This window comes from Chrysoperla carnea, chromosome 4 (assembly GCF_905475395.1).
Source record: "Chrysoperla carnea chromosome 4, inChrCarn1.1, whole genome shotgun sequence".
NCBI classification, from domain to species: Eukaryota; Metazoa; Arthropoda; class Insecta; order Neuroptera; family Chrysopidae; genus Chrysoperla; species Chrysoperla carnea.
In genome coordinates, this window is record NC_058340.1 from 10,631,872 (window position 1) to 10,776,050 (window position 144,179).

The following is a 144,179-nucleotide window of genomic DNA, read 5'->3' on the forward strand; positions in this document are numbered from 1 at the left end:
TATAAATTTTACTTGATCATAGTTACAACTTTATCCAGAATTTCAACTCAATTCCTTTTTTTTCAAAAATTATCAGAGAAAGTTGATAGTATGAGGTTTCTACGGTTTTCTTGAGATTTTGAGGGTGCTCAGGGTTCGATAACAAACAAGTTCGATGCAAAAATTCAAACAAACAATTTTTTTTTATTGGCATCAATCCAATCAATAGAAGCACAGATATTCAAGAAACGGCCACCAAAGAAAACATTTAAGAGATTAATTGTCCCAAAACCTCGTGCAAAAAGTTGTGCGGAAAGTTCCTGAACCGGAAAGTTCCTTTTCTCTGCTTTCTACAACGAAAATAAAAACCCACTAAAAAAATAATATTGTAAAATTGATTTAGAGAATTTAGTTATTTAAGTAAATTGTAAATTAGCAATCCTGCGATTTTTTTTAAGTGGTGAGGTACCTAAAGAGTAAATGTATCAACCCCAATTACCAACATTTAATGTATCCCCATTACCAACAATTAAGATACCGAACGAACGGTTCTGACAGAAGTTGGGTCAAACCCCACTGGCATGGAAATGATTAATGAAGCATAACTTCAAGTCCCCAAGAAGAATGTGCACGTTTGAACGGATGTGATCCAACTGTATTTATATTTAAAAGAAGATTACATTTATTTACTTTGAAATGAAAAATGATTTGGAAAGATCTTTTTAAAACCGCACATCATTTTGCCCCCCTTTATATAAAATCAATTTATATACTAAAAACTACCTAGTTATGCAAACATATTTACAGTGATGTTTAACAAGTTGCATAATAAACAAAAAGTTTTGGTAATACTTATTAAATATCATCGTTTTTGAGATATTTCAAATTATCGAAGACTTGAAAAAATGAACAATAAAAATGTTTAACAGTGCAGAGCAAACAAACGTTTATAAGTGCTATTAACAAATTACAAAATTATCCTAATAAATAAAAATATTAATAATTAATTAATTAATATACGAGGCGTTTATTGTAATTTACTTACTAATTTTTTTTTTGTTATTTAATTACATCGCTATGTATGTATAATTATTTATATAAATAAAACACTCCATTTCATCATTTTTTATTATTTTATACATTTACATTTAAAATGGCCGGCAAATGGAAGTTATTTTCCGCTACTATGAAGCTATTTTATTATCTTATATATGTTTTTTTTTTTAATGAAATGCATACACTTTTTATTGTTTTTTTTATGAAGCCGTTTTTTCTTGTTTTTTAATTTAGTAATAAATTTTCTTTTTTTTTTTTTTTAATATTATGTATAATTAGTTAAATTATTAGGAAAATGTGATTAAATTTTTTTTTATTTACTATATTTACAATATTTTTTATTCGTAAATATTGTTGTAATAGCAAAATTTTGACTCTAATTATATAACAAAATATATATTATATGTAGCTGATATTTATAAGTTGTAATTGTAAGTTTGAAAATAATGTATGAAAAACCATTTGTGCCAATAATCAAACACTTTTGTAAAAATATAATTAAAATAATATAAATATTTTACTGTTAATATAAAATTAAATGTAATCATTTATAAAAATTTTTTATTTTCAATGTAAAAATATTTTTGAAAAGTGTTTTAAAGTTGGCATAAACGACGCTTCATAATAGTGATTGAACATTGTGTGTTTTAAATGTTTAAAAATAATGGGCTCATATGGCTTTCTAGGAATCTCATACCATTGAAGTGAAATCTTTTATTAATGGTCCATAAAATATGAATTTATGGATCTACTAACCCTGACCATTTAAATTAATATGGATTTATTAGCCCCGGGAGGGGGGGGGGGTGATAACTGTCCTGACCTGCCCTTGGGGCGTCCTTGAGTTGCTCTGAGTCCCAAACTTCCTTCGAACACTCACACCTTGCAACCTTAGTTAGAAAGTATCTAACATTGGGAACAAAATTTATTATACTCATTTTCTTCTCTTGCACTAGAGGAGAGTCCACCTTCGTAGCTCAGTTTGTTAAACCGTAACCAATTCCGTTCGCGGTATGCCTAGGGTAGCGGGTTCGATTCCGCCGCCACAACAAAAATTAATTTAATTAATAGTTATGATGGGCTGTATAGTGCATGGTATGGGCATGAAGGTGGTAAAACACATACATGGTATCACAATGGGCTCTACTGCCAAAGTGTGTCCTTCGTGGATAGCCAATACAATCTAGCCTTACATAACTTAACCTAACCTAGCGGAGAATTGAATCATCTTCAACTAAAAGACAGATTTAGATTTTTTTAACTAACAACATTAGAAATATAAAATTTGTAGATTTGTTTTGGTGATTTATTATTACCTGGATCGATTTTGAAGAGATCGAGATAGTTTCAGTTGTATTCTAGCTACAAATGAAGAAAATAAGTGTTGAACACAAAAAATTTCGAGTAAATGAGCTTTCGGCTTAGCAAGATACCGAAAATATCTACCTATTATGAATACCTCACAGGGAAATAACATTTTGTTCGACTTAAAAAGTCTAAAAAATTCGAATTGCGTATTTTGGGGTTCAGCGGAAGGAAATGGCATTTTTTCGACTTACTGAAGATTACAACTTAACGAGGTTCGAGTGATCAAGCCGTTTAACAACCGATATAAACCTTTTTCAAAATTTAGAAGAACGATACCAGGGGGATGGTATCTTTCTTCTAAATTTTGATTTCCCCCCCCCCCCGTCAGATTTTCTTGAAATATAGCTGAGAACTATGTCGATCAAATTACCATCGAAACAAGCAAAAATCCGCATTCAAATCGGTTCACTCGTTTAAGAGCTCTAAACCGGGGATTAAAAATAAACATTATTCACAAGGAAACAACATAATACAACAGAGTTATTTATCAACTCCATTTAAATTGTATTGAAGAGATCGGCTTACAGCTTACACCTGTATTGTAATAGAATCACTTCGACCTTTTTTGGATCACTTTCTTTTGGATAAACTCAAAACAACGCAGTTCTGATACACAACATGGCAGTAAGTGTTTTATTTTAAATTTTTAGAATCAAATCTCTATTTTTAAGGACTTGTCACCTTCCCCCTTATATTTTCAACTTACATAAACTTATCTAAAAATTTCACTTCAAAAGTTGCAAAAATTTTATAGAATTTATTAATTTAAATTTCATTTTTAAAATGACCCAAAATTTTGCTTTAATACATTCAATTAAACTTTTGCTTTGTAATTCCTTTTCTGAAAAACTTTTCAACATATTTCATTTTCAAAAAAACTATTACATTCCGCTGTTATATACAAAATTTTAAAACAACACATAGTACATCCTTCATTTTCCCTTATTTTGTTGCTAAAATAAATAAAAATGGATACATCATTTTTAATACCTGATTTGTTTTAAAAATAATTAATTTCATATAATTAATATTGCTATGTATTAAATACTTTTAATTGTGTTAATACAGAAATTTATTATCAAATTTTTTTTTTTTTTAGTAATGAATAATATTTTAGAGGAAAATTTTTTTTTCGACTTACATTTGTCAGATTTTGTATACAAAAAAAATTATATCAACACTCTTAACATAATAGAAATTTTTATCAATTTAAAACAAATTTTTTTCTGTAACTTTTTCATTTACTTGTTAGGCAACAAATTTTTTATAACTATACACAAGCAACTTTGAAATTTATTATTTTATCATTTGCTTAATTCTTTCATAAAAGCTTAAGGTGTACCGTTTCAAAATGCTGCTAAACTTTCCTGTATAATAATTATGTTGTAAAGACAATAATACTTTCACTTTATTGTAAAAGGTTCAGTAGAACTATTTTAAGTAAATCCAACACTAAAAAGAAGTGTTTTAAGAACTAGAAAATTTTTGTGAAAAATGATGTTTTTTTTGAATATAAATTTATCATGTCAATTTTAGGTACAAAAGCTTTCCACAGAACAAAAACATTATACCCAACTTGCCTCAAAAATTTTTTAAAGAAAATTGTAAAAAAATTAGAAAATCCAATATCTTTTTATTACTATGAAACGTTTATACTCCACATACTACGGTTGCTTAGTAATAAATTTTCATACACATAAAGGTTTCATTATAAATTTAATGCCGAAAAAATTATTTAATCATTCAATAAAAATTAAATTTTAAAATAATTTAATATAAAATTTGTATTGAGTAGCATGAATCTATTTGTCTAGTCAACAAGTTCAAATTGGTTAAATATAGAAATACTGGTCGTAAAAATACGTTGGATTGCTCGTTGAATTCGGGATAATGTCTAGAAAAATTCATTAATTCTAAAAGAGGAGGAAGTTTCCAATAAAAAAGTCCAACTCCCGGAAATCTATCTCTTATTTCTTTAATTTATCGCTGAAAATACATTTTTTGCGTCATTTTTAGATTGTTGTAAGATCGTCAAAAACGAGTATCTCACACTAAATAAGTTTTTTGAGTTTTTAAATATTATTTTAAAAATTTGAAAAAATTATGGTGTATTGTGAATACTTGAAATTTATGTCAATTTAAATCAATTTTTCAGCAAGTTAGTCAATTCTTTATTAAGAAAATTTTTTGGAATTTTCGTGTTCATCTTAAACTAAAAAAAAAGCTTTTCGCCTGGTGAATTCCTTCTTATATACATATTTTTGTATTTTTTGACCAGTTTTAATCAAAGAAGTACTCTTGTGATTTTTTATCTAGATGCTTAGTTTTCAAAATAAAATTCTTGAAAAATTAAAAATAGAATATTCGATTTTAAGAAAAATATGTTATTATTCAATCTCTGAGGTAATTCGCTTAGGTAATACAGCTCCTGCGCTATGATTTTTTTAATATTTTAAATATGACAATATAAGTTAAGGAAACATTAAGGTATAATTAAAGGGCTATCAGTTTAGGAAAACATCCGACCTTCAATTTTATGAAAGTTTTTAATTAAGATTATATTGCAGGCAATTTTATTGTTAACAGCAAAGTGATAATTCGTATTTAAATATCCGAATCGGCACGGAATTAACTAACTTGTAAAGTTCTATTATCATCGTTGGTGATTATACTTCTGACTTGATTAAGATCAAGTCGACGTTGCTCGATTCTATATTGCGCATACTGTGCTGTTAGCAAAACATTAAAAAATATTGGAATTTTTAATTTCTGTGTTTTTTTTTGAAATATTTGCAAAAGACGTATCTTTTTAAAGATGATAACTTTTTGTAGTACTTTTAAAATCAAATATGAATTACAGAAATGTTATTATTATATGTTAATCATTCTTCACTAAATGTTAATCCTATGTGTGAAAATTGAATTAAATCGCTTGTATATCCAAGTATAAAAGTTTAGTCAGCAAAACGGCTTTATAAAAGCATAAAGACTCAAAGTGGTTATGACTTTTTATTTTCGGTATCTATAAAAAAATAATCTATTGTGACGTGTGCAAAATAGTTTGCTATGGCAATTCTATATTATTTAAACAATAAAAACTGTATTAATAAAATACGTTTACGCCTATATGAAAAAGCTTCATTATTCCCAATTAGTTTTTTTATGTTGAAACTTAATTTTCTTGAAAAATTAATTGAATAGTGTTTTGTTTTTTTTTTATGAATCACAAAAATTAAAACTTAAACAAACTAATAACTAGTATCAGGCAATAATAATAATTATTATTAATATTTATAACGATTTTTCATTACGCAATTGAACTGCCCGACATTGTTGTTAAACATGTCTTTTCACATGAATCAGTTGTCTCTGAATTCGATCGTACTGTCTTATTTTGATTTCCTTGTTTGTTTGGTGTTGAATTATTTGTGGATGAATTATTTGGATCGTTTGTATTATGTATGGACGATTCAGTATTATTATTTGTAGCCGCTGTTGATGATCGTCGACCATTTTCACGTCCAGTATCAAACATTGATGGTGATTCACTTTCTACGTCACTCTCAATCTGAAACAATTTCAACTACCATTGATGGTAATTGGAATGGACGATGATATACATTTTAGCCAGTTTTACACAAATTGCGATGAGTGTTTAAAAAAAATAAATAATTAATGAACAAAATTAAAAAACATCAATAGCAAGCTCATTTTTGATTTAGAACTATATTTTGAAAAATGTATACATTCATATGAAATTCGATTTAGTGGCTAACGACAAAATAGACACAAAGTATGAGGAACGCAAGGATAAATGTCTTTTGATCATATTCTGGTACTTAATTTTAAGGGTAGTAATCCTACCTAGTTTTAATTTGCAGATCTATTTTATAATATTCTTCTTAATTTGAATAATACCAAGTTGTTATATTTGAAAAAACAACTTAGAAGATCAAAAGACATTTTTCCTTTAAGGTATTACCAGCATGAAATCACTTGCCGATGGACAAGGCCTATTTTTTCAGACTCAGAAAAACTTTAGGTGTATGATCCCGAAAATGCCGATTAAGATAATCAGCTTCAATTTCGTGAACCAAAGCCTGTAAAATTCACTGTCCTCCGAGCTATTTTTTACAATATTACGAAATTCTCTCGACAAAATTGAAAAGAAAGTAGGAGAGTTGAAAGAAACGTTTTTAAAATTAAAAAAAATAGCACCACGTCGATTTGTTTTCGAGATATTTCATACGTTAATTGTACACAGTTAACTGCCTAACAATACTGGCGAAATAAAAAAGGTAAAACATGTCATGACCAATAAATTTCCTGATCAATTGAAATAGCGAACCAATCTAGTATTACCCATTTTCTATACAAAATCACATATGACCCTAAGTCATATTACCAACTACCGATTTTTTTCTTATCTTATTAACATTCAAGATCAGTAGTCATACCATTGAAAAACTGCCATGACCCAACTTTGGCAAGACTTGTCCGTTGCAACTATAGTTGCAAATATATTTAGTAAACGACTGCCTCTACACGGTAAAAAATGCATGTCGTTTACTACAATGCTAATACAGTATAGAGACAGATACTATAGTATCTGTGTTAGGACTATTAATAGGGCTATTTACCAGAAGTACTATGGGTATCGCCAACCAGTATGGGCCTGTAGCCCATATTGCATTGACTCGTCCGCTAAAACTATTGCTAATGTTACTATTTCCTCAAAACAGTACACAAAATGGTGTCTGATACTGGCATAGAGGTTGGAAAATAATAGTAATCTTGATTTTTTCGGAGAAAACGTTCTTCGGAGAGCAGAAGGTACCACGATTCTTATTTTCTAAGTAGATGATTAAGACAAAAGACATTCATTATTCGTGTTCGATTAAAGCACTAAGCAAATTTGCGCACTATCAGATATTCTTTACCTGAAATCAACAGCCTGATATTTGCGTTGGTATTTAATCAGCAACTCGTTAGCGCATTTTATCAAACTAAAAATATACAAATTTATTTTCTTAATTTTTATGGATTAATCTATTTCAATAAAAGCGTGGATCACATAAACAAACGAGAATCACGAACACACACACGCAATGGATTCGTATTTCACACAATTAAAAGTGTTAAATTTGCGCAAATTCCTAACTGTGCGAAATAGTTTGCAAAATATGATATTTTCGACTCATTTGACAAATTGTATGAGCGTGCAAAGAAGTGTATCGAAGTGAAAGGAGAGTATATTGGATAATAAAAAAGAATTATTTAAAAATGTACACTGGTTGTTTTTATTATTGAAATCAAATGACGTTCGGAAGTGTATATGGAAGTTGCAGAGGAATTTGATTTCTCATCAACTTTGCTCTAAGTGATGGAGACCTCCACGAAGCTATAAATAACTTAGTACGTTTTTATTCTAGAGATTTGGAAGAATTTTTCATTTAAATCAAAAAATTCCAAAGTTACGTGAACTCCAGATACACTGATGCACGAAAAACTCATAGTCATTTGTAAAAGATTCTAATGGAAGATCAATTAGCCGATGTATTTCCTAACACAGAAATAGCTCTTCGGATTTTTTTGACATTCATGACCGCAAATTGTTCTGCCGAACGATCCTTCTCGTAATTAAAAAGAATCAAAGCTGCTGAAAGAGCTGCAACGCGACAAGAGCGACTCGAGATGTTAGGTATACTTTGTATTGAGTCAGATTTATTGAACAAAATCGATATTGATGATATAATTGATGAATTTGCCGAAAACAAATATAGAAAACGACATGTTTAAAATGTAGATAGTAATTTTATTGATATGAATACATTGTGACAATAAAATATTTTTGAAAGATATAAGTTTGTATTTTTTAATCGAAAAAAGAACGGAACGGACGTGAAAAAAAGGGCCCCCAAATTGATGGTTGCCTAGGGCCCCGTTGAGGGTTAATCCGGCCCTGAAAATGTCTACCATATATTCTTCTTGTGCTGTTTTGAGGGAAAGCGTAGTTAAATACCATTACACAGAATAAGCCTTTTTTGCTTTCACTGCCTTCCATTTTGAATTTAAAAGCTTATAAATACAAATTTTTTTTTTAATTTTTCAAAACATAATTCTAAAATTCTAATATGAAAATGAAAATGATGGATATAAGCGAGCAAATCTAATCTATAAACTTACCTGTCTTGTGCCAGGATATGGTGATAATCGTTCACTAGTATCAGATCCACAACTAGAACTTTCACTTAATTCTTGCGTAAACTTTCGTTGAGTGCGAGGACTACGTCTACTGATACATACTTGTGCCTGGATATGTTCACAAACTCGTCGAAATCTTCTTATATTACCTATCAAAATTTAAATATGAAGAACAATGTTTGATTTTTTAAACTGTGGGGTAACCCAAATAGTAGATAAAATGTTTAGTAAAAAATGAAGATACAATTACAACACAAAACAAAAATTTGTGCAATATTGTGCGTGGTATTGCCTGATAATAAAATATCACCATATTTTTTTGAAAACAGGTGTACAAGTGTAAATTTTGCTTTTTTTAATGCCAGGTATAGAGTCTGATCAATTACAATTAATGTGGTGGTAAATGGATCACACTGGGTTCGCTTGGATAATAACGAAGTTACCGACTAGACCCACATCATCAAATCAAATTTAATTGTATGTATTCGGACATTCGGCTGTAGTTTAAATAAATAAAGATAAAAAAATAATGATGTGGGTCGCCTCTGTTATAGGCGTACGCTCTGCGTTACAAAATCTGCACTGGGAAAATGTATAAAACGTGAAATTTTTTTTCTCTAAAATATATTTGGAGATACACATGTCATAACTATTTGATGATATATACACATATGATATGCATATCAACAAAACCTTAGAATTTTTAATGATTTAATAAATATGGATATTCAACTTGTGCTGATTTTGTGACGCAGAGATACGTCTGATCACCGGAGAATAAACCCCATCATTATTTATTAATTCATGTTTGTGAATAGCCCCAGATTTAATGTAAAGAATACCAGCAATTTTATGACTCTTACAATATGGATACAAAACGGATATTCCTGATAAGAGGGTTTTACGTTGTGGCTTTCACTGAATACTTGCAAAAGTTTTAATTGGAAGCCAGAAATAAGATTTTGAAATATACGAATTTTAGGATAAACTGTAATATTTTACCTACCTGATAATAAAGTGAAAGTTATAGCATATAAATAATCCTTGTTATTTTCCACAGTATTTATTGTATTATTAGGACTTCCTGAACCAGGTGTGGTGTTCTGAGATTTATTTGCTGTTGAAATTGTTGAAATATCTACTTGAAAACGAACATGTCTTTGAAACATTGCTGGTCCAGTGGATCCTCGTTTATATTCAACACGAAACGACATTGGACTTGTCACTGAATGACTTAATTCTGCTATCTAAAATCATGATCATCAGAATTAAAATTTATTTTTTTGAGAAAAAATCCTTTAAAAGTACTTACCGATAAAAAGGCATGAATGAGATCAGCTTTAACAGTCGCTAACGGCTTCCCTTTGACTAAAATCGTGAAAGTTTCATCCTTTTCTGTTGTCATCAAGCTACCAAACCATGATTTTTTTGTAAGCTCTGGTGAGGATTCAGGTGTAAGATGCACTTCTTCGGATGACGCTATAGAATTGATCAAATCTTAATTATTTAAGTTAAATTTGTTTTAAAATAAGTTTAATAAAAAACAATACTTTGTAATTTTCGCCTATGAAATCGTGGGGATCCCAAAAAACTATTTTTTATTGTTGTCAGCCTTGATCGCCAATGATGACCGGTTGTACTTGAATGAGGTGACCCTGGTGGTGTCATGGTGCCTGCTTAAAAAACAATACTTTATGAATATTTTTTGCATGGTTAATAGGAACAATTTGTTAAGAGGTGGTTAATAGCAAAAATTCAAGGTCTTTTGAGAACTGTTTAAAATACCACGTTTTTGGTTCGGGGGTTAAGAGCAAGGCAAAAGTGATACGGAGACAGGTGAGAAAGTATTCAATTCACTGAATAGAATAATGTAATATTTGAATAGAAAAGAAATTTGGGAAATTAAAGTTTTTTTCTATTGAAAGTCATCGCACTATTACAGACAAAATGAAAGCAACCAAAACAATATAAATTAATTAAAACGGAAATAATAATTCCTAAACAAGAGCTACAAATTATTGTGGCAAGAAATGAACAAATATACAAACCTGATACTAAGCCAGTTGTATCAGTGGAATCAGGTGACGTAATTATGGCTGACGTTGCCATATTAGAAATAACATTACTACCACTATTTGCTCTATGATGTGTATGCGTATGATGCGTAGGAATAGTCGATCCTGAATGTGGTGACAATGTAATTGTCGGACCAGTTGATACAGTACTAGTATTAATATGCCCATGTCCATGTGGGCTATGACTGGATATCGGTGATCCACCAAGTACAGGTGTAACCGATCTTGGCGAATGAATACCCGAATTATTTGGTGAACACGTACGTTGATTTATCGGTGAAATTATTCCTATTTTTTCACAAAATATATATAATTAATTATTTTGTTAATCGTAACGTGATTGCTTTAATAATAAAACTTAATTAGTATTGACGATGATTGTATAATATTAATTATACTGTGAATTGGTTGAAAGAAGGTAATTGGTAACATAAAACCATAAAAAACAGAATATCCTAAAAGGTAACAAATCACTCATCTCTTCCAAACTATTTCAAAATTAAAAACGATAATTAACTAAGCTTTACTCGTTAAACGGATCCTAAAACTACAAAGATACTTTCTTCGTAGAAAATTTTCTATATATTCTAAAATAATTTGTATTGTATAATTATTAAAATAAGTGAGCGATGAATACCAATTAGTCCCTCATGGACAATTTAGCAACACAAAAATAGTGAATACTTATGCTTAAGATCGTAACACATGGTAAGCTTTAGGGGGATATCTTTGATTCAAACAGGGCGTTAGGATTTATTAGTATTATTATGTAGTTCTAGATAATTCATCTTTTGGCATGAACAAGGAGAAGAATAAAAAAGCCTTAAAAGATTTTAAAAAACTACATATTGTGAATAATTTTGATATTATAAAATTTTATGAAATACAAGTCATCTCTTTTCAATAAACTAGATTAGAATTTTTCGATTAGGATGTCCATAGCTGGAAACTTATTGTTCAGGATTGGTAACCACGGAAGCTAAAAACCCATCCATGCTCAAGAAATATTGAGACAAGATTCTCTGAACGTACTCAAAGAAACAACGGAAATAGAAATCCAGAAAAGTTAATCTTACTGTGAACTAGAAATGATGTAAGAAATGAAATATTACAAGGAACGAACTAAGCAGATCATTATCACGCGTTTTTGCTTTTGTGCTAGCGAGGAAAGCATCTTAATTAATCCTACATTCAACAAAACAAAATTGGACTCCTGAAGGTTGGACCCATGAAGAAAATCAAGTACTATAATAGATTAAACTGCAATTCTGTTACGGCAAGGCAAGAAACAAGTCACACTCTCCAGTATATGTATACAAGTAGTTTGATGAGGTTCAAGAGATATATGTTAGCCTCTCGGAGGAGCTTTTTAAGGATTGGCATTGTCTTACCAAACAACCTGTATAGTTTTACAATACCTGTTTTAAGATCATATCTAAAACCAATCAATAAAATTATCACAATCTTACCTAAAGCATTTGATGGCGTATTATTAAATTGTATAGCACTTGATGCCGCTGGACTCCGTGTTGGTGAATGACAATGACTACCCGTAGAACCACTTCTTCGTGCGCTATGATGTCTACCACTGAAACACCCATATTACTTCTACTATAAGGTAGCTATCTCATACTAATGAATGCAATGATTAAATTAATTTATTAAGATACAAAACAAACACAAAAATAATGATAAAATCATGAATTATATTCACGTTTGTAATCATAATATTGATTAAAATAAATACTAGAGTGGTACTGGTATTGTTACTTGATCTTGTAAAACTGCCGCAAGCCACGCAAAGATTCTGTGCGTGGCTTTGCATACCCAATAGATTAGATTAGTGAAATAATTTATGGACGCTACTAAAGTTTATTTGTATCGGTTATGACAAATAAGGTAATATTTTTTTAAATTTGTATGTATATGTTTTAAACTTGCTTAATTAAGTAAAGTATTTATACTTGCTTAATTAAGTAGATTATTTATAATTTGCTGAAGGAAACAAAAAATAATTTTATGCACTGATTTAAGTAAGTGGTTATTAATACGTTTACCAGAACATAAATTAACAAGAATTTTTCACTGCATAAATGTTTAACATTTATCAACTGGCTAACAACCCGCCCCGGTTTTGCACGGATGAATTGCTGTTATTAAGTATACAACAGAATGTCTTTATATACAAAAGTGTGTTTATTTACGACATCGCATTAGAAACTCCTAATATTATCAGCGTCTCTCTACTATATTATGCATGTCTAATACAAATAAACCTTCCTCTTGAATCACTATATCTGTTAAAAATCCACATCAAAATCCGTTGCGTAGTTTTAAAGATCTGAGCATATATAGGGACAGACGGACAGCAGTATAAACTTTGAATATAAACATCACGCAATCTTTTAAAATTGATAAATTTGAGACGATGAATACCAAAAAAGGGTTCGATTTCTGCTGACCTGTGTGCCATTTTTTAACCTCCCAGTTTAGGAAGATATTGTAACGGGTCTGATTTTCGAAATCAATATTTTCAACATATTTTTACGTTTCATGGCCAGGGCAAAGCATTAGTATCAATGGAGACGAAGTATACGTGTGTGTACGTACGAACGTTCCTGATAAAAATGATATCGACTTCATTGAGATGTCGATCGAAGCGTATTAACGATAATATGATCCAAAAAAAATTCCATTATATTCGATCTAGTCGGTCGAGTTTTTAATTTTTTTTTTAAATTTTATATAACTATTTATTATACTGAGAAGTTATTCGTGTGGACCTCAAGGGTAGCTCCAGACCCACAACTTGTTGAATTTTCTGTTGGTTATTATCTAAGAGATATGTATTGAATGCACACAATTTGTCCAGCTCTCGCACTATATGTACCATAAGAAAACCAGAATGGAATCATTACACCGAAAAGCGCCCAGAAATTAGTTCACCTAGAGTAAGTTCTTGAATGCGACACTATATTTCACCTAGAATAAATTCTTAAATGCGATACTAATCTCATTATTTAAATTCGATTGGAATCTTAAATTGATGTTAAAACTTAAAGAAGAAGCCATGAATGATGGAAATAATGAAATAGATATATACTTAAAAGGTTGTCTCCTAGGCGTTATTGGTGAGCCTTCACTAATTTGTCCAAAATGTAAACTAGACGTTCCATTCACTCTACATGTATCAATACGTTTCCTAGGCGGGTCAATTGCTCCATCACCAGCGGATGTTATACAACGAGCACGTATCATACTATCTGTTTCATCTTCAAAAGCTGGTCGTCTTCTTTTTCGTTCCAATAGCAAAAAATATATAACTTTTTCCGTATTATGGCTGGAAAAAAAATCAAAAAGAAAATATAATCATTTTATTATACCCTGTTGTTTTATACCCTATTACCCTGTTTATATGAAATATATACGGTAAAAATTTACCATTTTGAACCAAAATATCTAATATATGAGATTGAATTTGAATTGAATTCAAATTAAAAATATTATCATTCGTTTTATTAAGTACTAAATTATATCTCTCTTTCAACCCGAAAAACGAGAATTTCTCGCCTCCAAGCGACGTAGCATGCCGTAGTCAGGAAAAGTTTATACCTACGGAAGGTTTTTGCAGAAAATCAGCTTAGGACGCGAAAGTACTAGTAAATGGGTTTTTTTGACTTTCGTTTATTGGTGTACTAACAAAATTACTAACTAGGACTGTATAAAATTGAGAAAATTTCATCAAAAGTAGAAGCGGAAGTTAAAAGAAGTGATAGCTTATGCACCGTTAACTTTTGTTATTTAAGAAGAAAAAATTTTTCCTTTAGATTCGAAATGCTTACTTTGGACTAAGAAGATCTTGAATTAATTTTTCTTTTTCCTTAAAACAACCTAAACTAGATATCGCTTGTAATACGTCTGGATCTACAGCGTCAATTGAAGGCAGCACATGGGTTTGAACAACTTCCATCATTGGCAATTCTAATTCCATTTCACCTTTCCCGCCAGCAGTTACCCAAGGATGTCTATTAATGTCGGCAAGCTGAAATTTAGAATAAAAATGGCATTAAAAATTTCGTTATTTGCAAATCAACGTATAGAAAATTGAAACTCACGGTTAAACGTTTCTCTGGATTTACTTCAATCATACCACGAAGCAAATTTTGGCAATCTGGTGGAACAAAATGTGGTATATGAAAAACACCTCGTTTTACTTTCTCTAACAATTGTCGTAAATTATCGTCATCGAATGGTAACGCGCCTACTAATAATGCGTAAAGAATTACACCACATGACCAAACATCAGCTCTTCTTCCGTCATATTTTTCTCCCTAAATGAAAAAATGTTTTTTAATTAATTTGTTTAATAATAACATTCTTTCAGAAGCACAATCATTATACCATGTATATATGAAATATACATAGTATATTAAGTTTAGTCCCAAGTTTGTAACGCTTAAAAATAATGATGCTAGGAAAAAAATTTTGTCATAGGTGTTCATAAAATCACCTAATTAGTCCATTTCCGGTTGTCCGTCCGTCCGTCCGTCAGCGTACTCAGGACGTAAAAAGTGAGGTCAAGTTCGTAAATGAGCATCATAGATCAATTGGGTCTTGGGTCCGTAGGACCCATCTTGTTAACCGAAAGAGATAGAACAAAAGTTTAAATGTAAAAAATGTTCCTTATCAAAAATTAACTTTGCGTATTCCATTCAAAATTATTAATTATTCCAAAATTACAAGTATTGATTTTTTCGATTTTTTGGAATTTTTTTAAGGGGTACCCCTTTATACAAAATCGAAAAAATCGAAAAAAAAATGTTGGCTCCGATTTCGATAAAACTCTGTTTATAAGGTAATTTTGACCCATAATTTACAAAAATCGTATTTATATAACGATTAGGAAACTAGTTTCGGAGATATCGAGCCAAAATATGAGAAAATGGGTGATATTTCAAAAACTATGCTTCCAATCATCAAATGAATACGATTTTTGAAATTTTTGGGTCAAAATTACCTTATATACTAAGTTTTATCCAAATAAGAAACCATAAATTTTTTTCGATTTTTTGAAATTTTTTTAAGGGGTACCCCTTTACAAAAATCGAAAAAAAAATGTTGGCTCTGATTTCGATAAAACTCTATTTATAAGGTAATTTTGACCCATAATTTACAAAAATCGTATTTATATAACGATTAGGAAACTAGTTTCGGAGATATCGAGCCAAAATATGAGAAAATGGGTGATATTTCAAAAACTATGCTTCCAATCATCAAATGAATACGATTTTTGAAATTTTTGGGTCAAAATTACCTTATATACTAAGTTTTATCCAAATCAGAAACCATAAATTTTTTTCGATTTTTTGGAATTTTTTTAAGGGGTACCCCTTTAAAAAAATCGAAAAAATCGAGGAAATTTTTTTCTCTCCAATTTCGGTAAAAGTCAGTTTATAAGGTAATTATGACCCATAAATTACAAAAATGGTATTAATATAACGGTTAGGCAACTAGTTTCGGAGATATCGAGCCAAAATATGAGAAAATGGGTGATATTTCTAAAACTATGCTTTCAATCAACAAATGAATACGATTTTTGAATTTTTTGGGTCAAAATTACCTTATATACTAAGTTTCATTCAAATCAGAAACCATAAATTTTTTCGATTTTTTGGTTATGTACTTTAGTTTATGTATATGAAATATACCAAGGTATACTAAGTTTTGTCCCAAGTTTGTAACGCTTAAAAATATTGATGCTATGAACAAAATTTAGGTATAGGTGTTCATAAAATCATTATATTAGTCCATTTTCGGTCTGTCTGTCTGTCGTCTGTCCATCTGTCATCACAATAACTAATAAACGAAAAAACATATCAAGCTGAAATTTTTATATAATGCATCTAAGTGAGCAGTATTATATACATGCGTTCTCTCCCACTCTATGCAGGCACACAACAGAAGAACTGTTGTATAGCTGAAAAGACATCGAAGCCACGATAGAAGTCTTTTTTGCAATTTCATATAACATCTATAATATCTCTTACTTAGATGCATTGCTTAACGCATGTACTTTGTCATACTCGCGATATTGATATTCCTAGATGTAAATTGAACTAGTGGTATATGTGTGACATGTATGTATATGTAATGTGAAAGAGTAATCAACACTGCCTATACATGGTATTTCAACAATTAACTCAGTCAATTGTTTGTTTTCACTTGTTTTTGATATGGATTATTGCAGTATTTTGCATTCCGTATTTTATATTTATACCATGTATATATGAAATATACATAGCATATTATTATACCATGTATATATGAAATATACATATAATTAAGTTTAAAAATCCTTTACATCTCAAACTACTTTATTAAGTCGAAAACTCATTTACTCGAGATTTTTTCATTTCCCTTAAGATTCGAGTTATCGAGGTTCCACTGTAATAAGGATAATTTAATCGTTAATGTCAACTTAACGTAATAATTATCATTCTTACTCTAAAGTCGGAGTTATTGACTCAATTGAATATCTACTGGTTTTGAGATTTCGTACGAACCATGTCTATTATAAATAATGGGGTTTAACTTCAGTTTTTTCTGATATACGCCTTATCACAGAGGCCACCCACATCATTATTTATTAATCTTTATTTATTAAATTCATTAATTTTTACAATTACATTTATGATGTGGGATGATTCGGTTACTTCGTTCTTATCCAAGCGACGACAATGTGATCAATTCCACAGACCCCATTAATTATAATTGTTTACACTACCGCTGCCTGGATTCGAACCCGCAATCTCAGTTTGAGTAGTCAAACGGTCAAAGGCTAACGCCTTAGACCGCTCGGCCATTTAGGCTTTATTATGCTATAGGTGTAACAATTTTTTGTGATGCTTGTTTTTTGTTCGCTACCCTTAAATTTAATATACAAGATACAAAAAAGGAGTAACTTAAATGAATAAAATCAACCCCATATGTTATGATCGTTTTATAATATAACTTATATTTACCCGTATAACTTCCGGACATGCATAATGAGGTGATCCGCAACTGGTCTCTAACATGGAACCAGCTGGTTGTAATGAAGCCATACCAAAATCAGCTATTTTTATATTATTTTTTTCATCCAATAATAAATTTTCAGGTTTTAAATCTCTATGACTAAAAAAAATTTTTTTAGATTAGCATAATCGATGTGTGATAAAAGAAAAAGAATGAATCGAGGTCAACTCATACCCATACCCACCATATAGAATGACTATGACAAAAATCTAATGCGGATATTATTTGTCGAAAAAATCGACGTGCTTCTTTCGGTGTTAGCCGTCCTTTTTTAACTAAATAATCAAATAACTCTCCGCCTGACACGTGTTCTAAGACTAAGTATCTGAAAACAAAAATCATTAAATTTTTTTATTACTACTTAATTTTTAATGAAATTTAAATATTATATTTTTTGCACAACCATTCCAGCAATGGTACGTCTGAAGAAAACTTCTTAAAACATTAAAATGAAAGCCCATTGAGTAGCATCAACTACACTATTGACACCACACTAATAGTTGATAGGAAGTTGTAAATTTTCCTAAGAATAGCAAAATATCTAATTTTTCGTATATTCTAAAATTTAGCATTTATATGTATATACAGAGTGAGCCATTTTAATCTATACACCTAAATATCTCGTTTTATAGTTAATCAATTAAAAATAACTTAAAGAAAAATTGTAGAGTTTGATGGGGGACATCATCTTCTGACATTAGATTGGACCTAGTTCTTCGAGTTTCTTGAATAGCCGACACTTTAAACTTTTGTTTAGAACATTTTTTTCGAAAAGCTTTCAGAGGAAATTGTCTTAAAAATATGTCATTATTGCATTTAATCGAATTAAATAAGCTTAAAGTTTGTTGATAATTGTAGGTCAAAGTCATGGACACAGACAAATGTCCTCTATTGCCCTTGACAACTTTTGGCTAAAGCATTTTTCCAAAGTTATCCATTTTCACATTTTAAAAAGAAATCATTGCCTAGCATGATTGGTAGCGTTATAAATTAAATTACAGCCAATAAAAAGTTACTCCAGCATATGTCGATAAAATGGCACTGATTTTCGGGTTAAACCATAAGTCGTTTTCGTGGAACCCAATCGGCCACAAAAACAAGCCCAGGGAACGAGATAGATTCGATATAATAAATTAGACAGTATTTAAATTATTTTCCAATCAAAGATCAATATTTAAGACTTCAGACAAAAAGGAGGTCAAGTATTAGTAATTAAAATAAAAATGATAAAATAGGTTCAACATCATTAGTACGATTGAAATAAAATGATTGTGCCAAATGTTTTTACAAGTTGCCAAAAAAAATACATACAAATATTTTTTATTCTCATAAACATCTGATAAACCCAAAACATGAGGATGATCTATTAATTTCATTATGGCTATTTCTCTTTCCACCTAAAAATAATTGTCGAAAAACTCTTAATTGCTTTATTACTTAACTTTAACAAAAAATATTGAGATATATTACCTTCATCAAAACACTTTCACTAAGTTTTTCCCTATTAATTATTTTTATGGCAACTTTCTTGCCAAGAACACAATGAACACCAAGTTTCACCAGGCCTAAAGGATTTATTAATTTGTTTTTATAATTTTATTCTCAAAGAAAATTTATAAAATAAAAATTTTAATTTGCTTTAATTCACCAAAATTTCACACGTCTTGAAAATATAATTTTGATGAGACTTATGCTTGTTTAAAGTAAGAATAAACGATTTTTAGCAGCATCCAAATATTCAACATTGAAAATTATAGGGTTTCTTATCATAAAAATGTTTCCTCACAAAAATTTATCACAGAAAAAGATTCTTGGAAATTCTAAGAGCATTTATCAATACCTGGATTTATTGGAAAAAACGTACGGAGATTACTTTCATTAAAAAAAATCCATTAAATTGCGTAAAATCGTCTGACATCGTAGGGAAAGTAAACAATGGTTTGAGCTTAGAACAAGGCCGTTTACCGCCAACATGTTAGTTCAACACACCGTTTGCACCCAAGAACGTTGGGTAGAATTTTTTACAGTTAGAAATACAAATTGGGGGCTTCAATTTGAGTAAATTTTGATATTAGGAGCAAATTTTTGCTAAGGTTTTTTTCACTTTACAATAGTGAAGTTATAAGCCAATAATTTCTTACCTTTCGAAAAAGGAGCGGTATCATAAACAATCTAAAGTCAATACGATACCCATATGAAAAATAACAACCGGGCCAACTTTGGTACAAGTCCGGACGAAAATTCTAAAAAATGGATCATCAATGGAAAACAAGATCGTCTGGAATTAGCGTCGAATGATAGCATCGTATCAACGTTCGTACAGAAGCTTACTTCAAACTTGGATTTTAGGCCTTCAGCCTTGTCTGGGATACAAGTCTCGACACCGTTTTGGATTAACTTCAAATGGGATGCATGGCATTAAATTTTCGTTAAATCTTCGGTGTCAGATATTGGCCTAAGTCTGGTCTCTGGTCTTCACTGAAGCCTGATGGCAATCGATTTTCTATTATTTTTAGTTTTTAATTGGATCCAACCTGTTTTTTAAATGTTAGGTATAGGCGATAGATTTTCAAAGTCAAGTGGCAAAATGGGTGAAAGTACATCATCAAACGATCCAGGGCCGTTTCCAGGAATAACATATAAATAAATAAGTAAAAAGGTAAACGGAATATGACTCCAACCAATCTTGAAAAAATAATATTTTAAGTCAAGGCCATTCAATGGCTCTTATGTTTCTAATGGAGAAATGTTTCTAATGGAGAAGGATTCCGAATGTTTATACAAAACAGAAAGATAATAATATTTATTAGGCTGCTGCCACCGACATACAATTACTATGTATATTACGCAATAAAAAACGAATTTACAAGAGGAGGTAACCGGAGTCCAAATATCCACCTACTGTAGGAGTGCAAAAATCGTTTCTTTTGTAATGAAGATTTTCAACCAGATACATAAAAAATAAAAATATTGAACTTCTCTGGCACAAGATATTAAACTATAAATTGTATTTTCTGAGTGCTAATTGGCCAGAAAATTTTTTTCAAATGCTGTAAAAGGTAATAAAAAATAAAAACAGCTTTTATTTAGTAAAGCAAATTAAAATTTGATCTATATATCTATAATCTGTATAATATATTAAATAATATAAAAATATATACCTGTTTGCCCTTTTCCCAAGGTTTTTTCCAATCGATACGGGCCAACATACTGATGTGTTTCCGGTGAAGAATTTGATCCTTCCTTTTGCATTTTTAACTATTTATTTCAAATTTTCAAAATTCGATCGAACAATTTTATTGTTTATTATTTTATCATTTATAAACTGATTTTATATGAAAAATTTCTTCAATATTTTTCATCATTTTTTTAAAAAGTATATTTTAAATTTCATATTCAATATGAATTACCAATAAATAAAATTATTTTATTTTTCTCTAAAACATAATACATTTTCTTTTAATAAAATTTTCAAAATGCATCTTTTGTTTGTGTATTATTTATTATATTATTTGAATTTAAATTTCCTGTGACACATATATGTTACAAAATTTTCAGGATATCCGAAACTATTTCCGATTTAATCGAATATACAGAGTGATTTGTTAGCTTATCGACAAATCTATAGCTATTTATAAGGGGAAAAAATATAACTTAAATTTAATTCAAACTATTATTTAACATTACAATCAAGAACAAATAATTTGATGAACAAAAAGTAGAAAATAAATCTTTCCTTAAGTCTATGTGTGACTTTAAAAAAAGCTGAAGGAGCATACTTAACGCTTTTTAAACGATATCTCTCGCAAGTTTCAAGTGTGTTAGAAAATTTCATTGAGGCCAGCGAATTATTCATTCGCTTATTAGTGTTTTGGTGTCTAGATAGATAAATGGAATATTAAAAGGTAATGAATGGGTTAATAGTTAGTCAAAAAAGTTGTGACTTAAAAAATTGGAAAACCGAATTTCAATTTCAAAATACTGACAGTGACAAGCGCAAATCTAGGGAGTGGTCATTGAGATCATGATCACCCAAAAATCGAATTAAAAATTTTGTATATTGTAATTTTGCATAGAAATCTTGTCTTGAAATGTAAGGGTGCTGTAGATAGAAACCAGTACTACAGCTAATTTAATTTCGTGACTCTTTCTAAATTTTACTAAATTTAAGCCCTAATCACCTCCAAAATTTAATTCACGGTGGCGCGTGGCGAAGGAAGCCTTCGTACCAAGCCATACCGTACGGAGGCTTCCAATTTTTTAATTTAATTAGTATTTATTTAGTTTTTTATTAATTCACTTTTTGAGGAATCAAACAAGTCCCAAACTAGGCATTTTAAAACTTAGTACCCAAACTTTTATTTGTCACTTACATAGACCGTGAGCCCATGATGAAGTAAAAATTATTTTTATCTTTGAAAATAATCATAAAAAAAGTACCAAAACGATTGAAAAATGGAGTACAATTTAAAAAAAGTCTGCCTTTTGGAAATTTGATAAAAAGTTTGATTCTAAAGAAAGTTGAAATTTTAACCAATATTTTTCTATCATTTCGATACATTTAGAGATTTAAAAAAATTCAAAGAATTCGACCTAATCTAACGACTCAATCGATCACTGACGCAAAAAATTAGTATTCTACAAAAAATTACTAATAAAAATTTACTTTCTTGCTCGCGCATTCTGTGATACTTTTTAAGTTTTCGAGTATTGAAAAGGTCTGCCATATGTTTTATTAGAAAGTACAGCAAAAAAGTCACAGGAAGCTTATAAATGTCCATAAGGCTGAAAATTTTTTTATTTTTATTTTCTTGTAGCAGCTTACTTTTCTGTTTTTAACATATTGTTGTCATAACACATAAATAACTCGTTTTACCTTTTGTTAGTCCAAAAGACATGTAAGAAGAATCACTAAATTTTCACTTCAATATTAGCTCACGGTCGATAACCGCGCTCCCACTTTTAATATATTTCTATTTTGTAGCCTTATTTTTGTAGACTTATTTTCTAAGCTTAATTTCGCGTTCATATAAATTAATGAGTATGGAATACGCTTTCTGTATAAATTTCAATTCATTTCCCTGTGCGGTTTACGATAATTAATTATTAAAAATAACCGTTTTACATGTTGGTATATGAAGTAGTCGTAATAAATGTTGGTTTTTTAGTCAATAAGTGTTTTTAAAAATGTTTTACCATTTACATAAAAAAATTTCATCTATATTCCTCAAGTTTTAAGCTTTGAATTATACCAAAATTAAGAACTGTGCGTAAAAATATCTTCTTTTTTTTTTTTTTTGTAAAAACACCGAATTTGATAGGTAATTTGTCCTATAAACCGTACAGAGAATCGATATGAATTTTTCACAAAAGACGTATAAAAAGATCATTAATTGATAAATAAAATTTCAAATTTTTTGGATCCTTTTCATTTTTTCGGTATCAAAATATCTTAAATACAAATTGTGATTTCACGATTAGATTTCAAAACAGACAGGCAAGCAAAAAATAATAATCCGTAGCAGCTTTGAATAAAAATTAAGTTTTTAATTTTTATCAGTGCTGGAAAATATCGAATAGGCATTGAATCCATCATAACTTACAATGATATTCATTGCTGTCACAAATGTTGGTTTCAAAATTGCAAAGACTTTCAAAGAAATTCATCATATTCAATTTTAAACCAAACCTTGATAATGAGCTAACTTATCACCTTGCATAAAAACATTTTAAAATTACAATCATATCATTAACAGATCATTTTAATTGATCAAAACATATGTTATAAAAATTAGCACCAATGCAAATTTTTTTAAAAATATATTTTTAAAATCGTGCATACTATTAATTTGTAATGCAAACTTACACTCAAGATAATTCTCAAATTAATTTTAAATAATAAAATTTTTTTAATTTGATTCGACTCCATGTGCTTATTTAATAATTTCGTTTTAACGATATTTATTAATAAATTAAAAATTAATAAATTTAAAAAATAAAAAATAATTTTTAAAATAAATTCCAATGAAAATGACGATGTTTTATATTAAATATAGCTCACGTTTTGAATACAAATTAGAATGAAAATTTTGTACATGAACTTAAGGGTGGATTATAAGTGTATAATGTTAACATATAGTATATTGGAAAAATCAATAATGGGGATGCAGTATATAAATACCATTTTAGATTTTATTTTAATTTCACGTATTTTCATATTAAAATTGTATTAATTAAACAATTTATTTAATATCACTGTATGATAAAAACAAACATTTTTAATATATTAGTTTTAATGAAATACATTTATATATTTACAAAAATCACACATCACTTTTTTAAATAAAAAATACTGCCCGGTATCAAATATATGAGGGTGGGTTAAGCAGAAAACATTTACAGTACCATGGACTATGGTTATATTCACATATTTTCATATCATTGTTATATTACATCAAAGAAAAAGGATATTTCATTCTTTTAACATAAGTTCATTTCACTTTATTATATTCCTTCCTGTATAATTCTATGCGCCGGCGCTCATCATATGTAATAGACGCGGCGCTTAACGTTGCGACGCTATATTATATTATTATTGTATTTGAAAAAAAAATTATTATTTTTTATTTTTCTTCAAAAAAAGATAATAAATGTATTTCTTTTACATAATTATTTATTTATAAATTAAAATTAATTTTTAATTTTTAATTTATTAATTTAATAATTCAACAATTACAATATTTTATTTTATTTGAAATACTGTAGTCATTAATTATTAATTGTTGGCAATTATCTCTGAATAAAAAACCAAAAGTTATTTAACATTGAATTTAGTAAAAATTTAATGAACTTAATTTAATATAAATAAATTATACAATATTTTTTTCAAATAAAATGATATGATAATAAGCAAATTCCTCAAACTTTTTTCTTATTTAGCCAAATGAATCAACGGTTTTTCCAAAAAACCATGACTAACATGAAACCCATTTATAAAAAGTGGTTCGATAAATCAATTCATATAGTTCAAATCAAAATATTTTGAAATATGATTATAAATTCCTAAAAAATTAATCTAAAAATTCATTCTTACTTTTTTGTAGTAGGTGAGGACGTTCCAAAATGATCCCCCTAAAAAATGTAATTTATGGCCAAACTATTCGAGACTTCGAAATATTTTTGGTTTCTTTATTCAAGTGTTGCAATATTTTTCAATTTAAAAATGGTTCTTTATGGAAAAATTTATAAAATTCGTTTTTCATTTCGATTTATGAATTTTAAATTGACAACTACGAAAGGGTAAGTCGTCTAAAGTTTCTGATTTTAATATAGAAGCTCTTAATCTGCAATATCTCAATCATCATTGTTTTTCAATTTTTATACCATGTATATGAAATATACCAAGGTATACTAAGTTTAGTCCCAATACTATGAATTAATAATAATTTTTACCATTTCCTATCTCCATATAAATTTTTAACTTTAATGTATATTAGACTATTATAATTGTTGCAATTATTAATTTCTTTTTTTACAAGTGATATTTACAAAATATAAACACCTTGACAAATATTTCGCGTACGGAAGCCTAATCTCGCACTTAAAACATAACTAAGAACGCACGAAATCGGTTCATTCTTTTAGGAGCTACGATGCCACAAAAAGGCATGCGATGGATTAAAAATCGAGATCACAATTTCGAGAGCACGTGCAACCCCCCCCCCCTAAAATTTTCGAATTTTTTGAATACGTAATAAAAATGGGCATAATTTATTTACTTCTTTACTATTCTGGACTTCTTTAAACACATATAAAAATGGAAATAACCTATTTACAGCATACTATGTGAAATTTTACATTCGTTAACATCGTATAAAACGTCTTGAAATATGTAACACCACAAAAACAAGTGGTGTCCCTCAATAATTTGTTGATCCTAGGGACGCCTATGTATGTATATATATATATATCAACAACCTCGGAAATGGCTCCAAGGATTTTCATGAAATTTAGTATGCAGGGGCTTTCAAATAGTTTTAATTTTTAGAAAACTTCGTTTAATCCATGTTTTCAGGAAAAACTGAAACATCAACTGCAAAATATGACTCTTCCTGACATCTATTGGCGAGTATATACATTGTACGTGGTTCGCTTTGTATATATTGTATAGTGTGAAGTTCGCGTGGCTTTGTCAGTTTTGGTTGATATATACCTGATGTGACATACGTATATCGTAGATAACGAAACAAAGTAGATTACCGGGACATTCAAATTGGTATTTGTGTGGAGACATTTTAAACGGTTCTTATATGAGTGATAAAATTTGTGTCTCTTTAACCAAAAAAAACACCTAACAAAGCTCAATCATCCAGGTACTTTTATTTAAAGCAGAATTAAAATATCGAACTAAAAGAATTGTGTGCTTTAATAACGCTATTTTTTTAAGATTTTTCTGTAAGTTGACTCTGACATACAACTAGTTGTTTTAGATAATATTATTACCCGACTGAGTTTGATACAACTATAATAATATACTTACCAGTTTTTAGTCTATATACCTACCTGCATGTTACATTTTTATGGAACTGATTAATCTCCAAAATCAAAATTATATTGGTAATAAATAAAGTAAATAATACATAGTAATGCAAACAAAATTGGGCTAAAATTGTAGTTATTATAAATATATTCGCTGTTCATTAATATGTATCAAAAAGTACCATTTTGGCAATTTTGATAAACAAAGTATGTATAATTCTACTAAATTTGGGCCATACTTTTCAAATTTGTGATTAAAATTCACCTAGCTCTAATAGGTTTTAAGAAAGTGTAATCCTGGTCCCAGAATTGAAAAGAAAAATAATATGCTCCTGTAGAAAAATATAAATAAAGGGAAAGAAGTAAAAAAAGGAGGCAATCGGGGAAAAAGAAAAGCCAAGAATAAAATACAATAAAAGCCAGTTTTAAAAAGCTTAACAGATAGAAACTTTTCTTGAACTTTCGCCCGAAAGAAGTTATAAGAATTTACTACGTCAATAATTAAACCAAGAGTTTGTAACAAATTTAACTATTTTTATTTTCATTTGTAAAAACAAATCAATTTTAACAATATTATGTAAAAATAACATGGCATTATTTAAGATCAGGCAATAATCACTTCATGTTCATTCTCAGTATGTGCCTTTAATAAATGAATACTTGAAAAACGTTTCCAACATGCTGGGCATTCGTGCTGTTTCAAGTTGCTATCAGCATGTTGACGCATATGTTGTGTCAAACTGTAACTTTGACGACATGCATACGAACAATGTTTACATTTGAAAGGCTTTTCACCAGTATGAATTTGTATATGCGATCGTAATGTTGTTTTATGTTTAAAAGCTCGTTTACAATGTGGACATGGAAATGGCCTTTCATCACTGTGCGTTCTTTTATGTTCAACTAAATGACTAGATTGTATAAATGTTTGACCACATTCAGTGCATAGATATGGTTTTTCACCTGAAACAAAATCAACTTTTTAACAATTCGTGTGTTATTCGAATGTAAATATACTATACCATGTTCAAATTTAAGAGAGGCACTGCGTCTAAGGATTACTACTTCAATAAAAAAAGGGGTGGCAATAGGCCATCTGCTTGTTAAGGGTGAAACTAAAGAGTGTAACACAAGGCTGCAATAAAAAAAGATACAATACCTCTTAACATCCAAATGACCCGTTGGTTTCCTTTTTTAATGAAAACAAATTCACCCAGTTTCTCTAACCAAATAAAACGAATTATACGAGCCGATAATCGAGCGAATATTGGATTATTGATTAATACGATATTTTTTGCTTGTTAGATTTAAAATCTTTATAACTTTTTACCTGTATGTTTTCGCATATGAAGCCGTAATTCAGCAGGTCTACAAAATCGTTGTTCACAAATAGAACATTGCTCCGGGCGTCCAGTATGCAATTTCATATGGGTATTTAAAACACTAGATTGAGCAAACCCCTAAAATATTACAAATGTTATCATTATACTTGCAATCACATACAACATAATTATTACAAATAAAATCTACTTACTTTTCCACATATATGACAGACATGAGGTTTCTCCCCTGTATGTGTTCGAACATGGACATCTAATTGAGCTCTGGTACAAAATCGTTTTTTACAAAAATTACATGAATATGGTGTATCACCAGTATGCAATCTCATATGTAATCGTAATTTTGGATGAGAACTGAAAAATATTCGACAGCTTTTACTTATTTTCAAATTATTCATAAATAATCAAAAAAGTGAAAAATATTTTTGCTGAAAACTTGAATAAGCCTTTGTTCTAAAATTTTTTTATTGCTTCAAAAGACGTTCGTTATCGAGACAAAACATCGTGTAAAATCAATTTTTTCATAACATCAATACCACGAAAATATGAAAGATTTAAATGTATAAATAGAAAGAAGGGAAAATAACACTTGGTGACGTAACTTGCAATTGCCATAGAGACTACATGTCGAAAGTTGTTTTGCAAGAATAAGATAGAATCGATTTTAATTTTGATTTTTGTTTTGTTTTTGTTCGCTCGTTTAGTGGAAAACCGCCATAACCAACAATAACAAATTCATATTAGTATTTTTGAATTAATTTGGACATTTGGGCATCTGCTTCCAGCTAACTTACCTAAATCTCTTATCGCACACTTGACAAACCGAGCCTTTATTTAAACATTCATTTTCGTTATCAACGACACTTGCAATGTTTTTTGGACCAGTTTGAATATTTTCAGTTCCCCAACTACAAATAAATAAAATTTAATTTCCCATTTTTTTCATAAAACTATAATTAATGGATTAAAAATGTTGTTTGAAAAAAATGAGATTAGGTTTTTTACGGTACTCTTAGGGACTATAAAATCTTCGTTCTTAATGAAGTATAGATATAAAATCCGTAGTTACACAAAATTTTCCGCCAAAACACTGTTTAAACATCGAATAGTGACTTTTAAAAATTTTATGTTTGAAAATTAAATTACATTTTATCTTCTAAATTTTCTAAATTCGATTCTTCATTTTCAATATTAAAATCTTCATCTTCAATGTTTGGTAAATCTTTTTCGTCTTGAATATCATCTACTGGATCTATTGTTTCATTTTTTAATAAATTCACTGATTTTGCGTTGTTGTCTTGATTTTCACCATGACTAGTTTCTAGAATATGTTGGGCTAAATATTTTAGCTTTGTAAAATTTAAATCACATAACTAAAAAAAAAGGTTCCATTTAAACAATGTCGTGTTTTTACGAGAAAAACATGTTGTCTATGAGTGCGAGCTAGAAACATTTTTCATAAGAATTAGTGATGTGACGAATATTCGCATTCGCATTCACGAACGATGCGAATATGTTTTGCTAATGTTTTTGACAAACTGCATTCTACATTTTCGGCATCATAAATTGCAAAATAAGTCCAAACTTTGCTAAACTTTGCTAAAAAATTATATATATTAAGTTAATACATTTACACAAAATTACGAGCGCTTCATTAGAAAGTTAACATTCGCGCATATTGGAGTTAAACATTCGCATTTGCCATTCGCGAAAGTAAAAAATTACAGCCTTCGCCCCATCACTAATAGGAATAATGAAAACAAGTTCATTTAAATGTTTAAAAATAAAAAAATCTGAAATTCAAAAAGCCAAATTTTGAACCGTAGGGCCTAGTAGTTCAAAGACAAAAACTATTCTTTTGTTTGAATTAATTTTTTCAGAAACTATAGATTTGCCAGTTTTATACAATCAGTCGACGAACGGCCATGGCGGTCAATGATATACGATTTTGGAACGCATAGTTAGCAGTCGCACGAAGGTATTAACAATATCTCACTTTGGCTCCCGTACAATAGCTCGTATTCTACCGTTTATAGTAGCCAGATTCGTGAGTGCGTGCCTATTATATCGTGGCCCTTACTTGCCAAATCTATATTTCTGAGGTTTACCTTAAGCTTACGATTATAAACTGTACCCACCTTGCATTTATATCGGGCATGTCTCTTAGAATGTGATGCTAAAGCACCTTTTTGAGTAAATCTTTTTAAACATATATCACATTGATAAGGCTTTTCACCAGTATGAACTCGCATATGTATACGTAAATGTCTCGCTGATACAAACCCTTTATTACAATTATCACATTTATGAGGGCGTTCGCCTGAAATAAATAACCAAGTGTTATGTGATATGGTTTCCGCTATATCTAGATGTAAATCGATCTCGCATTTAGATCGAATCTAGACTCTCTCGAACGAAAATTAGTTTTAAAAAATGGGCATAATATTCAAACCTGAGTGACTACGAATATGTTCAGTCAAATGGCCTTGATGGCGAAAACTTTTATCACAAAATGTACACTTAAATGCTCTATCACATTCATGCGATTTTTTATGTTCTTCTAGATTAACAACTTCTATATAACAAGTGGAACACCATCGATTTTTCATTTCTCTAAAAAAAAAAAAAAAAAACAATATTTAACCTTTTATATTTCTTTAACAGAGAAAATATCCTATAAATTTACTTATGAATGTGTGCAATATGCAAACTCAATCCACGACGATTTAACGCTAAATACCCACAAAGATGACATTTAACCAATTTAGTCTTATTTTTTATTTTAGTGTCTTGTAAAGCTTTTGTTACAGTGTCTGAATCATATATTTCCATTGTATTGCGTTTTTGTACTATGTTTGAAAAATTTCTATTTGTATTTTTTCCAGTCTTTTTTCTCTTACCTTTTTTCAAGTTTCTAAAAAATAAACATTTTACAATGCCTACCATAAATAATTAAAGTGAAAGAAATAAAAAATTAAAACTACTTCTAAGATATCTACATACATAAATAAAAACGTAATCCGCTTCGTTTCTGAGCAGGCATTAATTCTAGAGAAGATAAAAAGAGTTGCCTTTTTTCTTTGTAATAGTTCAATGATTATTTTAAGTTATTTTTTAAGTCCACAACAGAAGTATTCAAATTTTAAAAAATTCGATGTAAAAAAATAATGAGCAAAGTACAAAACTTAGAATTTTTTCAAAATAAAATATATTTTGTGATCAGTTTTAATAATCAAAAAAGTACTCTTGTGATTTTTTTCTCTAGGTGCTTAGTTTTCAAAATAAAAATTCTCGAAAAATTAAAAATGCAATATTCGATTTTAAGAAAAATGTGTTATTTTTTCAATCGGAAGTTCGCTTAGCTAACGTAGCTCCTGCGCTAAGATTTTTTTAAATAAATATTTGTTAGAAAGCGTTAATAAGAAAACTTCTCACATTAATTCATAATCTGGATCGCTATCCAAACTATTTGGTGGCGGTTCATAGTCAGAATCTGATTTTTCATAAGATAAAGCTGATACTTCGCCAGGTTTCTTGTCTTCAGAATCAGTGTTTTCAAAATATTCAATATTTGAATTTTCTTGAAAATAAATTTCTGAGGAGTCATCTTGAACATCATTTTCATTTTTAATGGTATGAAATGCCGTTATACTCTAAAAATATTTTCAAAAACAAATTATAATTGCAATTCCTAGTATTAAATCTCAAAACAAATGAAGTAATAATAAGTATATTACACAGCTAGGGAGAAAAAGTAAAGAATGTCTCAGATCTCATTTTCATTGTCACCCAAGGCGAAATCGAGGGTGACAAACATGAAATTTAAGATATTCTTTACTTGCTTGAAAAGTGCAACTTGAAAAGTGGCAACTTCGTTTTGCACAGTGGGTAGAAAGTTGACATTTTCGGCATGGGATAACGGAATATGATCATCATGTCGCTTAGTTGAGAGCTCTCAAACTTTCTGTTCGTGTGATGTATACAATTGTTTATTTTCGGCCGAAAGTACGTACTTTCTGCGTCCCAACAGGAGCACTGCGTCACGAAAAAACATCAAGCTGCGCGTCACTTTTGCTCTCGGCCTACAAATGTTCAGAAGTATAATTTTCCACTCAAAATATATCCACTAAAATGAAATAATGGCTGTTGCTTTATTTTCAACAAGAATTTCAATTTTCTGAATAATAATTTTTAATTTGCAAAACTGAAAACGATAATTAAGGAAACCCTACTTATAGCATCAAAGGTAGGTACTTCGGAACGAAAAACTTCTTAATAATTTCGACTTATTTTGCAGGGTGATTTATGATACAAATCCAGAATTAGTTAATTCATGCAATTTTCAGCCCATTACAGTGCACGCGTGGTATCAATTTCAGAAATAATAAATATCTCAAAAACAGAGGAATTGAAAATTAAAAAATGAAAATCTCGTAATTTGACAAAAAATTATGGGACATGATTAGTAATAAATATTATTTATTTAAGTACATTATAATTCCGAAGTGTTTCTTCAGACTTGATTGCCTGTTGCCGAAAATTATATGCATTACAAAGTCGTTCTTCACAATTACTGCAAATTGCAGTAGGAAAACCTTCATCGCCAGGTATCTAAAAAAAAAGATGCAACCACCTTTAATTTTGAAATAAAAATCTAAAATTTTACTTTGTTTACAACATAAAAATTCAAAAAGCGCCTTATACCTGAAGTGATGTGCATATTTCCAATACACATGACATTTCTACTTCTATTTCATCAATTAATAGTTTTGTATCAAGAAATGTTTTTAAATCTGTATTTTCTGATAAACAAGTACGACATATTTTATCAAATGAAGGCAATACTTCAACCTTCATGTCCATAATATTATCCTAACTGATGCAAAATTATTAAAATAATTTAATAAAAAATTAAACGTCCATACTTCGATCACTTGTAAACTAGATATGTACAGGATGTCAGATAAACGATAAAATTTATTTAGAGTGAGACATACAATTTGAAATCGACGCAAAACTAAGTATGTTTCATCTTCGTCAATCAAATTTATCTTATTATTATGTTACTTTTTTTAAACCTAAGGTAATGTTATGTAATCAATTAAGTGACAGAAGGAAAGAGATAAAATAGGCTTGTGATTAAAACAACATTTGAAAAAAAATTTAATATTAATTAAATTAAATACAAATATTTATAAGTTACTTATGTCGTAAATTCTGGACAGTTTCGCGATGTTTTTGTAGCGCCCTTATTTTTCGATTAGTAACTTTTGTATTTTCTCTTGGCATGCGATAAGTTAACTGCTTCAATAACGATTCTAATTGCTCATTTACATTTATATCTTCAGGTAAATGCACATATCGAATATTTCTGGCATGTATAAAAAATTCTTCAAAATAAGTTTGTTGTCCTAAGGTATCGATAAGAATTGCGTCCTCCATTGTAACATTTGAAAAACCATCAACATGAATTATTCTTCCATCAACAGCAAGATCATTGCGTAAATCAATTAAAATGTATTTTTTTTCTAAAGATTTTACTAACCCTGATAAATTATTAAAAAAGTAAAAACGTTCACGTTTAGAACCGCGGTTAGCCATGTCTTGTTTATGGTTATTATTGTTTTCAAAACAATAATAACCATGAACATGAATACGTTTGCTTATCTATGAGCTGACAGATGGAAAACATTGCAATTTTATACACTAGGGAGAATGTAAAAAACAGGGAATTCTGTATGCCAAAATAAAATGTCTCATTAAAGATTAAAACAAACAAAAAAAATATTGTAGAATACGATAAGGTATTATAGAAATTGGACTGGGAGGTCTGGCATACGATATGGTCACAGACGCACATTAAATATAGACTGATAACCTCCAATACCATAAATAACATGCCTTTAGAGTTTAGACTAGACTATACACTGGGGTCTTAAAAGTATAGAAATAAATAAAGAAATTCATTACAAGTTTTTTTAAACTATATTAAATAAAATTTGCAGTAAATATAAATAAACATGATTTGTAATTTTTAAATTTAATTCGTATCTTTGACTAAATTAATTAATGGACTTAAATTAACATTGCTTGAATTTTTTCTAACTTCTTCACAGAAATATTTCACATCTAATTGTAATTGAATTCGAATTTTCTGATCATCACCAACAATACCAGAATCTGAAGTTTGAGACTGTCGTACCTTTTTTAAACGTCGCAATGAGTCTTCAGTTTTTCGCACTTGCGTTAAGATTTCATCCACTACATTTACATATCTAAACAGTAAAAAGAAAATATTTGAATACAAAATTAAATTTTTTTAAAAATTATTTCATCAATATTTATTATAATTAGTTTATTTTTACTGCATGTACCACAATTCAGTATGCCCCAGTATGCCCTCCATGATTTATATTAATTGGAACATATAATTGATTCATAAATAACGGGTTTTCCAATAAGAGGTTTGAATTTGGACAGTTGTCACTATTGAAACTATCATCTTTCGACATTTGACAAGTAAAAACTACACCATTACTGAAAATGGAACGATAAACGCTTCAACAACGCACTTAAATTGTTAAAATTCACTACAAAACTTTTTATGGTCAAAATTGTAAAATATTGATGTGGGCGACGTTTATTTTCAACAAGACGGCGCTACATGCCACACAAGCAACGAAACCATCGCAATTTTGCAAGAAAAGTTTCCTGGCCACCGAAATCTTGTGATTTAACACTTCGATTCAAGACCTTAAAGATTCGTGAAGTTATCGAGGACATACAGCGCAAATGTGCGAATTACTCATGGAAAATTTTATGAAAAGGATACGGTGCTGCAATCGTAGCCATTGCGGCCATTTGGCTGATATCGTTTTCCATTATTAATGGCATATTATAAACATCCTCTCAAAAAATACTCGTTTTTTTAAATATCAAAATGGAACCTCTTATTGGGAAACTCTGTATATGAATTGCAGGTTTTTTTTGCTAAAATACTATTGTATGACTGAATTTTGAATCTTGTTATCACGAAAATTTTTCCCAGGCTAATTCACAGGCTATTTTCTAAACTATTATCAATGATATAAAACTAAAAAATAACTTACTCATTTGTAATTTTTTCATAAATATTTGTCAAAATTAATTCAAATGTTGGCTTGTGAAATAAATTTTGATAATTTTTTACAAATGTTTGAGGTGTTTCAAGTACTTTATAAACATATGGTGCTGGTTCTGTAGGTACACTTCGATTAGTTTTACGATATAAACGTGGAATATTTGAAACTTGTTTTAATGCGAATATACTTTGTGCACTTAAGCATGTACTGATTATTGTTTCAACTTCAGCAAGTTTCTTTAATAACATTCCACTACATGATTCTAAATTTTGTGTTACAATGTTTAATATTGGTTCTGGAAAAATCGTTTTATTAATATCGTTGATTTTCATAGATAATAATTTGATATCATATTGAAGATACGTTAGGAACTTCATCTGAAACAAATATTTTTAATAAACCCTAATGGAAAAAATATTTGAAGAAAAAATAAGTTTTAGAACCTCTGAAAAAGTCTTAGAAACTCTGAATAAAAGTCTTAGGAACTCTGAATAAAAGTCTTAGGAACTCTGAATTTCTCAAAGTTTTTCTAATGTCTAATTCAGAGTTAATTACTGTTGAAAGCTGCACTGCGAAAAACCGTATTTCATGACCTTTGAACCCGTATAAAGTTTATATATATCTAGACCTGGGAACGTATATGTAATCGTTAAAAAAGTTTCGAATAGATAGTTTTTACACAATTTTAATTATAAAAAATTTGTTTATACCTTTTCTTCAAAAGCTGATGAATCATCTTCAATCTTAATATTGGTATATAAAGTCAGTTGAGAAGTCACCCATGTATTATATCTAGAAATTATTTGTAAAACTAATTTCCAAAACTTATGTACTATTTGTGGAATGTAAATATCTGGTTCTAAACAACGATTAATACTTCGTAATGCACTCGATGTTGCTAGTAGCTTAAAATTATTATCCGTACTTTTTTCAGTATACATTTTTGTTAAATTATCCTCAACTAAAATTCTTTCATATGGTAAAACAATATCATTAAAGCAAATTTGAAAGTATACTGGTAAGTTCCAACGTTTCATATGAACTTCATACGAGGTATGTTGAAAAATTGTTTCATTATTTGTTGCCCATTTATTATTTAAGGTGGTAAAAAAGTTCATGGTTTGTATAAAACGGTTTTGAAATACTGATGGATTGCCAGGTGCAAATATAGAACTTAAATTGATTCGAAGTTTTTCTTCAATATCAACCCACACGCTGTTTATGAAAAAATTATATCCTTCTATTCCATTATTGCTAGATAGAGAAAAAAAGGCTTTTAGAAAAGGTTAACAAAATTTTATAATAGAGATAATAGGGGGGGGTCGAGATAAACTTCCAAAATTGAAACAATTCCGGGGAGGATTTTCGATATGGTTGCATATCGAAACATGGGTAGGTAGATAGCGATTGTAAAAATTTCGACATCCTGCCTTCAATCAGATGGGGGACCCAAAAATTATAAATTTCATGAAGAATTTCATATCAAAACAAGAAAAAACTCGGTAAATTAAAAAAAAAAAAGTGGAGATATATACTTCTTTTTTCGTAAACATATGAGCCGTTTATTATGAAAGTGGTGTATAGTGTTTTTTTTTTTTTTTTTGTGACCCTATCTGGACGAAATCTTGCATCTGCACCTGACTTAAATCACTTTCAAAATAAACGATACATATAATCGTCAAACATTCGGGTTCAATATTATTCATCAAAACAAGAATTGTACACATTTTGTCATTAAAAATCTCTATTGTAATAAACTAATCAAATTACCTATCTGATGTTAAATTTAATATTAATTCCAACTCATCCGATACAAATTTCGAAATACTTTCATATAATTTTACCAATCCCTTTTGAGTGAATGCTTTTTCATTAATCAGATCATTTAATTTTGGTGAGACGATTTTCTGACGAATAAGTTGTTCCGTATCTTTTTGATTGCGTAAAAATACACCAATTTGTAAAATACGAAGAATTTCCTCTGAATTTTTTTTCGTAAATGCATCTTTAAAAAATTCATAAAATATTTATTATTAAAATGAGTTCTAAACTTTTAATTACAACACAAATACAATAATGAAATTTTGGATATCTCGTTTAGATTTCCAAATAATGATAATATAGGTTTTCGAATTTTATTACGTTTGCAAATTTTTATATTTTACTTCAAAATTCGATACTATTTTGTGGTTTGTAATTTGATACATAGTATATAGTCCGCGGAGCAGCACCCTTTTTAATCCTCGGAACAAAAAAGGGGTGTTATAAGTTTGACCGCTATGTGTGCGTGTCTTTCTGTTTGTCTGTGGCATCGTAACGCTCCAACGGATGAACCGATTTTGATTGTTTTTGTTTCGTTTGAAAGATAATTTAATAGAGAGTGTTCTTATTTCAAGAGCGAGTTAAGGATTCCGTACCCGGAAGAACTAAAAAATAGGCAATGATCTTTAAAATCGGTTCAGTTCAGAGAAATTTGTCGGGGTTTTTTAAATTCTGTAAATTTTACATGTTGTTAAATGATCAACGCATACTTGAAACTTCATGAGTAGCTTCCTTTTGGCAAGTTTACCAATCTTTCTCTGCGACTTTTTTTCGAAAGTGCTGCGTTTTCAAATGTACATGATCGAAATATGCTGAATACATGAGTTTTTCTTTCTTGATTAATACATACTTAGTTTTAATGAATTTACAAGATAATTTCATAAGAAATTCGAATCATATTTTGTTCGACAAAAATAAACAAAAACCAACCGGAATTGTTTTTTATTTTATATTATTCTAATTAAGCAAATAAACATGAAAACTATTTACCTAAAAACGATTCCGTATAATTTTTATAAACTAAACGTTTAACATTAACAATGTCCTTATTTTCAATATCAGTTAAAAGATTTTGATCACATTGTTCTAAATGTGTCTCTTGCAAAAGGTATTGATCAACAGCCCGTAATAAAATATCACTCTGTAATGGCTTCGAATAAGACTCCGATTCTAAAATCCTTTTAACTCGTTCACAGCACAACATTGCTTGTATTAAATTTACATAATTGCGTTTTTCAATGTGAATATTTTTCTTACTATCCAATAAGCTTTTTACAGTTTTTAAATTGTATTCAATAATACGCAGCACAGACTGAAATAAAAACGAAATTTACTAAAACTTTCTAAGACAAACAGATACAAAAACCAATGATGTAAATATGGTCAATCACGCTTATGGGCAAATATGTTAATACATAATCGTTAATCCAGTTTATCCCAGATTGGACTAGTTGATACATTTTGCGAATAATTTTATATGCTTGGCATCCATTGTCAAATAGCGGGATCATGGAATTCGGATTATCAGCTATTAAAATAACGTTAAAAAATATTCTATCACAGGCTTTTGTATTAACTCTATAGTAAACTAGGTATACCATAACTTCTTCTTTCAGTTGCTCTAACGATGAACGTAAATTATCAATTTTATCGTCAAGACCATTTAAACTACTTGACAAACTTAATATTGTATCTGATTCAGAATTAACAATATCAATCATACGTGATTCTAAAGATTTTAAATGTAAACTTAAAGCGTCTCTTAATCCTTCCAAAGTGTATGTTCCACTATAGTTTTGTAAAAAAGCATCGACGGAGAAGTCATCCTAAATAAATAATAAAATCGTAAATAAATACAGTCTTTCAAATACAAATTCTTTGATTATTAAATCTTACTTGGAGAAATTCGTCATGAAATGAATTTTTCGACGGCAAATGCATATTTCAAAATTTGACACTTCAAAAATGTTGATATATTTTGAAAAGAGGTGAGTTGTCCGAGGCTTACGTTACAGAATGTGCCAAACACAAACATATTTCGTATGCTTTGAAGGATCTAAAAAATAGCATATGTCTAAAAATGTCTAAAAATAGCATATTTTGCTTCCTCATCAGGCAAGATTATTAATAATTATATTTTTGGTATACCCACTTTTTAATTATTTTTATTTATTACTTGCAAGTATTTTATCAATTGTTAATTTTTTCTTTACGATTTTCGCCACATAATTATTTTGTTAATTATATGAAGCTCCAAATGATTGATATAAAATTTGGATAACAAAGAGAAAAACTACCTACAAAATTTCTTGAGAGAAATCATTTTCAAAATATCGAATAAAATAAAACAACAATTATACATGGTGGTGCAGAAAAATCAAATGTTTTCTTATCGGAAATGATTCGATCGGCACACCATTCATTCTTTAAAATGACAACTGAAAAAGAAATGCTTTAAGTTAAGAAATGTATTGCAACAGATCATACTCTTCTTCTGTTTTTAAAGGCCGAGCACTTCTCGCTCAAAAACCTCTTTTTGTTTAGTTATTGAAATAAATACCACGATACTCGAAATAAAATTGTATATTAAGAAATTCTATTTAAAAAATACAATTAAAAAACATACAACGGACTTACATGTCGCTAAATATCGATATTTCGATTGCAACGCAATCATCGTTTTATTTCAATAACTATGTCTCAACTCGAAGTCAACAAGAATTCATCCTTATACTCTTTTTGTTTGTTTTATGCTCCACCCTGTATTAATGAAAACATACGAGATGTTGTTACACAACGTTTTTTATATATAGTATTTTCTGTATTGATTTGCAGTTGATTTAACTTGTAAAAAAAGATAACACTAACTTCAAATTAAAACATTCATATAGTCTGTCTCTTTTTTCCATGCGTAATTTACGAAATTACGAGAGTTGTTTTAAAACAGTTAATTTTATATTTGGAAATTTAGCGGCTTGTGTTTTAAAATATAAATAAAAATGTTAAAATTATAAATTAAGAAAAAGATTTAATAATTCGAAATTATAAAATTTAGTGTTTTAATAAGTAATAACCATGATGAAAAAGCATAAGAAACATAAAAGCGACAAAAAGGAACGCTATGAAGGTTAGGAAATCAAATTGTATATATACTATCTATGTGTAGTTAGCAATAAAAACTCAATTACTAATTTTTACCAACTTATTTTTATCAGAAACAGCGCAAGGATGTTTCACTCTTAGTGAATTCTAGTGTTTTTTTTGTAAATCAATTGAAAAATAATTTGATTATTATTTTAAGGTCAATCGAACGATAAACAACCGGCATTGAAATTAATACTTAAAGTTGGTGGTAGTAATTCAACCCCTGAACATTCCAACGATTCTCCGTGTCATTTACCAGCACCATCAGTTGCATCCTCATTATACAGCGTGTCGGGAACATTAGACGATGAAAGCCGTCAATCTGCGGCAAGTAGCTTGTTTCCAACCCCGGATGGCGGAGTTCATTTTGAAAAACATAAGAAAGCTAAAAAGAAGAAAAAGAAAAAGGATCGCAGCAAAGATCGTGAAAAGAAGCATAAGCACCACCACAAAGTAAGTTTTTTACTATTTCAAATCTTGAAAGTTTTTAAACAAATATGTCTATATTTATAATTAATACGTACCTAAATGTCTGTGACCATCAGTAACTGAGTTATGTTAGAAATGGACAATGGTGAATATATACATTAAAATATGCGCTGTCTACAACTCATTTCACTGAGTTTTTTTCGAATGGAAAGACATTGAAGTACCCTTAGAAGTTTAGATTAAAAAATAGTAGGGATTCGTTAGTAATATATCAACTATCTCAAGTATTTAAAATCCGCCGATTCCAAGAGAGTTAGAGTTAGTATGGATCCTGGCAGATTTTCAAAATCATTTTGCCATGCTAGAACCGGTAGCTTAGAATAGAGCCACAATAACAGTTTCAAATTGGGTTTCAGCCTGTGTTAAATAAATAGAAGGATAATAATCATAGTAACCATAGTTCCCCAGAACTGTCCACTGCTGTTTTCAAGATTTAAGCCTTCTTAAGACTCCTATATTGACTGCTTGACGCATTAGTGATTTTCCCAATATTACTCACCATCTACCATTGTTCACCGGAAAACAGATAAATTTTTTAAACTTAAATTTAACCTTCATAGAGTGCTTTAGCGCCCAGCTTTTCGAATAAAAGTCAGTGGAATAAGTTGTAGATAGCACATTGTTTATTCCGCCGGGAAGTGAAACACTTCAATCACCTTTTTCCAACTTTTTTATGAAAATCTGTATGTAATATTTATTTGCCCTTTATTCACCGTGTGTATAAAGTCTTAAAAACTGAAAAAAACATTACTTTAAAAAAAAAACCTGTCTAATATTTTAAAAATAACTTTAAATTAAATCAAAGTTGGATCCTAAACTTCACACGTTAGAGTGAGGCCATGCAATGGTATTAAATTTAAGATAATTGCTCCTTTCTGAGAAAGGGTGTAATAAGGGCGCCTTTGAAATTTTAAAAGTGATTTTTTAGAGAGTTAATTTGAACAATTTTAGTTCTTTGAAGTTCCCCGCATTTTTTTTCGTATTTAGTACATTTTCGGAAATTTTTTTCAAAGTTTTTCTGCCCAAATAAGACTCGCCACAGCGACCACACGAGCTTCAATCGTGGTATACCTCATAAATCAAAAAGCAAGATTCAATGAACATCGTACCGAATTTCTTTGCTCTGTGCCATAATGTAAAATGGTGGCTATATTTATTTGAGGCTTTAACCATTTGTACTGTTGAATCAAAGAATCTGTTTTTTTTTTTAGGAAAAAAGACGTAGAAGAGATGAATCAAGTCAAGATGATATTTCCATAGGAGAAGATTCATTGATCGAATCACCCATGTTAAAACGTATTGGTGAATTAACAACACCAGTTGGAGGAATGCTACCTTCTCGAATTGCAACTAATAATTTGTTACGCACAGCCATGCAAAATACATTTAATGCTGAACATTTTGCTTCAGATAATTCACAAAACATTGAAGGTTTGAATATTTTTTAAATACTTGTAAAAAATTTATGATGGTTTTTTAATTTAAAATGTAATGCACCTTTTCCTGAGATAAGTATGATTAATTGAAACTAGATGGCAGCATCTTTAGGGGAGTATAAGTAGAATTAAGGACATATTCTTAAGGGACTGACTTCAAAAATACTTCATGTGTAAACTCCGTTCTAAATATGCTGTTGCTGTTGTGGACATTAAAAATTGCTTGCATCACTAACGCTTATCTAGTGAACGATTTTTGAGAATTTCAGGAAAATGGTTAATGTAATTTGCTTAATATGTCTGCTTTTAATAAAAATAACATTTATTTTAGCTCGATCACCAAGATCATGTGTGCTACGGCAACGTGAATTAGACAAGAAACCGCTTAGTAAACTTTTAGATTATTTGGTAAAAACACTTGAGAAACGTGATCTTCAACAATTTTTTGCTTGGCCTGTAACTGATTTAATTGCACCTGGTTATTCGCATATTATAACTCGTCCTATGGATTTTAGTACGATGAAACATAAAATCTCAGAGAATCAATATAATAATTTACAAGAATTTATTGTGAGTCTAATTTTTTTAGTGCGATTTTAGTACAAGCTAAATACGGTCCATTTCAAAACAAAACTCGCTTTTACGTATCAACTTCTAAGCAGATATTATAAAAATTTCCACCATTTTTGGAAATTTCAGTGTTTTTAAACACATTTTCTAAAAATTAAGGAAAAAATGTATACATATAAAATGCTTTGTCCTGAATGACTGATTAATTGACTCACTGACTGACTGACGGATCAGCCTTAACCGCTGATCGTAGACCTAAAACTTGGAAGATGTGTTCTTTGTATGACGTAGGCCTCTGAAAAGAAATGATTTTCCGAAATTCTACCCGTAAAAGGGTAAAACAAGGGATGAAAGTTTGTATGAAAATTAGTCATTTTTGAGTCCACTACTTATCCGATTTTAAAAATTATTTTATCTATAAAATGCTACATTGTCGACGAATAACATGGGCTGTATTTTATTTAAAAGGATTAAGGTTTCGCACAAAAACTTAAAACCAATTAAATGCCGAACAAAAGGGAAATTAAATGAGGGTAAAGGAAGAGAAGGCTATAATGCAACCCAACCCAACACTAAAAATCTGTGTTGTTCTGAAAATTTTTAGCGATTAAAAATTTTGCATATATACTCGAAAATAGAAGCTTATTTTTGCAGAGTCAATTTTCAGTACAAATTTATTGAATATTACTATCGTCAAATAATTGTATGAACCAAATGAACCGTATTTATAGCTAGGTACTATTAGCATATAGCACTTTTTGTGAAATAAATATTTTTAAAAAATTCTCAATTTTTAGAGCGATTTTAAATTAATGTGTAATAATGCTATGGAATATAACCATGTGGACACGATTTATTATAAAGCAGCAAAAAAATTACTTCATGTAGGCACAAAATTTTTACAACCAGAAAAAATACGAACATTAAGGCACATTTTACCATTTATGTCAGAAATACCTAAAGATGAATTAGGATTTGAAGTTAGTACTGTAATTGATGAAATTAAAACTGAACAAACAATGGACATTGAAGAAAGTTTAATACCAAATGTAATTCCGACGACAAATGCTTTAGATGCAGCATCGATTGATATTAAACCAAAATTAAAAGCAATGAATTTCCCATTAACCAAATTTGAAGCAATTGCTGATGATTTATCACCTGAAGAAATTTTAAAGCAAGCTCAAAAAGCAGCAAAATTAGCAAAGCAAAAATTATCTACAAAAGTAATTGAACCTAAAATGGGATTTTTACGTCAAAAGAAAGATGGCACCACTACGTTAAATATATTGGTTGGCGGTGACGGAGTAATTGATGGTACAAATGAAAAACCAATTTCACTAGGAGCTCTAACTGGAAAATTAGCTTGTGGAACCGGTCAATTACAAGGTAAAATTTTTACTAATAAAAATCAAGATTTGCTGCGTTATCTGACTGTCCTTTGAGATTAATTAGAAGAAAATAGGTATAGTGACGTCATGTTTATAATTTTTAGGATTTAAGGAAGATCGGCGTAATATTGTAAAATCAAATAAACCATTGTACTATGGTGCTTTTGGATCATATGCACCAAGTTTTGATTCTACTTTTGCAAATTTAAGTAAAGAGGAAAGTGAATTAGTTCTTCAAACCTATGGCGATGAGAATGCTGTCCAGTATGCTGAAAGTATTTTAGACTTTACGAAGGATTGTGATTATACATTACAAATGGTGGATAGCTTATTGGATATACTCACAGGTACTTTCTTTCTAACTCCTTTTTAATTTAGAATTCCAGAAATGTTTTTTTAAACTTAATTGATACTAATAGTTAGATGTTGAAAAAATTTTTACTACAATTAATTTGCTAAGCCCACTTTATTTTAAATTATATTGACACTTGTTTCGGGTTTTAATCCATTTTCGAAATGTGTACCTTGTATCACAGAAACAGCTCTTATACAATAGTTATTAAAGTTTTATTTGAAATTACAGGAGGAGAGCATAGTAAAACTAAAAAAATTCTGGACGAACGAAAACGTTTACGTGAAGAAGAAGAAACAATTAGGAAATTATTAGAAGGTCGTATTGCTCAAAACAATGACAAGAATTCTACAGATGAAAAAATTGATTTAAATAAGTTGAAGACGTTATCATCACTAGGAATTGATGTTACGTTCTTAGATAATTTCGAACAACAAATTAAAATTGATGAGGAACAAAAATTACTGCAAGAACGATTAGAAACAACATCACAATTACTTGAAAAATTGCAACAGGTTCAAAATGATCGGTTATCAATGCAACCACCATCACATTTATCAAATATTGCTCCACCGACTGAAAGTGAAATTATATTAGCTGATAAAATAACAGAAAATTTGACAGATATGGCTAAAAAGATTACACCAGGTGATTTAGTGTCACTAACAGCTGTCAGAAAAGCAATGGGTAAGTAAAAATATCACTCCAAAGTTTGTAACAAAATAAAAATGGCATAATTTAATGTAAAAAGTGAAATTTTCAAAATCTCCGAAAAATGCGGTTTTTTCCTTGTAGCTCTCTCTAAATTGAATCGATTTTCTTAAAAAAATGGCTAAGAACAGTCTTCATTAAATTACTTTTCAAACAAACAAACAAATCAAAATCGGTCAATCGGCTTAGAAGCAACGATGCCACAAACAGACTGACAGACACACATAGAGGTCAAACTTATAACACTCCTCTTTTTGTCGGGGGTTAAAAAGACTGAAACTTAGTCCCATATATTTTAAGGAAAAATTTTTAGACAAAAGTTTTCAAGGGCAATAAAGGTCATTCGTCTGTGTTAATAACTTTTAAGTCCAGGTAAATTTTCAAGATAATTGGAAGATCAACGTCAAATGACCTCGAATGTCTTCTATTACCTTTGACAATTTGTGGAGAACTAGGTCCAATCTGATATCTGAACATGATGCCCCCATCAAACTCCCCAACCTTGAAGTTATTTTGTGTATTTTATAATATACTAAAATGGTCCACCCTGTATAATTAGAAGAGTATCGTAGAAAATAAGAAAAATTCAAAGAATTTGTTTTATGTCAAATTACACAGATTATTAATGACAAAGTTTATTTTATTGCCTCTAATATAAAAATTGTGTGTAGGTATTTTACCTCCCGAATCAAAGGATCCTGCTATGGATGTGACACCAGCATTGAGTGGAAATACTACTGATGTGCCTGTTGGGGATTTAGAAAGTGAATTACGTGAATTTTTAGAAAATGCCGGTCCTACTTTATCACCACATTCAGCTCATTTACATGATGCTGACAACACAATTGAAGATATTCTTATGGATTAAATAAAAATAAATATGACATATATGCTTTATTTGTATTATACTGGTCGTCAATATTGTAATTTTATCATAATTTTAGTAGATTATATTTTTATGTATTTTTAATTTAATTAATTGAATATAAGAGCTAAATATAGCATAGTGAATGTTCTTAAAAAATCATTTCAAACATCTCCGTATTGTAAGGCATGGTTGTCTGGGGGTAATAGTTCTTTGCGATACTAGTGGGATTACAGCATTATTAATGTACGCCTGCGAAATATGCACTACGAGTGTGTAGCTCGAGTTGGACAATCACAAAAGCACGTTTAAAATGCGTTATCACACGTATATCATACAAAACTTTATTTGCGCCTTTAAAACGTGAAAATAAACGATAATTATTATTTAAAATTTGCTATGGCTTATTGAGAAAAATAGAAAATTAAAAAAGTTACGATGGTAACTGATTTCATTATCGTCTTAGTACGGTAATTAATTCATTATCACACTAGGGTGGTAATGAACTATTTTTCCTACGCATACTGAGTGAGAAAAGTACTTCTTTTCTCGCGGGCGTAGATAAAATATGGTAAGCTTTTAACCGAATGTACATCAACTCTTTAACAAGGGTTATAATATTTTAACAAAAAATACATTTTATTCATAAAGTTTATAAATATAATACAGAATTAAAAGAACAAACGCAATGCTGAAAAATTTATACATAAACATTAATCTGAAAAAAGAAGAAACTTTCATTATAATTTAAATAAGTATGGTTCAAGAGCCACTGACAACAGGAACTGTCCCTAATATTTTTCGCACTAGATCAAGAGGCTTTTGTCCAAAATTTGAAAAAGTTGCTCATGTCAGCTGAAGTTGCTCATTTAGAAGATCTTGATTATTGTGCAGCAGTTATTCAAATCTTCTTTCGAGTACATAATGGAATGAGTGAATAAACATCCTAGAAGGATTCAATGGAATCGACACGGTTAATTATAATATCTAGATTGGGATTACACAAGTGGCAATGATCTTTTTTCCCGCAATGACCATTATATTTATGCGAATGAAGATTCGCTATAATATCATCCCATTGAGATAGTGAATCTGTATTGCTATCTCGACAATATTATCAACGTTAAAGGTATGCTTTTCAAAACTCCAAAGTACCTTCTTTATTACACATCTAAAACACGACAAAAAACCAGTAATGTTACCATAAGCCGTAGATATTTGTAAATCAATGCCTGATTTAAGATTTACAACGTCATTTAATGTTTAATTAGAAAATCTTTCAGGACAAACACGTTGATCATCCGTAAAAATTTTAACTGGTTTGGCCACGTAGACGGAAGTCATTTAGGCAACATAACATGGTTGGAATTATAATGGAATTCGAGTGGTAAAAATTAAAAGGTAAATAAAAGTTTTATATATCAAATGTTTGAAACATAATATACAAAAATGTTTTGCCGTTGGCTCTTGTGGCAATAGTTATAATTAAAAAACCTAAGCGTTCTACCTGGGGGTGTGTTACTGCCTGATAAATTTAATTTTGGTGTTTTGTGTTTATATATAATGTTTGCTGCCTCGGCGACTCAGGATGGTCCTAGCGCTTGTAAATTTGTTATCCAGACAGAATACGAGAAAATAATTAAAAATTATATTTTTCTGATCGAGCTATGACATGATCAGGGTGGAACAAAGTGGCATAAAAAACGTAGAACGCTATGGTTTAAGAAATTTACATACATTTGTCTCCTTTTCTTTGCATACGGTATTGTACTTTCATCTTCTTTAAATAAATATTTACGAACTCCTAGAATATAAACTTCCATAAAACTATCCCAGTCAATATCTTTTAGACTGAACTTAAAAATTCTTTTATCTGCGTCTGATAATCGATCCCATAATGCAGTAATATTTTTATTCTCAAATTTCCATTCTTGTGAGCAAAAATATGCAACCACATCAACTTGTTTTTGGTTTCGTCTATATTGTCGTATTATTCTAAAATAAGACATCTTTAATATAAAGCAATTTATAATATTATAGAATGGCCCAAAAGTGCGTAAAATAATTTAATAACTTTACGGTATATAGTCAGAAAAAATATCCTTATTCTACCTACAAATAGGTAATAAGATTTCAAGTCAATCTTTGAGAAAGCTCATAAATTAGTGACCCGTTTAAAACAAAATATACGACTCCAGTAAAAAAAAAAGATTGTCTGAAAATTATGCCAGTTTTTAAATTTCTGTTAAAGCCTAAATGTTATAGCTTTCCCGTAAAAACTAATATTAATTTACGGTAACTTGCATAATTTTCAAACAGTGTTTTAAAAAATTTAATTGTGACTTCTTAAAGTAGTACGAGTACTAAAGCAATTTTAGATTTAGTGTTGAAATTATTTGTACCTTATATTCAACTTTCATGATCAATTTTGTTATAAATTCATGAAGGTAGACGAAAAATAAGAATAAAATTTGTCGATATCTGTCTTGGTTTTCGAAATATCGAAAGGTAAATAATTAAAAAGAATTTCCTTTTTCGATATTTTATTCCGATAGACTTAGTCTAACTTAATATAAAAAAAATCAAGCTTTTTATTTAAAAATGCCTTGGTGCTCGTACATCCTTAACATGTTTAAGAATAATTTTTCAAAAATTTGAGTTATTGCTGTTTCTTTCTCTGTAGCGCTTTGTTCGAAAATTGAAGGTTATTTTGGCTATTATTTACAAAACCGTAAAAGAAATACACAAAAGTATATGTCGCACTTTTGGACTATCGAATGGTCTAATAATTTTTACTTTGGTTGTTGGCCCATTAAAACAAGCAAGCCATGTATCATATATGCAGGAATTGTATGTAGAAATAGTTGTAATATGTTATTTTTGAGCCTTGATGTATTGCATACGATAAACCATAGTCCAATACCGCCGGAAATAGGGTATTTCTTATTCAAAGTTATTACATAATCCATTAAATTACCCCAAGTAAAAAATTTTTCGGGTAAAGCATAATTATAAATGCGAAGTAATTCTTTGCTGCAATAAAATATATTTTTAATTTTTTTACCAACTTGACCCTATATGGCATATAACTTACGATGACCGATTTTTTGTACCATCCCATATTGCAGCAATTGCTGCATGGGCACACATATCAGCAGGAATTAAATTGGTTTCTGCTTTACGATTAATTAACATTGTTTTTAAATACCCTGTATAAAATGCTGCGATAATACCAGTAGGACTCTGCCAATTATCTGCCCACCCTTTAACTGGTTCGTATGCGGTGGAAATTACTTGAAAATAAAAATTTAAGTTTATTTATTTAGAATTATTAATGCATACATTTATTTACCTATTCCTGGGCGTAAAATTACAACGGGAAATTTATTATCTATGCTTTCTTTCAACATTGTTTCAGTCATTGCTTTACTGAAACAATAAGTATTGGGCCAGTTACCCAATAAATGTGGGGTAAGCGTATCCAATTCATTTTCATTTAAAATTTCGACAATACTAGCCAAGCGATCCCATGTTATTGTATTTGGATAATCGTAAATTTTTTCTTCAACATACTTCCACGGGCAATTTGAATAGGCTGATGATATGTAAAGGAAAACCTATAAAGAAAACACTACACATTAATTGGGCATGCTCAGGCAGGGTCATTAGGTCTTAGTTAAAATTTATTTTCCACCATTTATACGTGTCAAAAAAGGCTCCTCTAAATTAGTGGCTGGCACACTTGACTCTCAACGCGAAGTACACACGTTCGATGAAAAATTACGATGTTACTACTATCGTAATATTTTTCCCCTGTAAAGCGGCCCAATATTTTATTTTTAAGAGTGTGCTTTTCAAGTCCACAATAAATAAGTGCTCGCCTGTGTACTGAAGATTGAGAAGGCTAAGGACTTTTGGAGAAGACAATAATTATATGATACTAACTTCCAAATTTTTAAATGATTTACAAAACGTAAAAAGATCTCTAGTCCCAATTAGGTTTATTTTCACCGAACTTTGTAGTTTATCTAAGAATCCAACAGTTGCTCCCGCATGAATAACTATATTTATATTTTGTTGTAATAACTCTTGATCTGCATCACTTAAACCTAATAATGGTTTTGTTAAATCTCCAATAATACCAAATAATTTTGATTTGTAATGTGGATTTTCATTTTTCAATAAATCAAATATCTAAAATTAAATATTGGAATGAATTACTTTGTATAGTAATACATGTTATATAATTTCTTGTTTACCGGTTTCTCGAAATACGAATCAATTCGTTCAGATGCAGTTTGACCTTTCTTACTTCGAATAATTACATAAATTCGTTTGATATCTGGACATGCTCTTAATAATTTATCAATTAATAATTGACCAATGAAGCCTGTACTCCCCGTAATTAATATATTTTTATTTGCGTAAAATTTTTGTATTTCTGTTAACGATTCCATTTTAGAAGTATTAAAGTCTTTTTTTTAAACTTTCTGTTGCTTTTATATAATTTTTTTAATCAAACGTTTTAATAAATTGTATCGTAAAATAATAATTTTTATTGCATCTAATAACGCTTTATAAATGCACATTATTACAACTGAAGGTATTCATAATTGTTTATGATTTCGAAAATTTTCGTTTTTTACAGCAAACAACAATTTATAATGGAATCTATAAAATTAAATGTTTTATGTGTGAAAAATAAAATTTCACACTATTAGTTTATAATTTTATGCGTTTAAAACATTTAATAATATGGAATACGGCAAATTATAAAGCTCTCTATAATGACTTTGAATGAATAAAGGCTCTTGCACATATCAGAAAAAAAGCCTCTGGGTCACAATCTATTGAAAATATAGTAAATAACTGTGTCAATGCGTTCCAAACTTTTAATTAAATGTACATTTATTGAGATATTCAGATTCAAATTGGAAATATAGGCAGCAACGCACACCTATGGTACCATATATTTGGCGTAAATGTATTCGCTTCAAAAGAAAAGTCGCTGTAAGACTGTTATTCTATTTTAACAATCTATCCAATGAAACCCCACGGCAGAGTGTTGTACGAAAATAAATGACGGAATTGATGGATAAAACCTGCTGTAAAAAACTGAGAGATGAAACAGCACATCAAATTTAGACCGATAGGCCTTTTCCATTTGATTTGTGCATGGTACTTTATAAAATTATTATTCGAAGTACGTATAATCGGTAATTTTTTAGTAAGATATTCTTTATTTGATCTATGTAGCTTTTTGAGTGCAGAATAGCGCTGGCACCAGAGGTAGCAAATTTAGGAACTAAATACTATACAATTTTTCAAAATAGTATATGTAGTACATGTTACAGGAGTCATTTAATTTCTTTCACTCTTTCGAAAATAGAGCAAAATTATGTCACTTATTGTAATATGTATTGTATAATACTATTTCAAAATTTCAGACACTAATTAGTTGTTTTTGCTTCTTAATATCATTTCTGTTTTGCACCCAAAGAATAATGAATTTTAGGTTTTCTGAGACTATTTTACGGAACATTAGTTGCTCATTCTAGAAATTATAGATTTATAACTTCTTCAAGAATTTGTAGTACTTCCAATGGTGTTGTCATTATGTAAAGGAGGTTGTGGAGGGAACCTTTTTCGGCAATGGCGGGTAAAATCACTGATTGGGGGTGGAGGATGCTAGGGTGAAAGTGAAAATCTGCTCGTGATATGTAATATGTCCGCTCTTTTTCCAATATAATTTACGTTACTTAAGAAGTGAAAATTGAAGTGGGCGGGTGGTTAGGTCATGTTTAAGGAGTGAAAAAAAAGAAATTTACGCCTACTTCAATTTTTACTTCTTAGGTGACGCAAATAATATTGGAAAAAGGGCGGACATATTACATACCACGAGCAGATTTTCACTTTCCAATATCAAAAAAAGTTCCCCACACACTCTCTTTACGTAATGGCAACAACATTGGAAGGACTACAGATCACGAGTAGAACATGTCTCTATCTCTTATCCCATTAGTAAAATTTGGCATTCAGTCACGTAACAGCAAACACCAATCCAAAAATTATTTCGTCAAGTCATGGCAACCGATATTAATGTTGTATACATTTTAATAGAAAGAAGCAGATTACTTGATATATTGTCATTAAAAAACTGCTTTTAACTTGCATAGACAAAAATGATTATGTACCAAGTCGTGATGTTATAAGACGCCATGATACTCACTGTTTTCGAAGTAAATTTAAGTATTAATAATTTAACAATATCTATGAAAGTTCCATGCTTACAAATGCATACTTTGAAAAAAATAATACATTGAAATTTTGAAAGAACCTTATTTACTTTCACAAAAAGTCTTAAAACAATCATTAAAGTATTTAAATCGTAAATACAAAAATATGTAAAATATAGAATTCAATTATTATTTAATTCGTATAGTCATAAAATAATAAAGTTTATTAGTGCCACTGATATAAATATTATATTTTTATTAATTTTCTGATAATTTTATTTGCTAAAAATTGAATTTGTCCAATAATCAATGGATGTGTCCTTGACATGTTTTTTATGACTAAACCACATTTGGTGATCACAAATTTCAAAACGTAGAATATTATTTGATGTACATATATTCATCCCCGATTTATCAATAATATTAATGAATACCTTCACGTCAGTATTTTTTATTATTATAAAATCCTCGTCAAACCCAAAAAATATTCTTAAAATTATTACTTTTGCCGTTTCTGCTGTATGTAACCCCTTAAGCCTAGGTAGATCGTGAGAAGTACAGTGGCGAGACAATGCTGTCATCTAAACGCTCGGCAAGTATAAACACATCACTCCTGATTAGATTACACGGAATGGAAATGGTGGCGAGACAACAAAATGCTAGTAGGGCTAAAAGTATCTCGACCGAGAAACTGGGTGAACGTGTTTTCCATATTTTTACGTCTATAGCAAATTACTAATATAAAAAACATCGGAAAATCTGATCTGACTGATTAAAAAATTATTTTCGGGTTTTCCTCAATATTTTGTGTTTTAAAGAAATGGAGCTTTTTAGAGTTAAAATATAGGTAATTGTCCTGATAAATAAAAAATTGGAATTTTCGAAAAAACTTCGCATCATATGACATTATAGCACAAAGGTGTCGAACGACCTTCCCATATTAAAAGAACCCAAAGCCAAAGTCAGCGTTTGATTCCTTTTGCTGAAATAAGAAGAGAAGTTTATATATTAGGTATAAATATAAGAAAAGTCTCTGACCAAATGTTTACCTGAACTACGAATTCTAAAAAAATCATTTAGGGTAGGTAGTAAGTATTAATTTTGTCCGAAATTTCATTATCTTTTATCTCGAAAATGACAAGTCATTTTCGTAAGTTTATGAAATTTTTCTTCTTAAATTAGTGCAAAAATCTCTCCTTAAATATAAATTAGGTTCCGTCTGTGAAATAGGTGCAGCAAGTTGGTAACGATATATATAGGTTTGTGCACTGATGGTAAGTAAATAGACACGTGGTTATATTTTTGACAGCTGTTTTTTAAATTTGAGTACTTAAAACGATATGTCAATAATTGGAAATATTTAAATTGATTAGCCCTAAAATAATCATTTAAAACATTTGAAAATGTCAGATCAAAAAGTTATTTTAGTAACTGGAGGTACTGGTTTAGTAGGACAAGCAATTCGAATTCTTACGGAAAAAGAAGAACGTAGAAATGATGAACGTTGGGTATTTATCGGTTCCAAAGATGGTGATTTAAGGTAATTGGCGAATTTATTTTATTTAATAGAACTGAATAAAGTTCAATGTTTATTTTATAGTAATCTGGAAGAAACCCGAGCAATATATAATAAATATAAGCCAAATTATGTAATACATTTAGCTGCGATGGTTGGAGGATTATATCATAATATGTCCAATAATTTGGAATTTTTAGTGAGTTATGATGGTGATTTAATAGTTAAAATTATTGAACATTCATATCTCGTTTTAGCGAAAGAATATTCACATCAATGATAATGTTTTACAAACGAGTTTTGAATATGATGTAAAGAAAGTGATATCTTGCTTATCTACATGCATTTTTCCTGATAAGACAACTTATCCCATTGACGAAACAATGGTAAGAATATTTATGTAATTGCAAAGAAGAAAATTAGTTAAAATAATTCAAAGTAAAAATTTTAATCGCTAGATTGACAGCGGAGTCTGCTCGACCCTATTAAATTTTATTTAATAGGGAATTTAATTTTTCATTGTTAATGCATGAATGTGAAAATTTAGAAAAAAAATAATGTTTCTTTGATTAATTAATTTCTGAAAAAAGTAAAATACCTAATATTGGATAATTATTTTTTTGTAATTTAATAGGTGCATAATGGACCACCTCACCCATCAAACTATGGATATAGCTATGCAAAGCGTCTTATTGATATTGCAAATCATGCGTATTATGAGAAACATAAATGTATATTTACATCAGTAACACCTTGTAATGTTTTTGGACCTTATGACAATTTTAATCCTGAACATAGCCATGTTATTCCTGGTTTAATTGGAAGATTATATCGATTAATTTCTCAAAGTATATTTATTCAATCAATATATAAACGTATTTTTTTATTAATTCTATAATTTTTGTTTAGCTGAAAATTCAAATGCAGAAAGTTTTACTGTATTAGGATCAGGAAGACCATTAAGACAATTTATTTATTCATATGATTTGGCTAGGCTAATTATTTGGGCATTAAGGAATTATGAAGAAGTTGAGACTATTATATTATCGGGTAATTAAGATGTACGCCAGACGCATTGAAAATATTAGTTAGATTCGGGATATAAGTAATTTTTTGATTGGTGTGTATGCGGGTATCCGATCAGCTGATATAGTTTGAAAACACCTTAACGTTAAATCCATGGATGCTATAGTGAATACTATAGTGTCTAGGGTTAAATCATTCAAAAAATAATTTTTTTTTAATTGCTGTGGATCAGGGTTTGGGCGAGCGGATATATTTTGAAGCGTATAACATTTAAAGTTAACTCACTATTGTTTAAGTATTCTTTATTTGATGTTAAATTATTTACAATGAAATTATGAAAGCCGAAAATTAATTAATTAATTTGTATAACTAGTAGACCCGAAAAACGAATGGTTCTACAACAAATGTTACTAACGAATTCCACTAATCAACAATTAAATATAGATGAACCTCATTTATTTTGTGTTTTCTCATTTTTTATGCGTCTGGTGAATAAATATTTTAAGAAATTATTATTAACTTTATATTTCGTTTGATTTATTTTTATAGTTGACGAAAAAGATGAAGTTAGCATTAAGGATGCTGCTTCTGCTGTTGCAGAAGCTTTTAATTTTAAAGGTACATTCATTTTCATAATATACGGGAGTTATCGCATTCTGAAAAACGAGTTCTCTTATTTTGACTTTATTTAGAATAAATATTAGAAGAGATATCGGTCAAATAGTCAATGAATAAATCGTCATAGTCGTAAACGGTTAGTGATACAAAAACGAAAATTTAGTTGTATACAATACAGGTTATTACCATTTTTGGTCTAAAGTGCACGGTTACGGAGATACTTCAATTGAGAACAATTCACCCGGAATTTAAGTATTGAATATTATATTTATAATTTTATCCAAAACAAGTAACTTCATACCGTTTTAATAATTTTTATACCATTATAATTAATGCACACTCTTAAGTGTCGATAGTATTTTGAGCAAATACACTATTCCACAAAATTTTGCAATTTCGTATTGGCTATTATGACAGGATTGCGAAAACTTCCTTTTTTACGATAAGATTTAATTTTTTATTTAATTACATTTTACATTAAAGGAAACTTAGTTTTTGATACGAGTGCCGCTGATGGACAATATAAAAAGACTGCTAATAATGGCAAACTTCGGAAGTATTTGCCTGATTTCCAATTCACACCCTTTAATCAGGCAATTAAGGAAACTGTAGACTGGTATATTAAATATGTCAATGAAGCAAGAAATTGAAATGGATTTTTTTTAAAAATATTTCTTCTGTATTTAAATTTAAGTAAACCTTTATTATGGTTTAAATTAATTCTTCAATAAAACATTTCCAAATTTTATTTTGGCTTAGATTTTATATCATTTGTATCCCCCATATCGAATTGGTCGGTAAGTAAGTAAATTCATTTTATAGAACTTGAAAGTTTAATTTGGAATTAAATTATTCGTTCGCTTTGAGCAAAAATTCGTTCTCTTTGAGAACGAATAACCAATTCCTGCTACCATCTCCACTCAAGTTTCCCTACTATGTTGAGCTCTAAGCTCATCAGACTGTCTACTTGATTGAAAACAAAAGACAGAGAATCCCATGTATTGAAATTGGTCTAAATTTGAAGTTGAATTTGAGATATATACTAGCAACATCAAATAAGCGGCTTTATTTAGTTCCCAGCCACTCACTCAGAGGCGCTGTTTTACGCCATATAGATCCTCTATCTATATGTTATATGTCTATGAAAGCCTGACACGCAGTACAAAGTTTCACGTCCTTATATAATATATATATGTGTTCTGTACACAGACTTATATTATTTATAAACTATAAAGTCTGTGGATATAAAATTGTTTGGTTAAAAATTTTATATAAACTTTTGAAGAAAATTTTACACAAATATTCCATAAATTTGAAAAAAGGAAAAAATTATATCATTAATGGGCATGGAAAAATGTCAAGGAATATTCAATCGCCTATTATTTCTTCAAATAAATAATAAAATGAATGCCACCATTTGACTTAAATTATTCACAATTGATAATTTAAAAAATAACAATAATAATTCAATTTTGAATTATTATAATTTGTCAATTACGCGAAAATGTTTCCTGATTTAGATATTTTTATTAGTAATTATATGCTTGTTGATCCAGAAATTTATCAACTTTGGATTGATGGACATTCATGTAAGATTGGAATAATTTTTTTGTATATTCTAATTAATTGAAAAGTTTGTATTTCTTTGATTCGTTGCATAGATATTGACCCGTTTTCATCTAGAGGCGTGTTCCTCTAAAAGTGCGGGATTTATTTTGTTTACTTTTTATACATTTTTAACAAAAACTTGCTCCAAATTTTTCCAGATAAAGTTTGCTTATTTTATTAAGTTTAGTATAGACTTATCCTGCTTTTCTTTAAAGTGTGTTAACTTCTTAAATGTACCTGTGTCGATACCTAAACAGTAAAAATATTTCTGGCAAACAGTTTGGTGTTTTTATGATATAATCAGGTGCCGAGTTCTCAACTAATCACTTGTGTGACATAAATCTTTAATATGAAACCTTTACCGTTCATATGTTCAAAGAAATTTCGCCTTGATATAATGCGTATCGAGGATCATATTATTCTTTATTTTAGCAAATGATGCAGTTTCAATATTAAATCAACGAGGAATATGCCAAAAAACAGGAGCAACCCTAGATTTAGTTACGAGTGATGTTCTCGACCATTATAGAACTTATTCTCTTCTAGAAAAGTTATTAAGTGATCCACCAAAAGTTCAAGAACAGTTATCATTTCAAATTGATCCCGAAACTAAACAATTATTAATAGAAAAGTATGTATAATGTGTTTTTGGATTTTTTCTAAACTTGTTTTGATATTTATTATGCAGAAGCATTGATTGATCTAATTTTAGCTATAAAATAGTCTAAAATTAACCTTTTTGCTATATTTTAAACCTTTAGATTACCTCATGGCGAATTGACAAAAAAAATATGTTTTAAACTAGAAGAGGTATACAATTCTAACCAAATCATTTTACTAATTGTTCAATTCTGCAACCCTGAAAAACATTCATTTTCCAACATTTCAAATCAAAGAATGCTTTACTATTATTTTTCTGTAATCTTTCGATTAGTAATAATATTTACGATGTAAAGACGTACACTACACTTTTTGTTTAATTATTCTAATTTTCAACTTAAAATTGGGAAAACTCGGATAATAAATACTCTTAAGACTGAAAAGAAGGGCACTTAAATAAAAATATATTTAAAAATATTTGGAGCCATGCTTCTGCTTGTCTTTAAGATTTTGAATTAAATTTTAAACAAATTGTTTTATTAGGTATTATGGCTTTGATGACTCAGTTATACGAGAACTACTTGGTAAAAAACTATCATCACGTCATCGTAAAGATCTAGATGAGGTAGCTGAAAAGACTGGTATTAATTTAAAATCATGCAGGTTATAAATTTTTTTTGCGAGGTCGTTGAAAAATTAAATTATCAAATTGGTTATAATTTTTTTAGATACACTGATAAAACATAGCCTTAAAGGCACTCTTACGAATAATGAATAGAAGCGTGCCAAGTTTCCAAAAATAGAAAAATGTATAAATATTTTGATTGATTCCCAACGCTTTGAAACATTTTATCTCAATAAAAGAGAGTACCACTCTCGTGGAGAATTTAATTTTGACACGATCACGCGAAATCCTTAAATATTGTACTTGAAAAGATTATATTATTAACATTCAATTTCAGGCGACAATTTGATAATGTTAAAAGAATTTTTAAAGTTGTGGAAGAAATGCCAGGTTCTTTAGTACAAAATATAGAAAAACACTTTTTATTAAGCGAGGAGCTTGCAAAGTATATATAAATTATATTGAGTCAATAATTTACAGTAGAATCTCGATAACTCAAATCTCGTAACGTAATAACTTTTGTAAATTAGTAAATATAATCCCTTACTACAGGGCCCTTGCTCATGCTCGATTTAGAACGTAAATGACTTTTATTTTTGAAATGGTATATAATGTTGAAACTTTTTCTATCTTCATATAATTTTATCTATTTACGAATTGGGATTTTGAAAAAAAAATTTTTTTATTTTTTTTTTGACAAAAATGGAAAGATTATACGTAAGTTTTATAACAAAATTGTTTTCATTTTTTCATAATAATTAAAAGAACTTTTCAAAAAATAAACGAAAACACCCGAAAAAAAAATGTTCGTAAAAGATCGTGTAACGTCATAGTGAATTGTATACAGTGTATAGGTATACTATTCAATTAACATTATTACGTCACAACGATGTTTTACGAACATTTTTTTTGTGGGGCGTTTTCGATTCTCTTCTGAAAAGTTCTTTAAAAATTGTCTGTAACTCTAAAATTATCATGAGAAAATAAATAATAAAAACAGTTTGGTCATAAAAATTTAGTTCAAAACCCTGATAGATTTCAACTAAGTTAAAAATTCGAATACTCGAACTTTTTAATGCTTAAATTTGAACTTATCGAGATTCTATTGTATAATTAGGTCAGTCCTGAAACCTATATAATTAAATGAATTATAAATTTTTAGAAAGTATAGCAGTATTGTTTTCATAGCATGTTTACGCTTTGAAACATCTAAAAGACGTTTACAATATTTAAATTTTGGAGATTTTCGTCAATGTTCTGAAAGTATTATGGCAGGTTGGACGTATGCTATGTCAGGACCTGAATACTATGATACAGAATTAGATCGAGAATTTCTTCTTGATCTACGAGATTTACGAATGTTATTAGATAAGGAAAAAGAACACAAACAGTATGTATTTAGTTACAAATATTACAATTGATAAGTTAAAATATTAGTGTTCCATCCAGAAGAAGGCATAAAATTTAATATGCTTGTTGGGTTAATGTATTTTTTTTCAAAATGTAATCAAACTGTTATATCATATATTGAGCAAAAATATAATTTCAAGTTGGCCAACAAAGAAAGATATTACATATAAGGAAAAAAAACGGGGGGTTGAATTCCTAAAACACCACTTTCTAAGCTAATGGATTGATGTTAAATCTAATTTTTATGTGAAATTTGTTGTTCTATAAAATGTCATCATAGCCAATTTTAGCAAAATAACATTTCACGTTTGAGTTAAAGCTACAAGAAACCGTAGCTTCCAAATAAAGCAACTTGCTACTAAGGCAAATTTAGCTAAATCGATTTATTTTGTGTAGGTGTTGTACTATATACATCTTGAATATTTTAATCCTTATATTTAAATTTCTACACCCAGTATCAAATCAAAGTTTTTTTAGTGATACCAAACAAACAAATTAGATTTTATAATCTAGAAAGATAAATAATTTCTTCTGGATTGGATCCTATTTTTTTCTACGAATACACATTATAATCAATAAATGAAGAATTCTATTCTGTCTGTTTGTAGTTTAGTTTGCGTTACGTTAAAACCACTTATGTTACATAAAACATTTCTGGAATTGGATACAAATTTTCGAATTTATTTTCGATCGATATTAGCATTAGCATGTAGTTTACATCGTGCAAGAGATCTACGTACATTATTTGTTGAATTAGTATCTTGTATTGAAGTGTGGAAACAAAATGCATGGACGATTACGGATTTAGAAAATTTTTTGAAAGCGTTTACTCAATGTGCATTAGATATGGATGTTTTAAGGTAAATATAATCATTGTTTTGTACATTATAGTTTAATGACGCCGCGTTGTTAAGAGTGGACAATGTTTGTTTTTTTAATATTACACGCGTGTTTTTGACATCACTGGCCTTAGATATAGATTAAATCCACAGCTAGTTTTAGATAGAATTTAAGGAACTTTGGGATGTTGTTTAGGTATAATTAATTAACATTTTCTCAAGTTTTGAACCTCGAGGATCCTGTGAAAAACAGGGGGCTGCAAAATTTTGAACTTGTTTTGGTTTTTCTTTAATAACTTTTTTCGCTTACGTCCTATAGCAAAAGCATTACAATTTTTTGTAGAGCGTGAAATCCGAATTATGATAAAATGTTGTAGTAATTATAGTTCCTGGATACAATCACCAACTTTGGCTCTCATACTCGAAAAAAGAGTTTTCTTGTTTTAGTTGATTTTATGACCTAACATGATGAACAAAAGTTTGAATACAGCCTCCCCCCCCTCCATTTGAATGATTCCACCGTATGGAGTTAGTTTTGCGCTGTACAGGTGAGAATATGAATGTCACTCCCCGCGCTATTTTACTCCTGCACCAGCAAATATGTACGGCGTTAGTTAGGACACTAACTCTGTATAAGTATTCGAAGTGAATTACATAAATGCCGTACAGAAATAAAGCTTGGATTAGTGGTCTATAATATTTTAACATATACCCATACAGTATTATCATCATTATTATTGATTTATATCTGATAAATTTTTTATTCAATAGGGAAGCTGATTTGAAACCATCTTGGGAACGTTACATGAAAGTTATAACTAATTGTTTGCTAATTATGTACCATAACTAATTTGTCGTTAATAATTGTATTGAAATATAATATATATATATGTACCTGTAAGTATTTATTAAATGTAATTTTTCTTGAAATTGAATTTAAATTATTTTAATCTAAGCAATAAAGAAAATTTGTACACCATCTTATAACTAATGCCACGAGGCTATTTTAAAAAAGAGCTTATTAAAAATACACGAAGAACAGTTTGATTGTTATATTATTTCAACGGGGTTCATGGGATTTTTTTAACTCCCAAACCAAAAAGGGGTGTTATAAGTTTGACTACTATGTGTGTCTGCCTGTCTGTGGCATCGTAGCGTCTAAACGGATGAACCGATTTTGATTTTTTTATTTCGTTTGAAAGGTAATTTAATGGAGAGTGTTCTTAGCTATGTTTCAAGTACGAGTTTAGGGTTCCATACTCGAAAACTCTATCGGGGATTTTTTAAATTTTGTAAATTATTCGAATATGTATTTTTTGTTTCATGCTCCAATTTTTATTTCTCTAGACTGTTGGTGAAAAGTTTGCTTACATTCAATACATTGAGGAAAAAGTACATTATGTATGTATGATCATTTATTTAAAAAATTTATGAAAATAATTTTTACAGAAAATTTGAATTTATTGCGTTCAATTTGTTTAAATATCTGTAATGTTTGTAAAATAATTTCCAAATGTCCGAAGTACATTAATTAATAATTCACTAACGCCGAAATGGAAATATAGATAAATGATGAATCCCGTAAATGCAACTCGTACAAAGCGATCCAACCACATCATCCTAAAAGTAATAATGTTTATAAAATTATTAGCGAAAATGCAAAAAAAAAAAAAAAAATAATAATTGGCACAAATTTTAAAAATGTTAAAAAATACCCAAAATAATTTATATATATTATTACATCAGCAAAGTGTTAAAAAGTACAACTAGACGACAAAATTTTTATAAAATTGCTAAATAATAAGCAGGGACATTTCGCAAATGAGAGCTTGCACAATGGCACAATGCTGTCGGACACAAGCAAATGGCCAATCTTAGATTGTAAGAGGAAAGTACTTGTGATACTACAAGATAGAAATGGTCTGAGTACAATCGTAGAAGTTCCGAAGATATATCGATTCGAAGGACCTCTATTAGCAAAATTGTTGCGGCTTTTACAGGATCCTGGCTAGGTAGGAGGCATGCAGAACGCCTGGGCTATTATATTGAGGAGGAAGAATTAAACGATGTCTCATCTTCTCTGTCACAGTCCAGCTCTTGCCACGGGGAGGTGGATTCACTTGAGCCAGACTTTCTTGGATGACCTCCCCGGCCTAAGGTCCGTTGACGTCAAAGCAATTCTGGTGTTCTTAAACAGCTCCAAATAGTTCATAGAGTAGTTAGTGACTGGGGATGGGCCAACCGTTTTTCGGTATCACAACGGGCCCTATGGTCTAAGTGTGTCCCACACCAGGACAGCCACTTTAATCTTACCTAACCTCAAATAATAACTATATTTTGTTTGATTTTCAACTATTGAAATATCGAAAACAACTAATGGAAATCTCAGAAGTATTTATATAGATTTTCGTCATTTTTCGTTGAGTTCTTTAAGAATCTACCATCCGCTTTTTTACTTTCGCAAATTAAGGGGAAAGGTTACGTAGAACAAGTCAAAAGAGGCACCCACTAAGCTACTCAGAGTGCCAAATTCTTCTAGTGATGGGGAAAGTTCACACAATGTTCGTGCTTTGTTTGCCAAGTCAGATGCGCAAAGCGGAATATTAATAAATTTAGAGACTATTTCACCTTCTAAAGTGTATTCTAGCAGTTGGTAAAGTTGATAAATCTTCTTTCAATAAAAATTGTTTGACACCAATTAAACAATAAAACATATATTTTTGAAGATTTTCAGTTGTAAAATCATAATCCCAATCTTTTAAATCGCAGTCTAATATTTTACTTTGTAAGTCCATAAAATTGTTGTTACGAAAATGCCATTGATTTGTTATAAAGTAATGCAAAGCCATATTTGCTACATAAATTTTTCTTTGTATTTTTAGCAAACTGCAAAAAGATTCTATATTAATAGTCGAAAAATTAATCGTTATCGCGATATTACCTAAAATTATGGCCGGCTAATCTTAACAGCATATCAATGAATATAGCGGGAATTATATGAAGTGTAATCACCCTTATGAAATTGTAAACTCTACACTTGGTTATGGTTCCATCAGGAACCCATAACATATTGTTGAGCGGTGTTTCATGAGCTAAATTCTTTCCTGTTTGTGTAACGTCATCAAGTGTCATTGCTTTAATTGTACTGTTGTGAATATTGCTGCTGTTGATAACAGTGATTTCTTTTTGTTTATCTTCCCTGAAAAATAAAGTATTTATTTAATAAAACTGTTATATACGCGTTTGTAAAAGTGCACCGGCAGGAAAAATCTTTTCGATAATTTTCTTTTTAACCTCCGAACCAAAAAAAGGGGCGTTATAAGTTTGACCGCTACGTGTGCGTGTCTGCCTGTGGCATCGTAACGCTTAAACGGATGACCCGATTTTGATTTTTTTGTTTCAAGTGCGAGTTTAGGGTTCCGTACTCGGAACAACTAAAAAATAGGCCATGATCCTCAAAATAAATTCAGTTTGGAGAAGGCTTAAAAGGAAAAAGGTAATTTAATGGAGATAGTTCTTGAATATGTTTCAAGTGCGAGTTTAGGTTTCCATACCCGAAAAATTTGTTGGGGGTTGTTTAAATTTTGTAAATTTCACTTGTTTTTGTTAATTGTGATCTTTAAGGGTTCCACTAAATATTGTGGACTGGCTTGCCGTAATCTGCCATTAAAAATGAGAGATAAGAATATTTCGCAATTGCTTCTTCTATTAATGGTTGCGTTTGCTATCAGAAAACAACATTGTCATAGAAAAAAACAAGCCAAGAAACATAGCGTTTTTTGTTTACGGCTAATCAATGGCTAAATTAACCGAAAAAATGCACAAAAGTCAAAAAAAAAGGTTTTCTTGTGATAAAAAAAAGTTGACGTCCAATCCAAAAAAATTAAATTGGAAAGTTCTAGATCTTAAAATAACCTATCGATTGACGTCTGGGAAGTCCCATTTTAATGCGTAACTGCCGGGAAATCTTGAAAAATGAGTCAAAATAGTCGGTTTTACATTTGTTTATTACTTTTTTCGTTTTCGATTTTAAAGTTGAATTTGGTGAAGTTATGAGCAATAGGTTCACAAATCTTCAATTTTTTTCTAAGCAAATTTTCTTTGTCGATGTTTTAACTCCTACAAAGAAATTATCGCTTTCTAGCCTAGATACCTTCTTAAATTAATAAAAATATATATTTACGATTCAGTTCCCTTTTTCCATGCAGCAGCAACCATAGCTTTTATAGCAATATCTACGGGGATAAAATCAGAAATGATGTTGCGATCTGAGCAAGTAGTTCTTAAAATACCTAAAAAATAATTATATTTCATTAACACGTTGTTATAACGCTTAATACTGTAAAATAATAATAAGACTTAGACCTTTTGCACAGGCAGCTAGCAAACCAATTGGACCATTAAAATTATCAATCCAACCTTTGACTGGTTCATGAGCAGATGATATAACTAAAATAAAAAAAAATTACTTTAGGCGTGCTTGAGAATGCTGCGTTGTTAATTGGAAATTTGAAATTACTAAGGTATATTGCGAACTATAGTCTCGCCATCTGTGAGTGAATTAAATCAAGTTATCAGAAATCTTGGTAATGTAAAATACGATTAATTCTACTTGTATAAAACATGTTTAACCTACCAATGGAGGGTCTGAATATAACTGCTGGTATTACTCCTTTACTCATATCATTGACTACATGTTCGGCTAACGATTTAGCAAACGTATACGTGTTAGGTAATGGGTTTATGTATGAAAGTGTAAGCATTTGTAATACTTCATCGTTATAATTTTCTGCTATTTCAATTGTTTTCTTCCAGTCTGCATGTGGTGGATACACAATTTCATGAACATCTTTCTTGTCTGTATTACAATATGTTGTTGATACATGTAATAAAACCTAAAATTTTAATGAATTATGAATTTTCTATTTCTCTTTATATAACTAGAATTGTTACTTTTAGTTTTTTCATATTTAAAGCCATTTTCATTAATTCTCGTGTTCCTCTGGTATTCAGTAAAACTGCATCTTTTAAGGGGTCATCGAATCGAACGGAAGCAGCCGCATGAAAAATGATTGAAACTTTTTCTTCAAGTAATTGTTTGTCTTCGTCAGACAATCCTAAAAAAATATAAAAATATTTACATAATTGATTGCATACTTTTTTTTTAATAAAACATAAAATACAAACCCAAATTCAATTCTTTTACATTTCCATTTATAATTACTAATTTCTCTTCACATATTCCTGGTTTTTCTTTTTTAACGCGGTCAAATAGCTATAAACAAGTTTAAGTTTAGTCCCAAGTTTGTAACGCCTAAAAATATTGATGCTACGAACAAAGCCAATAACGTTACGGAAAAAAATATTTGAACCAAATTAAAATTTCATGAATATTCCCTAATATGTTATACTCTTTAGTTCGTTTATTTCAATAAAACTTATTAATACAGTTTTTCTAAATATTTTTGTAATAAAAATAATTACTCACAGGAATATTAACCATCGCATTGAAACGGGTTTGTATATCTCTCCCTCTTTTTTCTCTTAGTAAAATATAAATTTTTTCTAAGTCTGGACATGATCGTAGTAATTTTTCAACCAGCACTTTACCCATGAACCCATTAGCACCCGTAATAAAAATAGATTGATTCCGATAAAATTCAGGTATTGATGGAATTGCACGTTGAACATCCATGATGACCATTTTTTTAAATTTTTATCCTAAGAAATTTTTTTTGACCGACCATTCCTTGATTTTTTTTAAATATAGTTATTTGTTTATTAAAACAAAGGATAGGAATATTTAATTATTCATGATATATTTTAATTACAATCACGATGATTATATTTTTTTATATATATTTAATAAGAATTATAGTTATTATTTTAAGGTTGTTGGTGTTGTGATAAATCAGACGTAGTCAATTCGTAAAATTCAAAATGAACTCCATTAAATTTATAAAAGAAAATTCATTATTTGATATAAATTTTGTTTGGACAAATAAATTATTGTATATGGTCGTCCCATTGGGAAAATTTTGTTGTCAACTCTACCTCATTTTATTACACCCAAAGATCGATAAAAATTCGTTTCCGAGTAATTTAAGTCCCAATTTTCATTTGTTTCGTATGTTAAACTGTACAATACGTATAACAGAGATGTTTATTAGTCCCGGAACCTCGTCAGGTCCACTTAACTTCAAATCGCCATGAATTATTTATATTAAATTTTTTTAAAAAATCGCTATGAGTAAAATAATTAATCATTTTTTGGCAATACAAATTATATAAACTTGTCATCATGTAAGTGATTCTAAAACTGAAAAAAAATGTATTGGTGGGCTATGTTAGGAATATATAGTTGCCAAAGAAGGTCCGTTATAAAACTATATAAAATTTTTTTAACACGTGCGTTTATTTACATTTTTATTAAGAACTAGCTGTTACCCGCCCGCTTTGCTGGGCAACATCCCCACTTGCACCCCTCCCTCCACATTTCCCTTGCGTTGGATAACAGTTTTGTAATGTACACGTCATGCTCTTTTATTTGATACCCCACTTAGGTATATTTGTAAATATTCGATATTTCCTTCCCACTTTCTCGCTACACCTTTCTACCCTCCGAAGGTTAAAAAAATTTCTAAATGTAATTTAAAACATTCTGACCAAGTTTTGAACTATTAAAAGCCATAATTGAAACATATGAATTTTTTATTCATGAACACCCCCGCAACCCCCCCCCCTTGTGGGTGGAATTTCGTAAAATCCGTTCTTAGCTAACCTCTACTTGGCAAAAGGAATATTCCTCCCAAATTTCAAGTCTCTAGGTCTTATAGTTCCAGAGATATCGTGATGAGTGACTATCTATCTATCTATCTATCTATCTATATCTATAGAAAGTCTCCTATATATTTATAGATTAAATCGTTGAAAATAGAAAAATTTTGAAAATTCTGTCAAAAAAGTGGGTGTGGGCCATCTTAGACTTATCAAAACTCCAAATTGCTACAAAACATAAATTTTATCCTTAATAAAAAATATCACACATGATAAAGGTCTATCATAATCATTTATAACAAAATATAAGGAAAAAGTATTTTAATCAGTCATTTATTTTCACATAATATTTTGGGGGCCATGTTTGATTGCGGCCAATAATAGGAAACTTTGCACAATTGTAACAAATTCTTGGTAAAAAATTAATTATAAAATAAAAAACTGAAAATTACCTTTCAATCAATGTCCAAACGTTTTGCTATGAAAATGAACTGCTCATAATAAAATAATTTTAACTATTTTAGCTTTTTTAAAATTATTTCCCATTCACATATTAAATTACATGCACTGACTTTGTTAAACGTTAAAATTTCGACGTATTTGTGTTCGGGTGGGATTGCCTCTTTGCCTGTGATAGTTTTTACACATGCTCGAAATATGAAATTAATTAGTAATTGAATACTTATAGTTTTAAATGTGCCGTTTATCATAGGGACCCGGGCCATCACCGGTTCAAGTATCATGTGCACCAGGGGTGGCAATCCTTTATGTATAAAAACGCCATTTTAAAAATTTATTTCGAGAGTATAGGCGTACTGTCAAATAATTTTTAAAAACTCTCCCTCCTGAAAGGGCTTACCATGCTGAGCAATGACTTTTGGAGCCGTACTTGTATAACAGTTTTTGCCAACATATTTAAGAAGATCTATACGTCGACTGTTTATTCCATTTGTCCTTCATTACATTTGCAATTAATTCCTTTTGCTTTCACTGGTTCGCTGTTTTGACTAAAACGGATTTATGATTTGTTAGCCTTTATTAATCACTAGTCGTTACTCGCCCACCTCGCTTATTATTTAAACTCTTTTACTATACCAAACCACCTTAAAATATAATGACCCAAAATGTCAGTGACCAAAATTCAGATTTTTTTAAAGTGTACCACCCAGTTTTTTAGAGTTTAATTTAAATGAGTATTTGATAATTGATTCACACAGAGGCGGATTAAGAAATTTTGTGCCCGTACGCAGTTTCAAAATTAGGGCTCTCGTAATAAAAATCTATCAATAAAGAGGTAGAAAGAAAAATCTATCAAGTTTTTTATTTCTTATAGCCTGTAAAATCACGTAAGTTGTTTCGTGGTAGTTCTCCGCTACCTCGAGTTATCGTTGTTAAATAAGAACGTATATAGATTATACATTCATCAAAGAAGTACTTTTTTTCAATCTCCAGAATGCATCGTTACTAGCATACTTGCTCTGTTTTGAACTTCTTCAGAGCTCAAATTCATCAAGTTGATTAGAAACGAAATTTTAATGTAAAAATTGCTGTACACTTATCAACTCTTTTGAGATAATGAAGAAGTTATGTCCGTCTCCTCTTTGTGTGCTTTTTATATTCTTTTGCTATTGACAGTTCCATGGCTAGCTGTTCATTTTTATTAAAATTTCCCCTGTCTGCAGAAATTATATGAATTATGCTGTCATACATTTGGAACTGTTCAAATGCCAATATCAACGGACTGTAATTTTTTGCATATTTACTTACACAATGGGTCTTTGCCCTAAAATTTTTTATTGCTTCAAAAGACGTGTGTTATTGAGCCAAAACAACGTGTGAAATCAATTTCTGGATAACATCAATAATTACGAAAATATGAAGCATTTAAATGTACAATTACAAAGAAAAGAAAATAACATTTGGTGACGTCACAACCTGCAATTGCCATAGAGACTACATATCAATTTTTATTTCAGATTTTTTCATCTATTCTCGAAAATTTTAAATTTTAACGAAAGATACATTGAAATCGACATCAGGACAAAGTCCTGTTATGTTTGTTTAAAAACTTCCACGCGCGCGCCCCTTTGTAACCTCGCACCTATCGGCATGTGCCTACTTTGTCTTATGCATTATCCCTGCCTTTGTATTTACATTAAAACAAAGCTTAATTCATTTACATTAAAACAAAGAATTTAATAAAGGAATACATAATAATTTAATAATTATGTTTACAATATAGTAATTATTTATTGTATTCCAAATATTTATAGCAATTCAAATAAGAATTAGTTATTAGTTTAAGGGTGTTTATGTTATTGTTATATAGATCAAATGTAACCAATTCATAAAATTCAAAATAAACTCCATTAAAAATAAAATTATTTTTCGTAGGTAGATATTTGGATAATTTTTTTTATTTAATTTTTACAAAATTCTTAATTTACAACTAGTTTCGTTTTTTTTTTTATTAATCTTTCTTCAGGTATTCATTAAAACAAAAAATGTTGCTAACAAAAGTTGTTTATTTTTTTATAAGGAATTTTTTTTTTACATTTAAACTTTTGTTCTATCTCTAACGGTTTACAAGATAGGTCAAGACTTAATTGACCTATGTTGCTCATTTACGAACTCAACCTCACTTTTTACGTCCTGAGTACGCCTTAAAAATTTCAGCTTGATATCTTTTTTCTCTTTTGAGTTATCGTGTTGCCAGACAGACGGACAGACAATCGAAAATGGACTAATTAGGTGATTTTATAAACACCTATACCAAAATTTTTTTCAGAGCATCAATATTTTTAAGCGTTACAAACTTGGCACTAAACTTAGTATACTATGTATATTTCATATATAAATGGTATAAAAATAATGGGGTGGCCAAATAATGGATGATATTCATAATAATTAGAAAAACTCTATTAAGTTTCTAAAAGAAAGTTTAATCATTATTTGGAATAAAATTTTTTTGACAAATAAAGCATATTAGCCAGTGCTGGATTTAGGCTTAGGCATATAAGGGTCGTGCCTAGGGCGGCTCAATTTTAGGGGCGGCAAAATTTTATTAATTTATTAATATTTATCCATAAAAAAGATTTGAAAATTAGATTTTTAATTTCAATAATCACTCCTTTAGAAACTGATAATAGAATATTAGGATTAGGATAGGTACCAAAAAAAAGTAATAATAATCACTCCCTCACAAGGCAAAAAGGGCTCCATATCAAGCCGCGTCTAGGGCGGCATCAAGCCTAAATCCGCCACTTCTTTATATACGTTTAAATTATCCCTATTTTGTGTGTAAAAATATAATAGATAAAATGATCTCCCATCATATGGCGGGTCTTGAATGTGATAATTTAGATGATTTTACCAGGGAATTTTTTTAATACTAATCGTTGTCAACGATTCGTTGATGCAATGTAAAAGAACAGTTAATATTTTATGTGAACTGTTTGGTACAAAATGCAATGGGATCATTTTCCCACATATTCTTACAAGGTCAGTAAAACCATCCCTTTTGAGATATATTGAATAGTTCTAAAAATTTGAACAGATCAAAAGAAATGGACCTAATATCGCTCAGAATCTGCATTAAATCTTACTTATGCTTTCACTGTTGACAAGCATCAAGCCGTGAAATTGAAAATGAATTGTTTAAAGAATGACCAAAATTTTATTTAGTGCGATATTTTTCTGGTAAAAATCCATCAGTTTTTGTGCTGAATAAAAGTAAAAGGTACGGGCAACTTTCTTTTCATTATTACTCAGTCCATTTTCGTGCAAATGTATGATTTTTTTTAAATGTCAATTTTTTTCAATTACTTAAAGTTAAATACTTCAATAGTTGTTGTCGGGGAAAAGTCTGTCTTTAACCAGCTGTATCTCAACAAATTTGGCACCAAAACAAAAAAATAATACACTAATTTTTCCTTTTTTTATAAGCTTCATTTCCTGTAGAAAGTTCATTCTATCCGTTATCATTTTCACCACACATTTTTCCACTTCTTAGAAGGGGTGGTTACCACCCCCGGGCCCTAAGCACTACTCGGCACCATATGCCTTTTGTTCCTTTGAGTCTTATCTATTCACCGTCAAATTTTAGAGTTAGCTAGTTATTTAATTTTTAGTTTTTAAAATGGGATTTACTGAAATAAAATTCGGATTTTTATTACTTAAAAAAATTATTAATACAAATTATATTGTTACAGAAACGATTATAAAAATGAAATTAAATTATTGTGTTCATTTGATTAAATATCTGCAATGTTTGTAAAATAGTTTCCAATTGCTCGAAGTACATTCATCAAAATCTCACTAACATCGAAATAGAAATATAAGTAAATCATGAATCCTGCAAATAGAACTTTTACAATGCGATCCAACCACAACATCCTGAAAATAACAATTCATACTTAATACACAAATACAAACTATTCCAAATATTTCAGTGGCAAAATATCCCAACGGCAAAATTCAACCTTTAACGGCGATTTTTTTTAGTGGAGGCCTGAATAAAATGTTTACTTAAGCTATATTGCGCATCATTTCAATTGCTCTGTATATTTGTTAAATATTCTAAAAATTTTTGAATAAAAGTTATTGGTTTTTTTATAAGCAACATTTTTGTCATCTTAAGGATGTATGAGCGCCAGGGCAATCTTTTAGAAAAGGCTTGATTTTTTTATATGAAGTTGCACTAAGTCTAAATCTATTCTGAAAATTTTAGGGAGGGTTGCCCAATCATTTAAATAAATGAATGACATCAAAAGAAGGCATATTAAGCATTGGTCTTATGGGAAAACGGTAGATAGATGATATGTTTTAATAGATTTCTCCAAAACAAGTCTTTGGAAAAAAAATTATTTAAATTAAATTTAAAACCTTAATAAATGAAAACACAATAAAAAAAAACCCGTTGTGCCCGACTAATTAAGGATGTATGAGCACGGTAGCAGGGACATAAATTTAAATAAACATATATTTTCAATTTGATGGTGAATTATGTTATAATTTGACAATATACAACGAAAAGTAAGAATACAATTTTTTGATATCTGGGGTAATTTTCAAATTATCGAAAATTGAAAATTTTGTTTAACTGTTTGGCTTCCGATATTTCGAAAATCAATGCAGATATGAAAATTTTTTACCTATTCTTGTTTTTCGTCTACATTCATGAAGTTATAACAAAATTCATCAATAAAGTTGAAAATAAGGTACAAATAATTTCAACTAAAAGTCTAAACTTGTCTTGGCGCTCGTACTACCTTAAGTCTTTTCCCTCTATTTCTCTCTCTTAAGTCTATTTCTACTTCTAATAGGTTTCAAAGAATTTGCTCTTTCTATCTCTTTCACAGTAGCATATAGCGATAGATAAAACTGCTCTTCAATATTATTGTCAGACAAAAACTTTTAAAAAGAAAAATGATTCTCCTCGAAATATTTTTGGATAACGAAGATATTAAGGGAAGAGCACCCTTGATATTCTTAAACACCGCAAAATGATTCCAGGAGTCATCTTTAATTGGGTATATCCAAATATCTCAAAAGATCCTAAGTTATAAATGAGCCCTTTTTTTAGGAGTACCGCTGAAACTTAACCTAACCTAGGAACTAGTGATTAACTTACCTTCTGAAGCGTCTTCTGGCTGCTGGTAAGGTTGATAAATCTTCTTTCAATAAGTATTGTTTGGCACCAATTAAGCAGTTAAAGAAGTATTTGTTAATATCTTCAGTTGAAAAATCATAATCCCAATCTTTTAGATCGCAGTCTAATATTTTAGTTTGTAACTCCATAAAATTGTCATTACGGAATTGCCATTGATTTGATATAAAGTAATACAATGCCATATTTGCCACATAAATTTTTCTATGAAGTCTTAGCAAACTGCAATACATAAAAATTAAAATAATTTAAAACAAATTATAATTCTGGCGAATCTTACCTAAAGTCGTGACCGGCTAATCTCAATAAAACGTCAATTAATAAAGCGGGGAACATATGCATTGCAATCACTCTCATGAAATTCCAAACTTTACATTTTGTTATGCTTCCACCTGGAACCCATAGCATATTGTTCAGTGGTGTTTCATGTGCGTAACCTTTTCCTGTTTCTATAATATCATTAATAGTCATTGATTTAATATTACTACTGCTGCTGTTAATAACAGTGATTTCCTTTTGTTTTTCTTCTCTGAAAATTAATAAACAATTTCAAATTAAAGTTGCAAAATGGAAATAAAAGCTCCTGTTTATTTAAGAATATGCTTCCAACGTGAAATACAGTATAAGAAGTTTTAGCAAAATAAAACAGTTGTCTATTTTATCGAATTTCTACCAAAAATTACAATAATATATGTTATATAAATTACAATAATATATTTGACTATCGAGGGGTCATTGAAATATCACCCGAAGTGCTTTCTGGCGAGGCCTTGAAAACGACTCACCTAATCGTCAAACAAACTCACTTTGTAATTTTCGGGACAAAATTCTCTTATAGGCGAAGTTTTATTGAAATTTAAAACAAATTGTTTCTCTAGTAATTTTTTTAGCAGGTATTTTTTAAATTTTTGATTTAAATTAAGAAGAAACCTATTTTAATTACAGGCATAGAATACGCAACAAATTTAACTTCAAAATATAAACTAGCAATTTTTTCTCAATCTTTTCACTCTTATGGCAGCATATAACCTCTTGAAACTTGAAAATACTCGATTACCTATAGTTCGTTGTGAAAACGAGTTAAGAACTAACTTCTATCTAATTTTCATCTATTTACTAATGTATTTATGATCCCCTTTTTTAGGCCAAAAAATTTTGATTTGATCGCGCTCCCTTTGCGTCGAAGTCTGGATGTGTCCATGAATGGACACCTTCCGAAAGACCGAATTTTATCTCAATAACTTTATCAAACCAAAAAAAAAAAAACAAACAAAAAAACAAAAATTGGCTGCATCGTTTAAAATAGGACATCCTGTACAATTTTCGTAGTGTAAACAATATATTTGTTATAGGTTGGTCTCACGTACAAAGTTTGATCGATATATAAAATTATAAGTCCCCATAAAAGTGCTGTTGTGATACATATATGAGTTATATTTATAATGGTAAGTCAAATAATTTTTATATTTATTTTAAATATTATTAAAACTAACAAAATTCAATGTTCAAATACCCTGTATATAATTGATACCAGTGTTAAGTCGTACCTACTTTACGATATACCTATACGTACACGGAATATACGAAGTCATAAGGACCAGTTTATATGTGTAAAAGTTTTCCTTAAAATTTTTTGAAACTACTCGAGAAAAACTGGATTATATATCAACATTTTTCCGATGATTTCTTTTGATAACAAAAATGGCAAAACTAAGATCTTATCTGATTATCAAGAACTATCAAAATTCACAGTTCTGAGAATTTTGAGGCAAGCTTTTTAACTTACGAAATCTGAAGTTTTTTGTATTAACGAGAAAACACTTTGTTATGATAAACGAAAAAATACATATTTAGTAATTTTAAAGAAGTTATCGAATAGTATTAAAGTCAGTTATACACGCTTACATTCTGGCCTCGGGCTAAAAAATTTTATGGACGAATAGGTAATGATAAAATTCAAAATCAATTGCTTTTAAAAATGAGTCAATAATACTAATTTGATAAATTTATTACAACCACTTTGCCGCTAACCTTTTCAAACACAGGAATTTTATTTTTATGTAGAACTTTGTCTTGGGTTTCCACATTTAAGTTTATAAAATTACAGACAATCCAGATAGAGGGACTATTTGACATATCACTAGTAACGCATGAGTTATTGGCACAAAATGTTTCTATTTGTTAATCAACAATAAATTGTTAATTCAATGGAACGGTTAATGTTAAAGTTGACTTACAAAATTAATAAATAGATAACTTGAATTACGTACACGTTATAAATGTCAACACGTATAACATTTACGTCATACAAGTTGTCGAAGTTATACAAGTTATTGAAGAGCGATATCTATATTATCAAATTTATAAACCTCACTTGCACACAATGTATTATATATTTTTGTAGTTTTGTCTTGTTAAGCTAAAAATAACTCATTACTTGATTACAAAGCATGCATTTGGTTTATATGTATGTATACCGTGCAATAAACCAAATTTTTTTACAATACTGTAGGTTTACAACCACCTTAAGTGTACTTCATCATTTATCCTTTCATTGAATTAAAAATTTATTGATTATTAACATTGAAACCTTTGCGCTACTAACTCATGCGTTACTAATGATATTTGACACCTAAGAAATGCATTCCATGAGGTTTTAGCAAAATGCAAGCGGTTTCTTCCATTTTCATTTACGAGCCGATTTTTGTAACATCTTTTACTGTACTATATAAACTTTACACTTACAATATGACCCTCATAGAAGACGCACGGGGGATAATAATAACTAAATAATAAAATAATAAAATTTAAATATTTACGGTTCGGTCCCCTTCTTCCATGCAGCTACAACCAAAGCTTTAATAGCAATGTCTACGGGGATAAAATCAGAAATGATGTCGGGATCTGAACACATAGTTCTCAAAATACCTAAAAACAATGCAATAATATTTACGTTATAGTTATTTATTACTTAAATAACTTGTATCTCATACCTATTCCACAAGCAGCTAGTAATCCCACAGGTCCATTAAAATTGTCAATCCAACCTTGAATTGGTTCATGAACAGTGGATATAACTGAAAAGAAATAGAATGCGAAGTAGATCGGGTCATTTTTTGTGGAGACACAGTAATTTGAAGCTACAACAATTTTTTGTTATCCCAAAAGTGTGGAAACCCCTGAAAATCTCGCAGAGTTAGCGGGGAAAAACATGAAAAATACCATACCAGGATTGTCCCTCTTGCCTTAAAGTTTCCTATGAAATAATATCTTTAATCTTGGAATGGCCTTGAAAGTCATGTTCAAATTTATATTTGGATGTAAAATATTCTGCTCCTCCCCAAATCCACAATAAACAATAGAGGTTTCCATTTGAAAATCGATTTTTGGTTCGCTGTAGCTTTAAGGTTATGTTCAAGGTCAAATCGAAGGTCACCATTGGATTTCCCGTCAAAAAATTAGTCGGATATGGCAGGCATTTTTGGTAGGACACCATGTATAAAAACATAATATATTTCTCTACTTAAAAACTAAAACCTTTAGCGTTGAGAGCTGAGAAACTAAGAAGCTTTTAGATTGATTCGTATTCACTTTTCCATAGAGATTGTGAGATGCTATCTTGGGTTAAATATCAAAAGAAAGATCACGTTGAGCACATTCCAAATATGTATGTTAATTAAAAAATTGAACCCCCGCGTCGTGGGAAGCCTGACAAAGGTGAAACATCGAAACTATTTTGTAAAGAATCCTACATCTGTTTTAATAAAAAAGTCACGCTTACCAATGGAGGGTCTAAAAATAACTGCTGGTATTACTCCTTTACTCATATCAGTGACTACGTGCTCAGCCAACGATTTAGCAAATGTATACGTGTTAGGTAATGGGTTTATGTATGGAAGTGTAAGTATTTGTAATACTTCATCGTTATAATTTTCCGCTATTTCAATAGTTTTCTTCCAGTCAGCATGTGGTGGATATACAATTTCTTGAATGTCTTTCTTATCTGTATTGCAATATGTTGTTGATACGTGCAATAAAACCTAAAAGTTTAATAATGTTTATTAAGAAATTTGTTATATTACGAAGGATTCTTACTTTTAGTTTTTTCATATTTAAAGCCATTTTCATTAATTCACGTGTTCCTCTGGTATTCAGTAAAACTGCATCTTTTAAAGGGTCATCAAATCGAACGGAAGCAGCCACATGGAAAATGATTGAAACTTTTTCTTCAAGTAATTGTTTGTCTTCGGCCGACAATCCTAAAAAAATATTTAAAAAAAATTTATATAAATGAATGGATACTTTTTTTAATTAAACATAAAATACAAACCCAAATTTAATTCTTTTACATTTCCATTTATAATTACTAATTTTTCTTCACATATTCCTGGTCGTTCCTTTTTAATACGTTCAAAAAGCTATAAACATAAATGAAAATTAAATTTTTGTTTGAAAATCAATGGCTTTAAGAAATTAAAATTGCTTGGAAATATTCACACACGGTTGTTTAAGAGACAAGATATTTATTCCGCATCAGAAAAAAGTAGATTTTTATCTACATTATAGTAGAAACTGTAATATAAAGTTTTTTAGGAAACCGGTCTCAAAACTGAAATGTGCTCTAATAACCAGTAATTAGTAAAATAAAATAAAAATTAAGGATTGTTTGTGTTTTGCTCTTTAACTTTTATCATGAATTTTTTATGCTGAATCGTAGGAGCGGATTACCTTTTAATTATCTTTTACGCCACTGTACGCACAGTCAATCAATTATATCCTTGCAATTTGCAAAAGCAAGTGAAAACAAACAACTGACTGAGTTAATTGTTGAAATACCTATACAGCACAAAAGTTTTTACATATCCCCCTTCAAATTTTGACGTTTTATATTTCAGAAGTATGTAGATTTCGAAAATCCAAAAAATAAGTGGGAAAAGCAAATAAAAATAATTGAAATTAAAGAGATAAAAAACTTTCAAATTTTTAGTCTACAGTGCCTAATTTCATATCAAGTCCATCTGATACTATTAAGGTGGAGAAATAGGTATTTGTTATACCATGTATATATGTAATATATATCAAGGTATACCAAATTTAGTCCCAAGTTTGTAAAGCTTAAAAATAATGATGCTATGAACATAATTTTGATATAGGTGTTCAAGAAATCACCTTAATTTTAATCCATTTCCGGTTGTCTGCCTGTCCGTCTGTACGTCTGTCCTTCTGTCCGTCTGTTCGTTTGTGTACACGATAATTCAAAAACAAAAAAAGATATCAAGCTGAAATTTTAAAGTGTGCTCAGGACGTAAAAAGTGAGGTCGAGTTCGTAAATGAGCAACTTAGGTCAATTGGATCTTGGGTCCGTAGGACCCATCTTGTAAACCGTTAGAGATAGAACAAAAGTTTAAATAATAAAAATGTTTGTTTTCACTTATTTCAATTGTTTTTTTCACTTGTTTTTATACTACCTTATGTGGTATTTTTCTGTATGTTAATATGTACACAAGAAAATTATTAAATAGACGATTGTTCACAAATGACAAAAGCATACATTTTTTTTCTACTTTAAAATTTGCATTTTCTCACATCAACAATGACCATTATTGAGGTACATAATCATATATTCTTAACTTCACTATAATTTGTTAACAAAAACATTACTTAGCCACGATTCGGTCCCAAGTCATTTCCATTCGATTCAGTATAAACATACAGATCAGAAAAGATCAAAACAAAAAATTTTTCAATGGGTTAAACCAATTTCTTAAAAATTTTAATTTAAGTTGTGAATTGCTCGTTCTTTGGCCTTTTCGATAGCGAGGCCAGTTTCATTCTGTTTGGCGTAAAAAAAAACAAACGTTTTTTTATCTTTTTAGTTAATTACTGATAACACATTTTGGCCTTGGGTGCGGTTCCATTTGATTCCAACTCAGCAAAAACATAAAATTGTTTTTTGAAAACTCATGTCCTAAAGGGTTATAACATTTCATCAAATGTTATAGATAACGTTAAAATAATGAATAGACACTTGATTTTTTTTAGAAAGGAGGCATTATTGCTAAAAAGGCTGCGTCAAAACTAAGTTAACAATAGTAACTACTTTATGAAATTTATATTAATTTTGAAAAATTAATGTGTTCGTGTTACTTGAAAAAACTTCAGCTGTTTCGAAAACGGTGCGCCGAAAAAATGGGATAAAATGTTTTTGTTTTAATATTTATTATCTATACAAAAAAGTCAGTGGCATAAGATATTTTTTCTCAACGGAGTGATGGCACTTTAAAGCTCAAATTATGGAAAATCCTTTGCCAAATTTCTAATTTTTCTAACTAGTCGTTTTGGAAATATGTAAAATAAAATCATTGTTTTTCCCAAAATTTCATGTATCTAGAAAAGAACCTTTTCCCAAATGTAAGTGTATTAAGAAACTGCCATTACTTAAACGTTATCTTCCATTTGATCAAGCCCTTCTGTTATACTTGGATCACCCTGTATAAATTTAAATTTTTACAAATAAATTTAAAAACAAATTTATACTCACAGGAATATTAACCATAGCATTAAAACGTGTTTGTATATCTTTTCCCTTTTTCTCTCTTAATAAAATATAAATTTTATCTAAATCAGGACATGATCGTAGTAATTTTTCCACCAGCACTTTACCCATAAATCCATTGGCACCCGTAATAAAAATTGATTGATTCCGATAAAATTCAGGTATGGATGGTATTTCACTTTTAACACCCATGATTGTGTTATATATTTTTGAAAAAATGGTTGGTTTTTAAATTTTCTACCCTAATTAAAACGAAAAAAGCACTCACAACAATTATTCATCAATAAAACTATTAAATTGATAATGCTTAATGACAAGCCAATAATTTTAAAAATAATTTTTAATTAAATTTCATTTGCATGAATACAATGGAAATAGGTTTTATGTGGTAGGATAATAATTATAGTCTCTAAATAATTATGACTGTCGTCAAAAACAGTAACACAATATAATATATATATGTATATACAAGTCAAAGAGCCGAGTCCGATTTTCGCAAGTATTGTAAAAAACTAGATTGACACCCGCCCGCTTCACTGGGCTTAAAAGTAAAAAAACAATTTCTGAGGTGAAATTCAGATTTTTCAATGTTTTTTTATCATTGACAATTCTAGTGGTAGTTTTAATGGGGTTGCAACCATCCAATTTACTTTTTGACCTTGGATTCGTGATCGGCGACCCCAAAAACCCCCTGAAAGACGATATTCGAGGAAAAATATTTCGTTACTTCTAAGGGTGGATTTTAGGGGTGGCTTGGAACTATATTCAGTTGCTTTTTGCCCTCAAATTCATTCAAATTAACCTAGCTCTATTAGATTTCAAGAATGTGGAGGTCTGGTCCCGGAATTAAGCACATAAGTGATAACTAGCGAAAAACTGACATCACAGCTGAAAAGAATGACCCAAAATTAGTGGGTTTCAAAAAAAATTCCAATAAGATCGGATCAAAATTATCTGTGTTATTAAAAAAATTGAATTTTTGAACTTGATGACGTCATCAAAATTCAAAATATTTAATTTTGCTCTATTACATCGAAATTTTATCCAATTTTGATAAACCAAGTATGTAGTCCTACTAAATTTGGGCCATATTTTTCAAATTTATGATCAAAATTAACCTAGCTCTATTAGGTTTCAAGAATATGGAGGTCTGGTCCCGGAATTAAGCACATAAGTGATAACTAGCGAAAAACTGACATCACAGCTGAAAAGAATGACCCAAAATTAGTGGGTTTCAAAAAAAATTCCAATAAGATCGGATCAAAATTGCCTGTGTTTTTAAAAAAAATTGCATTTTTGAACTTGATGACGTCATCAAAATTCAAAATATTTAATTTTGCTCTATTACATCGAAATTTTATCCAATTTTGATAAACCAAGTATGTAGTCCTACTAAATTTGGGCCATATTTTTCAAATTTATGATCAAAATTAACCTAGCTCTATTAGGTTTCAAGAATATGGAGGCCTGGTCCCGGAATTAAGCACATAAGTGATAACTAGCGAAAAATTAACATCACAGCTGAGAAGAATGACCCAAAATTAGTGGGTTTCAAAAAAAATTCCAATAAGATCGCATCAAAATTGCCTGTGTTTTTAAAAAAAATCGAATTTTTGAACTTGATGACGTCATCAAAATTCAAAATATTTAATTTTGCTCTATTACATCGAAATTTTAGCCAATTTTGACAAACCAAGTATGTATATCTACTAAATTTGGGCCATACTTTTCAAATTTGTGGTCGAAATTAACCTAGCTCTAATAGGTTTCAAGAATGTGGAGGTCTGGTTTCGGAATTAAGCACATAAGTGATAACTAGCGAAAAACTGACATCACAGCTGAAAAGAATGACCCAAAATTAGTGGGTTTCAAAAAAAATTCCAATAAGATCGGAGCAAAATTGTCTGTGTTATTAAAAAAATTGGATTTTTGAACTTGATGACGTCATCAAAATTCAAAATATTTAATTTTGCTCTATTACATCGAAATTTTATCCAATTTTGATAAACCAAGTATGTAATCCTACTAAAATTGGGCCATATTTTTTAAATTTATGATCAAAATTAACCTAGCTCTATTAGGTTTCAAGAATGTGGAGGCATGGTCCCGGAATTAAGCACATAAGTGATAACTAGCGAAAAACTGACATTACAGCTGAAAAGAATGACCCAAAATTAGTGGGTTTCAAAAAAAATTCCAATAAGATCGGATCAAAATTGCCTGTGTTATTTAAAAAAATCGAATTTTTGAACTTGATGACGTCATCAAAATTCAAAATATTTAATTTTGCTCTATTACATCGAAATTTTATCCAATTTTGATAAACCAAGTATGTAATCCTACTAAATTTGGGCCATATTTTTTAAATTTATGATCCAAATTAACCTAGCTCTATTAGGTTTCAAGAATGTGGAGGCATGGTCCCGGAATTAAGCACATAAGTGATAACTAGCGAAAAACTGACATTACAGCTGAAAAGAATGACCCAAAATTAGTGGGTTTCAAAAAAAATTCCAATAAGATCGGATCAAAATTGCCTGTGTTATTTAAAAAAATCGAATTTTTGAACTTGATGACGTCATCAAAATTCAAAATATTTAATTTTGCTCTATTACATCGAAATTTTAGCCAATTTTGACAAACCAAGTATGTATATCTACTAAATTTGGGCCATACTTTTCAAATTTGTGGTCGAAATTAACCTAGCTCTAATAGGTTAGAGCTAGGAGAGTTAGAGCAAGAGACGATTTCTGAAGCAAAATTTTGAATATAGTAAATTTTTTGTTTATCACTTCTAGCGGTAGTTTTAGTGGGATTGCAACTGTATTGAGTTGCTTTTTATCCTTGAATTCATGATCAGCGACCTCAAAAACCCTCGAGAGACATTTTTCGAGTAGAAATATTGATTTGTTTTCTCTGTTACTATTTGGAATGCTCTGAGGATGAGAAAATTACCCTAATTTCCTCATTTTTTTCTGTTATGCCAAGGTTAGCGGCTGAATGTTCCTAAAGGTCTAAGGAACACGTACACAAAAAATTTTTAAAATCGGAGCTGTTCCACCACTTTTCCACATTTGATGGTATTTTCCGGCTTATTTACTACACTAGTTGTCGATATAAAGTTTCTTCGTTTTTACGATGCTATTGGAAAATAGTTGGCTACCGTTTACTTAATCCAGATAACATTATGAACACCTATACCAAACTTTTGTTCGTAGAATCAATATTTTTAATCGTTATTTACTTGCGACTAAACTTAGTATACCTTGATATATTTCATATATACATGGTATAATAAGCAGTTATGGACTATAAATTTTACAACGTTTCTTTCTTTGAGCATTCACTAATTATAAATTTTAATTTTTAGAATATTTTATCTATTATTATAGTAAATTGAAATTTTTATAATTAGTAAAATTTATTGACACTAAATTTCACTACAACTTATATTCTAAAAAAGGAAACAGCTAAGCTTACGCAAGTCATGCGCAAGGAATTTTTGTAATTATTTTGTGGAAAATTGTTTTTTTTTCCATATTGATAATATATATTTTTATTCTTAATTTTATTATTTGTGTTAACGATGGAATGTTTTTTTTATAAAAAATGGAAATTTCAGAAAAAATAACAAATAAATTTCACCAAAATTTAATGTAGAGACACGTATATAGGGTGTTCAATAATTGATAGTAGAAAAGTACAATAGTACTTCGTTGCATTTAATTATCGTCCCGCCTGTATGTAAATGCTCTGTTATAAGATCAATTTAATGATTTTTATTAATTGATTTCTTTAATTGTCTCGGAAGGTGCGCACCAGATCGAAATTTGGTAGAAAACTTTTTCAGTCTTCTTGGTTAGCTTAATTCACTAGTGTAATTTTCTACTATAAATTATAGAACACCCTGTATACCTTTGTTACACAACATTAACAAATAATGCATATATTAAAACTATGCAATAGTTCAAAAATGTTAAACTTAATTTTTTTTAAGCCAGTCATGAATTATTGTATTGTCTCAACTGCCAAAAGACTGGTGTAGCATTTAGATCCGGCATAATCCGGAGCACCATTAACTTTTGTAAGATCCCGTTTAAAACATTTTACGATTATCATGTATAAAATTTTTACTTGTAGTTTGGCCTAATTGCATTTTAAGTGCTTGATTGTTAATTGTTAAGAGAGCCCACAAAAAACCACCCAAAAATTTCGATTTTCTGTTTTATCGAATCGACTCAAAATAAAAGTCAAATTAACAAAAGAGTTCGTTCAGTCGATTGGTGAAAATCCGAATATGTATAAAAGGGGAAATCGATTTTTGGGTCGTTTTCGCAATTCGGTCAATACTACTTATTTGTTTAAAACGGAATTAGTTTAAACAATATCCTACCGGGTTACGTACCGGCAGCCTGTACTTTTACCCATGCCCAATGACGGATTTTGTCGGATCTAATTTAAAATTTGGACATTTCTATACAAAACCCAGTCAATTAGAATGAAACTTACATTTTTAAAATTAATTAAATGCAAATAGTTTATTGAACTTGGAGTTATATAGGTTATAATTAAAACAATTTACAGGACATATTTATATTAGATTGTTTTGCTTGAGAATTTATTCTTAGAATTCGATTCTTGAAAGTTCAACGTGAAATATATAACAATGCGTGTTTAAATGCATATTCATTTTTTATACCACTGTATAAAAAATGTATGAAATATATCAAGGTATATTAAGTTTAGTCCCGGGTAAACAGTAATGTTTACGAAAAAATGTTTCAAACAAAAGTTGTTTATTAATTTATAAGGAACATTTTTATACATAAATTTTTGTTCTATATCTAACGGTTTACAAGATGGTTTCTACGAACCCAAATTATGAACGTTTATATCAAAATTTTGATATAGGCGTTCATAAAGTCACCTAATTTGTCCATGAGTCCGGTTATCTATCTGTTCGTAAACTTGATAACTCTAAAATGAAAACAGGCATCAAGCTGAAATTGTTATAGCATGCTCAGGACGTCAATTGGGTCTTGAGTCTGTAGGATTCATCTTGTAAGCCGTTAAAAATTGAGGACTTCATGGAATCGCTAAGTGCTCTCAATTTTGCCGCTCTGGGATTTTTCCTGAGTGGACAAACCTGCCCCCCCCCGTAGATCGTTCCCTGACGGTATTTCAACAATTAACTCAGTTAATTGTTTGTTTTCACTTTTGTTAATATATTCCTTGGAAGGTCAACGACCATTTTTAATATTCTGTTTATTATTTATAATCTAAAAGGTGTTTATGAAATTGGTAGATACTTCATTAAAAAATTTTTAAAAAATACATCTACCTTTCCGTTTCTATATCTCTGATACAATTTATTTCCAGCCTCCCAAAAAGAAGTTGACTAAGCAAGATCGAGCGCGAATTGAGTTTGAAAAAGCTGAAGCCCAACGAATACAGCGAGAAATTGAAAGGTAATTTTTATATCAATAATTCAAAGAGAGTGTTTTTATTTAAAGTGATTCTATTTAAATTAATTTTTGTAATAATTTTGAGAGTAGGACAAAATTTTGTCATTAAAAACGGTATATGGGTGTAAAAAAATATTTTAAGCAACTTTCACTAATAGTTTTTTTCGATATCACTAACCGTCTTTGGCACTTGGCAAAATATTAAGAATCGGTTCTATTTATCAATTTGTAGTAGGCTGAGTTTAAGATTTTGATTTCGGTTAAGAAAATGTGACCCATCATTCTGTATGATTGTACAAGATTTCATATCGATATTCCTATTTAACGAAAATATGACGGTGTCTTCATCTTAAATGCGACACGTTGTATATGTTGATGTGCATTCCTTTATTTGAGGATTACCCTTAATCTTAGGACGTTGTTCGCAGACAAAATTTTATACAAATTCAGAAACAAAAAATTGAACGAGAAATTATTGAAAATGAACAGAAAACGATAAAAGAAATAGCCGAACAAGAAATTAGGGAGCAACAATTATATGTTACATGCAACAGAATAAAAAATATTTATGAATTGGACCAACATTACCTAATGGTTGAACGAGAAGAAAAGGAGGTTTGTATTGTTTTTTTTTGCACAGTTATCAAGTGACGTTTTTGTATAAGACTGAACACTCTTAGGTGCAGGGACATTACAATCTTCACCGACAGCCAAGCACCTCTTAAATCCTTCAGTTCAGTCTATCTAACGTCAAAGGCAGCACATTACTTCCGTACGTCCTTAAATGAGCTGGCGGAACAAATGAATGTAAACCTGGTATGGGTACCGGGGCACAGGGACATTCCTGGAAAGATATCCTCAAAGAGGATAACGTACTTGCGGTACTACAAGACAGATATGGTCTGCGTACAATCCCAGGCTTTCCGAATCACTTCCAAGGGCCTCTCTTCGCAAAGTTGTTGCGGTTATACAGGACACTGGTTGTGCTGCTGGACGCCTGGGCCTGGCGTCACAGTGGTGAGTAGGAGGAGACAATGTCTCATATTTTCTGTCACTGCCCAGCTCTTGTGATGAGGAGATGGACTTACGTGAGCCAGCCTCTCTTTGACGACCTCTCTGACCTAAAGTCCGTGGACGTCAAAGCTCTCCAAATGGTTCATGGAGTAGCGGCCGGGGATGGGCCAACTTTTTTTCGGTATCACAACGGACCCTATGTTCTAAGTGTGTCCCACCCCAGGACAGCCACACTCTAATCTAACCTAACCTAAGTGACGTTTTATTATTTACTAGCTGTTACCCGCCCGCTTTGCGTGGCGTAAAGGCAACATCCCCACTTGCACCCCTCCCTCCACATTTCCTTGCGTTGGATAACAGTTTTGTAATGTACACGTCATGCTCTTTTATTTGATACCCCACTTAGGTATATTTGTAAATATTCGATATTTCCTTCTCACTTTCTCGCTACACCTTTCTACCCTCCGAAGGTTAAAAAAATTTCTAAATGTAATTTAAAACATTCTGACCAAGTTTTGAACTATTAAAAGCCATAATTGAAAAATATGAATTTTTTATTCATGAACACCCCCGCAACCCCCCCTTGTGGGTGGAATTTCGTAAAATCCGTTCTTAGCTGACCTCTACTTGGCAAAAGGAATATTCCTGCCAAATTTCAAGTCTCTAGGTCTTATAGTTCCAGAGATATCGTAATGAGTGACTATCTATCTATCTATCTATCTATATCTATAGAAAGTCTCCTATATATTTATAGAAGATTAATTAAATAGATAACAAAGAAGCTTTAATTTTTTTAGTGGACTCAGTATTTAAAATGTGATGGTTTGCCAAATCCAACAGATATCAAGGAAATGAATACATATATGTATTTGTGGAATGAAAGTTTAGCTGAAAGTACAATAGAAGATGTTACAAATCGATCACAAATTGTTTTATCAGTAAGTTTAAATTTCAAATATTTTTGGAACTCTAGTGTCAACTGGGCGTATTTGACAGTCAGTTCAGAACGGAGGATGTTATTTCTCACTATGAAAATTTTCATAACATGGGAATTCTATAACAAGGGGCATATTAATTTGTTTTTTTTGTAAAAAGTACACTAACTAATTTGTCACTAAAAAAAGAATCGTCGAAATCAGTGGGCGTGATATTGAGATATTCGTCCACTCGTCCATAGTTAATGCAAATTTAATGGGAAGCACCAACCTTCAAATTGAATAAGAATAATCAAAATCAGTTCATTCAGTCGAAAGTTCTGAGGTAACAAACATTAAAGAAATATAGTCGAATTAGTACCTTCTCCACTCTTGTTTCAAGTCGGTTAAAAATAAGTAATAAAATCCGATATTTTACGAGGTTGGTAGGGCCCTTTGTACATGGATTATCCTCGAGCTGACTGAGACTGACATTGATGGTCAAAAGGAAAATGTAGAGTCCTTTGAATGACCTTCCAATCCAAAAACTTAAACTGTTCGATTTCATGAAAGTAATTTTTAATTTTCTTTATATAGATAATTCATGAACTACAATCGTTTATTGATTGCCCACTGGACACGCCTAAGAAACAAGTCAAAGATTGGAAAATGGTTCATATTTTATATTTTTATATTTTGATTAGTATTCCATGTTTATTTACGTTTCAAAATTCATTTGTAGATTCGAAACGATTTCCAAGATATGCTTGCCTATCATTTTGATATGGCATGTTATTATTTTCTTCGAAATATGGAAACAAATATGGACTTGGTGGATATGAAAATATTAGCATATACAAAACGTACCGATAATTTTATATTATGTATGTGGGCGCCTAGAAAATTACCTGATCCGTTATTGAATCCTCGTAAGATAAAAAAGTAATTGGTTTAATTAAATTTTTGATATAAGCGCCAAGACAAGTTTAGACTTGCGGTTGAAATTATTTGTACCTTATTTTCAACTTTGATGATGAATTTTTTTATTACTTCATGAATGTAAACGAAAAATAAGAATAAAATTTTACGATATGCCTTTTGGTGTTCAAAATATCGAAAGCCAAATAATTAAATAAATTTTTTCAATTTTCGATATTTTGAAAATACTCCAGATATGGAAAAGGAAAAATTTTATTCTTACTTTTGGTCTTATATTGTCCAGTTATAACATAATTCACTAGAAAAATTGAACATATATATTTTTTTAATTTGTGTCCCCACTACCGTGCTCATACATACAAGGTTTTAACTTTAATTTAAATATTTTTTGGAGAAATTTATGAAAACATTTTATCCATATTTAGATAATCGAGCAAACCCTCCCCTTACCTTAAAATTTTCAGAATTGAATTAAACTTAGCCCGACTTCATACAAAAAAAAATCAAGCGTTTTATCCAAAAAGGTTCCTACTTATTTTGCAACGGATTATTTTACTCCTGATAATAATAACTAAATAACTAATAATTATCTAATATTTTTAGCGAGCGTTTGACTATTAACTTTACAGAGGTAAAAACTTCAATATATTTTCCTGCTAGTGTTGATTGTGAAAATATGGTTGTGCGAATTTTATGGCTAAACTATGATCATTTATCGCATCGATGTCGAACATATAACCCTCCACGTTGCCCAAAACAATTGATCTTAGGTAGCTGACCAATTTATCATTTAAACTATTGAATCTATTCATACGATATATGCCCAGAAGAGAAAGTGGTTCGTGTTTTCTTGATATTTTAGTCTAGATAAAGACTAGGAAAAATTTGGACCTCATATTCTTTGTTTATTTTACTTGATTATAACTTGAGGCCTGAGGGCTGTAAAATCAAGGCTTGCTATTCGATTTGGTCGAAGCTGAACAAAAACTAGTAAATCGAAGCATGGCTCATTAGATTTGTTTTAGGTTCAATTCTATCGTCAAGCTTGCCATTTTCTCCTTTGGATTTAACGTATTCTATGGATAGACCCATTCTATTAGCTTCATCAATAACATGAAAATTATTTTCACGTTATCGTATGAATAGTAAATAGATATTTTTAATTACGCGGTTTGTTTTTAATTTTCTGTATAAAATTTGAGATCTCAATGAATACATGTCAATTGAATGGAAGAAAAAAGTTGATATACGAGAATCAAGAAAAGATATTGAAGCACGTGAAAGAGAAAATATTGAAGAAAATATAATAAAATCATTAGAAAATATTGATGATGAAACAATTACTAAAATTATATCAGAAACTTTAATGGATGATTTGCTGGAAGATACTCTACAAATAAATGTTAAAAAAACTTCAGTTAATCAAGAAATTGTTGAAGCTGAAGGTAAGTAATTTTTTTCTGTATTAACAACACAAGGTAGATTTCTGAGTCTGCTTTGACTTCACTCTGTTAATTTAAATCGATTTTTTACAATATAATCAATCAGTTACTCGCTGTGCTCGGAAGGGGGTTCCTTCTTGACCCCGCAAAGTAGTCTCTGGTCTTGGCTCCGCACCATAAAAAAATTACATGAACTTAAAAATAAAGTCATAATTTAGTACTCCTTATGGTTGGAGTTCTAATTTAACTACTGCGGCTACATACCCTTATGTTTTGGTAGTGCGCATAGGTTAATCTCTTGAAGCAGTACTGCGCTTGGCTGGGCCCTAAAGATTATAATTGCGCATCAGTGAGTTTCAATGTATTTAATTCACCTTAAAATTTATATAGCAGATATATTAAGTTCATAATTAAGTATGGGCTTTTTCCTTCTTTTTACTAGGCCGTAATAAAATTTTACATTACTATAATAATGATTCAAATATTCAAAGAGTTTGAAAACGTTTGCCGATATTTTACTTTTGAATACTGAATTCAACTTTAAAATTCAGTAAGCACAAATTCAAAACGAATTAATTTATATCATACATAATTAAATTTTTTTAGATAAACTATTAAATGAAATACGAAAAGAACTGAAAAAGTCAGTTCCACAAAATGAAATAAATTTAAGGAAGCATACAATTTTGGGTGGTGTAATTAATTTTAATTTATATTATCAACCACCACAACCAAAAATGTTGTTAAACAAAACTGTTGTCACCGCAAGTAAGTTATTCTGTCTTTTTAATACTCGATTTTCCTTTTTGATGCTAGGCACGTAGCATGTGTCTGTCATCGAAAGTAAGTAACAATTTTAGTAAAATTAGATTTTAATTAAAAAAAAAAAAATATTAATCCGATGTAAAATTTGATTAACTACAAAATATTTACAAAAAACCAAAAGGGGTGCTTCTTCACTCCTATCTTTAATTTTCATCCTCTCATTCAATTGCACTCCGCGGTTTTTTATTCTTTAATAATCTATTAAACGATTCCTGCAATAAAAAACTATGAACGAAGCAGTTCCTTATTGCCCTGTCTTTTACGACATAATCAATAGCTTAGATTTAGAAAGTAATATTTTCAGTTCAATTGCCAAAAGAGTTAATACCGAGTCCATTCTTTTTGGAGTACATTCCACCCCCACCACCTGAAGCTGGAGTTCGAAGACTACCGGAAGAAATTGAAGCCGATTTGAAAAAACAAGAGTTTGAATTTGATAAGCTTGTTTTATTTACTATCGAGTAAGTAATTAATTACCAATTTCTATTAATCAGTACTTCTGCCTACGAATGTTTATGATGATACGATTGAGTGTTCATTCGCTTATACAGTAGCCCATTCGAATTTTAATTAAGGGCCTGCATATTCGATATTAAGGACATACGATAACATTATCCGCTGACAAACTCTAAGGCATTGCCGTGTCGAATGTATTAAGGTAGTATGAGCGCCAAGGCAAGTTTAGACTTGTAGTTGAAATTATTTGTACATTATTTTCAACTTTGATGATGAATTTTCTGATAACTAAATGAATGTAGACGAAATCAAAATTGAGTTAGACTTAGACCAAATTCATATTTAATAAAATCAGACCTTTTATGCAAAATTGCCCTGATGCTCGTACATCCTTAAACGTAAGCAAAACGATAATTTTTTGTTATTTCAATTTTCAAACATAATAATTGACGTTTAGAAATATTTAGCCTTCCAGACACTGCGTTATGGTTTGAACCACCGTTAGTATGTAAATGGGATGATACAGCAAATATTTGGTCAACCAAACATATTCACGATGTTAAGTATAATGAGGATAAATTTACGATTCAATTTCGAACTGGTTGTTTTGGTTTATTTGGGATTGCAGTTAACAGATATGCAAATGTCCCATATCAAACATGGGAATTGAGACCGGAACCTAAAGGGTAAGTTAAGAGTAAAGAGCATAAATAAATTATTTCTCTAGCCTGTTTTTAGTCAGGGGTACCTGCAGAATCGCCCAAAAGTCGACTATTGTATATAATATACATTGAATTTGTTCATTCTTTCTTTAGTTTCTTTTTGGGGCGATTAACGCTTGGACTAAGGATCTTTCATTGGAGAGAAACCACTTGACTATTCCGAGGACCACAGAAGTTTTATTCTGTGCTCTTCTAAGTCTTATTAACATTGAATAATTCTTCCAAATTCAAATATTTATTTTCCTTAATTTATTCCTTTTAAAATCTATAATTATACTAGCGGCCCCGACGGACGTTGTCCCGTAAAAACGTAACTCCAATTCATGAATACCTATACTACGTTTAGCCTGTCCACTAAACCCATCCCGCTAAACCCCAATTTAACTCCTATTTATTGGAGTGGCCTGACCTTCGACCTTTGGCCTGACCTTTGATAGTAGAGCTCGCTGCGCTCGCATATGGCTCTAATAAATGCCTATTGACAATACCTGAATACTATTAAAAATACATAGTACACATAGTATACATAATGTGGTATGATTTATATGCGCTCCCACCATTTAATGAAATTTCATTTTTTTTTGGTACGGAGCCCTCAAAAACAGTTGTACTGGACCAAATTGTAAATCTAAACCATTCTCGAATCTCCACGAACACACACAAAAAATTTCATCAAAATCGGTCCAGCCGTCTAGGAGGAGTTCAATTACATACACACACACACAAGAAATATATATATTAAGATAGAACATATAGAAATTTATGAAAATAAGCTGACTTCTTAATTTGTTAATAATACATTATATCCAGAACAGGTGTAATATTTGGAATTACTGCTGCGGTCATAATATGTGAGTTTCTAATTAAAGAAAGTCATGTAACATTAACACTTTTACAAAATGGGGCTACAAATGCGTTACAAGAATTTGTTGGTATTCAATTCAAACTAAATGAACTAATAAACGTATGTTAAACAAATGTTTAAGGGTGTGCGAGCTCCAGGGCAATTTTGGATAAAAGACCTGATTTTTTTTTATGAAGTTGAACTAAATCTAAATCAATTCTGAAAATTTTAGAGTTGCCCGGTTATTTAAATAAATAAATGACTTCAAAAGTAGGCTTATTTAACATTGGTCTTATGGGAAAACGATAGATGGATGGTATGTTTTCATAGATTTCTCAAACTAATCGGTGGAAAAGAAAATTTTTTTAATTAAAGTTATTATTTTTCGTCTACATTCATGAAGTTATAACAAAATTCGTCATCAAAGTTGGAAATAAGAAATACTTGCCTTGGCGCTCGTACTACCTCAATTGTACAAAAAACTGGGATTATAATACATCTTAATTTATTATTTAATTTGTAGATTTTACAAAATGGTGGGGTTGATGTGTTTCCTTCCTTTGATGTATTTAATTATACAGAAGGTATTGTGTTTAATTTGTTTAATTACCTACACAGATCTTCATATTATAAGAAAAGAACCCGCTACCTTATAGTGCAATGACTCGGAATTAAGTCTTCAGTCATTATGATTATTTCGATGATAAAATGTATTGATATCTGCATTCCATTCTCTATTACATGAAAGAAAAATAGTGCTACTAACTCTTTGTCAGATCAAAGAAGATAAGGACTACTTTCATTTCGATTCGAAAATAATTAATATGAAAATGACATAATCAAAAATATAATCATTATATAATCGCTTTCTATAATGGTATGCTTCTAGCATTATATAAACGCTTTATATAAGGATAGGGGAAGGTGGTCTAAAATGACCCCTCTAAGAAAAAATGTAATTTATAGCCAAACTATTCGACATATGTACAACGTCGAAATATTTTCGAGTTCTTTATTCAAAAGTTACAATATTGGTATGTAAATTTCTTTTGATCTGTTCAAATTTTTTGAACTATAAACTATTCAATATTTCTCAAAAGGAATCGTTTTGACTGACCTTGTAAGGATAGTGGGTAAAATGATCCCATAGCATTTTTTATCTAACAGTTCACATAAAATATTCGGCTACAGAACAAACTACCCTGTCATCTGAACTATTAATAATTTCTCAAAAATAAAGTTAAAATAATTCGATTTAAAAAAATGATAAACACTATTTTTAAAGGAACCTGTGAAAAATTATGGCCAATGGAAAAGCATTTGTATGAAAATATGGCGTACGTATCGAGTATATACAATTTTACTTGGTCACGATGGAATAATTTAGCTGGTAAACGATCAATTGTTATGCAAATGAGGGAATACCAAGACAAAAGAAAACAAGTTAGTGTAGTTATTGTTTTATTTTTATGTATTACACTCATAGTGTGAATGAATTCAATTCATTAAATTAACTTCTTCAAATTTTTGGTAATTCAAATTTTGGGATTTTTTACCTCATTATGCTAAATATAGAGTTATAATTGTTAACTTTTTTATTGAATAAATATAATTATTTTGCGTCATAATGTGTTACTCACACACTTTGTATATATCTTACATACTTTGTGTGTAAGAGTGGACATCTTTCGTTACTTACATGACGTAGAAAAGAAACGATTGCGTAATCAACACTATGTATACATGGTATTTCAACAATTAACTCAGTTAATTGTTTGTATTAATTTGTTTTATTAATATATTCCTTGAAAGGTCAACGACTATTTTTATATTCTGTTAATTTATAACCTACAAGTTTATTTAAATAGTTAAATAAGTAAACTTTTCGTTTTTGAGTTATCGTGTTAACAGACGGGCAGGCGGTCAGACAAATATCTATAATATAAAAATGAATCGCTGAATGTGTTGCTAAGCGCAAATCTCAAGAGCAGCTGAACCGATTTCTCTATCTTTCGAGTAGCAATTTGAGTCATGGTTATCTCTTTTAGAAAAAAAGTAAATATCTGCAATATGTCAACCAGTAAATATAACAGTGATTATAGTCAAATGTTTTGTAGTACAATAGTACAGTGTGTGTACCTTTAGGGGGTATACGTGTTATAAAAATCTCATATATGGTATATTTGTTTTAAGGGTGATTTCGTACAACTGACATTAATAATAATACAATATTATTTCGATAATCAGATAACCAAACAAAATATTAAGTCTTATTTTCGTAAAGTAGTGAGCATTTATAACTATGAAAATGGTTCTTCAATAGGGTTCCACTATTTTTGAAAAAGTACGTCAAGAAACAGATAATTTTTTTTGATTTTTTGTATTTTTTCAAGGGGTATCCCTTCAAAAAATTCCAAAAATCGAAAAAAGTTTTGTGTTTCGGAATTTGATGAAACACAGTTTATAAGGTATAATTGACCCAAAAAATTCAAAAATCGGGTTCATTTAACGATTTTGAGGCTAATTTTTGAGATATCGACAAAAATCGATCCAAAAACTCGTTTTTTTCAAACTTCTACTAGCTCAATCGTTAAATGAACCCGATTTTTGAATTTTTTGGGTCAAAATACCCTTATAAATTGTGTTTTATCGAATTCTGAAAGAGAAAAATTTTTTCAATATTTTCGATTTTTTTCAAGGGGTACCCCTTCAAAAAATTCCAAAAAATCGAAAAAAATTTTGTGTTTCGGAATTTGATGAAACACAGTTTATAAGGTATAATTGGCCCAAAAAATTCAAAAATCGGGTTCATTCAACGATTGGGCGGCTAATTTTTGAGATATCGACAAAAATTGATCCAAAAACTCGTTTTTTTCAAACTTCTACTAGCTCAATCGTTAAATGAACCCGATTTTTGAATTTTTTGGGTCAAAATACCCTTATAAATTGAGTTTTATCGAATTCTGAAACAGAAAAAATTTTTCAATATTTTCGATTTTTTTCAAGGGGTACCTTCAAAAAATTCCAAAAAATCGAAAAAAATTTTGTGTTTCGGAATTTGATGAAACACAGTTTATAAGGTATAATTGGCCCAAAAAATTAAAAAATCGGGTTCATTCAGCGATTGGGCGGCTAATTTTTGAGATATCGACAAAAATTGATCCAAAAACTCGTTTTTTTCAAACTTCTACTAGCTCAATCGTTAAATGAACCCGATTTTTGAATTTTTTGGGTCAAAATACCCTTATAAACTGAGTTTTATCGAATTCCGAAACAGAAAAATTTTTTCGATTTTTTCGATTTTTAATATAGTACTGTATGTGTGTGTTAATTGTTAACACCACAATAGTATACAAACCACGAGAGCAAGTTTTCAAGAATGTCTCACCAAAGGGTGAAAAACATCCCTAGATGGAGTTTTGCTCCCTAGATGTGTAATATATATTATTTACCTCTGCTCTACTTCGCAGAATTTTAGATCTCACAACATAAGTAGCCTGTACTTGAAAAGTGTTCATAATTAGATTATTATTCTAATAAATTGTTCGCTAAAGTTAATTTACATTTTCTGTTTTTACAGTTATCTTACTCAACTCTACTCGTAACACCTTATGAAGCATCATTAATTGATAGCACAGAGGTCAGCCAATCATTTAATTCAACAAAAACTCATAAAAAGGTAGGTAATCATCTGAGGGTCCATTCATTAATTACGTAAGCATGATTTTGACGATTTTTTAACCAACCCCTCCCCCCACGTAAGCATGGCAAAGATGCACCCCTTCCCCTTCTTACATGAAATTCAATCTCGTGCGTATGCGATTTCTATATCTGTTTTGTATTCTATTCTACACAATTGTGTAGTCGGGGTATAAGTTGGTCTTACTAATCGCTTCTAGTTCATGATATTCTACTCATACATGAAAGATATGTAACGAATGTGTAAATTGCTTGTGTAAGCATATTTTGATTCTTAATTAACTGTTTGATGTTTTAATCAATTTTTTCAGTTTTGTGCAGATTTATTTCATTTGGTTGAAGGTGTAGGATCAATTAATGCTCGAAAAAAACTTGAAAATATTAATTTAAGAACTGTTAAAACTGTTGCTGATATTTTGATTGCAACTCGAATATTAAGTCTAGCATAAATAAAATATTATTGAAAAACCTTACGACTGTGTTTTTTTATTAACTAAATGTTGTCCGCAATTAAGTACCTCTAAACACAAATTGTAAATCCTTAAGGTTTGTAGGGCAGAAATTATTTCCCTTATACAATCTAAATTTTATCTTTTGTCTTCTGCTCTTTATAAGGATTATTAAGATATATAGTGTGTCCCCGGATAGAGGTAACTATACTTGTATGTAGGCGTGTTTAAAATTTCTAAACAAGGTAGCCAAAAAATTGAAATCACTATTTTTCTATTTGGTAAACTACCCTTCCTTTTGATAAGTTGACAAAATGTTATTCAGAAAAGTTGCTCGCAATTAACAATTATGACTCTATACAAAATATCAAGAAGATCCGTGTACTTTAATTTTAATTTTATTTTTTATTTGAACAAAAGTTGTAATTACAAAAAAAAGTAACAAAGAAAATAATAATAAATCAATTAACATGTACTATTCGAGAATGCATTTTTTTGTGGACTAGGTTAGAAAATTGAAAAGAAAATTTATTTTCTCGGATAGCATTCACTAAGAATAGAATTGTCAAAGTTGGAAAAATCTTCTTGAAATTCAGTCATGAATTTGAATCTTGAGTCATAATTGTTAAGTTCTAGCAACTTTTCGTAATAACATTTTGTCAACATAAAAAGGATGGGTAGTTTACCAAAAAACTAGTGATACCAAATTTTTGGCTACCCTGTACATTATTTAGAAGCCTACATACTTTTCAGAATAAACAAAATTTTTAGTAAAGAATGACTTTCTTAAAATGCAAAATAAGGAAATTTACAAGTATAGTTATTAGTTACCTCTATCAGGGGACCCACTGTAAATTAATGAGTACAAGCACACATTGTCAATGTATTTTTTAATACCTACATGCGATTCCCCATCCTTATAACCTGTCCTACCTAGAGACTGACTGACTATTTTTTTCACCATTCAGAGTTGATACATATGATCCATAAAATTTAAAATCAGAATATTAATTTCGCTAAAGTTTTCTCGTAAGCTTTGAGCGAGGCCCTGTACCAGGTGTGTTTGATAAGGGTTACTTTTTCCATTTTTCATGACAGAATCAAAAATATAAAGATTGAAGCTAAGGAAAAAATATTTCACACAAAAATTTCATATTACTTACCACTGAAAATGAATAAACTAAAAAAAAATTATTTTAACATGAAACCGCTGACTAGTAAAAACCTGATATCGGGCGTGTATTTCTCCCTCCAATCGACGAAACATTTGTAAGGAACTTATTTTTTAATGATTATAGATGAAAAATGTCTGACAAAATTGTGGATTTCCCTATAGGTAGGTATCTACTGAAATTTCACAATCTTTATAATTCCAATGGCGTAACGAGGAGAGAACAGGTGATCAGTGACTCTCTTGAGATACAAAAAAAATTTATTTTTACCACCCTGTATCAAAAGCTGGATAAGCCAATGATATATCATATAAAAAATTCAATCAAGTATATGTAAGGTGTTAACTCCTATTTAATTTTTTTAAATAATTTACACAAATTTCAAATCATTAATTATCTTTTATTTACATATTTATTACTTACAATAATTATATTTAAAGAAAATTATTTTTGACATAAAATAATTCAATTTGAATATTTTATAAAAAACAGCTTTACTGCACCAACTGCCTTAAAGGTGATTACCTTCACAAAGAGGGCAACAATTGCATCGTGTAAACGCTGGCACATAAGTGCCATTACAATTATCTTTCGTTACATGGCATCCGAATCTATATAGTAAAGTACATGGAATATGAGGACATCGGGGTATTATGGGACGAATAATATTTTTATCAGATTTGTCTTTTGTAATATTTAGTGTAACAAAATCTTCGGATTCAATTCCATTGAAAAACATTACAATAACGATTATAAAAATATATAAGAACTTTGGTGTAATCATCTTGATTAAATCTAAAAAAGCAATTAATCAATTAATGTATTAATGACTAAATATTACTCAAACTAATGTTAATCAGTTGGTGTGAATAAATATTACTCAAACTAATTGGTGTGAACGTTAAGTGTTTTACCTCAATTTTTCTTGGATAATTTAATTTTTTTAAATCTTACCTTTAAGATTGTTTTTCATTCAGTGAAACTATTATAAAATAAGAGAAGATTTACAAAATTTTGCTTTATATACATACTTACCGTTACAAATTTGTGAGAGCACGTACTATCTGGCTTTGAGTAAACAAAAATCAATGAGCACATTTTTTATTAAATTATCTAAAAAATTTTCAACGTTGATGTGAATAGCAAAAAATTTCTTTTTTCTCTGCTCTGAATTTTTAATATTTTCTATTTTTTCGATATTCATAGCTTACTAAGCAATGAGAGAAATTTGTACACCGCGACCGGATTATTATTGTCTGATATATGGAATTTAAGAAAGCTTAGGCAAAAATAGAGAAACTTTTATAAAGGGCGATTTTGCAAAAATTTTAGACCCAAATTTTCCAAAGAAATAATGTAAAAAATATGGCTTATTCCTAGCATAATTCTGTATTTATTTATACAAAAAGGGCTTTTTAAAAATTGCATAAAAGGGGTTGCTATCAAAATATACATGCCAAAAAGAACAATTTCCCAAACTTATCTCCAATCCTGCGTGACTTCGACCAAGATTTTATTCATTTAAGCGATAACCTATAACTATATTTTGGATGCGATCGCAGCTTTGTACTGCTCTATTTAATTTTTTTAAATAACAGTTCTTTTTGTAAAATGATAAGTCACTTAGGACACTGGCTTTAATTCAGACCTTTCTTTCATATCAATATTATCGTAATATTTGAGGGAAAGTTACCTTTAACCATTACCAAACTGAAAATTATTTATTCAGAATATTCAGATGCTATGATATTCCAGTCGTCGAACAAAATATAGTGCTTATTGGAAAACTGAACATAAGTGAGACTATCGGCTATTACTAAATTATCTCCCTAACGTAAAAATTTTAAAACACTTAGTGCTTACGTTGCCTTTATTGCCTTTGAGTATTTGAATACTCAAAACAGGCAGCGTAAGCACTTAACGTTGTTTTTTCTGCATATTAACACCTGATTAAACATATAGATATCTAATATCAATATTTATATCTTTTTTAACCTCCACAACTAACAATTTCAAGCTGTCGGTGTTTTTAAAAGCGTTACACTTGATTAAATATACTAATTGCTTCCGGTCAATATTCATACGTCGCGTCGTTATTATTGACATTCAAATTTGTGAATCGTAATCTAAGTGAAGTAAGTTGTTTTGATATAAACGCATTTTTATAAAAATTAGCAAAATTATAAGGACCTCCTCACATGGTAACAAATTTTGGTTGGAAAGTAGTTTTCTTTCTTATTATGGGTTATATCCAGTTGCGAACGCAAAAAAACGCTTTTTTGGGAAGACCATTTATTTTACATAAATATAAAAAATGTATACATATAAGATATTAAAAATTTCATATGGTACTGCTCCTGTAGCGGTACTGTATGTCCTGGAGGTCCTCCAAAAAAGGGTGTCCAGCGGTGAGCACCATATCTCTGGTTTTGATTATTAAAAATGGAAAACTCCAAAAAATTTCGCAAAAACGATTATTATCTTACATCACAAATGCAAAAACAGAAATAATTTTAAATTTAAATGAATAAATGATTTTAAAATAATTACACTCGACAAATAAATAATGCATTATTTTTTAATTACTACTTTATGTATTATCTTTAATTACATGTTTTTATACCATGTATATATGAAATATGCATAGTATATTAAGTTTCGTCCCAAGTTTGTAACGCTTAAAAATAATGATACTAGGAAAAAAATTTTGGTATAGGTGTTCATAGAATCACCTAATTAATCCATTTCCGGTTGTCCGTCCGTCCGTCCGTCCGTCCGTCCGTCCGTCTGTGGACACGATAACTCAAAAAAGAAAAAAAATATCGAGCTGAAATTTTTACAGCGTACTCAGGACGTAAAAAGTGAGGTCAAGTTCGTAAATGAGCATCATGGGTCAATTGGGTCTTGGGTCCGTAGAACCCATCTTGTAAACCGTTAGAGATAGAACAAAAGTTTAAATGTAAAAAATGTTCCTTATAAAAAAATAAAAAACTTTTGTTTGAAACATTTTTTTGTAAACATCACTGTTTACCCACGAGGGCGTTAATTAGGTGCACATTTTATAGTATGTATTAATATAATTAACTCAGTGTTTGTTTTCACTTGTTTTTTTTTATTATAAAATCATCAACATCAAGTAAAATGGTTGCAAGTAAAAAACAAAAAACCTTTTATAACATGTATATGAAATATACCAAGTTTAGTCCCAAGTTTGTAACGCTTAAAAATATTAACATTGGTCAATTGGGTCTTAGGTCCGTAGGACTCATCTTGTAAACCGTTAGAAATAGAATTTATAAAATTTATAAAATCAAATTCAAACTGTGATTATATTTCTTTGTATCATAATAATTTTAATAACAGTAATTGAAAATTGAGTTTTTTTCTTTTATATTGTTTTTGATTACTTTGATCTTAGTGTAGGTACGTAATCTGGAGAAAGTCATCCCTTTTAATGAAGTGCACAAATAATTGGTTTTCTTTCTAATTGTATCAAGAAAAAAAAATTGAATGAAGGAAAAGTTTTTAACGAACTGTGTATTTAAAATAAGAAAAATACTTTGGAATATGAATAAATAAAAATACATAAATAATACATTAATATCGATTTAGAAAATATTTCTAACGATTTGGGATTTTCCTTGACCTAAGAGAGTCCGGTTCCTAAAATGGCCCATAGTAATATCAAGTTGAGATTCGTGGTTGAAATTATTTGTTCTTTATTTTCAACTTTGATCATGAAAATACGAAATTTTTCGTTATTTGTCTTGGTTATCGAAATATCGAAAGCTAAATAATTAAACAAAATTTTCAATTTTCGATATTTTAAAAATTACTCCACATATCGAAAAATTTTAATGATAATCATTATGTTAATCATTTACAGTGGAAAAAAAAGCATTAATCATGTGAAATCTGTAAAAAAAACTTTTCGTATAAGAGATTAACTACAACATAAATGTAGTAAAAAAACCGAGGAAAAACCTGATATTTGTAATAGAACATTTTATAATAGAAGCCAAAAATTCTTAATAAATAGGGTCTATGAATAGTTATTACTACACTGTATCCGAATGACTTAATGTGTTTCGGTTTAGAAGCATGTGTTTTCGGTTTATACTTAATCGGTTTTCTCACTCAAATCTCGGATAAGTATAAACTTTAATTTTTTTTTTAATGAATTTATTAATATGATTTTTTGCAAATCAATTAAATTAATTTGAATACGCATTTATTTTGGAATAAGTTAAATTTATTTATTCATTAGGTTAATATAATTTTCTCACTGATATTCCTTGTGTAATTTGTATGTATATATATCGGGTCATATGGCGAAGTGGTGAGCGAGTCCGACTCGTAGTACTAAGATCGTGGGTTCGAAACCCACTAGGTAAAAAATTTTTTTTTCACCTACGTTATTAATTTCAGTTTGTGTAACAATCCCACAGGTGTTTTAGTCACTCAAAGTTTTTCATTAGGTTTGTACAGCTGTATCACCGATAATGTCTCTTGATATTGTTTCATCATATAAGAGGTGTCGCAGCTCAGTGTTAAGCGGGTGCGACTCGTAGATCGAAGGTCTATGGTTCAAAGCTCGAGCAAATAAAAATTTTAAATTTTTTCTCTACATTTCATGTTCTGATTTATTCAAATTAATTTCATTAATTTAAATGCGTGTTAAATTTCCGCGCTTTTTTCGGGTGTGGTCAATCAAAATTATTCATTAGGTCAGTAGTGTTTCATCGTTCATAGTGGACAGTTGGTTACATTTGTGCTTTGTGTTTCACCTTCATTTGACTTCCAAACGTCAAATTTCATTTTCGAATTTGTTTCTGAGTAAGTTTTTGTTTTAATTTGCATTTTTCTAATTCTTTTTTTGTACATTGTAAAATTCTATATTACATTTAATTTGTTTCACATTTTGTCCAAATACTTTTTTACACAAAACTTTTAATATTAATTAAAAAAAATTATGTTTAAATCATTTGTCTATTTTTTCCAATTGAAATCACATTCTAGAATTAGTTGTTTTATTATTAGTGATTGACTACAAGTATTTTTATTTGATTTCAAAATTTTTCGAGCTTGCGTTTATTCCCAAGAGATTCAATCTCATTTATACAAAATTTATTTATAATAAATATAACAAAATGAATATGTACTATGGTTCGATAAAATTTTTTGACGTTAGTGTTATTTTAGATGTAGAGTTTACTAATAAACACACAGTTTTAATATTAAAAATTATAATTTTTATTTAAAGACGTTCATTCATCAACCTGTTTTGCTATGTGCGTTTATATGGAAACAGTATTTAAATTTGAAATAATTTTGAAATTTTATTAAAATTTTTAATAATTACTAATTGATAAAAGTTTCAAGTATAGTTATCGATATAATTTTTGAGAAATATCGATTTATATTTTCCATTTAAACCTATGTTAAAGATTTATTTTTGTCACTTTTTGAATTTAAAATTTAACATTAATTACGTTTCGATTATTTTATATAATTGTATATTTTTTCTTTCTTAAATCATTCAAAATCATTTAAACTTTTTTATCATCATAATTATTTTTATTTGTCTACTTACAAGTCTCATGAATGTACGTCCTTAAATGAATAACTAAATAACTCTACATCACTTGAACATTCATAATATTAATGAAATGTTTTAATATTATTGTTTTAATCAACAACTCCGTTACTAAATATCGAAAAAAATTCTATCAAAATAATAAATAAAACTAAATTTGTATTCAATTGATTTCAACACTCCGCTCAATTCAAACAAAACAGATTTCTATGGACTTAGCAAATTTGTGAAATTTTTGATTTGATAAACCTTTGGTACAAATATCAGCCAGTTCATTTTTTGTAGGTATATAATCAATTTTTTTTTTTTAATTCTGATCGAATGAAATGTTATTTAAGTTCACGTACATGCGTGAGCCTGTTTTGCTACGTGCGTTCATAGGGAAACAGTATGTAAATTTTAAAGAATTTTAAATTAATAGAAATTTTTTTGAAATTCTATTAAAAGTTTAAATACTTATTACCTGGTAAAAGCTTGTAAAAAAAAGTATTGGTATCGATATAATTTTAGAAAAATATCGTATTTATATTTTCCATTTAGTCCCATATTAAATCTTACTTTTAGTCAATTTTTTAAACTTAAAATTCAATGAAAATAATTCGATAACAGGTTATTTTTCTTGTCTTAAATCATAGAAAATCATTTAAACTATCGCATTACCATATTGTTTTTTATTTCTCTACTATTATCGTTGACGCATGTACGCCCTTCAATTATTTGGAAATAATATATTTTGAAAATCTAAAAAACAGAATATTGTTGCATTAACTAGCTGCGGTTTGTAAAATGAATGTTTTAATATTATCGTTAAACCAGTAATTTTTGAGGATAATCAATCAAGTATTCAATAAGTTAAGAATTGGGAAAGTAAAAGAAGTAAACATATTGGCATTAAATACCATTTCATTCGATCAGAATTAAAAAAAGATAATTTAAAAATTGAACATATACCTATAGAGAATCAATTGGCTGATATTTGTACATACACTAATAATAAAATTATTTTTAATTATTTTAATTATTTATCACTAAAATATATTTATTCATTAGGTTGGTCCAGTTTTACCACCGATTATGGCCGTTTAAATTGTAACAAGCATCAAGTCGTGTGGCAGAGAGTATAGCGAGTCCTCTTACACAGGTATGGAGTTCAAAATCCAGGTAAGTAAAATTTTTATTTTTATTTTCTAAATATCATATGATAATTTATTCTAAGTAATATAATTAATTTGAGTGTGTGTTTTACTATTCACTATGAATAGCTTATTTATTTGACATTTATCTATTCCCTTCATTTGAATTCCAAATCTTAAATTTCATTTTCGGGTTTGTTTCTAAGTAAGTTTATGTTAATAAAGGTAAATTAAGATTAAATGAGCCATCTTTAATTGTTTATGCATAAATATTATTGAAAATTAAGCAATTTTTAACTTTTATGCCCAGAGATATTTTTGGTTTTCTTCAATTTATTTTACTCTAAATATCAGTTCATTAATTTAAATTTGTAAAATCGGTCTGCCCTATATCCTGAGAAGCGACGTTGACTAACTAAGGTTAGTATGATGTTTCTCAGGAAAAACTCGTTCGATTTGTTGCATGTGTTATAACACTATGAGAAATTGTGTAGTCAAAAATCAATTTTTTCTCGTTATGTCTGTCTATAAGCCAAGCGCCTCGATAGGGGACTGTATCAACTCATGATGTCGTTCAGTCTCATCTGCAACGTGAGCAGTCATCACTTAAAATGAGTTAGGTATATCTAGACAGATAATGTACGGAAAAAATGATCTTGATTACATGGATTTTTCGCCTGTGTTATAGCCTGTGATATATTGGATTGGTTTCATTCTGGGGTAAGTCTACTTATAACTGGGTTGAAAAATTGCCTAATTTTTCTTTTTAAATTTTTTTTATTTTATTTTTTAAATATATTATTTTAAATTTGTAAATTCGGTCTGCCCTAAATTCTGAGAAGCGACGTTGACTAACTAAGGTTAGTATGATGTTTCTCAGGAAAAACTCGTTCGATTTGTTGCATGTGTTATAACACTATGAGAAATTGTGTAGTCAAAAATCAATTTTTTCTCGTTATGTCTGTCTATAAGCCAAGCGCCTCGATAGGGGACTGTATCAACTCATGATGTCGTTCAGTCTCATCTGCAACGTGAGCAGTCATCACTTAAAATGAGTTAGGTATATCTAGACAGATAATGTACGGATAAAATGATCTTGATTACATGGATTTTTCGCCTGTGTTATAGCCTGTGATATTTTGGATTGGTTTCATTCTGGGGTAAGTCTACTTATAACTAGGTTGATATGGTTAATTCAAATGGACCTTCAGAAATATTTATGCATAAAGGTTATTGTAAATTAAGCAATTTTTATTTATTCCTTTTCTTTTTAAAATAATTGAATTTTTTTCCAGAGATATTTATGCTTTTTCATCTCCGACATTGTCATTTGTATAATTCTGTGTTTGTGACTTGTAAAATTCATATCCTATCCTAGAATTATCTTTTTTTATCATATCCTATCCTAGAACTTTCTTTAATTGTTTATGCATAAATATTATTGAAAATTAAGCAATTTTTAACTTTTATGCCCAGAGATATTTTTGGTTTTTTTCAATTTATTTTACTCTAAATATCAGTTCATTAATTTAAATTTGTAAAATCGGTCTGCCCTATATCCTGAGAAGCGACGTTGACTAACTAAGGTTAGTATGATGTTTCTCAGGAAAAACTCGTTCGATTTGTTGCATGTGTTATAACACTATGAGAAATTGTGTAGTCAAAAATCAATTTTTTCTCGTTATGTCTGTCTATAAGCCAAGCGCCTCGATAGGGGACTGTATCAACTCATGATGTCGTTCAGTCTCATCTGCAACGTGAGCAGTCATCACTTAAAATGAGTTAGGTATATCTAGACAGATAATGTACGGATAAAATGATCTTGATTACATGGATTTTTCGCCTGTGTTATAGCTTGTGATATTTTGGATTGGTTTCATTCTGGGGTAAGTCTACTTATAACTAGGTTGATATGGTTAATTCAAATGGACCTTCAGAAATATTTATGCATAAAGGTTATTGTAAATTAAGCAATTTTTATTTATTCCTTTTCTTTTTAAAATAATTGAATTTTTTTCCAGAGATATTTATGCTTTTTCATCTCCGACATTGTCATTTGTATAATTCTGTGTTTGTGACTTGTAAAATTCATATCCTATCCTAGAATTATCTTTTTTTATCATATCCTATCCTAGAACTTTCTTTAATTGTTTATGCATAAATATTATTGAAAATTAAGCAATTTTTAACTTTTATGCCCAGAGATATTTTTGGTTTTTTTCAATTTATTTTACTCTAAATATCAGTTCATTAATTTAAATTTGTAAAATCGGTCTGCCCTATATCCTGAGAAGCGACGTTGACTAACTAAGGTTAGTATGATGTTTCTCAGGAAAAACTCGTTCGATTTGTTGCATGTGTTATAACACTATGAGAAATTGTGTAGTCAAAAATCAATTTTTTCTCGTTATGTCTGTCTATAAGCCAAGCGCCTCGATAGGGGACTGTATCAACTCATGATGTCGTTCAGTCTCATCTGCAACGTGAGCAGTCATCACTTAAAATGAGTTAGGTATATCTAGACAGATAATGTACGGAAAAAATGAACTTGATTACATGGATTTTTCGCCTGTGTTATAGCCTGTGATATATTGGATTGGTTTCATTCTGGGGTAAGTCTACTTATAACTGGGTTGAAAAATTGCCTAATTTTTCTTTTTAAATTTTTTTTATTTTATTTTTTAAATATATTATTTTAAATTTGTAAATTCGGTCTGCCCTAAATTCTGAGAAGCGACGTTGACTAACTAAGGTTAGTATGATGTTTCTCAGGAAAAACTCGTTCGATTTGTTGCATGTGTTATAACACTATGAGAAATTGTGTAGTCAAAAATCAATTTTTTCTCGTTATGTCTGTCTATAAGCCAAGCGCCTCGATAGGGGACTGTATCAACTCATGATGTCGTTCAGTCTCATCTGCAACGTGAGCAGTCATCACTTAAAATGAGTTAGGTATATCTAGACAGATAATGTACGGAAAAAATGATCTTGATTACATGGATTTTTTGCCTGTGTTATAGCCTGTGATATTTTGGATTGGTTTCATTCTGGGGTAAGTCTACTTATAACTAGGTTGATATGGTTAATTCAAATGGACCTTCAGAAATATTTATGCATAAAGGTTATTGTAAATTAAGCAATTTTTATTTATTCCTTTTCTTTTTGAAATAATTGAATTTTTTTCCAGGGATATTTATGTTTTTTTTTATCTCTTTCTTATATTTTAGGAATACCTGTCCTGTAATTATATTAAGTGATGTCAAATTTAGGCTGATAGTATTTGGGGATTGTGATTTTGTTTTTTTAGGAATTGCGATAATGTTATCCAATTTGTCATGTTCCGGTCACGACAAATTGGATGATTATTTATATTTTTCTTCTGTTTAAATGTAACCGGATGCACTTAAATAGAAGGAAAAGATCGTGGATTAGGCCTATAGGGGATACCACGTAAAAAAAAACGCGCTGATGTATCCTACCTCAATGGTAGTGTGGAAACGGATACAAATTTCTTTTATAATGCCTTTCTTTTGCAGTGAGAATTTTGGGTTACAAATGACAATCTTGGCTAAAAATGCAACGATCTGCCAAAATTTCAAGTATATCCATCGAATATAAATAATATCAACAAACATTTAAACAAACAACAGACTTAACAGCACACGTGAGTATTTGTTTTATGTTTCTTGAAAATAAGTCATCCAAAACAACATTTATCCAACTCAACAAGATTCAATGGTTTTCGTGATTCAATATTTTGTTTCATATAAATTATATTTGAAGGCATCATAAAGTTTCAATGCCGGAAAATATAAAATTTGTAATAAAATTTGTGCTTTTTATTTCTTTATAAATTAATAATTTATTAATTGATCACTAGAAAATAAATATTGGCTTAGGATATCGATTCTAAGTGCTGTTAAATTAGTTGCAAATATTATTTTATTATTTTAACATTTGGACAACTTTTGCTTAGCATTTTTCTGTATCTTGCGTTTTTTTTTCTTTCGATTCAATGCAACAATGATATATTTTTCGTATTTCGTCGTATTTCCTCCCAAATCTTACAATTTTCGAAAGAATATTTTCAACCAATTTCCTAATTTAATGTGTTATGCTATCTCTTACATTTTAGGATTAAAATTGATTAATAAAGCAACCCCAAAAACTAGCTTCAATCTGAACGAACTATTTTAGCCATAATAGATTAAAATGTTGTACCCTGTATATCCAGAATTCATGTTCCCAGAACATTTTTCCCAACTAGATTAATCAGTCCCTATATGCGTAAAATAGTATAAAATGCGAAATAAAAAACCCTATTTGTATCTTCGATTGTCAAGAAAGAAACAAGCTTTAAACTTTTTATTATTTTTTTATTTAAAATTTGCACTGAATTCTTAAGATCGTGTTAAATCGATCTTTACCGATGTCATTCACAGGTAATTACAGTAAAATTGCGTTATAAAATACTTGATATTAAATAAAATGACTTGCAGAGTTGCAGTACATGTAATAAATTAAGGGCATTATTTAATACTTGAAACAAAATATGTAATTATGAATATCATGAATTTATAAATAGGAGCCGAGTCGAGTTGAACCGGCTTCAACACAGTAGGTCTTAACAAAATTATTTACTTTCACTCATAGCACGTCGATCGACCACCGTTGGCATTGTGCATGACTGTTCTACGGGGCAGAGGCATACTGGCGGTGTAATACGTATTGTTTTCAACAGTTAAACAATTTTTTAATTTTATTACAAGATAATTACTTTAATCTGATTACTAGACTCTTTTTTTTTTTTTTTTTTTCTTTCAAATTCAATTTCTTTGTCGATATGTCCTAGATATCTTTCTTATTTCTTCCAAATATTTTGATACTTTGATTTTTATCTTAATTAAATTTTTCTTGTTTAATTCAATGGCACGCCTCACATAGTTCAAGTATCTTACAAAAGTGATTCAAGACTCAAACAGACTTAATACTCTTTCTATTTTTTATCAGGGTAAGCTTTCATTTGGGAAAGTGGGATCTTAGATTAAAGCAATTCTGGGTAAAATGTAAACGCAATTAGCAACTGTCTATGCATGGTATTTCAACAATTAACTCAGTCAATTGTTTGTTTTCACTTGTTATTTATTAATTTTGAGAAACTTTTATCTGACATTTCATTTCACGTTGTTATTGATTATCTTTAATTTAACCACATATCATTTTGAATGTTTTACATAACTTCTAATCGTTGACCCGCTGCATTAATAGATGCAAACTATTTATGCAATTTTTGCGTGTTACAGTTCAGTAATTTTGAAAAACCCCTAAACGACTTTCAGCTATTTTACATATCAGAACTGTTTTATTAAACAATCAGCAATCCACCTGCTACATACATATAACGACATCTATGAATACTAAACGAAACTATTATCAGAGTTATGAACCAATACATGTACTTTCAGCTATGAGTACTAAAGGAAATTATTACCACGTAAATGTCATAATGCGTTATATCCCACAGAAACTTTTATTCCCTATTTCACCCCCTTCAAGTTTTATCTTTGCGACAAAAAGTTATCAATGCCCGTTTTCAAGGTCCCATTTATTTTTATACCATAATTTTTTCAACGGTTTAAGCGTGAAAACGTAATAGACAGATAAGCAGACAGACAGAGTTATTTTCGCATTATAATTTTATAATATTAGAATTTGTATAAGTTTTAGGTTTTCTTGTTACAACATGGGTTTTTTTTTTAACTTAAAATCATTTATTTATAAATAAATTAAATACAATAAAATATCTGTGTAATAAAATATGACACCTTTGACATAAATCTGAGCAAATAATTTGACCCACATACATTTTTAATTTTGATTATTATATTAACAATACCTATATTTTATTTTTTCATATTAGTTTATTTAATTAATATGAGGAAAATTAGTAAAATATTTGCAAAACAAAAATGATTTTTTTGGCATAAGACGAAAGAAATTATTTTTTCTGAAGTATTAAATCTTCCCAACTGTCAAAACTTAACACAGAGGACATACAATTGGTTTAATATGCTTACATCCTGCGCGTCTCATGTTTTTTTTTATGATGTATGATAGGCATAACGGAAGTTTTAACATCCCGACTCTTGTGCCTATTCTCAAAAGGAAAATTACTTACCTAGGACTTTTATAAGTAGATAGTAAAAGTTCAAGATGAAAATTTTGCATGGACTATAATAGAATTAAAAATGTATGCGGTTTTCTATGAATTAAAAAAAATCATAAATAAAATATGCATTACATTTCGGCAAGAATAATATTTTATCATTTTATTTTTAAAGAAATCCATTGCTTAAGCATTTTCAAATAAATAAACCTGTGAAAATTGTGTTTTTTCACTAAGCAATCAATATCTGTTATAGGTAATCACCAAAAATAATTTAGTGGTTTTCGCTTTTTGTTCATTTATTTCATAAAAATATTCTTGTAGAATTTAATCGAATTAAATAGGCTTCCCGTAATAAATCGAAACTCGTACAATAAGCGTCCTTATAAATATTTTTTTTAAATTATGTTGTTATAAAAAAGTTTATGGCTGATATAACTTTTCTATTTATCTCGATCAAATTATTATATGTAATTATTTGATTGACGTAAAACTTTATAATTTTTTTAAGGATCCTCTTAAATATTTATTGGTGAAAAAAAAAATTAGAATGAAAAGCGGTTTTCCAGATAAGAATAAAGTAACAATTTAATTGCAAGCACTAGGACTATACCCTTTATCTATCGATTTGAAATTTGGGTATGTTATAGGCATTAAAATTAAATCACCTGCCGTGGGTACTTTTTCGAAAATCCTGTTGTTTTCCTAATTTTCATTGTTCACATCCAGGTACAGCGGAATAAGAAAAAGTACCTGCATGTGAACAATGAAAATTGGTAAAATTAACAGGATTTTCAAAAAATAAACGTATCTCAATAATATTATTTTAGACTAGGTGTATTTCATCTATTCATTATCCAATGAAACATCTGATAAGTCTGATGTATCCTCTTTTGAATTAACGATTTTTTTAGGGGATTCCTCTTTTGCGGAATCATTCGTTTCATTAGTATCCAAGTTTTCTGTGCTATTATTCAAATCATCACCATCATCTTCAGGAATAACATCAGCAGCTTTAATTTCACCTAAACCTTCAACAGATTCTTCCTCGGAAACAAAAACTGGTTTTTTCATTGTCTGTTGCCAATTGGCTAACCATTTACCACCATCAGTATTTGATATCTAAAAAATATTATCACATTGTGAAATTGAAAAAATTCTATTCTAAAATGGTTATGGTTATAAACGAAGCATAAAATCTACCAAAAGTACATACCTTTTCAGGTGTTGGTTTGCTAGGTCGTTGTAGCAATTGTATGATGTTACTATTTATTCTTTGGACATGCCTTTTGCTTGGCGAATCTGCATTTCCTATTGGTCTGGTATTCGTTTGTGGCCCTAATTCTAATAGCACTTGAAAATCGGCATGTTCACCAAGTCGAAATCCAAAACCTACTCGTGAATCCGTTCCTTCAAAAATCAATAATTAATCAGATTAATTTACATCTTGAAAAATAAGATGAGACAAAATCCCAAATAATTCACATGTGAATTTCTAAAGGGAGATTCATCAAGAATGGATGTTGGTAAGTACCAGGACTATTATTCAAACATAATCATATTTCATGCATGAAAATTTTCCGAATTAAGATTTCGCTATGATTTAGCTACAATTTTTTATGTTAGTTTTTAAATAAATGAATTGTTATTATACCCGTTTAAAGTTATGTACAATTAATATGTTCATAAATAATATTTATCTAATAATTCAAGTTCACTTTCTTATTTTAATATCAAAAGTGAAAATTTCCTGACAAAAATAAAGGTCTAACATATTTTTATTGACTTTTACTTTCTAATTATCGTAGTAATAACAATTACATCGATCAAATGACAATTAAAACTTTTTGACCATTAAGGATATAGGATACCAAGGAAATGACAAATTTTCTTTCTTAGTCAGTGAACGGGACTTTTATACCTACTAGAAAATCGAAATTTAAAATTTTATTATATCTTTACACTTTGAAGAACAACGCTTTATAAAAACCTTTATGAAATGATCCAGAATTTTTGAGCGAAGTATCTGTAATTACATTTTAATTGCTCACACAAAATGTGGATTATCTCGGTTAATATTTAATAATAGACACACACGTACTTCTACAAATTGGTGTTAATGCCTTGTCCTAACCATGAAACGTAAAGATATGTTGAGACTTTCGATTTCGAAAATCGGACCAATTTTAATAATATTTTCCTATACTGGGAAGTTAACAATAACATAAAAAATGAAAAATTTAAGCCAAAATTATGGTGTTTCAAAAAAATTTTCATTCAGATCGGATAAAATTTGGGTGTATTATGAAAAAATTTGATTTTTTGAACTTCAAGACGTCATCAAAATCCAAAAAATTAAATTTTGCTCTATCACATACAAATTTTAGCCAATTTTAATAAACCAAGTATGGAATTATACTAATTTTGGGTCATACTTTTCAAATATTTTGGCAAATTTAACCTACCACTAAAAGTTTTGATGATAATAGGCATTTGGTACCGATATTTCTCACATAGGTAAATGTTAGTTAAATAATAACGTCAAACATGAAAAGTTTGACCCAAAAGTAGTGGGTTTCAAAAAAAATTGCATTCAGATCGCATAAAATTTGGGTGTATGATGAAAAAATTTGATTTTTTGAACTTTATGACGTCATCAAAATTAAAAAAATTAAATTTTGCTTTATCACATTCAAATTATAGCCAATTTTAATAAATAAAGCCATATTATTTTGAGTCATATTTTTCAAATTTATGGTCAAATTTAACCTACCTCTAAAAGTTTTAAAGATAGTGGGGTCATGGTACTGATATTTTGCACAAAGGTGATAGTAAGCTAAATAATAAATAATATGCTCATACCTTTTTTAATTGGTGGAATATTTGAATAAATTAACGATAATATTGATGGTAATTCTTCTGGGATAATCAACGAGTTGGCCACTAAAACAAACAAAAATAAAATGAAAAGTTCTTCGAAATATGGAAAAATTGCGCTGCATGCATTTTTGCAAGTTTCGCAAATAATTTATAAATCATTTTATCCAAAAAAAGAGTGATGATAGAAAATTTGTTTTATAAGTTTATAAAACAATTATATATTTGAAATATACATGTTTTTTCTTTTTTCAAAGCAAAATGTCTCTCCCCAGTACAATGCTTTGTACTGTATATGTAATATGTAATAAATTATAGATGCGCGAATTTAGTTCCTTAATGTAGTTAGTGCCATTATCTTTTGGGATAGGCTATTAACATCTTTTAAAATTAGGTATAACAATTCCACCAAAAGTTATAACTACTTTTAAGTAAATTAATATAAGAGAAATTGAAACCAGACACCTTTTTTGATACAAATGAATTCATTAATTGGCAAATCATTTTTATTCGTTTTCACTTTCTTTATTACTTACTAGCTGCTCTCCGGGACTTCATAACCGATTTCTTTTCTGGATTATAAAGTCTAAAATTTAAAAAAAAGAACTGTAACCTATTGTGATATCCAGGGCGAATCTGGATTTGTCGTTTTTGAATTTGTCTGAATGTTCGAGAAAATTCTAGAAAATTCGATAGAAATCCATAGAACATTCCAGAATGTTCGAGAAAATTTTAGAAAATTCGACAGAAACCCATGGAACATTCCAGATTGTTCGAGAAAGTTTGATAAAATTCAATAAAATTCCATACAACATTCGAGAATATTCGAGAAAGTTCTAGAAAATTCGATAGAAATCCATAGAACATTCCAGAATGTTCGAGAAAATTCTAGAAAATTCGATAGAAATTCATGGAACATTCCAGAATTTTCGGGAAAAATCGAAAGACATTTGCGCCAGTAGCGCCATCTAGTGAAAATTGTACTATTGACAGTGGGGCCTATTGTACTATTAGAACTATTTTTTTAATCTATTTTCTATGAATTTCTAGATCATTTTTAATTCCACCCCCACCAAACTCCCTTATTGACAATGGGAGCCTAAGGGCTACCCAATGACATAATCCCCTACCGAAGGTCACTGGTTAGTTTTAGGGAAAATCGGGGACATACAAACAAACACTCTCCTTTTATATATATAGATTTATATTCAATTTTTTGAAATTGAATTAATTATTAGCAACTTACCTAAACTATTCATAAGTTCAGAAATATTTCTGGTTCTTATAAAAGAATTTAACTCACTCTGTATAATCATTTAATATAGTACTTAGTACCTATATTTCTTCTACACAATTGCATATAACCGTGGTAATCGTTAAGTTATTATTATAGAAATAAAATTATATACAATTATTTATTTAAATATTTATCGACTTTAACTATTGCATGGTAAAATTACTTACATAATAATACGCATAATGCACTGAATATCCGTAAAAGTAAAAACATGATGTTGGATTAATTATTATTTATTATAAAATACCTGCAAAAAAATAAAGCTATTAAATACTGAAATTAATTTTGTAGATACTTTACGAAATTATAACTATTAATTAAAATAATGTACCTAATTAAAATAAAAATTTAAGGGGAATAATTAAACATTTCAGTTCAAAGTTCAAAAAGTGTTAATACACCGGTCAATTAGGCTTCAATCCATAGTCGCTGTACCCTTTTCTGAAAAAGTGTTTTCTTAGTAATTTGGTCCGCTGATTCCGAATTTGGAATGCTACACTTTCAAAAGTCTCAGCATGTCTTGTTTATAACAATTTTTTATAAACAAATACAATTTTTCCATAGTGTCAGCAAAGTTTTGGATTAAAGTATTGTTAAATATTTTACAATAATTTTGGTTCATTGTTGAAATACGTATCAATAGATATTATATTATTTTTGCTAGCTGGAAATAAACCGAAAATATGAAAAATTTTTTTTATAAAATTTCTGCTGAGACTTTTAAAAATGCAGCATTCGGAAATCAGGGTGTCTTAAATACTAAGAAAAAATTTGTAGGAAAAAACCATAAGGAAAGTGGTGCGAACAGTGGCCAAAAGTGTACAGCCACAATGAGTGTTTCTGTATGAGATTTTAATATTTCAGAGCAGCTATTTTTTGCGCATGCAGGTGACCTGTTATTTATCGAAGAAGACACGATGAAAAATTAGTAAAAATTTTTATTTTTCAACGAGCTAGTAATTTTATTAAAAATTAATGTACCAAAATTAAACCATATAAAATTCAAAATTATAATTTAATAATAATCTTCATAGCCAATCAAATTCCCAATGAAGCAATCAATTGTAAGATCAGTATGCTGTAAATCCGTTTGACGAAGGTTGTTTTTACGAATAAAAATTATTTTTTATGTAACTAATGATACTGACCTAAATAGAGTGTTAAATGCTAAGCAAACGGGCTGTTTTTTTTTTTAAATTGATCTTTGCTCAAAACTTGAAAAATAAGTTTTATCTTCATAACTTGTAAGAGAAAGAAGAATTAAATTTAAATGTTTGTCCTCATTTAAAAGGTAATATCTTTTCGAAAACCACATAGTTTAGGCAAAAAATGATTGCAAATTTTGACCCAAAATTATTTTTCCGTTGTATGTCTGTGGAATCTAGGCGTTTTTCGAAAAAAATATTTCATAAAAGTTGTTTGTTTATTAAGATGAGAGTTTGTAAAGGAAGGTGCAATTAGTAGAAGGCTATACGTAATATTCCTTCGTTGTTCCTTCGTTTTAGTAGCCTAAGACACAATAAGTTTTTCGGAAATAGAGATTATGCTTAAGTATTTAACTCCCTTCTTCATTATCTTATTACAGTACTGATTATATGCGTGAGAAAGTTTATAAGCTATATTTTCAAGGGTCAAAAGTGCATGACTTCAATATAGTTTTGATAGAAAACTTGGACTTAATGTGTTTTGCTTAGCCAAAAATTTAATTTAATAAAAAACAATTGAAAACAAACAATTGGCCGAGTTAACTGTTGAAATACCATGCATAGACAGTGTTGATTACTCTATCACATTACACATACATACATGTCACACATACGTAACTGATATCCCCATATAATATATACTACACAATTTACGCCTAATTTGCGCCCTAACGAGTAAACAGTGATGTTTACGAAAAAATATTTCAAACAAAAGTTGTTTATTTTTTTATAAGGAAGATTTTTTTACATCTAAACTTTTGTTCTATCTCTAACGCTTTACAAGATGGGTCCTTCGGACTCATAGGTCAAGACCCAATTGACCTATGTTGCTCATTTACGAACTTGACCTCACTTTTTACGTCCTTAGTGCGCTGTAAAAATTTCAGCTTGATATCTTTTTTCGTTTTTGAGTTATTGTGTTGGCAGACAGACGGGCAGACGGACAGACAACCGAAAATGGACTAATTAGTTGATTTTATAAACACCGATACCAAAATTTTGGTCATAGGATTAATATTTTTAAGCGTTACAAACTTGGGACTAAACTTAGTATACCTTGCATATTACATATATGCATGGTATTATAAATTTAAAAATCTTATGATAAAAGCTATCGATTTAAGGGACTTTTCGGATGCATGGCCTCCATAAAATTGTGCATTTTGTAAATTTTTATAGTGTGTTCTAGATAAGGAACATGATACACATGAAAAGGTTGGAGAGAACTTTTTTTTAACTGACTAAGGGAAATGAATTCCAACACCTGTACTTGTATTTACTATCGGTTCTGCTAAGAATGGCATTTCGTTCGCGGGTAGTAATAAATATGCGATAAAAATGAAATTATACAGACTACAGTAAACAGAAATGTATATAAATGGTAATTCTTTTAAATTTTAGAATGTTTGAATGTTTTTAATAGTTTCACTTTTCTCCGGATTAAATTATTTAAGAAATTTAATAGCGACGTGTATAAACCAAAACAGTCTATATAAGAGTATAAATATTATTATACCATGTATTTTTAATTAAAAACAAGTGAAAAGAAATAATTGACTGAGTTAATTGTTGAAGTACCATGCATAGTCAGTGCTGATTTCTTTATCACATAACACATACATACATGTGAAACATAGATAATTGATATTCAAGTATATTACATACTAGAAAATGTCCGCCTAATTGGCGCCCTCACGGGTAAACAGTGATGTTTACGAAAAAATGTTTCAAACAAAAGTGGTTTATTTTTTTATAAGAAATATTTTTTACCTTTAAACTTTTGTTCTATCTCTAACGCTTTACAAGATGGGTTCTACGGACCCAAGACCCAATTGACCTATGATGCTCATTTACGAACTTGACCTCACTTTTTACGTCCTGAGTACGCTGTAAAAATTTCAGCTCGATATATTTTTTCGTTTTTGAGTTATCGTGTCCACAGGCGGGCGGACGGACGGACGGACAATCGGAAATGGACTAATTAGGTGATTCTATGAACACCTATAGCAAAATTTTGTGCGTAGCATCAATATTTTTAAGCATTACAAACTTGGGACTAAAATTAGTATACCTTGCATATTACATATATGCATGGTATAATAATATTTACAATTGAATTATATTAGCCATTTTAAGGATTTTAATTATAAAATTTATTAGAGCAAGGGACCGTTCAAAGTCCTTCATTTTTAGCATGTGTACCAATAGATAAACGATAGCCCTATAATTCGGTTATGCCCGTTCGTCCATTACATCGATTCGAGTGAAATTAATACCGTTTCAGTAAGTTGTCTTCTCTGACGAACTTTTTACAAGATTGAAGCCTTCGCGGATCTAAAAATTGGAAAATTAACAGTACACACTTTTTTGATCAGACCTTTTAACCAATTATTTTCGTAATAAGCTAAAATTGCAAATTCACGAACGTGTAGAACGCAATAAAACGCGTTTTTGTGCGTTACGAATGTCATTTACGAGTCCAAGTCTTTCCAAGTTTTTTAAATTTATATTTGTCTTTTTTGTATCTCTTATAAAATTATAAGCCATCCATCTTAAGGTGTTTGGCTCCCTACAATATTGTGAAAAAATTTTGGATTATATGCACGGTAAAGCTTGTATTCAAACAATGTATAATTTTTAACTATACTGAAGTGTTCAACTCTTTTCTATACATACAATAAAAAGTCTGCGATGAGTCTAAATTCTGTTAATATAGTTATTTCTCTTCAACAGCCATACTCTAACTAGTATAGACATTTCTGTTCAACAATAAAATGTTTTAACTTTGCGTTATTATATCTCAACATGAAACGGTCAATAATTTTGTTTCTACTTTATAACTAAGAACAAATACATCAATGATCAATTAGTTTTTTGAAAATATTACAGTTAGTTTTTTTCTAAAATTAAAAAACTAGTTAAAAACTCTCTTCTATCCCCTCCATGTTAATAAATCGAAATTTAATTAAGTTTATCTCGAGTTAGAGACGGTCAATCAACTTCAAATTTGTGTAGCCATTGTATTATAATATCGTTAAGTTTGTACGAGCGCAAAGGCAAGTTTAGACTTGTGGTTGAAATTATTTGTACCTTATTTTCAACTTTGATGATGAATTTTGCTATAACTTGATATATACTTTTCTTCTTATATTGTCAAGTTATACCATAATTCACCAACAAAATTGAAAGGATGTATTTTTTTAATTTTATGTCCCCACTACCGTGCTTATACATCCTTAATTAGTCGGAATTTAATGAGGTTTTAACTTTTATTTAAATAGTTTATTTTTAATTTCCACCGACTAGTTTTGGAGAAATCTTTGAAAACATACCATCCATCTACCGTTTTAAGACCAATGTTATATTACTATTGATCAACCTCCTAAAATTTTCAGAATTAATTTAAACTTAGCGCAATTTCATATATAAAAAAACCAAGCCTTTTATCCAAAATTGACCTGGCGCTCGTACATCCTTAATAAGTAAACAAAAATTTAGAATTTTCTGACACTATGCCCTTATCGAGACAACAACCTTAACATACACTTAATTAATATTTACAACACTATTTTACATCAATTTTAATGCCGACCACCTTAATATACACATAAAACTAATAATCCAAAAATAGTTAAAAATTACACACTTAACTATATATCACATTTCACTCTTCGAACAACAATATGCAATTATTTAAACTTATCACTTAAACAAAAATTATAACAATCAAGAGTGGTAATTAATTTGAAATCGAAAGAGAAAAGTGTCAGTCTTCAACAAATAAATATGCCTTATAACTTAAAAACAAATATAAAATAAAAATGCAATTATTTTATTATTCATTGGTAAATCAACTTTAATTTAACTTTCTCTTTCTATATTCATAAAACACATTTATAAAAATTATTATTAATAATAAGGTTTATTTTTTTTTTTATATTTGGTGGGGTAATAATAATTCTATATTCAAACCAACCATATCGGAAACTTAATAATGATTTAAAAATGTGTTCAAATTTTTATTTTTGGTTAGTCGTTAAATATTGTCCATGATATTAAGGAGGACATTCATATAAAAATACTTTCTCCAAACAATATTTCGTTCATTGGCTCTTGTAGTATGTGATTCAATTTTTAAACATGAATGGAATATCTTTTGTTGACTAGAATGACCAGTTATTAAATATATTTTTAGTATTCCGTTGCAGAGTACCAAAATACAAATATTCGTTCATTATTTTTAAGAAAACACATTTGTTTTGATTTTCGAAAATTTTCGAAAGTATTCTTGGGAATTTTGTTTCGTTTTTCGAAAATCTTTCACAAAACCACTAATTAAAATTACCTGCCAATTTTCAACTCCCTATCTTTTATAGTTTTGGGAAAAGTGGACACCAAAGTTTTGTTTAATTTGCGCCTTCACGGGTAAACAATTATGTTTATATCAAACAAACGTTGTTTATGTTTTAAGGCATATTTCTTAAATTTAAACTTTTGGTCTATATGTAGCATTTTACAAGGTTGGTCCTGCGTTGCTCATTTGACCTATGTTGCTCATTTATGACATTCTCTTTTTACGTCTCGAGCACACACCATCAATATTTATACGCGTTACAAACGTGGGAATAATATTGGTATACCTTGATATATATATCTATTTACAGGATATAATAAAAACTAGGGCACACTTTGCTATAAAAACCTAGGACACCAAAAAGTTAAATTCGAAGCTTGGTGATATGATGGGTACTTACGTTTTTCTACCTTTTTCCCCGGATGAAAAATTCAGTTAAAAAACTCTTCATGGGTTGCGTGCATAGGTTTCATGCGTTTCAAACCATAATGGGAGGAAGACGTTGTAGGCAATGCATTTTAGTTCAGGTTATATCTAAGGTCTCTCACTGATTTAAAATTTTACTACCCTTTCCTCGCACATTCCAGGACGAAGAACTAACAGAGAAGAGTCCTGTTCTAAATGAGACGTGTAGTCATGTTATGTCACGTAACCAGTCGAATGTCTAAGCAAGTGCTTTAACTGTAGCAATCAAGTTACCATCCTTTGGATACCAAAACATATAATAGTAAAAAATAATGAATAATTTGAAAATTTATCCAGGAAAGTTATTCAGAATAATTTAGAATCCTTTTGTGGATTTTATTAGATGATCACAGCTATTATGGAAGTTAAATTAATTTTCTTTTTTCACTATCCAGACAGAATTTTTATCCAAAACTTCAAGAGATACAGATTTGAAATTACTCTCATGATCAAAACATAAAGAAGTTATTTAAATCTTCCGCAACAAACTGGAAAAAAAGATGGTTTGATTGATTCAATTTTGTTAACGGTAAAGGCATTTTATTCAGAAAACAAATGGAAAATCTCAAAAGTTTCAATTGATGAGTCTGAGGTATAGTTCAATGACGTATATCTTTGAACCGGAAAATTAATTGCACATAGTAGCTAATTGCACTTGACCGATTTTTTGCTTAAAATATTCAATATACTGACACAGTTACCACAAAATATTTTAAAAATACCTTTCAACTAAGTAAAATATTATTTTAACAGCTCAAAATAACAACTAACAGAATTTATTGTTTAAATACTCTGCATATACCAACATGGGTAACAATATTATAACTTTTTATAATTATCTATTTAGATAGTTAAATTCCACATAATATAATATGTAATTAAAATTAAAAAAAAAAAAAGACTTCCCAATCGCTACCAAAAATTTTGAGACAATTATGCAAAAAAATTAATGAAAATATTAAATATTGCATTTATAAAATATGATTATATAAATGACATTAAAAACAGTTTTTTTATACTATTTGTTTATATATGTAATTACAATGAAGTAATAATAATAAACACTTTACATAAAACTAGATATATTTAATAAGATTATTAACTATAAGTATTTAAATAAAAGTGAAAGGAATAAATGAGGACATGGCCGTTTATGTACATATCATATCTATCAACTATCTAAATATCTAACAATAATCATATTATTATTTGAAAACTTTTATTCAAAATCATTGTTGTGTTTTTAAATATACCTGTAGATGTCACGTCTTGATTTACTCTACAACTCATGGCTACAACTTATCAATTTTTTATATTTTATACGTTGGCTGATAGATGTCAGGGTTTATATTAATATTAAACAGCTGTCTAATGTGCTTAATATTGTTGAATATATTTGCCTAGAAAAAATGAAATACAGACTGTTGAAACAAAATTAAAATCTTTTGAAAATTAATGGTAAACCACCCTGAAATGAAAATGTAAATTTCCCAAATGCTTTTAGACGTTTTTCTGAAAAAAATAAATAAACAGGAAAAAAACTTAAATTTCTAAATATTGCATATATTGGCGTAAACAAACGTGTCGTTACCTGTCCATAGCAATATTAAAAACACCAAATTGTTATTTATTTTTTTACTTACACCATTAAGAATTCTCAATTATAGAAATAAAAATTGGTTTCGGGGCATCATTTTTATTTTCAACATTACAGGTTTATTATTATATTTAAGACCCAATTAATGTTCCTTCGTAATTTCATGCTATTGTAATTACATGAGTAAAATGTATATAGTAATAAAAAAAACCAAATTGTTTAAATAAATTTCCGTTTCGCGGTTTATTCATAGTTTGAACAACTTCAGTTAACTTACATAATCCCCTAAATTTATAAACAAATGTTTAAAAAACAAAATTGATGTACATTTATATTTGAAAATAATTTAAACAAATTATTTTGATTGATCACTTCTCTAAAGATATACTTGAGCCACAAATAAGTCATCCTTTTAATAAATAAACATAAGTTTCCTTGTTAAATGTGATTACCGTTACGTAAGGTGAATGCCACAAATGATGGATACTCTTTGATAGATAGCAAACCAAATTTCATATGTAATCAATACTAAATATTAATATTAAACGGGGTGGGTAACCAGTAGTTAGTGTCAAGAAACAAATTACGGGCTTCGCGCATTAAGGGCCTCAAGGACCCACACTTGCTCGTAGAATAAGTGTTTGATAAGGGCCTTCATATGCGATTAAAGGGCAGACGGTGGATTAGCGAAAGCTAAAAATAGTGGTAAAATACTCGTTGGTATAAAAAAATGAAGGATGCAGACTAGTTGTTTGTAAAGTTACTAAATATTCACATGGTAATTTATCATACGCCTTTTTTAATTTGCTGCTTATTATGTTATTGCTTCGATGATTAAATTTCAACATCAGAAATTTGACTTTCAAAAAAAGGTGTGAAATCATCAAATAAAAATAGACAAGCTAAATTGTAATTAACGGGGATTAACTATTGGATATACTTATTATACTAATATACAATATGATATTTTTCTTGACGTATTGTAATTTTAAATGTCCATTGATTGGGTTCTTCCATTAAATAAATATTTTATATATACAGTTGGTAAACCTGTTTCAAAATATAATAATAGTAAACATTGCAGAGGCTAGTCTGTACCAATCTTCATATTGCACGTTTATAATAATGCATTCAACGTTTAGAAGGAAATTAGTACCTGATGTTTAGACATCGGTTTAAAAAGTTGTTGTGACTTGAATTTTATTTCTGAACAGAAATCAAATAACTGAAACGTGTTAAATACTTGTGAACTCCAGATCATTTTGCAAAAGTGAATTTTAAATAAATAATCTTTTTTGTTGGTTTTTTAATTATATATTTTTTAATTTGTGATTAATTTTTTTGTTATTTGGTTTGTAATAAAAATTTTTGAAAAGTGAAAGAAAAAATAAATATTAATTCAAATAGTGATTTAAATTTTTAAAAACAAAGTTTTAATAAATTATTGATAGTTTTTTTTATTGGATATTAGCATGAGAGCAGTCTTTTTTCAGGTAATTTAAACTTATACATGTATTATCTTGTTTCAAATATTTTTGTACATATTTCGGATTCCAAATTAAAGGTTAATGTCATTTAAATTGTATACAATGAGCTATAATTAGGTTCATCTTTTTTGAATGAATTCAAAGAATTTATTTTCATTCGTTGTTATCCGTCTAATAGATTAACCAAGATAAACATTTTCTTATACTACAGAGTGTTACAAAATTATGTTTCTCAGATTAACAAATAGATAAAATAAAACTTACCTGGGAATTCTAAAGTTTTGTTAATGAAATATAGTCTCCAGATGAACCTAGTCCCGAAATAACGGGGTATAAGTAGTAGGCAATTCTTTTTTTGTAAGTTAATACAAAAGATCTAAAACAGAAAATTTAATTTTAGTAGACAAAAAGCATTGTTGAATTGTGGTACATATGAATGTTATATTTGATTTTAGAAAAATTTATTATTGATTTTTGCCATTGTTTGGGTCCCGTAATCCGAAAATAATTGATTTTATTGTCAATATTGCAGTTTACGTGATTAAGCAATTTATCATCAGCACACAATTGCATTACAGACATTTTACAGTTTTAATGTTATCTTGAGTTAAGCTGTATCTGGCTTCGATCGTGTGACGAAATTTTAGAATTTCCACTCTTTGATTCAAGATTATGACATTTTTGAGGTACTAATTGTGATTCGGCTCGCCCAATAGTTTTGTTTCGGGCAAGTGGCTATCCGCACAATACCGTCTACGGTCTAGACCGTCCACGGTATACCGTATACGGTCTATTTATACGCGGTATGAAATTATTTTTGCCCTTTTATACCGTGGGGCCCTTATACCGTGCACGGTATACTTTTTCACGGTATACTCTTTATGCCGTCGAGCCCTTATACCGTGTGCGGTATAGTCTCGTCCACGGTATACACAATATAGATTGGAAGGCTTATTTGAAGCAAATGAAATATACCGTGTGCGATATTATACCGCACACGGTATGTTACATTTCTGTAGAATACGCTTTCCCATCTGTATGCTGTATACCGTGAACGAGACTATACCGCACACGGTATATTTCATTTGCTTCAAATAAGCCTTCCAATCTATATTGTGTATACCGTGGACGGGACTATACCGCACACGGTATAAGGGCTCTACGGCATAAAGAGTATACCGTGAAAAAGTATACCGTGCATGGTATAAGGGCCCCACGGTATAAAAGGGCAAAAATAATTTCATACCGCGTCTAAATAGACCGTATACGGTATACCGTGGACGGTCTAGACCGTATACCGTCTACGGTATACCGTCTATACGGTATACCGTCTATACGGTATACCGTCTACGGTATACCGTGTGCGGTATAGTCTCGTCCACGGTATACACAATATAGATTGGAAGGCTTATTTGAAGCAAATGAAATATACCGTGTGCGATAGTATACCGCACACGGTATGTTACATTTCTGTAGAATACGCTTTCCCATCTGTATAATGTAATTCTATGTCTTCTGCAATTTATATTATAATTTAGTTGACAAAAATTTTATTGGCTAGTTTTAACTAATTCTGTTTATACGCATTTATTTTGTTGTTATAAGCATTACAGTTGAAAGATTTTCCATGAGAAAAAAGTCTATAGAAATGTAAATTTATTGTCGCATAAAAAACGCTTTTCAACATACCTTACGTATGCTGTATACACAATATTGAGTTAGCTGTAGGAATATTTAAAAATGTACAAAATGCGTTCATTTATTTAAATTTGCTGATTATTTAATTATCTGATTACAGATACGTAATAGTTATATAATCCGTTGCGTGTGTAACTTAGGTATTTAATCGGACTAATAAATAATATAGTTTAGGTATTTACGAAAACTTATAATATAGTTGCAATGGGAGGGGTTATGAAACACTTTAACTAAATAAAAAAATTTAGTAGTGTAGGATTGACTTCTCAGCTTCGAGTCGATGTGAGACATGTATATGACAGAGTGGCCATTTTCGAGATAGAGGAAATAAAATGAGTAAAAATTGAAAACAGTTTCTGCTCTTTGCCAAATAAGTTCGCTAACGACCGCACAAATGATAATATAATTCTAGCAGACATAATCCCCATAACCCCTCCCTTTCCCGACTACTATCAGTCAAACCATGGTACCATTTTTCGGGCGTTTGGGAGAAGGGAGAGAAGGAAAATGTCTGTCAGCAGATTCATTAAAATTCAAAATTTTTAAATTTTGAATGAATCCAATTTTAATAAAAAAAAAAAGTCGGATTTATTGAAATTGAAATCCTTTGAAATCCCGAAATTTAGAATTAGTTCAAATTCATGAATGCAATCGCAACAGAAATTTCATATTCATGAATGCGATCAAATCACAAAAAAGAATCCTATCCGAGCAATTAATTCTCCAGTACTTTATCAAATGCAAGCCTTGACTGGACAGATGTAATAAATCGTGATTACTTAAAACATCCTAGTGAAGCAGTATACCAACTTTTGAAAAAGTCGAAGAAGTTTTCAATAGCTATGGAAAATAATTATTGCATCTGCAGAATGTTCATGAGCTTTTAACAAGAAGTATTCAGGAAGAAGTATTCAAACACTTATTTATCTTTCTCCTGAATGCCACAAAATACGTGATAAAGTTTTGGAGAAATTCATTTCCTTACGGCTTCACATTTTTGTTGTATGCAAAAAAGTTAATTTTCGAGTTAATTTTTTATTAAAGAATTCTTTTTCAAAGGATTTAATTTCAAAAAAATGAAAAAAAAGCCTAGAACAATTTTTGGGGGAAATAATCCTAAATTAACAGATAGATATAAGCTCTTAAAATGGTCTAAAAGCAACCTTTAAGTTATTCTTGGTTATATTCAGATTAAACGTGATAAATTTGCATGTTTGTTTTAAAATGAATTCCAAGTCGATAACGCCAATGGTACGTCTGTTCTTGATGAATTTACAATAATGCAGAATGTCAAATGAATCATGCTATTGCAGACATAATAGGACCCCATATAAAACACGTTCAGTGCTTGGTATATGAAAAGTCATTACTATATATTCATTTAAAGTTGTTCCATTCTTTGTAAAATATCTCTGCATTAACTTGGAAGTTATTTTCATATTTCGCGAGAATGTATTTGTGTTTCTAATATCAAAATTAAAATTTTTTGATTAATAAAAGAAAGTTTTTAATTAAAATCTATTATTTTGTGTGTATATATGAAACTATAAATGTCTTTTTAATCAATAATTATAATTATATTTTACCTCTGTCTAAAAACATTTCATGTAATCAGAAAAAAGTGAAAAACAATCTACTGATATACGCTCAATTTAGTTTTTTATAATGTACTATCGTACTTACTTAGAGAAAACTTATAGACGAAGAAAAGAAAGAATAAAGTTCAAAAATTTGAGCAGTAAATCGGATTTGAATGCGGTTAACAAATAATGATGTGGGTGGCCTCTGTTTTAGGTGTATATGTCAGAGAAACGGAGGTTAAACACCAATTTTATTGTATAATTAATATATGCATTTTACAATTGCATTTTTAATTGACCGTTAATATTAAATTCACAATTCGGTTATTAGTGATGAAAATTATTTCAAACTTATCAAATGGGGGTTTTTTGGGTCGCTGAACCCAAATATAGTGGTTGGTCTCAGGGGAACCTGGTGCTCAGAGTTAACGGTTCGTCGTCGTCTAGTTTTCGGGAAATTTGTCATAGGAAGATATCGTTGCACCAGGTACCTTTCTGAGACCAATTCTGTCACTATATTCGTGATCAGCGATCCCGAAAACCCTCGTTTAACAAGTGTAGACCGATTATATAACAAATTTTCCGAAAACTCCATTAGACGACGAGGAACCGTTTATAAAAAACAGAACCTTTTAAATTTTGCCATGTCCGCCAGTGTTTTAAAAATCAAAGATGTTCTTATTGGTTATGCTTAAATAGGCCTTTGAGAAAAAATTGCGCTAACTTCCCTTTAAAAATTTTAAGCCTTGCGATTTCGAAATGTGAGAAATGTGTCGATAGTAGTACTCATTAAGCACTTTCAACGAAAGTTATTTCGAAAATACGTTTATTAGGAAGCGGAACAATGCTTACAATTGGTTAAAATTTTTGAAGCTTACATTTCGTGAAATATTCACACAATAATAAACTTGTGTTTCTGCCACCACTGTTTAGATTAAGCATATTTGTTTAGATTAAGCAAGTAAATTCATATATTTACGGTGACTTTAACTTTAACCTCGTCAGGATCTTTGAAAGTTGATTACGTTTTGTCAAAATTTCGTTAAGTATCTATATATTTTCTAATTTTCAAAATCATATGTCGAAGGCCTTTTTTGAGTGTAGAGGTCGCAAGAGTATCTCAAACCAAATTTGCTAAGATAATTAATTAATAATTTCCTTTTACTTTCGTAGAGTTCGTTTTTATTAGTTTTACCATTTTTGGATATTGTATTCTAAAATTGAATAAAAAATTAAAAATTACTTTTTGTGATTTGTGTATAGACACACATTCTCATACGCACACGTGTTCCAAATATTTAATTAACATTACGTGTAATACTCAACAAATATGAGTGTCTTATGTTGTTTATGTAATTTAAAATTCAACCAAATTTGTGTGTACCGGATGTACCATAAATTGCAGTTAAATTATTTTGTAGGCGTTATAGACAAATAAGAATTAAATTCAAGGGAATTGATTAACATTTTCGAATAAATTACATCGTTCATTTAGTTAACTCTATAATCTGAAGATTTTTTGCCAATGAGTTCAAAGTACAGCATATTTACATAAGAATTACGAAAAGTATGAAAAATTTGAAAAATCGCCGCCATTATTTTAGGTAGAAAAGTACATCTGCTCGATCGGGGAACGAACTGAACACCTCTGATTAAATTATTTAATTTTGTTTTCACTATTTCGCTATGAAAACAAAGTATAGGATATTCGATATTGATTTTTAAATAAATAAAAATTGTTACTATTTGGCTTTCCTTTGGTTGCATTTGTTTAAAAAAAGAGGGTAAAAAATTAACTGGAAATGTTTATTTATCGAATCGTTGTCATAGAGAAAACGCAGATGGTAATTGTGAATTCCCTGTAAATAAATATAATATTTGTATGTATTTTTTAACCGACTTCAAACAAAAACGGAGGAGGTTATCAATTCCACTGTATTTTTTTTTATTTTGTTACCTTAGAACTTTTGACTGGGTAAACCGATTTTGATGATTTTATCTGTTTGGAAGCTGATGCTTCCCGTTTGTTCCCATATCATTTTCGTCCAATTCTGACAACGGCATCCATGAGAAAACCATAAAAGTCTTAAATTTGCCATAAGTATGTTCGACAAGAGGACGAATAATCCCTATGTATGCTTAGATCTCTAAAAATACGCAACAGCTTTTAAAATAGCTAATGAGTGGAATTTTTTATGGCAATAACATCTTTTTTAGAATTTTAAGAATAAAAAAAAATTATCATTCGACTTTCAGAAGCCTTGTCATAAAAACGAGTAGAGTCGATTTTTTTTGTCCGTGAGTGTACTTCATAATTTTCTCTACTTGCATCTAAAACGTCATTAACCTGTATCATGCATTCATTTCAGTTCAACCCTAATTGTATAATGTCATTCCACACCTTTAATTTCCGTGTAAAATATTTAATGTATTTTATATCCAAAATAATGTATGGTGTCTATATAATGATGGCTGGCGTGCGTTTTCCGATGCTCACACCTTAATTTTCCATTTGATTATTCGATTTTAAATTGCATTTCTTTATATGTATTAAAAAAATGTTATATACGGATTGTGTTGGAGAAAAGCATTACTAATAGAGAATCCATGTTAAATATCATTTACTATAATAACTACACAATACTTAATCATAGTCCAAGAGGTCGCTGCAAAAAACTTGACCTACCAAAATATCGTATGAAGTATATCTTTAATTAGTTCGGTTGTCACGTGAATAATTATGAATAAAATTAGTGAACACTAACAATGAAAATATTCGTATCACGGAAATGTAATAAAATGCTTTAATAATATCGTAAAAGATGAAATTTATTCGTCAATTTGATTAGTAAAGTGATTTAGCCCGCCATGATTATAATAATCTTCGGATAAAGAATGATCGTTACCCCTCCACTTCTGCAATGTCGCTACCGTCACATTGGTGACAGCATAATCTACCTATTACGAACTGTTTTTTTATTAATGTTATATTTATTACCTACCTATTGAAGTTATATTTCAAAAGATTGTCCATGGCAATTTCATTGTAAAACTTAATTCATTCATGAAAAAAAAAAGAAATGTCGATCACTTTACAATTTTCACGAGAAGAGTTACACATTCCCGCGATTTCCGACTCTGTCCGAAGCTTCAATCAGCTGTTACCAGCAATGCAACGTAATGCCTGACATCTGCTTCAGAAACGTCAAAAACCAAAGTTTTTTAATGTTTTCTTTTTGGAAAGTGCTGTAAGGAAATGCTTTGTTTTCATAAACAGAATCTCTGATAAATTTTCTTCACGCTGAAAACTTTTTTGAAGCTCAATCACCGATTAATTTTAGTACTATTAACATTATTGTGAGTTCTTCGATAAGGTACTGTTTTAAAATGAAATAATTCACAATTTTGTCCCCCAAGAGGCCCCAAAACTGTGTTCATTGTGATCAAGGGACTTTGGACGATAATTTACCCAAAAAAAAAAATGAACCTTAACCGTACTTCCTCAAACGCCCGAACTACTGTTTAAATGATACTATTTACTGTAACTGTTAAACAAATCATTAAGTTTTGAAAAAAGGTGCATAAAATTGCTATATTTTTTCTGCGGGACATTTTTTGTACGTGAATTGTACCAATCAACTTACTTCGCTTGAAACAGATTTTAAAAATTTAATTTTAATTGAGAAAAAAAAAATTTACAAGTGCCTCGTTAAATCTGATGCTGTCCATTATTTCAATCTGAAAATTCCCTCCAATTAATGTCTAACAAATCATAAACTAATAAAAAGTTAAACTGTATGATATCGTAATTATATTTGGAGATTTATGAATAGAGAAATTTGATAGTAGCTAAAAAATAGTTGAAGTTTGTAGCATACCCGTTACAAACTTCAATGTTTGTGGTTAAACAAATATTAAATAACGGTTATATAAAATGATATTGCTGCACTTTTAATATAAAAAATATAAATCGTACGATTTTTTATAAAACATAATTAAACAATGGTTGTTAAATAGATTGCTTTTTTCAATATTTTTTATTGTTTATGAAAAAAAAAGAATTGAGATCATTTCTAAATTTGTCTCAAATTTTATTTAAAAAAAATTGATACTGTAAGTAGGTTGTTGATGAAATAAATTTAATTTTGTGGGTTTAGTCTAAGAGCTATAAGAGTCTAAATAAATTGGTTATGAACAACCCATTTCAGCTTTTCATTCCAACTTTCAAATACAAAATTAGTTAATAGTCCGTGTTCTTAGATATTCAAGGTCAAAGGTCGCAAAAATCAGTTTTTTGAGATATTCTCAAAAACTGAACAGATTTATTATAAAAGTTGTTGGCATATGACCATTTGTAAGTTTTAAGACAAAGTTTATACTATCAAAATTTTAAGAGTTGTACAAATATTCAACTTATCCGTAAGATTCCGAGATTGACGTCTTTTTTTGACTAAAATGAGTGGATTATTTGTTTTTTAAGAGTCAATCTGACTTGGTCAGTTTTGGTTGTACAGCTACAAAACGAAGGACACTTTCGGGTTGTATTAAACGCAGGTAAAAGAAGTGATTCAACATTTTTATTATAAGTAATAATTTTTAAAAAGTTGATCAACTAAATGAAATTATTAATGTTTTGGTTCATTTATGCCTTAACACCCGCAGTCATTTTAAATAGGGTTTTTATTTTTTAGAAATGGTTTCGAAATAATTAAATAGAGTGGTTTTTAATTTATTATAAAACGTAGTAAAAGTAGTTGGGTATAACAATGATCGTTTTTATAAACTAATTATTCGGAGAAATATTTCTAGTAAAACATATCTAGTTGTAGTTAACTTTTACTACTTTTTTTGTTAACGTTTTAGAATAAAATAAATTAAACTTTGAAATACAGAATTCCAAATGATATTTAATCAAAATATGGTCTAGTAATTAATAAAAAAAAAACGAAAATCATAAAAAAATAACAACTTTTATTTGCTATAAAAGGATTCTGAGCATACATCAATCAGTAATAAATAAAATTATTAGGCATTCATCAGAATTATTAGGCATTCGTTCAGCAGAACTAAACAAGACTGTAAAGATGAGACAATTAAGCTACTTCGGGCATTTTATTCGATCAAACAAATTAGATATGATCAAAAAAGCTTTATTTGATAAAATTCCAGCATAAAGAGCAATTGGAAGAAAAAAAAATTAGCTAGATGAATAATTTCAACTGGAATGTCATTATCAGTGAGTTTGTAGAGTCCCGTAAACTCGAAAATATGGACTAAAGTAGTCTCCCACATTCTTTAAAGAGATATGGAACCGCATACCTACACACATTTGTCGAAAAAATTACATTAAAATTTAAATGATATACCCTTTTGGTAACTCGATCGGTTAACATATAGATACTCGAGGCGCACGAGGGGTTTCTATGGTTGAGGTCGCGTAAAATACCCAGGTCTTTTTTACGTATTTTTTCCACCTAAAATCTTAATTTCTAGGATAGAGACACGAATAGGATAGAGTCTCTATAATTTATAAATAACTGTGGAAAATTTCAAAGATACAACACTTTTTTTCTTAATTACCTACAATGATTTCTGATTTAATTTTGTTGTGCTATAAAATTTGAAACGCAATATTATATTGAATACTTCTTATTGGAAGTATCTCTATACTGTTATTTATATTGTATTCTTAATCTCGTATTAATAAGGTTTATTTAATCATTTTTAATACGCATAATAGTATAAAATAAATATTATAAATAATGATAAATAGTAATAATGATTATCTGAAGCCAAATAAATGTGTGTTTTTTATTTTAATATCATATGTAATAATAGTAATAAATGATTAACATTGACTGACTGGCTTGGTCTGTATGTGTGTTATCACATATGTTGTTAGTGAATACACCTGCTTTTTATAGTACGGCAGCCAAGGGGGATTTGATTGTTATTTGGCATTCGTTTTCCATTAATTCCGTTTCTAAATTTAAAACATGGATTTATATTTTTGATTTGTCTTTTTTAAGGTAGTACGAGCGCCAAGGCAAGTTTAGACTTATGGTTGAAATTATTTGTACCTTATTTTCAACTTTGCTAAATAATTAAACAAAATTTTCGATATTTTGAAAATTACCCTAGATATCGAATTACTTTATTATTGTTACTTTTCGTCTTATATTTGTCAAGTTATAACATAATTCATCATCAAAATTGAAAATATAGATTTTTTTTTAAATTTGTGTCCCCACTAGCGTGCTCATACATCCTTAATTAGTAGGGCACGGTGTTTTTTTTTATTTCAATAATTTATTAAGGATTAAACTTTAATTTAAATAGTTTTTTTTTTTTTTAATTTCCACCTACAAGTTTTGCAGAAGAATATACATCTACCGTTTTCCCATAAGAGACCAATGTTAAATATGCTTACTTTTGAAGTCATTTATTTATTTAAATAATCGGACAACGACCCCTAAAATTTTCAGAATTGATTAAGACTTAGTCCTACTTCACATTAATCAAGTAAAGTGCAAGTAAATTATAATTACAAAAAGAAAACATGAACGTTTAAAACTCATAATTAAACAAAGAAAAAGACACTTAAAAGTGACGTCATTATTGAGATCGCTATAGACATTATATATCAAATTCTATTTTGAAAGAAAAACTTTATTTTGAAGAGTTATAACAGAAGAGAAAATAGAGATGAAAAAGTGGTATAACGGTTTCAAGTCTCGCGCCATGAACTTCATTTTGCAAGAAATTTTGATTCTATTTATAATTTTGAAAAATTTGATAAGAGCCTGGATCGTTATGGTTCGTTCCTATTCGTATTTATTCAAAATCTGAAAATATAAAAAAATTACTTTTATTTGTCTACAATATGCTGCCTTTTTTGAGCATTCCACACTCAAAATTTGGAATCAGCGGGTCAAAATACAACGGAAACATTTGTGTGGAAAAGGAACACTAAATATAGACCGAATTGCCCTTGGCCGCTGTACTAATACAATTTTATAAAAATAATGTCATGAACTCTCCACAAATGATAACGTAACAACATTACAGTAAAATCTTGTTTTCATATTTTTTAATTACAAGTTTATTGACTTAAAACTATTTATAATTGAAACCATTACAATTTCTGTTTGTTTAGTTTCAGTTATTTTAAATTTCTTTGTGTTCTTAAGGAATAAAAAAAAGTATTTTTGAAGAATGCATGGGGATTATGTGTATCAATTTAAAAGAAGCTGATTATTGCATGACAATATAAACTGATATTGTAAGATGACATTATTGATGATATATTATAGATGATGATATCGATATCACGTTTGATAACAGTATTGAGGAAATGTAATAGCACCATTTTTCCAAGTTTGTTGTTAGTAATTGCCATATTATATTCCTAAATAATAAACGTAAAATACCTTCTTTCATTGAGTATAACACAATAATTTTTACAATAAAATGCGAAGAAGGAATGGCATTTGAAAAAAAAACCAGATTGAAATGGTTACATCTCGGTAACTTTTTATCAAAAAAATTTTTTGATAAAAAGATCACCTCGGGAGATGATTTCCCGGGTGAAATTTTAATTTTTTTTCTTCACTATTACTCTTTGTAGTGCTTAGAGGGTGAAAAATCTACCCTCATTTTCTCATTTTTCTTTACCATGCAAAGGTTAGTACGGCTGAATGTTCCTGAACGTCTAAGGAAGACGTACAAAAAAGAATTTTTGAAATCGGAGCTGTTCCACCACTTTTCCACATTTTCCGGCTTATTAATTGTACTAATAGAAAGTCCTGACTGTTCGTTCCATGACACTACGCAAGCAGTAATGTATCCCATTATGTAACCACACTCCTTCATTTGATAATGTTTATCCAATGTTTGTTTTCTTACTTAATCCTACAAAATTTATAATGTTTAACAAGTGAAAACAAACAATTGACTGACTTAATTGTTGAAATAGCATGCATAGATAATGTTGATTACTCTACCACATTACACATACGTACATGTCACACATACTTAACTGATATCCCCATATAATAATACATACTATACAATTTACGCCTAATTTGCGCCCTCACGGGTAAACAGTGATGTTTACGGGTAAACAGTGATGCATGGTATAAAAAGTTGGGCACTCTCGCCAAATAATGTTAACGTGGAAATAGAATATTCCAACTTAAATAATCTTACAGAGGAAGATAAACTACGCTATCTGATTCAGAAAACCGGGCTGGATAGTTAAGAGTTGGGTACGTCTCATGATCGAACAAGCCACTCCCTCTCTCATCGAAGAACCCACACATTATTATTGGAAATTCCGCCCATTGATCAAATGATACCGCCTTGGGCGCTGACCATAAGTTTCTCCAAAGATTGGAAATCCATTAAAAAAAAGTTCGTGCATCGTCAGGGAATCGAACCCGGGCTGCCCGCGTGGCAGGCGAGCATTCTACCACTGAACCAATGATGCTCTTAAGTGTTGAAATGCAAATGTAGCTTGATATCTTTTTTCGTTAAGCGTTACAAACTTGGGACTAAACTTAGTATACCTTGCATATTACATATATGCATGGTATAATGAGCTTATTTGTTTAGGCATTATAAATGCAAACTTAATTCGAATAAAATATATTTTAGTGGTATAAATACCACCCATCTTTACACAATTAGTTTATCTTAATGACTGTTATTATTTGAAAACATAAAAAACACTCAAAACATTTATTATCCAACAACTAACAGACAGTTTAGTTATTATAGTAATTATTACATATATTTAAAACAGATCGATGTAACCTTTAACAGAAAGCTTTTATATTTTATAATTTATTAACAGTCATAAGATAATTCTAATGAAAGATGTCGTTGTCACAACCAATATATTCACTACCTATTTATTTGTTCATTGTAATTTATATTAATGATATAATATGTAGATTGAGAAATTTGATGACATCGCTGGGTTGAATTTTAAATAAGTATGTCACATATACCGAGTGTTTTTATTAACTTCACATACACGTGAAACTCGAAAAATAAGTTTGAGGAAAATGCTTCAAACTAAATTTAAAATTAAAAAATTCCCGACAAATTTTTCAGGTACAGAATCCTAAGCTCGCACTGAAAACAAACCTAAGAACACTCCATTAAATTCTGTTTTCCTTAAAGCCTTTTCCAAACTGAACCGATTTGGAATTGCCATTTTTTACTTTTTCCGAATACGGAACCCTTATTTCGCCCTTGAAACGTAGTTAAGAACACTATATAAATTACCTTTCAAACAAAACAATAAAAATCAAAATCGGTTCATCCGTTTAGGCGCTACGATGCCACAGACAGACACTCAGACACACACACATAGCGGTCAAACTTATAACACTCCTTTTTTTTAGTTCGGGGGTTAAAAAAGACTAGTTTCAAAGGTGATCTTACACGGATATTGAATTCTATCTTAAGTTTTCAGGTTCAATTAAAACCTCTTTTCTGATTCATAACTGGCAAACATTAGACGAACACTTTAAGCTGTTCTTTATAAAAACGCAAACATTTTTAGTTTGAAACATTTTTTGTTGTAAAACAAATAGTTTACAAAAAATTATAGACAGTAAGTATTTGATAGCATCATTCAATATGAACAAAAATGATCCTTAAAAGAAAAAATTTTATCGTCTGATTCCGCAGTAACAATTACTCGAAATAACAATTTTGATACAAAAAAAAAACAACTATACGGCTTGCGGAAAAATGATTCGAACGAAAAATGTTACTTTTTTAATCAATAACAACTTTCTAATTTAAAATGTTCGTCAATCGATTACCAGTTATGAAGTAGAGTGAGCTTTTCATTAACCTTGAAAATCTAGGTCAAGTTTAATGTCCGCGTAAGATGTGCGCCTACACTCACATTTTTTGCTTGAAGCATTTTTATCGATAAAAATTATTTTTCGAGTTTGAAGTATATTTCAACTTAAAAAACCCCCCTGTATATCAAGGTATACTAAGTAGAATCCCAAGTTTGTAACGCTTAAAAAAAATTGATGTTACGAACAAAATTTTGGTATTAAGTTTTCATTGAAATATCTAATAAGCCCATTTCCGGTTGTTTGGCCGTCCGTCCGTAGACACGATAAGTCAAAAACACAGAGATATCAAGTTGAAATTTTTATAGCTTGCTCAAAATCTAATAAGTGAGTTTCAGTTCGTAAATGATTAACATAGGTCAATTGGGTTTTACCATTTACCCGTGAGGCAAGATAGGCAGCTGAAAATTTTCACGAGACTTCAACTAGTGGCCTTGTGAAAGATTCTCGAAAAGCAAAAAGTTATAGAAAATATTTCCGAAAACAAAACAAAATTGCGGTTCAAAGGCAATCATAATTGTGTTGGTTTTTTTTTAAAATAACACTTTCAATACAGTGTATTTTAACAAGTAATACAGTCAATTGTTTTCACTTGTTCAGTATAACTTAAAGTAAATAGCTTGACATTATTCAGTCGGTTATAATGGAGGATATGTAATTAACATTAAATTTAAATAATATAGAACCAAAGTTAATGACGATTATGTATGTAAATTCAAAAATAATATAAATAATTTTAAATAGAATTTTAATTTATGAATGAAAAATTTTAATAATTATGTGAATATGTTTGATGATATCTTGATTAAATATGTACCTAGAGTACAGAAACAGAACAGCTACGTCGTTAACAGTCAAGATGAGACATTGAAGAATGTTATAGTTATAGTAACGTGTGAATGGAAAACTGAACTTAAAACTGAATGCAGTAATTATCATACGTTCTCACCTTTCAACCACATGTATGCATATATTTACGTAAAATGATTTATGGCACACTTTTTTTAACTATTAAACCAGATTAAGGTTGTTGTCTTCATACAATATTGTAGAACTGTTTTGGATTTTTCGCTCGGTAAGATTATGTTAGCTTCCAGTGAAATAAAGTGTAATTTTTATCTCTATTGTGTCCACAAATTGAGAAAGTTCGATAGGAATGTTAATGGTAGTTTAGAAATGTAGACCATTTTGAACAGGTAATAAGTGAAACGGTTCAAGATATCACTCCCGAGATATGTAGAAGTGTATTTAAAGAATTTTGTATGGAACGCGAAGGTGGTTACGTTGAGGCAAAAACGAACTGATGTCAACAGTGAATAGCTTAATGGTTATATTTTTGAATATAACCATTAGAAGTGTTGTGTATATATCTACGAAATAGGTCAAGTTCGAAACTGGTAAAAGATAGAGGACAATTCATATTAGAACGTTATTTTTATATTAAGTTAAGTATAAAGTTACAAACAACTTTTGTTAGAAATATTTTTTCATAAAATTTAATAAATTCATTACAAATGGAATGCGAAAGTTTTTTGCATAGTGTTTCGGCCAAATTTATTAATTTTATGGAAAAATGTTCCGAAAAAAATAGTTTCTTCTTTTATAAAGAAGTTAAGGATGCATGAGCGCCAGGGCAATTTTTCATAAAAGGATTGATTTTTTTATATGAAGTTGGACTAAGTGTAAATCAATTCTGAAAATTAAGGCAGTGTTGCCCGATTATTTAAATAAACTTTCACCTCTAAATCTAAAATTGCCTTGGCACTCGTACTACCTTAAGCACCGATAATTCACCCATAATCATGGTTCTACTATAGTTAATACAATTTTAATAAAGTATAGAACAAAAGCCACCGTATGAATAACATTTACAAATTCAATTGATACCTTCCTTTATTTGCATGCAGTCTGGTATTAAAGGAATTGATTGCATTTTTTAATTAAATGAATTAAATATCACAAAATGATATATATTATAATTACAAACATGTGTTACATATCGGAAGTAAAAAATTAATATGTACTCATTCCCCATATAAGTGAATGTGTTTGGTGTGAAGGAAATGTTTAATTTGTTGTTGACTTTGAAAAAAAAGTTGCTGATTGACATTTTACTAAAAATTTTTGATAACAATGCTACAGTTGAGTACTGTCTTTAGTTGTACTGCTTATAATTTATCGTTTATTCGTGTATGGTATGGTGATCGGCGGGTAGGAGTACCTGACAAAGATTGTTGTGTTTCAACATGTTTCTTGTTTTTGGAGTATCATCCATTTGTTATTTGTAATTTTTATATTGCATTTATTATCAACATGTACGTATTAGTACGAGTCACTATTAAGGTAGGATGAGCGCCAACCTATACCTAAATTTTGTTCATAGCATCAATATTTTTAAGCGTTACAAACTTGGGACAAAACTTAGTATACCTTGTTGTATACCGAAACTAGTTGCCTAACCGTTATATTAATACGATTTTTGAATTTTTTGGGTCAAAATTACCTTATAAACAGAGTTTTATCAAAATCAGAGATAAAAAAATTTTTTCGATTTTTTCGATTTTTGTAAAGGGGTACCCCTTAAAAAAATTCCAAAAAATCGAAAAAAATTTATGGTTTCTGATTTGGATAAAACTTAGTATATAAGGTAATTTTGACCCAAAAAATTCAAAAATCGTATTCATTTGATGATTGGAAGCATAGTTTTTGAAATATCACCCATTATCCCATATTTTCTCTCGATATCTCCGAAACTAGTTGCCTAACCGTTATATTAATACGATTTTTGAATTTTTTGGGTCAAAATTACCTTATAAACAGAGTTTTATCAAAATCAGAGATAAAAAATTTTTTTCGATTTTTTCGATTTTTGTAAAGGGGTACCCCTTAAAAAAATTCCAAAAAATCGAAAAAAATTTATGGTTTCTGATTTGGATAAAACTTAGTATATAAGGTAATTTTGACCCAAAAAATTCAAAAATCGTATTCATTTGATGATTGGAAGCATAGTTTTTGAAATATCACCCATTATCCCATATTTTCTCTCGATATCTCCCAAACTAGTTGTCTAACCGTTATATTAATACGATTTTTGAATTTTTTGGGTCAAAATTACCTTATAAACAGAGTTTTATCAAAATCAGAGACAAAAAAATTTTCTCGATTTTTTCGATTTTTTATAAAGGGGGTATCCCTTAAAAAAATTCCAAAAAATCGAAAAAATCAATACTTATAATTTTGGAATAATTAATAATTTTGAATGGAATACGCAAAGTAGAGCTGCCTATTCGTTTAAATAAATTTTAGTAATTTTTTTTATTATTGAATAGTTTAAATATTTATGAATAAAAAAGTGAAAAGAAACAATTGACTGAGTTAATTGTTGAAATTACTCTATCACATTACACATACATACATGTTGATGCGCAATCGTTTGTTTTTTTGACGTCACGTAAATAACAAAAGATACTCACTTTTAAATAGACACACACACAACTGATATTCCTATATTAATTAATACATACTATAAAATTTGCACCTAATTAACGCCCTCGTGGGTAAACAGTGATGTTTACGAAAAAATGTTTCAAACAAAAGTTGTTTAATTTTTGATAAGGAATTTTTTACATTTAAACTTTTGTTCTATCTCTAACGGTTTACAAGATGGGTCCTACGGACCCAAGACCCAATTGACCTATGATGCTCATTTACGAACTTGACCTCACTTTTTACGTCCTGAGTACGCTGTAAAAATTTCAGCTCGATCTTTTTTCGTTCTTGAGTTATCGTGTCCACAGACGGACGGACGGACGGACAACCGGAAATGGACTAATTAGGTGATTTTATGAACACCTATGACAAAATTTTTTTCCTAGCATCAATATTTTTAAGCGTTACAAACTTGGGACTAAACTTAAAATACTATGTATATTTCATATATACATGGTATAAAAATATGATAGCATATTAGAATAAAGAGAATATAATATCAGTATTAACTTAATTTTTTTATTTTGTTGCAGGTATGTTATAATATATACATCCAGCTTCATAATATTACTTTTACTATGTAAGTAATTTTTTCGTGCAGTTGTCGATAAAAATTTATAAAATAATTGTATATAATTTTATTTCTATAATAACTTTATTGAAACTTTGTATACCGATTACCGCAGTTCTACGTAATTGTGCAGAAGATATTACCGTTTACAGGGTTTTTTATACAGTGCAACCTTAATATAACGAACCTCAATATAACGAATTCCTCGATTTAACAAAATTTTCACAATCCCCTTGAATTGTCCATAAGAGTCAATATAAAATATACCTCTACATTTCGAATATTTTTTGCGAACAGTCTCTTTATAACGAATTTTCAACTATAATAAAAAATTTAAATACCTCTAAATAACGAAATTCGTCAATTCAAAACCTTTATATAACGTATAAAGTCCCACCAATATATGACAGTTAGTATGCTCCATAGTATGTAATTCATGTCGCGAGAGGTTCCGACACTTTTTTCCTCTTTATAACGAATTTTAGACCAACTTAACCTCAATATTACAAACCTCAGTTTAATGAATTACTTGATATAACGAATATTTACTGGTTCCCTTCAGATTTGTTATATCGAGGTTGCACTGTAATTTATATAATTGACTGAAGACTTCTTGACTCCCTGAATGAGCTGAAAAAAAAGAAAAAGATCTCAACCAAATTTCGATCTGAGGCCTTATTTTGGAAATATTGTTTGGAAAAAATTTGAAAATTTGTCCACTCACACACCAATGAAGGGACTATCAAAAACTGTAAAATGAATTAAATCATAATATTGAATATTGAGAACATGAATATTAAGAAGGACAATTTTTAATTCTTAAAACGAATTTTAATTTCCATTAAAACAATGCAACGCGGTAGTTTCCATGTTTCTAAAATTTTACAATTGTTATTTTTACTTATATTGCTTGTCAATCTTTCTGCTATAATTAGTTCCAAATCTGCCCTTGTTTCAATAAATTTTTGAATTCATATTGAGCTAGAGTGGAAATCAAACAGCTATACTTCAAATTCTTCAGTCTCCAACCAATCGAATTGGGAAGTTCAGTTTATGTAATGAAGTCATATCCGGGTCATAATAAACTTGAATGTTTCTGATAATTCTTTGAACTGAGAAAATCTTGTTGATAATTCTTTGATTTAAGGATCAAATACAGGAATCAATTCTTCAGCATCTACAATAATCACAAACGAGCGCGTGATCTTTCGTAACATAATAATTCATAGTGAACTTTGTGATCGGTGGCGTGCCCACAATATTGTGTCATGCCATCAGTGCACGCGTGCCATTAGTTCGCCATAGAATAATGAAAACCACAAACATTTTTTAATTTATTAAAGTAGGTTGAAAAGTTTGATATCAAAATTGCCCCCAACGTCAAAGAAGTCCCGGTTTACGATATGTGTTTTAAGAAATGAATGGATTCAGAACATCAAGATCGTGCAATTTACTAAGTAATACAAAAATACCGTTGATCAATAACATTCTTATTTCAAATGAGAAGAGAAATGTAATAATTTTTAATTCTAGAATTTAAACAATTTCCTTATTTTTTGTAAGCAAATGTTATTTATATTGTTAAGAATTTAAAATATATCTTTATTCAGACAATAATTTTGAAATAGAGTTGTCTTTCCTATTACAGCATTCTAGTTTTTATCGGTTAACATAAACAAATATTTTAGAAAATAATTCAAATATTTATATTTAATATATGTAACTGTTTTATTTGCTTATTTCCTTTTCTATTTTATCATCTATTTCATGAAAAATGTTACGTGAAGAACCAATAAATCTAGATATTGTCTAGCTTTTGGGTGTGTCTATTTGTGATTTATTTATGTTTAATTAATTGTTTGGATATTCGCACCATGTCTGAGATTTTTTGGAGGCATTTCCATGCTAACGATGCACTACTTTGTTAATATAATTGCATGGATGCATATATAATTGTATGGAATGCATTTATGGCTTACATTGAAAACCTAATATTATTGTCTAACAAATTTAAATAAGTAATTATGATAGTTTACATTTAAAAATTAATATTTGCGCAATTTGGTCTTTTATTTTCACAATTTTTAATGCAACAAGTATAATTAATTGTTATTTTTCATTTGACATTTACTATAACATTTACAAGTAAAGAATTACAAATTAGTCATAACAGCCCCCTTTAACTTATTTATCAAAACGAGTGAAAAAGCTCTTTACCAAATTTTGATCTGAGGTATTTTGAATTTTAAATTTTTTGCGAATTATTCTTGATTTTTTCTCTAGACGCTTATAGTTTTCGAAATAAAATTTATTGAAAAATGCACTATTTGATTTTAAGAAAAATATACTATTTTTTTTTCAATCTCTGAGGAAATTCGCTTAGCTAACGAAGCTCATGCACTAAGCATTTTTATTTATTTATATCTTGTCAAAAATGATATATATTGAGATGTGTTATTACATGGTCAATAAAATGCACGATAATAATTTAATTTCACGGATCATGTAATATTATTACTCATTTAATTATGAACAAAACAATTTATTATTTTATTTAGTCTTTATTATAATCATAACAAAATATTATAATTATTTATGTTACATTTATTAATATAAGATCATTAATAAAATATTAAGGCACTTTTATTATTTAGTAAATATATATATATGTGTGTGTGTTAAAACATGTGTGAAATCATTAATGTTTTATATGATTTTTTATTCATTATTTTAATTTTTCTTTACTCAAAAAATAATAATAATTAAAATCATAGAATATAAGTAAATAATCTACGTTCACCAACAAACAACACACTATTGTTTCTAACTATTAAGTCAATTAATTTTATTTGAATAAATTTATCTATTATAAATGCATTATAAAATTTAGTCCGTCGTCCGTAGGATAATTGTTATTCCTTAAATCTACAGGTAGTGCTCCTTAGATGGTCTGCATAACGCCCTGTCACTCATACTATTGCTCCAAGTAAGTCGATTTAGATAATCTTGTCTAAGTGCCAAGTTGTTACTCTTGGCAGTTATTGTCAGTCTTAATGTTGATATTTTAAAATAGTAACTCCGAACGCAAAATGCAATTTTGCTAAAATTGGGTATATTGACATTGCTTTATAGGAACAAAAAAATCTATATAATAAAAAAATTTTAACAAAAAAAAATCGACTTCAAAAGAAAAACTATTCCAAAACAATTAAAGATGCACTAAAAAGTAAAAAAATAACAATAATATAATCTATTTACAATTATTGTTATTTCTGGAGTCGGTGTCAGCCAAGGAAACAACTGTGATAGAAGTTTGGTACATTAACTTGGCTGACACCGACTTCAAAAATAACAATAATTGTAACTAGATTATATTATCGTTATTTTTTTACATTTTAGTGCATATTAAATTGTTTTCTACACCCATGAAGGTAAAGGATTAAAAGTGTTGAATTTATATTTAGTAAATTGTGAACTACAAAAAAATATACTTTTATCCTTATGGTTTATCCTTATAGTTTATCCTTACAGTTAACTCGAAATTTGTAAAAGGATTAGTTGGTTGCAACAAAAACTGTTTATTTTTTTTATAAGGAACATTTTTAATGTTTAAACTTTTATTCTCACTCTAACTGTTTACAAGATGAGTTCTATCTTAATCTAGTCTGCTCATTTACAACTCCAACTTAAATTTTACGTTCAGAGCAGGCTCTAAAAATTAAAGCTTGATATCTCTTTTCGTTTTAGAGTTATCGTGTTATGGGAGTGCAGACAGACAAACGAAAATGAATTATTTAAATGATTTTATGAAAACCTATACCAAAATTTTGTT

General features: G+C 29.4%; 13 protein-coding genes across 15 annotated transcripts; 4 read left to right on the top strand and 9 right to left on the bottom strand.

The window, feature by feature from the left end:
• Positions 1-5,710: 5,710 nt before the first annotated feature.
• On the bottom strand, positions 5,711-21,008 carry LOC123297831 (serine/threonine-protein kinase BRSK1). Its single transcript, XM_044879633.1, has 15 exons — positions 20,918-21,008; positions 19,227-19,321; positions 19,068-19,153; positions 17,941-18,081; positions 17,705-17,855; positions 14,798-15,013; positions 14,525-14,724; positions 13,786-14,022; positions 12,152-12,270; positions 10,656-10,970; positions 10,158-10,280; positions 9,920-10,086; positions 9,614-9,854; positions 8,590-8,756; positions 5,711-5,971 (listed from the first exon to the last, which is right to left on the bottom strand). The coding sequence occupies exons 1-15, from the start codon at positions 21,006-21,008 to the stop codon at positions 5,711-5,713; spliced, it is 2,610 nt and encodes an 869-aa protein (XP_044735568.1).
• Positions 21,009-26,889: 5,881 nt separating this feature from the next.
• Positions 26,890-30,517, bottom strand: LOC123298036 (zinc finger protein 501-like). The gene is made up of 8 exons (XM_044879906.1): positions 30,321-30,517; positions 30,087-30,247; positions 29,773-29,954; positions 28,781-29,007; positions 28,429-28,542; positions 27,829-27,988; positions 27,625-27,754; positions 26,890-27,257 (listed from the first exon to the last, which is right to left on the bottom strand). Exons 1-8 carry the CDS (start codon positions 30,464-30,466, stop codon positions 26,899-26,901), a joined length of 1,479 nt encoding a protein of 492 aa, XP_044735841.1. The 5' UTR covers positions 30,467-30,517; the 3' UTR covers positions 26,890-26,898.
• A 2,316-nt stretch (positions 30,518-32,833) lies between these two features.
• On the bottom strand, positions 32,834-33,322 carry LOC123298548 (U7 snRNA-associated Sm-like protein LSm10). The gene has a single exon (XM_044880580.1). It carries the CDS (start codon positions 33,233-33,235, stop codon positions 32,834-32,836), a length of 402 nt encoding a protein of 133 aa, XP_044736515.1. The 5' UTR covers positions 33,236-33,322.
• A 327-nt stretch (positions 33,323-33,649) lies between these two features.
• Positions 33,650-38,528, bottom strand: LOC123297958 (conserved oligomeric Golgi complex subunit 2). The gene is made up of 7 exons (XM_044879799.1): positions 38,473-38,528; positions 38,175-38,402; positions 37,567-37,888; positions 36,526-36,760; positions 35,466-36,009; positions 34,744-35,132; positions 33,650-33,909 (listed from the first exon to the last, which is right to left on the bottom strand). The coding sequence occupies exons 1-7, from the start codon at positions 38,515-38,517 to the stop codon at positions 33,675-33,677; spliced, it is 1,998 nt and encodes a 665-aa protein (XP_044735734.1). The 5' UTR covers positions 38,518-38,528; the 3' UTR covers positions 33,650-33,674.
• A 996-nt stretch (positions 38,529-39,524) lies between these two features.
• LOC123297398 (bromodomain-containing protein 7) lies at positions 39,525-45,580 on the top strand. The gene is made up of 8 exons (XM_044879046.1): positions 39,525-39,703; positions 39,878-40,173; positions 41,421-41,640; positions 41,977-42,215; positions 43,013-43,604; positions 43,711-43,953; positions 44,190-44,645; positions 45,341-45,580. Exons 1-8 carry the CDS (start codon positions 39,652-39,654, stop codon positions 45,535-45,537), a joined length of 2,295 nt encoding a protein of 764 aa, XP_044734981.1. The 5' UTR covers positions 39,525-39,651; the 3' UTR covers positions 45,538-45,580.
• Positions 45,581-47,178: 1,598 nt separating this feature from the next.
• LOC123297836 (putative fatty acyl-CoA reductase CG5065) lies at positions 47,179-49,991 on the bottom strand. Its single transcript, XM_044879641.1, has 6 exons — positions 49,794-49,991; positions 49,480-49,728; positions 48,887-49,151; positions 48,629-48,827; positions 48,331-48,567; positions 47,179-47,529 (listed from the first exon to the last, which is right to left on the bottom strand). The coding sequence occupies exons 1-6, from the start codon at positions 49,989-49,991 to the stop codon at positions 47,211-47,213; spliced, it is 1,467 nt and encodes a 488-aa protein (XP_044735576.1). The 3' UTR covers positions 47,179-47,210.
• A 3,067-nt stretch (positions 49,992-53,058) lies between these two features.
• Positions 53,059-55,678, top strand: LOC123299250 (probable GDP-L-fucose synthase). 2 transcript variants are annotated; one of them, XM_044881580.1, is made up of 7 exons: positions 53,059-53,310; positions 53,371-53,485; positions 53,544-53,672; positions 53,921-54,161; positions 54,196-54,336; positions 54,862-54,930; positions 55,414-55,678. In XM_044881580.1, exons 1-7 carry the CDS (start codon positions 53,174-53,176, stop codon positions 55,578-55,580), a joined length of 999 nt encoding a protein of 332 aa, XP_044737515.1. In that variant the 5' UTR covers positions 53,059-53,173; the 3' UTR covers positions 55,581-55,678. The 2 variants fall into 2 exon arrangements, with proteins under 2 accessions (XP_044737515.1, XP_044737516.1); XM_044881581.1 differs by having other exon boundaries at positions 53,921-54,134.
• Positions 55,679-56,309: 631 nt separating this feature from the next.
• LOC123299249 (acidic fibroblast growth factor intracellular-binding protein) lies at positions 56,310-60,911 on the top strand. 2 transcript variants are annotated; one of them, XM_044881579.1, is made up of 7 exons: positions 56,310-56,519; positions 56,971-57,169; positions 57,682-57,801; positions 58,101-58,208; positions 58,926-59,153; positions 59,764-60,033; positions 60,784-60,911. In XM_044881579.1, exons 1-7 carry the CDS (start codon positions 56,435-56,437, stop codon positions 60,860-60,862), a joined length of 1,089 nt encoding a protein of 362 aa, XP_044737514.1. In that variant the 5' UTR covers positions 56,310-56,434; the 3' UTR covers positions 60,863-60,911. The 2 variants fall into 2 exon arrangements, with proteins under 2 accessions (XP_044737514.1, XP_044737513.1); XM_044881578.1 differs by having other exon boundaries at positions 56,312-56,519; positions 59,782-60,033.
• A 572-nt stretch (positions 60,912-61,483) lies between these two features.
• On the bottom strand, positions 61,484-65,750 carry LOC123297837 (putative fatty acyl-CoA reductase CG5065). The gene is made up of 9 exons (XM_044879642.1): positions 65,501-65,750; positions 65,200-65,287; positions 64,966-65,129; positions 64,649-64,907; positions 64,378-64,461; positions 64,196-64,304; positions 62,954-63,211; positions 62,641-62,898; positions 61,484-61,632 (listed from the first exon to the last, which is right to left on the bottom strand). Exons 1-9 carry the CDS (start codon positions 65,714-65,716, stop codon positions 61,491-61,493), a joined length of 1,578 nt encoding a protein of 525 aa, XP_044735577.1. The 5' UTR covers positions 65,717-65,750; the 3' UTR covers positions 61,484-61,490.
• A 5,254-nt stretch (positions 65,751-71,004) lies between these two features.
• On the bottom strand, positions 71,005-79,296 carry LOC123299248 (putative fatty acyl-CoA reductase CG5065). Its single transcript, XM_044881577.1, has 9 exons — positions 78,999-79,296; positions 76,788-76,875; positions 76,553-76,716; positions 76,239-76,497; positions 75,451-75,534; positions 75,277-75,385; positions 72,738-72,986; positions 72,422-72,679; positions 71,005-71,184 (listed from the first exon to the last, which is right to left on the bottom strand). Exons 1-9 carry the CDS (start codon positions 79,203-79,205, stop codon positions 71,043-71,045), a joined length of 1,560 nt encoding a protein of 519 aa, XP_044737512.1. The 5' UTR covers positions 79,206-79,296; the 3' UTR covers positions 71,005-71,042.
• Positions 79,297-85,069: 5,773 nt separating this feature from the next.
• On the top strand, positions 85,070-95,782 carry LOC123297840 (dynein axonemal intermediate chain 7-like). The gene is made up of 12 exons (XM_044879645.1): positions 85,070-85,093; positions 86,290-86,430; positions 87,149-87,335; positions 88,704-88,790; positions 89,394-89,555; positions 89,917-90,073; positions 90,536-90,754; positions 91,601-91,754; positions 92,158-92,218; positions 92,920-93,077; positions 95,215-95,313; positions 95,645-95,782. Exons 1-12 carry the CDS (start codon positions 85,070-85,072, stop codon positions 95,780-95,782), a joined length of 1,587 nt encoding a protein of 528 aa, XP_044735580.1.
• Positions 95,783-97,453: 1,671 nt separating this feature from the next.
• LOC123299068 lies at positions 97,454-97,947 on the bottom strand. The gene is made up of 2 exons (XM_044881224.1): positions 97,909-97,947; positions 97,454-97,749 (listed from the first exon to the last, which is right to left on the bottom strand). The coding sequence occupies exons 1-2, from the start codon at positions 97,925-97,927 to the stop codon at positions 97,466-97,468; spliced, it is 303 nt and encodes a 100-aa protein (XP_044737159.1). The 5' UTR covers positions 97,928-97,947; the 3' UTR covers positions 97,454-97,465.
• Positions 97,948-110,631: 12,684 nt separating this feature from the next.
• LOC123298445 lies at positions 110,632-114,270 on the bottom strand. Its single transcript, XM_044880445.1, has 4 exons — positions 114,191-114,270; positions 112,712-112,792; positions 111,066-111,259; positions 110,632-110,971 (listed from the first exon to the last, which is right to left on the bottom strand). Exons 1-4 carry the CDS (start codon positions 114,234-114,236, stop codon positions 110,696-110,698), a joined length of 597 nt encoding a protein of 198 aa, XP_044736380.1. The 5' UTR covers positions 114,237-114,270; the 3' UTR covers positions 110,632-110,695.
• Positions 114,271-144,179: the final 29,909 nt, after the last annotated feature.

What these genes read in the sequence shown, in the direction of transcription:
- LOC123297958 (XM_044879799.1), bottom strand. Translation starts at nt 38,517, where the DNA reads ATGCATTTGCCGTCGAAAAATTCATTTCATGACGAATTTCTCCAA. An exon ending in CATCAGCTTTTGAAGAAAAG is followed by an intron (nt 35,133 to 35,465) that starts GTATAAACAAAT and finishes TATTTGTTTCAG; the next exon opens with ATGAAGTTCCTAACGTATCT. An exon ending in TATGAAAAAATTACAAATGA is followed by an intron (nt 33,910 to 34,743) that starts GTAAGTTATTTT and finishes TTTACTGTTTAG; the next exon opens with ATATGTAAATGTAGTGGATG.
- LOC123297836 (XM_044879641.1), bottom strand. Translation starts at nt 49,991, where the DNA reads ATGGAATCGTTAACAGAAATACAAAAATTTTACGCAAATAAAAATATA. An exon ending in ATTCGTATTTCGAGAAACCG is followed by an intron (nt 49,729 to 49,793) that starts GTAAACAAGAAA and finishes ATTTAATTTTAG; the next exon opens with ATATTTGATTTATTGAAAAA. An exon ending in AATCATTTAAAAATTTGGAA is followed by an intron (nt 49,152 to 49,479) that starts GTTAGTATCATA and finishes TTTTCTTTATAG; the next exon opens with GTTTTCCTTTACATATCATC.
- LOC123298548 (XM_044880580.1), bottom strand. Translation starts at nt 33,235, where the DNA reads ATGGCTAACCGCGGTTCTAAACGTGAACGTTTTTACTTTTTTAATAAT.
- LOC123299250 (XM_044881580.1), top strand. Translation starts at nt 53,174, where the DNA reads ATGTCAGATCAAAAAGTTATTTTAGTAACTGGAGGTACTGGTTTAGTA. An exon ending in ATCCCATTGACGAAACAATG is followed by an intron (nt 53,673 to 53,920) that starts GTAAGAATATTT and finishes GTAATTTAATAG; the next exon opens with GTGCATAATGGACCACCTCA. An exon ending in TGAGACTATTATATTATCGG is followed by an intron (nt 54,337 to 54,861) that starts GTAATTAAGATG and finishes TTATTTTTATAG; the next exon opens with TTGACGAAAAAGATGAAGTT.
- LOC123298445 (XM_044880445.1), bottom strand. Translation starts at nt 114,236, where the DNA reads ATGTTTTTACTTTTACGGATATTCAGTGCATTATGCGTATTATTAT. An exon ending in TGCATTATGCGTATTATTAT is followed by an intron (nt 112,793 to 114,190) that starts GTAAGTAATTTT and finishes TGTTTGTTTTAG; the next exon opens with TGGCCAACTCGTTGATTATC. An exon ending in GCAAACCAACACCTGAAAAG is followed by an intron (nt 110,972 to 111,065) that starts GTATGTACTTTT and finishes AATATTTTTTAG; the next exon opens with ATATCAAATACTGATGGTGG.
- LOC123298036 (XM_044879906.1), bottom strand. Translation starts at nt 30,466, where the DNA reads ATGGAAATATATGATTCAGACACTGTAACAAAAGCTTTACAAGACACT. An exon ending in CATATTGCACACATTCATAA is followed by an intron (nt 30,248 to 30,320) that starts GTAAATTTATAG and finishes TTTTTTTTTTAG; the next exon opens with AGAAATGAAAAATCGATGGT. An exon ending in GTGTGCGATAAGAGATTTAG is followed by an intron (nt 27,989 to 28,428) that starts GTAAGTTAGCTG and finishes AATATTTTTCAG; the next exon opens with TTCTCATCCAAAATTACGAT.
- LOC123297831 (XM_044879633.1), bottom strand. Translation starts at nt 21,008, where the DNA reads ATGCAAAAGGAAGGATCAAATTCTTCACCGGAAACACATCAGTATGTT. An exon ending in TATGAGAATAAAAAATATTT is followed by an intron (nt 18,082 to 19,067) that starts GTATGTATTTTT and finishes TTTTGTTTTCAG; the next exon opens with ATACTTAGTCTTAGAACACG. An exon ending in TGTCATAGTCATTCTATATG is followed by an intron (nt 17,856 to 17,940) that starts GTGGGTATGGGT and finishes AATTTTTTTTAG; the next exon opens with TCATAGAGATTTAAAACCTG.
- LOC123299249 (XM_044881579.1), top strand. Translation starts at nt 56,435, where the DNA reads ATGTTTCCTGATTTAGATATTTTTATTAGTAATTATATGCTTGTTGAT. An exon ending in AAGGAAAAAGAACACAAACA is followed by an intron (nt 59,154 to 59,763) that starts GTATGTATTTAG and finishes AATGAAGAATTC; the next exon opens with TATTCTGTCTGTTTGTAGTT. An exon ending in TTAGATATGGATGTTTTAAG is followed by an intron (nt 60,034 to 60,783) that starts GTAAATATAATC and finishes TTTATTCAATAG; the next exon opens with GGAAGCTGATTTGAAACCAT.
- LOC123297840 (XM_044879645.1), top strand. Translation starts at nt 85,070, where the DNA reads ATGGTTGAACGAGAAGAAAAGGAG. An exon ending in GATCACAAATTGTTTTATCA is followed by an intron (nt 86,431 to 87,148) that starts GTAAGTTTAAAT and finishes ATTCATTTGTAG; the next exon opens with ATTCGAAACGATTTCCAAGA. An exon ending in CAACAAAAACTCATAAAAAG is followed by an intron (nt 95,314 to 95,644) that starts GTAGGTAATCAT and finishes CAATTTTTTCAG; the next exon opens with TTTTGTGCAGATTTATTTCA.
- LOC123297837 (XM_044879642.1), bottom strand. Translation starts at nt 65,716, where the DNA reads ATGGTCATCATGGATGTTCAACGTGCAATTCCATCAATACCTGAATTT. An exon ending in ATGCGATGGTTAATATTCCT is followed by an intron (nt 65,288 to 65,500) that starts GTGAGTAATTAT and finishes ACTTGTTTATAG; the next exon opens with CTATTTGACCGCGTTAAAAA. An exon ending in TTAGCCGGCCATAATTTTAG is followed by an intron (nt 62,899 to 62,953) that starts GTAATATCGCGA and finishes ATCTTTTTGCAG; the next exon opens with TTTGCTAAAAATACAAAGAA.
- LOC123299248 (XM_044881577.1), bottom strand. Translation starts at nt 79,205, where the DNA reads ATGGGTGTTAAAAGTGAAATACCATCCATACCTGAATTTTATCGGAAT. An exon ending in ATGCTATGGTTAATATTCCT is followed by an intron (nt 76,876 to 78,998) that starts GTGAGTATAAAT and finishes TTATGTTTATAG; the next exon opens with CTTTTTGAACGTATTAAAAA. An exon ending in ACTAGCTGCTTGTGGAATAG is followed by an intron (nt 75,386 to 75,450) that starts GTATGAGATACA and finishes CATTGTTTTTAG; the next exon opens with GTATTTTGAGAACTATGTGT.
- LOC123297398 (XM_044879046.1), top strand. Translation starts at nt 39,652, where the DNA reads ATGATGAAAAAGCATAAGAAACATAAAAGCGACAAAAAGGAACGCTAT. An exon ending in ATAATTTACAAGAATTTATT is followed by an intron (nt 42,216 to 43,012) that starts GTGAGTCTAATT and finishes CTCAATTTTTAG; the next exon opens with AGCGATTTTAAATTAATGTG. An exon ending in CTTATTGGATATACTCACAG is followed by an intron (nt 43,954 to 44,189) that starts GTACTTTCTTTC and finishes TTGAAATTACAG; the next exon opens with GAGGAGAGCATAGTAAAACT.